The sequence below is a fragment of the Podarcis erhardii genome (genome assembly GCF_964252035.2).
Source record: "Podarcis erhardii genome assembly, chromosome: 2".
NCBI classification, from domain to species: domain Eukaryota; kingdom Metazoa; phylum Chordata; class Lepidosauria; order Squamata; family Lacertidae; genus Podarcis; species Podarcis erhardii.
Genome location: NC_138498.1, coordinates 118,660,490 through 118,789,041, shown reverse-complemented (window position 1 = coordinate 118,789,041; position 128,552 = coordinate 118,660,490). Strand labels below are relative to the sequence as shown.

Here is a 128,552-nt window from a genome sequence, read left to right as displayed (position 1 = left end):
CCAGAATTGCATTTGGGTAGAAACTGTTTCTCAGACGGCTAGTCCTGGCCTTTATAACCCTATACCTTCTTCCAGAAGGCAGAAGCTGAAAGAGATCATTTCCGGGGTGCACACTATCCTGCACTATCTCTGCCGCTTTCTTATGGCACCTGGCAGCATAGATTTGATCTAAGGATCATTGACACAGATGGTGGGAGGACAAACATTTGGCCCTCCAGCAGTTGCTGAACTACATCTCCCATCAGCCCTTGGCCATGCTGGCTGCGGCCAATGGGAACTGTAGTTCAGCATCTGGAGGACCAAAGGTTCCTTACACCTGCTTTATGCTGCTCCTCTATTGATGGTCCAAGGTTTTACACATCTGAGGGGAGCTAGGTGGTGGACATCCTTTTAGGGTGGGGGAGGCGTGTTCTTGAGGTGGGTGGGTCCAGAATCGAAAGTGGGTGCGTTGATGTCAAAGGGGTGGGTAGGGTGCTGGTGGATAAGCCCCCTTTCTCCTTTGTCTTTACCCCATCTCTCTCTTTTTTTAATGATATTTTATTAAATTTTTAACAAGAAAAAAGTTACAAGACGATAAACAAAAAACACAAAATACAAAAACCAAAATTTAACATAGAAAGAAAAATAAAAAATCCCTCTTTTTAATTTCTTACCGTTCATTTACTTATTTTCCTGACTTCCTCACACCTCCCTTTTTTGTATTCCATTTAAAAATTGGTTCAGCAAATTCATACCCTCTTAATTTACCCTTAATTATTTATCCTCACATATTATAGCTTCAAATTTTTGTCTAATATCAATCCATTCTTGCATATTCTTATTTTACCTTATTACTAGAACCGCTTCATTTCATTTCAACGTCATTAACATTCAAAAATTTTACAGTGTTTCTGTAGATAGATTTTAAATTTCTTCCAATCTTCTTCCACCAACGTCTTTACCCCACCTCCCCCTCCTTCTCACCAACATGAAACGAAGCTGAGGGCCGCATGAAATTGGACTGAGGGCCAGTTGATTATTTTTTTTTTAATGGATCTCTTCCCACAAGGCGATTCTGATTAAATGTGCCACAAAAACATATACAAAATGATTGTGTATATAAAAACAGCTTTAAAATTGCATATATGGATGCAATTAAAAGCCAATTACATATATTTGGAAACAACATGACATAGGTAGAGTCAATTCAAATCCAGTCCAGATACAAACTGGAATTTTAAAGAAATGCAGTCACCTGTTATAATAATAATAATAATAATTTATTATTTATACCCCGCCCATCTGGCTGAGTTTCCCCAGCCACTCTGGGCGGCTCCCAATCAGTATTAAAAACAATACAGCATTACATATTAAAAACATCCCTGAACAGGGCTGCCTTAAGATGTCTTCTGAACGTCAGGTAATTCTTTATCTCTTTGACATCTGATGGGAGGGCGTTCCACAGGGCGGGCACCACTACCGAGAAGGCCCTCTGTCTGGTTCCCTGTAGCCTCACTTCTCGCAATGAGGGAACCGCCAGAAGGCCCTCGGCGCTGGATCTCAGTGTCCGGGCAGAACGATGGGGGTGGAGACGCTCCTTCAGGGATACAGGGCCGAGGCCGTTTAGGGCTTTAAAGGTCAGCACCAACACTTTGAATCGTGCTCGGAAACGTACTGGGAGCCAATGCAGATCTCTCAGAACCGGTGTTATGTGGTCCCGGCGGCCACTCCCAGTCACCAGTCTAGCTGCCGCATTCTGGATTAATTGCAGTTTCCGGGTCACCTTCAAAGGTAGCCCCACGTAGAGCGCATTGCAGTAGTCCAAGCGTGAGATAACTAGAGCATGCACCACTCTGGCGAGACAGTCTGCGGGGAGGTAGGGTCTTAGCCTGCGTACCAGGTGGAGCTGGTAGACAGCTGCCCTGGACACAGAGTTAATCTGCGCCTCCATGGACAGCTGTGAGTCCAAAATGACTCCCAGGCTGCGCACCTGTTCCTTCAGGGGCACAGTTACCCCATTCAGGACCAGGGAATCCTCCACACCTGCCCGCCTCCTGTCCCCCCAAAACAGTACTTCTGTCTTGTCAGGATTCAACCTCAATCTGTTAGCCGCCATCCAACCTCCAACCGCCTCCAGGCACTCACACAGGACCTTCACCGCCTTCACTGGTTCTGATTTAAAGGAGAGGTAGAGCTGGGTGTCATCTGCATACTGATGAACACCCAGTCCAAACCCCCTGATGATCTCTCCCAGCGGCTTCATATAGATATTAAAAAGCATGGGGGAGAGGACAGAACCCTGAGGCACCCCACAAGTGAGAGCCCAGGGGTCTGAACACTCATCCCCCACCACCACTTTCTGAACACGGCCCAGGAGGAAGGAGCGGAACCACTGTATAACAGTGCCCCCAGCTCCCAGCCCCTCTAGACGGTCCAGAAGGATGTTATGGTCGATGGTATCAAACGCCGCTGAGAGATCCAGCAGAACTAGGAAACAGCTCTCACCTTTGTCCCTAGCCCGCCGGAGATCATCAACCAGCGCGACCAAGGCAGTTTCAGTCCCATGATGAGGCCTGAATCCCGATTGGAAGGGATCCAAATGGTCCGTTTCCTCCAGGCGTGCTTGGAGTTGTTCAGCAACCACCCGCTCAATCACCTTGCCCAAGAATGGCAGATTTGAGACTCGGCGATAGTTGGCCAAATTGGCCGGGTCTAAAGATGTTTTTTTAAGAAGCGGTTTAATAACCGCCTCTTTCAGCGGGTCTGGGAAGGCTCCCTCACAGAGGGAAGCATTCACCACCCCGCAGATCCCATCGCCCAGCCCTTCCCGGCTCGCTTTTATCAGCCAGGATGGGCAAGGATCAAAGAGACAGGTGGTCGGTTTCACTCGTCCAAGCAGCCTGTCCACATCCTCGGAGGTAACAGATTGGAATTGATCCCATGTAACAGGACCAGACAGAACTCTAGCACTCTCCCGCCCTGGCCCTGCTCCCACGGTGGAGTCTACCTCCTTCTGAATCTGAGCGATTTTATCTGCAAAAAAACTTTGCAAAAGCATTGCAGGAGATCTTGGGGTCCCTACCAGGCCCCGGTGGTACAGGTGGTTCTGATAGATTGCGAACCACCTGAAAAAGTCTCCTGCTGCTGTTTTCTGCAGATGCAATGGAGGCGGTGAAGAAGGCCCTCTTCGCCATTGCCACTTGGTAGGCTCGACGTTGAGCTCTAACCCGTGTCCGGTCTGATTCAGAATGAGTTTTCCGCCACCGGCGCTCTAGCCGTCTCAACGATTGTTTCATCACCCTCAGCTCTGGGGAAAACCACGGGGCTGTCCGGGCTCCATGCAATCGGAGAGGGCGCTTCGGAGCCAGACAGTCAATAGCCCTGGTTAACTCCGCATTCCAGCGGGCCACCAGGGAATCAGCTGAAAGGCCATCAACTTGGGATAAAGCATCCCCTACCACTCTCTGGAAGTCAATTGGATCCATTAAGTGGCGGGGGCGGACCATCCGAATCGGTCCCACCTCCCTGCGGAGGGGAAGGGTTGCGGAGAAGTCCAGTTGCACCAGGAAGTGATCTGACCATGGCACTTCTTTTGTTTCGCTTTTAGTTAATGTCAGATCACCAGCATCCGTAGAGGTAAACACCAAGTCTAAGGCATGTCCGTGGCTATGAGTTGGGCCAGACTTATTCAGGGACAGCCCCATGGAGGCCATGCTTTCCACGAAGTCCCGAGCGGCCCCTTGTAAGGTCGTGTCGGCATGGATGTTAAAATCCCCCAGGACAACCAAGCTAGGTGTCTCCAGGAGCATATCCGCCACGACCTGAAGCAGCTCGGGCAGGGAATCCTTGGTGCAGCGGGGAGGTCGGTACACCAATAGGAATCCTGTACTACCCCTATTGCCCAACTTTCAGAACATGCACTCAGAAAACTGGGTCTTCCCAATAGGACGCCTGGTGCAGACTAATGACTTCCTAAAAATCACTGCAACCCCCCCTCCCCGCCCACATGACCTGGGTTGCTGTGCGTAAGAGAAACCTGGTGGACAAGCAGCGGCAAGGACAGGCCCATTTGCTTCATCCAACCAAGTCTCTGTTACACATGCCAGATCAAATCCTCCATCCATGATCAAGTCATGGATGGCAGTGGTCTTATGAATCATTGACCTGGCATTGCACAGCAACACTTTCAGGTCATGTGGGTATCCCTTGCTGATTCTAGTATCCATCCGGTCAGGACCAGACCCGGAGGCAGGAATAGTCCTCAGACAACGACTAAACCTGCCTCCTCTGTAATGACATGGTCTGGTCTTAGCGTAACTCCTCCTCCTACCCGTGATCACTGAGATCGGTTGTCCCAGTGCATTCCCCCCTGTGGAACATGCCCCAGCCATTTTGTGGGCTGGGGCCCACTCCCCGGCAGCCCTGACCCCTCCCCCTAAGAACAAAATAACAACTTATACAAACAAACAAAACCAATAAAACAATACAAACAAAAAAATGTAAAAATTACAAGAACATCAAAACAAAAAAACAATTCCCCAAACCCAACCAAACTTCCATCCCACCCCCACCCCCCACATACAAAAAATCCAAAAGAAATTTTTTAAAAACATTTAAAAAACACTCTGTGCCCCTCCTGCAGTAACACTGTCCTAGTGAGGCCTGTCAGGCCCCGCCCTGGGCCAGATGGTAAGTGGCAGGAAGGAGCAGGGCCCTCAGGCACTCACTCAGGGGAGTCCTCCTGGGCAGCAGGCAGCAAGCAGCACGCAGTCCTAGTGAGGCTTCAGGCCCCGCCCCAGGCCAGATGGTAAGTGGCAAGAGCAGGGCCCTCAAGCACTCACTCAGGGGAGTCCTCCTAGGCAGCAGGCAGCAAGCAGCACACAGTCCTTGTGAGGCTTCAGGCCCCGCCCCAGGCCAGATGGTAAGTGGCAAGAGCAGGGCCCTCAAGCACTCACTCAGGGGAGTCCTCCTAGGCAGCAGGCAGCAAGCAGCACACAGTCCTTGTGAGGCTTCAGGCCCCGCCCCAGGCCAGATGGTAAGTGGCAAGAGCAGGGCCCTCAAGCACTCACTCAGGGGAGTCCTCCTAGGCAGCAGGCAGCAAGCAGCATGCAGTCCTAGTGAGGCTTCAGGCCCCGCCCCAGGCCAGATGGTAAGTGGCAAGAGCAGGGCCCTCAAGCACTCACTCAGGGGAGTCCTCCTAGGCAGCAGGCAGCAAGCAGCACGCAGTCCTAGTGAGGCTTCAGGCCCCGCCCCAGGCCAGATGGTAAGTGGCAAGAGCAGGGCCCTCAAGCACTCACTCAGGGGAGTCCTCCTAGGCAGCAGGCAGCAAGCAGCACGCAGTCCTAGTGAGGCTTCAGGCCCCGCCCCAGGCCAGATGGTAAGTGGCAAGAGCAGGGCCCTCAAGCACTCACTCAGGGGAGTCCTCCTAGGCAGCAGGCAGCAAGCAGCATGCAGTCCTAGTGAGGCTTCAGGCCCCGCCCCAGGCCAGATGGTAAGTGGCAAGAGCAGGGCCCTCAAGCACTCACTCAGGGGAGTCCTCCTAGGCAGCAGGCAGCAAGCAGCACGCAGTCCTAGTGAGGCTTCAGGCCCCGCCCCAGGCCAGATGGTAAGTGGCAAGAGCAGGGCCCTCAAGCACTCACTCAGGGGAGTCCTCCTAGGCAGCAGGCAGCAAGCAGCACACAGTCCTTGTGAGGCTTCAGGCCCCGCCCCAGGCCAGATGGTAAGTGGCAAGAGCAGGGCCCTCAAGCACTCACTCAGGGGAGTCCTCCTAGGCAGCAGGCAGCAAGCAGCATGCAGTCCTAGTGAGGCTTCAGGCCCCGCCCCAGGCCAGATGGTAAGTGGCAAGAGCAGGGCCCTCAAGCACTCACTCAGGGGAGTCCTCCTAGGCAGCAGGCAGCAAGCAGCACGCAGTCCTAGTGAGGCTTCAGGCCCCGCCCCAGGCCAGATGGTAAGTGGCAAGAGCAGGGCCCTCAAGCACTCACTCAGGGGAGTCCTCCTAGGCAGCAGGCAGCAAGCAGCACGCAGTCCTAGTGAGGCTTCAGGCCCCGCCCCAGGCCAGATGGTAAGTGGCAAGAGCAGGGCCCTCAAGCACTCACTCAGGGGAGTCCTCCTAGGCAGCAGGCAGCAAGCAGCACACAGTCCTAGTGAGGCTTCAGGCCCCGCCCCAGGCCAGATGGTAAGTGGCAAGAGCAGGGCCCTCAAGCACTCACTCAGGGGAGTCCTCCTAGGCAGCAGGCAGCAAGCAGCACACAGTCCTTGTGAGGCTTCAGGCCCCGCCCCAGGCCAGATGGTAAGTGGCAAGAGCAGGGCCCTCAAGCACTCACTCAGGGGAGTCCTCCTAGGCAGCAGGCAGCAAGCAGCATGCAGTCCTAGTGAGGCTTCAGGCCCCGCCCCAGGCCAGATGGTAAGTGGCAAGAGCAGGGCCCTCAAGCACTCACTCAGGGGAGTCCTCCTGGGCAGCAGGCAGCAAGCAGCATGCAGTCCTTGTGAGGCTTCAGGCCCCGCCCCAGGCCAGATGTTGTGCCATCTTACCTTGTGACAAATGTCTGATGTTTTGAGGAGGCACCCTGACAAAGGGACTGCCCAAAGCAGAAGGGGTGTAACCCCCAACGCACCAGGGTGAGCTCTCTCTTGGGCAGCATCGAGGGGATCCTGTTGCAACGGTATTGTTCAATAAAGATCAGGCCCACTGGGCTGCTCAAGGATTCCTGGAGGTCCATGCGAGTCTTTGGATTGCAGGGAGAATTTGCATCGGCTAAAGTTTCCCCTGGTATTTTTCCGTTATCAGTGCTGAGGGTTGTTATGCGGCACCCCTGTTCCCTTCCGAGAGCTATGATTCCCTGGGAAGAGGCCAAGACTCCTGGTGATCAATCAACCCTGCATCTGGTTTACCTCAGCACGGCGCGGGAACGTACCTGCCAATCAAACGCCGCTGAGGTAAACCAGGTGTTTGAGTGGAAGAGCTGCCGCCGCTCAACCTCTTCATTCTGTCGCCGTCACGGCAACCCGTCATGGCGGGTTCTGGCTTTGCGATATGGGTTGGATTTATGAGCCGGGGTGGGCGCTCATATTGGCCTTAGTTTGCCAACAAAGGACAATAGTCCCACATCATGGAACACAGTAGTACAAAACATCCTGTCTCCGTCACGTCCCACTGTGGAATGAAAACATACACCGTCATGTGATAGACAACAATCCCATGATTGCAAACATGGAGCAAGAATCCTAACAGGTTACCCATCTCTAGGAAGGTTAGAAAATGTTCCATAGGGAGCCCATCTGGTGAGACATACCTTATAATAACAGTGAGCTGATCAACATGGGACAAGACAGATAAACTGAAGTACTCCGCAGTTTTTAAATCCTCTAAAATTGATCCTCTTACTTTAAATGCCATCATTTGGATAAATTCATCACATATTGTTTTAGAAAGGTAGGATGTGACACCTGATCCTCCATTTCCAAATTCTTTTATATGGTTTGCTAGAAAAGGATCAAATTTTGCAATAAGTTCAAGTTGTTGTTTAGTCGTTTAGTCGTGTCTGACTCTTCATGACCCCATAAACCAGAGCACGCCAGGCACTTCTGTCTTCCACTGCCTCACGCAGTTTGGTCACACTCATGTTGGTAGCTTCAAAAACACTGTCCAACCATCTCGTCCTCTGTTGTCCCCTTCTCCTTGTGCCCTCCATCTTTCCCAGCATCAGGGTCTTTTCCAGGGAGTCTTCTCTTCTCATGAGGTGTATTGGAGACTTAGCTTCAGGATCTGTCCTTCCAGTGAGTTCAAGTAATCCAATGTAATTCCCGTTGTGGGGAGAACCAAATCTTTCCTCATCTCCTCTTAAGGTAAACCATGCTCTGCCAGAGTTATTATGCCTGCAACAACTCATTCAAGAACATGTTTCCAGTGCTGCCGTTCATTATGTATCTGTTCTGCTAGTTGACAGTCAATTGTTGAGCCACCTGTTCTTCTTGTAAGATATGCTACTGAAGCTGTTCTATGGTCTTCAGAGTTTTCATGACTTGGAACTAAATAGGTGTTGCGCCAATCAGAAAATCCATCTGATGATAATGGTGTGGAAGAATTTGAAAAGAGCTTGCACACAAAACCAGTTTCTGGTGAATATACTAACCATTCTCTAACCAGTATTTTTTTGTCATTAGTTGTTTGGGATAGAACAAGCTCTTTGAAAAATATCTGTCTTGGTTTGCAAAAGACCTCTGACTTTTCAAATAAACCATCTGAGTGCTGGCACTCTGACGGACCTTTTTCCAACCAGTATACAATGTCGTCTTTGCTTAAATCACCCCATAGGCAGTGTTTCCCAACCTTGGGCCTCCAGCTGTTTTTGAACTACAACTCCCATCATCCCTGACTAGCAAGACCAGTGGCAAGGGATGATGGGAATTGTAGTCCAAAAACAGCTGGAGGCCCAAGGTTGGGAAACACTATAGCCCAACACCATTCTGTTTGCATTTTGATGTTGAATCTTCTGCGCTTGTACTACTCTCTGGTTGGTCAATCTGAATATTTCTTGGTTCAGTCATAGAATCATAGAATCCTAGAGTTGGAAGAGACCACAAGGGCCATCGAATCCAACCCCCTGCCAAGCAGGAAACACCATCAGAGCACTCCTGACATATGGTTGTCAAGCCTCTGCTTCAAGACCTCCAAAGAAGGAGACTCCACCACACTCCTTGGCAGCAAATTCCACTGTTGAACAGCTCTTACTGTCAGGAAGTTCTTCCTAATGTTTAGGTGGAATCTTCTTTCTTGTAGTTTGGATCCATTGCTCCGTGTCCGCTTCTCTGGAGCAGCAGAAAACAACCTTTCTCCCTCCTCTATGTGACATCCTTTTATATATTTGAACATGGCTATCATATCACCCCTTAACCTCCTCTTCTCTAGGCTAAACATGCCCAGCTCCCTTAGCCGTTCCTCATTAGGCATCGTTTCCAGGCCTTTGACCATTTTGGTTGCCCCCCTCTGGACATGTTCCAGTTTGTCAGTCATTGAAGCAGATTCTATAGAACCAGATGTACCAGGGTCTGTATCAGGAATGGGACGAATATCACATGACTGACTCGCTGTGGTATAGTATTTGGGTTCATCAGGACCCTTATCTGTCTTTGTAAAGAAGCTATCTAATTTTGGTCATTTGCTCAGGTCTTCTTCAGCTTTCTGCTTCTCCTTCCTCTTTTGGTCTCCACTTTTGTAACTTCTGGTTGACATTTTTTAAAAACTGTAAGTAAAATTATAATATTTATATATAGCATTATAGTAGCAAGTGGGGGGTAATAGGGAATTGCACTAGTAAATCATAATATAGGTCTACTAAATAAGAAAGATGAATGATTTGAGGAGAAGGGCTTTCTGCTGCAAAGTGCACTGGGCTTTCACTATAGGGACCTGGACCGGGGTGGTGGCTGTGTTCATTTGCTTCCTGGTGTCCTTTGGACTCATGCTTTTCATCTGGAATCTCAGCTAACAAAGAAAAGTTTATTAGGGATATTTCTCCAAGGAAACAACTTCCCCTCCGTGGGATTTCTCCGTTTTGATCTCTCTCCTTTTATCTGCAGGTGATGGTGAATTTTTTTTTTAAGCATTATGCATGTGGGAAACCCATAAGCAGGACCTGGGAACAAGATCGCCTCCCCTTCTAGAGTCTCCAGCAACCGCTATTCAGGAGCATAACTGCTTCCAACCTCTGAGGCAGAGCATATAACCACCCAAAGTCCTATCCTCCAGGAATTTTATCTCTTCCTCCAGGCTTTTCAGCCATTGCAAGGGACCACACTTTATCAGGAATATAGGAAGACTTCACAATGTGGAGTAATATTGATTAATAACAATAGCCAAGATCACACCAGGCATTCCTATCTAGGGAAGGAGCCCCATAACTTGTCTGCCGCACCACAGATGGTGCCTTCTGCCAGGCCAGCCCATTGGTCCATCGAGGTCAATATTGCCTCCACTGACTGGCAGCTGCTCTGCAGGGTCTCCAGGCAGAAGGCCTTCCTAGCCATGCCTGCAGATGTCCTGGCCAGGAATGATGGGAGTTGTAGTCTGAAGCAAACAGAGGGCCCCAGGCTGGCAATGCTGAAAGGGTCTGTTTCAATCTGTTTTTTTTAAAATAATTTTTATTAACCGACCAATCAAATCAAATCAAATCACATCACATAAATTCTGAATTACAAAGCCAAATTTTAAATTTTGTTGAGGGGATTCATATGTCAACATCCGAAGGGGGATTCTGATCATCTTCTTGCTACTGCATTAATGTCCAAATCAGTCCAAACAAAGTTCATAATTCTATCCAGTCTTATCTTGCTGTTTCCACATCTCCTCTTGTTCGTATATTTTCTCTTTTTTCTTTATGATATCTTCTGATAATCTCCTTAAGCCAATAAACACCAATAATAATCCAGTGTGAATTTTTCCGTTCATCCAATCCTCAAATCGAGATGGTTTCCATATATCATCACATTCATAGATAACATCGCTCTTTCCATCATTAATCACAGAACTGTCATTCTTAAGTCCCTCTGAGGAGTTTCACCCACAATATAAAAACAGCTCTATTTCTCTGTTCCTCCTCCCAGTCTTAAGTCCTCCGACAGAACTTCCCAATATGGCGACGGTATTTTTAACTGCGTCATTCCAAAGCCCTTATACATTCCACGCTCTTCTTAAAGCATGCTTTGGTTAGAAAGTTTATCTCCACACAGACATAAATCTACAGCTTAAGTCCTTCAAACGACATTTCTGACTTGTGTGTGGGGGGGGATTCTTGTTTAATCACATAGAGGAAAGAAAGGAAAGTTTTTTCCCCTCCCCCATCCAGTCCTTTTGCCATACCAAGTTTTGGTGTATCTTCATCTGGTTAATTCTTGTTCTTCCGACTCGTCTTGTTTATCAGAGATCTCTTCTGTTAGCAGTCTTTACTCCCCCTCCTTCCTTGAAATATGTGCATTTGCTTCATCCTAATCATTTCTTTTGAAGTTCTTACAGCTAGAGGCGCGGATCAGAGGCAGGGTCCAGGAGCGCCGATATCCACAGAAGGGCATTCTGCCTAGTGCCCCCATCCCCACAAACTTGGGGGTGGTATAGGGCACAGCAGGCAAGGGTAGCCCCCCCCCATCCTGGGGGGGGGTAGGGAGGCTATTTACTCCCATCACAGCCTCCAAATTACCTCGTGTGGGTCGGATAGATGTTATTGTCAGCCATCTTCTGATGTGCCCCTAGTGGCCCCTCGGGTCTGTTTCAATCTGAAGTTCTTTGCCAGCATGCTAAAAACAAATTAAGTCAAAATTAGCAACGAGACTTTTAGGAGTTCTCTTCACGGAATCAAGTCCCGTTTGCTAAATCAGAACTCCCATCCATTTAGGGCAGAGGCAGATTTTCTCCAATTCAAAAATGACAGGAAGCCTACGAATGAAAATGTTACGGTATGAATACCACAACTTACTAGGTACCTGTGTGTTTGTGTGTGTAATCAAAAGCATGGGAAGCAATCAAAATTGGGAATTGACATTCACTGCTACTTGAGAAAATATTCAGCAACTGCAAAGCCCTGGAGACATTAAAAAAAATAAAAATAAAATAAGGAGCACGTGATCACTGAGTCATTTCCAGGAAGGGAAACTCCCAGTAGCTGAAAACTGAGAAAGTGAAACTTAACTCGGATCTTCGGTGCGAGGGAGCCATGGCTGCTGCAGGGGGTCACATCCAGCGTCTCCGTGATGAAGCCACTTGCTCCATCTGCCTGGATCACTTCAAGGATCCAGTGACCATCCCAGAGTGTGGGCACAACTTCTGCCGATCCTGCTTGATCCAGTGCTGGGGGGAATCCGAGGGAGAGGCTTCCTGCCCTCAGTGCAGAAAAACAGTCCAGAGAAGGAGCCTCATCCCCAACCGGCAACTGGCAAACTTCGTAGAATTAATCGAGAATCTCAGCCTTCAAGAGGGAAAGGAGGAAGGAGGGAAAGAAGGAGTCTGTGAGAAACACCAGGAGCTCCTGAAGCTCTTCTGCAAGGAGGATGAAGCCCCCATCTGCATGGTGTGTGACAGATCCAAGGAGCACAAACATCACAATGTGATTCCTCTGGAGGAGGCTTCCGAGGAATACAAGGTAGGAGATCCCTGGATCTGGAGGGGGAGAAATAGCTGTGGATTCTTCTTGGGAGGTTTACTTTTTACTTCTCAGCTCCAAAGTAGGCATGGCATGAATTGGTGGTGGTTTATTACGGTATGTAAAAAGCAGCCCAGGGGAAAACTGAGGGCTCTTGGCATGGCTGGGTGGAGGGAGTCGAAGTCTTTTTCTCTGCCAGGGGGACAAAGGGATCTCCCTTGATCATTGGCAAATAAACTTGATGAATAGAAGCTTCGTGTAGGAGTGGAGGAAGACATCCGGAATTCTTGTGTGCTGATACTCACAGAGACATGGTTAAATTCAGCTATTCCAGACACAGCTGTTGAATTACAAGGTTTTACAATGTACCGGTGGGACAGGACACAGGATTTTAGCAAGAAACAAGGGTGTGTGTGTGTGTGTGTGTGTGTTTTTTTATAAATCAAAACTGGTGTAGGGACTCAAGTTGGATACCTGCTGTTCCCCAGATGTGGAATTTCTGACAATTAAATGCAGACCTTTCTATCTTCCCCGGGAATTTACAACAGTGGTGTTAACATAGCACCAACTGCAAATGCATGCAGGGCCATGAGCAGTATGCATGAAAACATCAATGCTAAGTTGAGCAGATACCCGGAGGCTGTGCACATTATTGCGGGGGACTTCAATCACACAGATGTGAGGGCAGTACTCCCAAAATTCCACCAGCACATTGAGTGTGCAACAAGGGGAGAAAATACTCTTGACAAGGTGTATACGAACATTAGACGGGCATATGAGGTCAAGACCTTGGCGCACCTCGGTGGTTCAGATCATGTGTCCCTGCTTCTGACACCACTATACACACCCCTCAGGAAACAAGGCCAGATACAAACACGGATGGTTACGGTGTGGCCTGAAGGAGCCTCTCAGCAACTGCAGGACTGTTTCCAGGAGACCGACTGGAATATGTTCGACCATCAAGATCTAGAAACTTATACATCAACGGTCCTGGATTATATTAGATTCTGCACAGCAAATGTCACCAGGGAAAAGTATGTTAAGTTGTATCCGAATAGGAAGCCCTGGATGACGGGAGAGGTTAGGAGATTACTGAAGGCCAGAAATTCTGCTTTTAGAACTGGGGACCGGGTATTGTATGGTATAGAAAGAGCGAACTTGAAGAGGGGTATCAGGAAAGCAAAAGCGGAGTACAGAGGAAAAATTGAGGACCATCTGAGAAATCATGATACTAGACAAATGTGGCAGGGAGTCCAACATCTGACTGGTTATAAATCAAGGAATTCATCAGTGGTAGAGAGTACTGCTTCCTTGGTGGGAGAGTTGAATACCTTCTTTGCCCGATTTGAGGTGACACCAACAGTGACACCAACAGGGATGCCAGAGCTATTGGCGTCACTACCTACAGGAAATGCTGCCAGGGTGGAAGAGGGAGAAGTGAGGCAGATATTAAAGGAGGTAAACACGAGGAAGACTATGGGCCCGGATGGGGTGGCTGGCAGGGTGCTAAGAGATTGTTCGGACCAACTGGCAGGAATCTTTACGAAGATTTTTAACCAGTCTCTGGCCCAAGCCACTGTTCCACCCTGTCTGGAATCCGCTAGCATTATACCCCTGCCAAAAACATCAAAGATAAGACAGTCTGAATGATTTTCGCCCTGTGGCATTGATACCCATTATAATGAAATGTTTCGAAAAACTGGTGAGGAACTGCATCTTATCTTGTCTGCCAGTGGGACTTGACCCTTAGCAGTTTGCGTACAAGGCAAAGAGATCCATGGAGGATGCTGTGGCAATGGCTTTACATGCTGTCCTGACTCATTTGGAGAAGCAAGGGAACTACACGAGACTGTTATTTGTAGACTTTAGTTCTGCATTTAATACTATTCTTCTGCATAGATTGGTGCCCAAATTATTAGACCTGGGACTTCCACCATGTTTGTGCAGGCGGATATTAGATTTTCTAACAAACCGTTCCCAAAGGGTCAGGTTGGGTTCCCAAGTCACTGCAGATCTCATCACGAACATGGGGACGCCACAGGGGTGCGTGTTGAGCCCGCTTTTATATATGCTCTATACAGCTGACTGTGCCCCCAAATACCCCAATAATAAGATCATTAAGTTCGCAGACGATACAACGGTGGTTGGTTTAATCACGGCTGGAGAGGGGGAGGCGGCCTATAGGATATGATAGGATATGGGTGATATTGTAGCACCCTGCTTGTGGTTAACGCTTAGCTGGAATGAAATATTCAACGCAGCAATAGAGAAATTAAAATAGTAATTTATTTGTCAGACAAATAAATAAGAGGCTCAGTGGTACGTGGTTACCAAGCTCTGGCCTGGCCTCCTGCCATTCTGGCCAGCACTTATATTCCCTTAATCCAGCCCCCTTTGCTCCTCCTGTGGCTGCCTCTGTCCAATCAGCCTGGTTGAAATTCCTATTGGCTGTTTGGTAGAACCAATCACAAAAGATACACCCACAAAAGATACACCCATTTCCTTGCCCTTATAAGGGAGACAAAGAGCTATATATATGACATATAAGTAATAATATATCTTACATGGAATCTTAATTACCAGCTCACCTCTTGCCCTCCTTGCCCTATTGCCTTCTAAAACAAATGTTTAATCTTACATTTTTATGTTCAACAGATGTCAAGGATCTTGAGTTTCACATCAACATTGAAAGATTTCCTTCATTTAATGTTTCTAAACAAATGCCTGACAACTATATATCAAGACTGCTTGGATGGCGTCTTCTGTCTGGCAGGGGGGCTAGGCTGGTGGCTGACTTAATTTCAGGATAAATACAACTCTTACAACCATATGAAATAAGAATCTAGCATTCCTTAAATCCTTTGCATAATTACATTTAAGCCAATATATTTAAGCTAATATATTTCATACATTTATCATAGATAGCCTCTTAAAAGAATAAAGCTTCTCAAAGTAAAAAGGAAGGAACTCAGTAAAAAAACAGCTTTTAAAAGAAGCCTCTTCAGTTTGCACCTCCCCCTTTCCCCCTCCTTTCCTAGCCAGCTAGATGCTTCTCCCATTAGCTCTTCTCAACATTTATTGCCTTTTTAACTCTCTCAGTTTAAGAAAGAATGGCTTTAGAAAAAGACTTCCCCAAAAATGTTCTCTTTTCTTCTAGCTAAATGTTTTTCCCCATTTGCCTCTGGCCTTTGAAAATACAACTCAAGGTTTAAGAGAGGCCCCATGGTATCATTTTACTATTTGCCCATTCCTAATGGTGTTTTCTCAGCCTGCAAGGGCAGTGTATGTAATTTCCCCTTTTTATGACTTTGAGAATTGTTTTTCTACTATAAATCAATGGGGCCCTCTTGTCTTAGGAGAATGGCCAAGGTTTTCTCTGCCTGGCATGAAACATTTGAAAATCCTTTTTAAGCTCATTTTTAAATACAAGCCTTGATTGAAATATATAGAAGCTTTGATAAAAATGCAGGCTTATGGTTAGGTGCCTCAATATGATAGCCATGTTCAAATATATAAAAGGATGTCACATAGAGGAAGGAGAAAGGTTGTTTTCTGCTGCTCCAGAGAAGCAGACACGGAGCAATGGATCCAAACTACAAGAAAGAAGATTCCACCTAAACATTAGGAATAACTTCCTGACAGTGAGAGCTGTTCGACAGTGGAATTTGCTGCCAAGGAGTGTGGTGGAGTCTCCTTCTTTGGAGGTCTTTAAGCAGAGGCTTGACGACCATATGTCAGGAGTACTCTGATGGCATTTCCTGCTTGGCAGGGGGTTGGACTCGATGGCCCTTGTGGTCTCTTCCAACTCTATGATTCTATGATTCTATGATTAGGAAGGAAGTTGAGCAGTTGTGGGAGTGGTGCAGGAAAAACAACTTACTGCTTAACTTAAAGAAAACAAAAGAGATCATTGTGGACTTTAGGAAATGTAAACTGAATATTCAGCCACTTATTATTGAGGGGAAGTGCGTGGAGCAGGTCTCAGTGTTTCGATTTCTGGGAATGGAGTTGAGAGACGACCTAACCTGGGGAGAGAACAGCAAAGACCTGAGAAGAGAGCACAGCAGAAGTTATATTTTCTGAGAATCCTCCGGAAAAAACAATCTCTCAAAGGACCTGTTGATGGCATTTTACCATTGCACTGTGGAGAACGTACTAACTTATGGTCTGTGTGTGTGGTTTGGGAGCTGCACAGCCAGGGAAAAAACAATGCTATCCAGGGTTGTAAGGACTGCAGAGAGAATAATTGGGTGCACTCTTCCCACCTTGGATCAAATCTATGCTGCCAGGTGCCATAAGAAAGCGGCAGAGATAGCACAGGATAGTACGCACCCCGGAAATGATCTCTTTCAGCTTCTGCCTTCTGGAAGAAGATATAGGGTTATAAAGGCCAGGACTAGCCGCCTGAGAAACAGTTTCTATCCAAATGCAATTCTGGTTCTAAACACAGCATAAGGGGTCTCTATAGTATAGTGTATTTTAAAATGGGGTTTTAGAGTTTTTAGGGGTTTTTGAATGTTTTATGTAGTTTTGTGGTAGTTTTATGTAGTTTTGTGGTAGTTTTATGTAGTTTTTATGTAGTTTTATGTAGTTTTTCAATTTTATTGTTCTGCATGGGACAATGACAATAAAGATATCGTAATCGTAATCCCTTGATATCCCTGAGTAGCATCTGCAAAGACTAGGTAGAAGTCTGTAAGCAAGGGGTGACCTAACTGGGTCCCTGAGCCCCACAGGGATGCCACAGAAAAAAGGTAGCTGGTCCAGGGAGTCCTGGAAACAAAAAGGTTGAAAACCTCTGGACTTTTATTTCCTCGAATAAATTACTTTGCTATTATAGCAAGGCCAGTGGGCGCAAGAAACCAGCATACTATTCACCTCCTCTCTGTGTGTCTCAATCAAACCTGAGTTTTTCCTTTTCTCTTTAGGGAGAGATCTGTCGCCACCTGCAGATTCTGAGGAAAGAGAGAGAGGAAATTCTGGCCCATCAAGCAGCCCTGGACAAGGAAAGCAAAGACCTCCTTGTAAGTGCCACTCTTATTACTAGGGAGGGAACAAGCACTGGAAGAGTCGAGTCAGGACTGAGAAGTGATGGGGAAATCTGCCCATTTCAACTTCTCCCCATTCCTCCTTTTTCCATATCAGTCTGTTTATTAATTTATTATTCTGAAAATGAATCAGATGCTATTGTAGCTACCTCCTTGTATAAATATTCTGATCTGTGCTTTACTCCCATAAATATATTTTTTGTGTGAATATTCCTGGATTGGTCAACATTCAAAATATCAGAGGTGTGAATTTCAAAGGATTGCTCTGTTTTGGTCTCTATATTTTTTCAGCAATAGCAAATTAGGTAAGTTCACCTTTGAATGCTACTAAATAGAGTTTATTTCCCCTTGCCATTTATTATGTGAATAGCAGTCAAGGAGAAGCCTGAGGACTTGTGAGCTGAGAGGGTGGAAGTGGTTCAATTCAAATCCTGATTTACCATAAATATTACTAAAGAGGTGTCTTTCTAAATGTGTGCTCTAGTTCATTTTTAGGAAACTCAGGCTATTTTGAACTTTTAAAGAAAACAGGGGAGCAATGGGAATGAACTCTGCACTTTGTCCTTCTCTGTTTCTGCTTCATTCCTACACCTAAATGGCCCCAGTCTAAACTGAGGGGTGTTTTATGTCCATGAATGAACTCGGTTATGCCATGCCCGAAAACATGCAGGGAACATCTGTGGCTAGAAAAAAAGCTCCTTGCTTTAGGCTGTACCTCTCTGTGAAATAGATATCAACAGAAACAGCAATGGAGAGGGCTTCCCCTCAAAATAAAGGTTTACTTCTTTAGCCACTGGAGGTTTCATGTCTCTGAAAAATCAGAAATGTCTTCCTGTGGAAATCTCACAATTCTCTTCCTGGTGTTTTGAAGGCTGATCACCTTCCACACTCAGACCTCCTCTTTTCTTGCAGAAATTAACAGAAACGGAGGGGCTGAAGGCCGTGGAGAAGTTCAGGGAACTGCGCCAGTTCCTGAAAGAACAAGAGAAACGTCTGCTGACTGATGTGGAAGAGGTGGAGAAGGAGATTGCAGGGAGAAGGGATGAGCAGCTGGCCAGACTCTCCAGGAAACTCTCCTCTCATGAGAGGATCATCCAGAAGATGGAGGAGAAGAGTCAGCAGCCAGCGAGTGAACTCCTGCAGGTAAGATGGTGGCAGGAAGAACCAGAGGATCCAGGAAAAGGCTGTCTCCAGTCCTTTATGTGCCCCTTTCATGTATGCAAGGAGTGCAGGGGCTGAGATGATGGAGCCTCTAGTCAGGTTTGGAATGGACAGGAAGACCTAAGAGACCTGAGATGCTTAACTCACCTGAATGCAGAGTAGAGATTCGTCTGTGTTCTTGATGGAACAGGAGCTGATCTTCTGCTCTTTGCTGATGCTTTGTCTCCAAATGCCTTTCGGGGGGGGGGGGGCTTCGTCTAGGATGCGTCCAGGCCTCCTTCTGACATGAGCCAGTCTCTTGACCAAGCTTCTCTTCCCGTTCCCTCCACAACTTCTGGGTTGATCCCATTCCCCATGGATACAGATCGGCTCAAGAGCAAGACAGAGGGACTCATCCAGACTGCTGCTTGTCCCACCCCTTTCCTCCAGAAAAACCCACTGTTTACTGCTAAATTAGAGCAAACATCAGCCTCGTTTTCTCTGCATTGATGTTTGCTTTGATGTTGCACCAAGGAGCAGGTTTTTCCCGAGGGAAAGCGGCAGGGCAAAGGCAAAACCACTTGGACCTGTGTTTTCTGGCCACAGGAAAAGCAGAAGTGTGGGTGAGCTCAAAGAAACACTGAGCAATTTTATTACCCCTTTGGAGACATTTTATGCTGCAGGTGCTTTTTTATTTCCCTTTGAATTGGAAAATTGGGGATTTCTATGGAAGACAATCTGGGACAGTTCCCTGGTAGGATTATCCTGTAGGCTTACTTACGTCTGAATTGTGCAATGCAAACTGGATTAGAGTTAATAAATTAGACATGAGATGGGTTGGAATCTTCTGTTAAATCCATAAATGTGAGATTCCCTTAAATGCTGGTGGATTTTCATAAAGATTTTAAACAATAATTGCAAACTGATGTGGAATTGGAAAAAATCATAATTTCAGACTGGAAAAATAAAAGCTGCGAGAAACCAAAACTGGCTGATTCCGCCATCCCTCCCCAAAACCTTGGCATGTGCCAGGCAGACTGACATCCGAGGGGCAGGGTCTGAGGGGGTCTTCCTAGTGTGCCCTGTGGTGTGCAGTGAATTCCCTTCTCCTTTTCCCCTCTAGGATGTGAGAAGGACCTTGCAGAGGTAAGTGGATCTGGCTCATTTCCATTAGCATCACTCTTTGAAGCTGAGATGCCGGAACCTCAGACATGGCCCTCCAGGGGCTGCAGGGGGGAGACTGGAGGACTCACTCCCTGCAGCACCGCACAGGTAAAAGTAGAGCCCCCTCTTCGGAACTTGTAGCACCCCAATTCTCCCCAATGAATTAGCACCATTTCCTTTGTGAGGTTTGGTTTTACTTTTGTTGTGACGTGGGGTTTGTGATTTCAGCTCTCTTGACATCATATGCTGGAGACAGTTCTCTAGTAACACTTCTTTATTAAAGCAACAAGACTCAGACTTGAGGAGGGGAGAGCTACATTTATAGGGACAGGGAACTAGCTAGAAAGGATACATTTTGGAGGGAACAATATCAGGCAATCACAGTCCTGCCTTTTGGAGGAAACCAATAAGACAGAGGATCCAAATACAGCAGCTTAAATGAACCAATAGTAGCTGTACCCTCTGGGACCTCTTTACCCTAATGAAAATACAGACAATAATAATAGAGATATAAAATCCTTTGACTCAATACACAGCACCTTTTACAATGTGTATAATTTGTTTTGTTTTGGTCCGAATGTCCTTTAGATGAATCAGTTGATTTGGTTGTGCACCTGTGGAAGTTCTGTCTCAACTTCTGCAATCATCTGATTCTAGAGCAGAGGTTATCTAATATATCAAAGCAAGAGACCCCCAAACTCCAGAAACAAATATTCTGAGTATACTCAAGTGTCATTAAGAGAAGGCTGTGTTACTGGCACACACAACAAGGCCAATTATATTCCTGGGAGCAACTATTGCCTTAGTTCAGGGATGTCCAACAGGTCGATCACGATCCTTTTAGTATTCCTTTTAGATCCCCCCCAAAAGGTCAACAACTTTGGCCAACCCTCCCCCCTAAAAACTCAACAACTCCTGGCAATGACAATGGGTAGATCACATCACAGTCAGTCTTTTTTTTAAAAAAATAATAATTTTATTAAATACAAAATAGAAAAAAATATACAAAGAAATAAATAAAATACATGTAACCAAAGGAAAGTTAGAAAATATAAAGAATACAAATATTTTACCTCTTCACATGCATATAGTTATTTACACATCTGTAAAGCAATGTTCTCAAAAAAATGAAAGATGAAATATAGGAGAAAAAGAAAAGAAAAAGAAAGTCCAAATGAAGATTTTAAAAATAGATAAGTATTCACTATACACAAATCTGTATTTACGTTCAATTATGTAATTCCATCTTATCCATATCTATCTTAATTATAATATTTTTAAAAGACTTCTACCACTTGCCCTGCGCGTTTTTTATAATCCATTCACCATAGCCTCTGTTCTTCATGTTTTTCTTTTAGGCCTCCTTAATATCTCGCTTTATTTTTTTTTATGTTACTCACAAGATTATTCTAAACACAGCCAGATTTTGTTAGCCGAGCCTTGGTTTTGTAAGTAATCATTTAGATACTCCCACTGTTTCATGACCATAATTTTGGGTTTTCTCCTTATTAGATCTGTCAATTTTGCTAGCTCCAAGTACTTGCCGAGTTTCCCCAACCATTCTCTTTTTGTTGGAATGTTATTCTCTTTCCAAGAGTTGGCAATCAAAATTCTTGCCACTGTTGTCGCGTATAAGAATATATTAATTTTATCCTTTGGGATATCTTTATCCAAAATTCCTAGTAGATATGCCTCTGCCTTTTTATTATGTGACGTCTTTATTAATTTTTTTATCTCGTCATGGATCATGTCCCAAAAGATTTTAATCTTTGGGCAAGTCCACCACATGTGGTATAAGGTGCCTTTTGTCCTGTTACATCTCCAGCATTTGTTGTTGTTCGTTTTATTCATTTTTGACAGTCTATCTGGGGTTAGGTACCATCTGTGATGTATTTTCCTATAATTCTTCCTTAATAGAACACATGCTGTAAAGTTTATATTTTTCTCCCAAAAGGTTTTCCAACTTTCCAAATCAATCTCATAGTCCAAATCGTGCTCCCATTTTAACATATTTTCCCCTTTAGTCTCTTGTTCTAAGGAAACTTTCCCTAATAATCTATACATATTTGCAAGTATTTTTTGGTCACTTTGCAATACTTCTTTTTCAAATTTTGAAGTTTTCTTTTCAAACCCCCTCATTTTTATATCCCTTTGGTATGTTACTTTCAATTGGTAATATTGTAGCCAATTTATTCTAAATGTTTGTGATTCTTCATAGGTTTTTAATTTGATGTTTCCGTCTATATCTTCTAGTAGGTCTCTATATGTTGGCCAAATCTCTTTAATGTTGTGTTTGCCTCTATAGGGGAAACCCACTATGGAGTTTTCTCAATAATTTTTTCTTTTGTTCTTTCCCAAACATCAAAAAGAGCCTTTCTTACTAGATGATTTGTAAATCTTTTGTGATGTTCTTTTTTACCATAGAATAAGTAACCATGCCAGCCATATATTTTGTCCCAACCTTCTAACATCAGGACCTCATTATCTTTTAGTAATATCCATTTTTTTTATCCAACACCAACATGCTGCTTCAAAGTACTTTTTTAAAATTGGCACTGCGAATCCTCCGCTTTCTTTTGGGCCCGTCATTACTTCTGATTTTATTATTGCTTTTCCCCCCTGCCATATAAAATCTGCAAGATCTCGTTGCCAGCTTATAAAGTATTTGGTTCCTATTATAACTGGAACCCTCTGGAATAAAAATAAATTTTTTGGAAGTATCACCATTTTAATCATAGATATTCTTCCTCCTAGTGATAGTTTTAATTTTTTCAATTTTTCCATATTTCCTTTAATTTCTTTCCATTTTTTAACATAATTATCTTTGAATAAATTTGTATTTTTATTTGTAATCCATATCCCTAGATAGTTCACTTTATTTTCTACTTTTAATCCTGTTGTTTCCTCCAATTCCTTTTTTTCTTTCTCACCCACATTTTTTGTTATTAATTTTGATTTGTCTTTGTTCAATTTAAATCCTGATACATCGCCAAATTCTTTCATTCTTTCTAGCGCTTTTTTAATACTTTCTTTTGGTGTTTCGGTTGTTATAATCAAGTCATATGCGAATGTTATTACTTTATAACACTTATACCTTTTATTTCTTCATCCTTCCTTAAAGCTATTAGTAGAGTTCCCAATATTGTTATAAATAGAAGTGGAGATAAAGGGCATCCCTGTCGTGTCCCTCTCTCAATGTCAAATTCTTCTGTGATTTTGTTGTTTATGATTAATTTAGCTCTTTGTTTTTTATAAATTGCTTGAATTCCATTCATAATTCTTTTTCGTAGTTTTAAACTTTCACAGGTTTTAATCATAAATTTCCATGAGACACTGTCAAATGCCTTTTCGGCATCTACCAGTAACATTGAGATTTGTTTACATGGATTCATGTCAGCGTATTCTAATAGATCTATAATTATTCTGTTGTTGTTGTTGTTGTTTAGTTGTTTAGTCGTGTCCAACTCTTCATGACCCCATGGACCAGAGCACGCCAGGCACTCCTGTCTTCCACTGCCTCCTGCAGTTTGGTCAAACTCATGCTGGTAGCTTCGAGAACACTGTCCAACCATCTCCTCCTCTGTCGTCCCCTTCTCCTTGTGCCCTCAATCTTTCACAACATCAGGGTCTTTTCCAGGGAGTCTTCTCTTCTCATGAGGTGGCCAAAGTATTGGAGCCTCAGCTTCAGGATCTGTCCTTCCAGTGAGCACTCAGGGCTGACTTCCTTAAGAATGGAGAGGTTTGATCTTCTTGTAGTCCATGGGACTCTCAAGAGTCTCCTCCAGCACCATAATTCAAAAGCATCAATTCTTCGGCGATCAGCCTTCTTTATGGTCCAGCTCTCACTTCTATACATCACTACCAGGAAAACCATGGCTTTAACTATACGGACCTTTGTTGGCAAGGTGATGTCTCTGCTTTTTAAGATGCTGTCTAGGTTTGCCATCACCTTTCTCCCAAGGAGCAGGCGTTTTTTCATTTCGTGACTGCTGTCACCATCTGCAGTGATCATGGAGCCCAAGAAAGTAAAATCTCTCACTGCCTCCATTTCTTCCCCTTCTATTTGCCAGGAAGTGATGGGACCAGTGGCCATGATCTTCGTTTTTTTGATGTTGAGCTTCAGACCATATTTTGCGCTCTCCTCTTTCACCCTCAATAAAAGGTTCTTTAATTCCTCCTCACTTTCTGCCATCAAGGTTGTGTCATCTGCATATCTGAGGTTGTTGATATTTCTTCCGGTGATCTTAATTCCGGCTTGGGATTCATCCAGTCCAGCCTTTTGCATGATGAATTCTGCATATAAGTTAAATAAGCAGGGAGACATATACAGCCTTGCCGTACTCCTTTCCCAATTTTGAACCAGTCAGTTGTTCCATATCCAGTTCTAACTGTAGTGTCTTGTCCCACATAGAGATTTCTCAGGAGACAGATGAGGTGATCAGGCACTCCCATTTCTTTAAGAACTTGCCATAGTTTGCTGTGGTCGACACAGTCAAAGGCCTTTGCATAGTAAATGAAGCAGAAGTAGATGTCTTTCTGGAACTCTCTAGCTTTCTCAATAATCCAGCTCATGTTTGCAATTTGGTCTCTGGTTCCTCTGCCCCTTCGAAATCCAGCTTGCACTTCTGCGAGTTATTATTCTAGTATTGTCCTTTATTTTTCTGGCTGGCAAAAATCCTGCCTGATCTTTTAAAATTATAAATATTGCATCAATTCTTCCCCCAGATTTTTTCGCCTCCGAGTAATGGGTTATGTCTTTTACACTTGAGTTTTTTGTTCTCCAGGCATCATATAGGTTAAAGTTCTCAGTTAAATGGAAAAAAGAAAGTGGTAATCTACCTGAACTTGACATTATTTCTCTTTGCGTTCTATCCATTTTGATCGATGTCACCCAATTTAAATCTCCCATAATCACTATATTTTCATCCACATAGTCCCATAATCTCTCTTCCAAGTTTCTAAAAAAAATCATCTTTTTTACTGTTTGGAGCATATATTCCCACCACTATGACAGTGGTGGGACCACTGTGATAGTGGTCACAATCGGTCTTTTTATACTGTGAGTAGATCGCAGTCTCTTGGGAGTTAGAAGTGCCTGCCTTAGTTATTTCCTTCTAGACAAACCAGTTCAGTCACTCTGCCAGCCACCCCACCCTGTCCCAAGCAAACTCCTGCCCCATAGACCCCCTTGGGAGGGGGCGATTTCTCACCCAGGAGCAGGAATTGGCTATTTTCTTGACCATATTCCAGCTGCAGTATTTCAATTCAAGGTGTCTCTCAGGTTCAGAGCAGAGGTTTTAAGGAACATTTCTTGTTTCCCAACAGAAGTGCATCTCTTTTTCTTCCTCACCCCTTCTCTGGGGACATCTAGAGAAAGGAAATGTGTGCTGTGCTGTCATCAACCTCAGACAATTCCTGCCCCTTGATACCATATGATTCTGCTGCTTCCACAGCCAGCTTCCTCCTCTCAATTCCTTTCTTTTCCTTTAACAGAAATTGTGGATTTGAATGGGCTGACATTGTTTTTCTTTTCACCAGGTATGAGAAAAGAGAGAGTCCAGAGAAGCCACTGGCTTTCCCTCCAGATCTGAGGAACAGGATCTTGGAATCCTGTGATCTAAATCACCTTGTGGAGGATACAGTGAAACAATGGAAAGGTAATGAAAAATGGCTGCCAGGATTTCACACTGGGAATTCTGTTACTTCTTCAGAACTGAACATGCCAGGCTCTTATTGCATGGAATTGAGTAACCCCAGGATCCCTTCCTTCTTGGTGCTCCAACCTTCATTTCCTGTCCCCCAGAATGGCCCATGTATATTGTGACGCTGGATCCTGTAAAGAAAGCCTGAACCAGAGTGTATCTTTTTTCAGTTATATGGAGCCTCCTTTTCTTTTGGTTACCAGTCTTCACAATCTGACGCTGTCCTTTTGGAGGTTCTCCTGCTCTGAATGGAGTCAATTTAAGGATGCTACATTATGAAGTGTTACTTGTGTATGGAGATTTATTTCAGGTGGAAGAGTGTTGCCCTTACACTTTATATCTTTTTGCTTCCTCAGATGCTGTGTTATTCAGAAAACCGATTCAGAAAGGTAAATTTCTAGGTGAGGAACAATTTCACAGGAGGGATGGGAACTGATATTTCATGGGTGTTGAACTGTCTGTTCTGCAGACTTTGGGACCCCCATCAATGGTGTAACTCTGGGTAACAGTCCTCTAGAGGTGTTTGGGTTCTTTCCTTGTCCCATGAATGAACTGGGAGGGGTTTGAAGGCTTGGACTGGGGGCAGAGCTTGTCCCTGCAAACAACCTACACACCAGTCTGAGTTCCATTCCTGCCTATAGACTAGTATCCTGGTTTCACCCTCAATTTTATAGATTTTGCTTTCTTTCATAAAATGTATATACTGCTTGTTTGTAGGGGAAAGCTTCAGAGCCTTACAATATATTACAAAAGCCCTTAAGGAGGATCCTGCAGGGTCAGTCCAATGTCCATCTTGTTGAGTTCTCAGAATATCCCAATATTCTTTCTTTTCTTTTCTTTTTTCTTTTTGGTTTACAGTAACCCATGAAATGTTTTCTAGTGTGTTAGACTCAGATCTTAGGCACCTGGCTAAACTAACCTGCAACAGAGAATCGTGACAGAGCAGCATCTTAAGCTAGCCACATCCTGTATAAAACCCTTCTCTTGTGGCTGGACTAAAAGGACGCTGGCTTAGCTACAAGATCTTGGAGAAGGAGTTCGGGAGGGCAAGAGTTAACATCCCTGTGCCCTTCAGGGGAGTCCATATGCAGATGTTAAACAGTTTAATAAATTGTTCTGTGCACACTTATGTTCACCAAGATGTGAACATGAGCCCAAATACTTTCATGTGGCAAGCAAGGGAGCAATAGGTATTATTATTATTCTTTTTTTGTTGAAACTTAAGGGACACGGGTGGCGCTGTGGGTAAAACCTCAGCACCTAGGACTTGCCGATCGCATGGTCGGCGGTTCGAATCCCCGCGGCGAGGTGAGCTCCCGTCTTTCGGTCCCAGCTCCTGCCCACATAGCAGTTCGAAAGCACTCTTAAGTGCAAGTAGATAAATAGGTACCGCTTTATAGCACGAAGGTAAACGGCATTTCCGTGTGCTGCGCTGGTGCAGGCTTGCCAGAGCAGCTTCATCACGCTGGCCACGTGACCCGGAAGTGTCTTTGGACGGCGCTGGCTCCCGGCCTCTAGAGTGAGATGAGCGCACTAAGAGAGTCTGTGTACTGGTCCAGTAAACGCTTCCGCTGCGCAACCAGCAACAGTTCTCTTTGCAGAGCATTAATTAAGTCCAGTGCAGAGATTCTTGTTGCAGTACAAGCTTCAGAGTCTCAGCAGCAAAGAAATAACGACACAGGGAAGCCTGTCTTTCCAAAGACAGGTTTATTGCAGAAAGATAACAGAAACACCTCCAAAGCTTTCAGACATTTTTGCTTCACGCCCCACAGGCAGAGAAAACAAACACTCTTTATATACTGAGCAACTTAACGACTTAACGAGCTTGACTACTTAAAGTCACATGACATTGCTAACTTGCCAGCGTCTTAGGTTTCACACCCTAACACCCCCTCTCACTGGCAATACAAAACAAAATTACTTCAGACCCATTTCTTCACAAAAGTTTTCATGCCGCTGAAACCCAAGCGGTTTTGTAAAACCATCAGCTTGATTTTCATGACTGGGACAGTAATTTAATTTAACAATTCCTGCTTTTACCGTTTGACAAACATTTTGAAAGCGGATATCCAAATGTTTTGTACGACCTTTAAACTGCCCATTTTATGCTAACTTAAGACACGGTTGATTATCACCCCATACAGTGATTGGAGTGATGGCCTTTTCATACATCTCTTGTGCCAAGCATTTGTAAAATTTTAGATCTCTACATATCTCAGATAAGGCACAGAACTCAGCTTCTGTTGACGACAATGCAATCAGGTTCTGTTTCTTGGATCTCCACCCAATCAGAGAGTTACCAAATTTTATTACACAGCCAGACACTGATTTTCTATCCTTTAAATTTGCCCAATCACTATCTGCCCAACAAGTAATCTGTGCTTGTCCTTCAGAAGATAATTCAAGGCAAAAATCTTTGGTGTATTGTAAATATCTTAACACTCTTTGAATTCCTTTCCATGCATTTACACTAGGTTTTGAAGCTTCTCTGCTGAGTAAGTTAACAGCATAAGAAATGTCTGGTCTACTCCATTGTGAAAGATGAAGTAAGCTTCCCAGTGCTGACTGAAAGACTTCAGCACGCTTGAATTCAGCACTATCCTTGAACTCATTGTCTTTTACAAAACCCATTTCCATTGGTGTTCTAACACCTGCACACTCCGTCATGCCAAACTTTTTCAACATTTGCAATATCTTGCCTTTTTGATTCAGTAGAAAACTGCCATTTTTGGTCCTATCTATCTGAACACCAAGATAGACCTTCACATCACCAAGATTCTTAACTTTGAAGTGTTTATTTAACTCTTTGGCTAGTTTTTTTACTTGTTCTTGTGTCTTTGAAGTATAAATCAGGTCATCTACATAAACAAGCAAAGATTCTTGAGCATCTCCTGAACCTCTGAAATATAAACAATTGTCAGCCTTGCTCCTGCTAAAACCAATGCCTACCAAAACCTCATTCAAACACTCATTCCAATTATGAGCAGATTGCTTGAGTCCATAAATAGATTTATGTAGTTTCCATACCTGATTTGATTTACCAACTTTCAATCCTGGCGGTAGCTCCATATAGAGCTCTTCAGCCAAGTCTGAATGAAGATAAGCTGTAGAGACATCAAATTGATTCACTTTGAACCCTTTCCGAGCAGCAACTGCTAATAGTGCCCGAAGGGTTTCACTCCTTGAAGTGGGTGCATAGACTTCGGAATAATGTAACCCCTTTCTTTGTGTAAAACCTCGAGCTACAAGCCTTGCTTTGTACTCTGGTTTCCCCATCGCTGTTGTCTTTATCCTGTACACCCACCTACAACTTACTGCCTTGGTACCTTCTGGCAGTTTGGTGATGGAAAACACACCCAGTTCTTTCATAGAATTCAACTCTTTTTGCATGGTCTCATGCCACCTACTGGCCTCCTCCTGGGGTAATTGCTCAACCTCCTCAAAACTTTCAGGTTCGCAATTTGCCAAAGCAGCCCAAACACTAATAGCTTGGTACCTTTCAGGAGGTATACCTTTGTTGGCACGCTTGGAACGCCTTAACAGTTCCTGTGATGTTCCTTCAGTTTCCCCCTCTGACCCAGAATCACTAGTCGTCACCTGTTTGTCACTAGTAGTTGAAGAACTTTCTGATTCTGACTTTACATGTCTCTCTTGCTGTACGGGTGAACTTGTTGATGAACTTTCTGATTCTGACTTTACACGTCTCTCTTGCTGTACGGGTGAACTTTTAGAGCTAGAAGATTCTGACTTTACAGACTTGGGTGAACTAGGCGATTTCTCACCTTCGTCCTCAGACTCAAATTCCTCAACCTGTTCTGGAACTAATACCTGCCCTGGGGCCTGAGTTTCATTGTTACTGTTCACCACATCAAATAGTATGTCAGGATTTCCATGAATTTTATTCCAACCATCCTGTTCACAAAATTCCGCACTTCTGCTGATTGTGATTTTTGTTTGATTGCCTTCTACATTCACAAATCTCCAACCTTTTGTGTTTGCTTGATAACCACAGAAAAACATTTCTTTAGATCTAGGATCGCCTTTCCTACGTTGTGCCCTAGGCACCAGCACATAAGCACGACATCCAAAAACTCTTAGATGATCAATTTTTGGTTTTTTTCCCAAATAGCATGAAGTAAGGAGTGTTGTCTACTGTGCTATTGTACACTCTGTTAAAAGTATAATTCGCATACAGTGCAGCCTCAGCCCAAAAACCGCTGTGGAAGTCCAGAATCAAACAGCAAAGCAGCAATGGCTTCCTGTAATGTTCGAAATTTTCTTTCGGCAACTGCATTCTCCTGTGGTGAATAGGGATTGGTAAATCTATGAACTATACCTTTCCTTTTTAACCACGTCTCCAGCGTGTGGTTCACATATTCCCCACCACGATCTGATTGTATTTTACGCACCCTGGTGTCAAATTTACATTCGACTTCTTCAATCCAATCTATCAGGATGGAAGCTGCTTGTGATTTTTCTTTCAGAAAGAAAACCCAACTAGCCCTTGAAAAATCATCCACCAAAATTTGCATAAATCTCGCACCTCCAAGCGATTTGACTGGCATAGGGCCACACACGTCTGTGTGCACAAGTTCAAAGGGTTTCTTACTTACTCTATCAGATCTAGGATAGTTACATGTCTTAACCTTAGCATGTTTACAAGCACAACAATCCAGAAAATTTGGACAGGGTTTAATGTTACACTCCTCAGCTAAATCTGGCATCTTGCTTACATACTTAAAGCATATACGAGCTAACCTTCTGTGTAGTAGATGTGCACAACCTGTATGAGGAGCCTTATTTACACACTTAGCTTGCGCTTCACCTGTTGAACATCTACCTGCTGCTAACTGCTCTTCATCCAAAACAAAAAGCCCATCCTCACAGGGAATTTTAACTAGCTCCTTCCCCTGTTTCGAAATGGTGCACACATTATTTTCAAACTCAACCTTAAAACCACTTTTTACCAGGCATGACACACTCAAAAGTCCATTCTTCATTCCTGGAAGAATGAAAACAGGAAGGTTAGTTTGCAAACAATTAACATAAATTGTGCCTTTAAGGTTCATTTCTCGTTTACTATTGTCTGCTATAGTCACAGTTTTTGCAACTGGCAATGTCTTGCAGTTCATCAAGCTGCCACTAGATGTCGCTGGAACTAAACTGTGACTTGCTCCACTGTCAATAATCCACTTCAAGGTTTGTTGGCTCCTTTTAGGACTCTGTTGTGCTGCCATTGCAGATAGTCCCTTATCAGCACCTGTTCCCCCTCTGGATCGTTGATTCTTGTAGTTCTCACTTCGTCTTCCCCTGTAGCTCCGGAAACTGACCTTGGACTGTTGAAATTCCTGTTGCTTTTCTGGACACTTTGCTATCAAATGAAACCTGCTGCCACATCGAAAACATGACTTGCTGGCCATAGCAGACACTTGTGAGGCTTCCTTACAGCTCTGCCTGCTAGTTCCCCCACGCTGGGAATTATCTGAACATCCAACCCTTGGGGTATTTGAATCATCAATACGTTTTCGATGATGTTGATATTCTTGCTCACACAATCTACCAGTCACATAATTCATATTCAGCTGGTCCTCTGGCAAAACTTGTAAAGTTAGTACTAAGTTTTCAAACCCTGCATGCAGGCTGCTAAGCAGAGTATAAACTTTAATATTTTCAGGAAAATTCACACCTAGAGATAACAGTCGGTTGAAATACTCAGTCATCTTTGACGTGTGTTCAACCACACTATCCCCTGGCTTCAGTTTCAACTCATACAAAGCACGTATAATGTTCACCTTCTCTCCGGGCGTGGCTCTATGGTGAATTCGCCTAAGAGCTTCCCAAATTTCAAATGCAGACCTTAAATTTTCCACATGAGGTAATTGGGAATCGTCTATCGATACCATCAACATGCATCTAGCTTTAGTGTCCATTTTATCATGTTCCCTGTTCTGAGCATGTGCAGCAGCCTGTTGCTCTGCTGTGGCATCTGCTGCAACAGCCACAAACGGCTTTCGCCTCTGGACATAGTCAGCCCACACTTCTTTGGCTTCCAACCAGACTTGAGCCCTCTTAGACCACTGCACGTAATTAGCAGAGTTCAACTTTGTAAAGGGAACCTGGAAATTTTCCACTGCCATTCTTGGGGTCTGCTGCTACTCCCTCTGTGTGCCCTTGCTTCTCTTTCCCCTTGGGATTTGTTTTACTCACTTTTCAGATGCCTCCAGCCTCCTCTGAAGCCTTTTAAAACTTTTTTTTCCCTCCGTCTCTTCACTAGCAACCTACCACCGTCCTCTGTTTTTATTAACAAAACAAAAACACAACGGGAGGTCAAGCTAGCCTTTTGCAGCTAATGAAGCTGTAAATCTTCACTTACGCAGCTCTCTCAACTTTCTGCAGCCTCTCAGTTCCTTTAAGAGCTGGCTTTACGACCAAGCCGGTCTTCTCTCATCCGAAAGCTGCTTTCACTTTCTCTGCACACAATACAGCTGTAGAAACGTAGAAGGATCCATAACCTAAGAGAGTCTGTGTACTGGTCCAGTAAACGCTTCCGCTGCGCAACCAGCAACAGTTCTCTTTGCAGAGCATTAATTAAGTCCAGTGCAGAGATTCTTGTTGCAGTACAAGCTTCAGAGTCTCAGCAACAAAGAAATAACGACACAGGGAAGCCTGTCTTTCCAAAGACAGGTTTATTGCAGAAAGATAACAGAAACACCTCCGGAGCTTTCAGACATTTTTGCTTCACGTCCCACAGGCAGAGAAAACAAACACTCTTTATATACTGAGCAACTTAACGACTTAACGAGCTTGACTACTTAAAGTCACATGACATTGCTAACTTGCCAGCGTCTTAGGTTTCACACCCTAACACGCACAACCCTAGAGTCTGTCAAGACTGGCTCGTACGGGCAGGGGTACCTTTACCTTTTACCTTAAGAACATTGCTACTAGCAATATGGGACGCGGGTGGCGCTGTGGTCTAAACAACAGCGCCTAGGGCTTTGCTGATCAGAAGGTTGGCAGTTCGAATCCCCATGAAGGGGTGAGCTCCCGTTGCTCGGTCCCAGCTCCTGCCAACTTAGCAGTTCGAAAGCACGTCAAAGTGCAAGAAGATAAATAGGTACCGCTCCAGCGGGAAGGTAAACGGCATTTCCGTGCACTGCTCTGGTTCGCCAGAAGCGGCTCAGTCATGCTGGCCACATGTACGCTGGCTCCCTCGGCCAGTAAAGCGAGATGAGCACTGCAACCCCAGAGCCGTCCGCAACTGGACCTAACGGTCAGGGGTCCCTTTACCCTTTACCTTTACTAGCAATATATCACAGCTTCTATAGCCTACATAGAGTAGGGGTATTTAAAATGAGAGTTGTCATAGCAATCTCTAGTTGAAAGTAGAAGTTGGCCAATGTGTCTTCTTTTTTGCTCTTCAAAATATGGCAACCCCACACTTGCCTATCATGACTGTCTGGTAACCTTTTGAGTTATCCCCCTCTTCCCCCAGGGAACTAGTCTTACGGTATATATTATACCCAAAAGAGAAGCGTGGAATAAGGAGTCCTTTGTAAAATTGCCCTGCCATCTGCCCCCTCTTCCTTGGTGGCAAGCCCTAGTCTTCCAAGATGGTTGGGAGGAAGGCAAGGAGAGACCAAGTGGGTGAGAGAGATGGAGAGCAGGAATAAACAGGCTCCCCACTTAATGCGATTTTGACTTGTGGGCACAAGGGCCCAGAACGTGACCCCCGTGAAAGTGAGGGGAGGCCTATATGTGGTTTTGTGTTGTAATTTTATGCTGTGAACCACCCTGAGACCTGTAGATGAAGGGCAGTAGGCAAATATAATTCATTTTTGCTGTTGTTGTTAGAAGAGGGGGGTCCTCATCTCCCAGCCCAACCCAGAGTTCCCCAAAGGCCAATTCCCACAGAGATTTTCAGAGGAAAGCAGCTTCTCTCCTCTCCTGCCTCCTCCAATTCTCCTCTCTTCCCCCTTACATAGCACAGAAGAGCTGAGTAAAAGGTTTCCTGGGTGGTTTTTCCCCTTAGAAAATGTCTGGGTTTAGAGAAGGGCAGGAACAATATACATTGAATATAAGAAAGTGAAGGAAATTGATTTAAAAACCATAAAGGAAGATATTTATTCTGATGAGAGTCAGGGGGTCTCAGTCTAGCATGCGATGCAAAGAAATCCCCTTGATCTGAAAGGGATTCTGGGTTTTTTGGGTGTTTTTTATTTATTTATCAGGATGTCCGTTTCTGTCTCTCATCTGACTCTTGCCTATTCTTCTTTTCCCCTCATCTTCTCCCCAACAGCAAATGTCACTCTGGATCCAGACACAGCCCATCCCAGGCTCATCCTGTCCGAGGATCGGAAAAGCGTGATACATGGAGACGAACCTCAAGCCCTGCCTGATAATCCCGAGAGATTCAGCCACGAGTTTTGTGTGTTGGGACGTGAGGGGTTCACAGCAGGCAGACATTTCTGGGAAGTCAATGTGGAAAGTGGGGAAGAGTGGTTTGTGGGGGTTGCCAGGAAGTCTGTGAGGAGAAAGGGCTATTTTAACTTCAATCCTACGTGGGGGATTTGGGCTGTGTCGAAGTCTGTGGGGGATCTGGGAGGGAAGTACTTTGCCTGCACCTTCCCTGTTTCCTCTCCTCTGTCCCTGAGTGAGGAGCCCAGGAGGATCTGGGTGACTCTGGACTATGAAGGGGGACGTGTGTCTTTTTCTGACGCCGACTCAGGAGCCGAACTCTACACGTTCTCAGGAGCCTCGTTCTTGGGAGAGACCCTCCTCCCTTTCTTTTCTTTGTGGGAAAATGAAGCCCACCTCAGTATCTCCTGAGGAGACTAAGTCTGCCTCTCAGGCCCAGCAGGAGTTTCTCTCCAGACCAGAGTGACTGACATAAAAACCATTTACCCGCCAAGAGCAGGTTGGGCAGTTTTCCAAGGGCCCTTTGAGAGGATTCCTTCCAGTCAAAATCAGCAGAAATAACCAAACAAAAATGGGTTGCTCTTGCTTTGCATTTTCCTTCCTTTTCCCAGAATTCCCTCTGCAGCTCACTTCTTAGAGAGACAGTCACACTTTTAACAGTCCCAACAAATAATCTTATCCTCAAACAGGCTCCCTAACCTTCAATCTTCTTTTCCTTTTGAGATGTCTGATTTGGCAGAGCATGAGACTCTTAACCCCAGGGATGTGGGTTTGAGCCCCACGACGGGCAAAAGTTTCCTGCACTGCAGCGGGTGGGACTAGATGACCCTCAACTCTGCAATTCTAGGAAACCTTCCTCTCCCCACAAGACCTCATGCAGCTGTGAAAATTCATGCATCATTGGATTAATAGATGACTGAAAAATGAACCCCTTCATCCACGTCAGGCAGGATAGCTCCTTGCTCTGGAGACCTTAGATGGGAAGAAAATGAAAAAGAAATAGAACAAGGTGTCAGCTTCACATGCCCTCTGGAAATACAGTCTCTCCATCTCCATATTTTGACAGAAATAAACCTCCTTGCATTGAGTGGGGCTTCGGCCCATTTCTATGTGTTTCGTGTGGATGCATTAACGTTCCTTATTTACTTGGACATAGGAAGGGCTTCGCCCCTGTTCATTAGTTTGATTTTGCTGCAATATATGAATATGTAATGTTTAATGCTGTTTGGAACAAGGTATATAAACCCAAAGCCCCCAGGGCTCTGAGCCCAGGCTCTGGAAAACATTCCACTGGCTCGCTATTGCTCAGCAATAAATTTTTACTTTCTTTTTCTCCACTGCCGTGTCTGTCGATTCTTGAGCATATTTTGAATGGGCAACAGGTATTCCTTAGATCCTTGCTACAGTACCTGAGCTTGTTCCTTTCCTCCACCCTTCCCATTCCCCTTTCCTTTTATGTCACCTATTTTGGCTTGTTTTTCATTGATCTGTGAAACTGCATTCTCATTTCCTCCAGTTAAATGTGTTGCATTAACAACACATGTGGATGCATTAACGTTCCTTATTTACAGGCTGGATTCTGTATATCAGGGGCATCTAATGGGTTGTCCTCTTGATAGTGCTGGACTCCAACTCCCCTCTGACCCATCCAGCATGGCCAGGGGTCAGAGAGGGTGGGAGCTGCAGTCTGGCAGCTTCCAGAGGGGGCCCCATGGGCTGTGCTGCCCCATACATTTCGCAGGGCACCTTCCCTGTGTTCCTCAGCCCCACCCCAAATGCACAGTGCTCCCCCAAGGAGCATCTTTTCGCCACCAGGTGCATCTGATTTCTCTCCTGGGATACCAACAGCTAGAACAACAAATGCCTGTGGAATAGACTCCTCAAAGATCAGGCAGGACTGGTGCAGCCTGCTCTGCTTTTCCTGCGTTTTCCACGGCGTGGTGGCATATCAGAATAAATCCACCTCCTCCCCCATCTGCCTGAACGCTGCCTCCCCTTCCTCCATCCCCTACATGATGTTGGTCTCCTTTGTGTGTCGTCATAGGTTCCCTGTGAGCCTCCACTCACCCCGTGGAAGGACACAAAAAAGTGTCCCATTTGGTCCAGCACCCAAGAGGGGCCACCCAGACGCCTGTGGAAAACCTGCAAGCAGGACCAGAGAGCAAAAGCAGCCTTGCCCCCTCCCCCCCCCCCCCGGCAGCTTCCAGCCACTGAGATTTAGAAGCCTGCTGCCTCTGAACTGTGGAGGCAGAGCAGAGCCATTGTGCTTAAGAGCCATTAACAGCCTAGTGCTCCATGAATTTGTCCTCTTGTCTTCTCCCCAGCTCGGCGGGTGGAGCACAATCGTCTTAATCTAAGGGTCACCGGCATGAGCACCATGTTGGGCAAAAGATTCCTGCATTGCAAAGATCTGGACTAGGTGACCCTTGTGGTCCCTTCCAACTCTGCAATTCCATGATTTTAAGTTGGTTTACATCTCTGCCTCCAGTGGCAGTGAGTTCCATAGCTCAATTATGTGCTCCACAACGAAATGCTTCTATCTGTCCTAGATATTCCAACATTCAGCTTTCTTGGAGGGCCACAACTTCTGCTGCTATGAGGATCTGCAATGCGGAGATAATGTGTCTCTGCCTCCCTGCCTTTATCATGGGGACCAGAGCAGTGGGTGGGCAGTTTGTCTGTCCCCTCCTGGAAGCCTCGATAGGGAACTTTCTTGAATTAACAACACAACAGCTGGTTTCTTGAGGCAGCCAGAATACAAATCAGGAAGGAGCAGGCCTCTCTAACACAACACAACACAACACAACATCTCACAACACAACACAACATCTCTCAACTCCGGCCTCCCTGAACTGTGGGAACAGAAAGTCAGTCTTGGAGCTGCCATGCACTAGTGTGTGTGTGTGTGTGTGTGTGTGTGTGTGTGTGTGTGTGTGTAATCGTGCTGCCTTGGTGCTTTAGATGCAGGGACATCTTGCTCTGCAGTGTCCACACTGAGGGTCTGTGCCTCTCCTGGATTTCACACTGACACCTTTCCCAGTCCAAAATGGGAGATGCAAGTGACTGAACCTGGAAGCTTTTCCATGCCAAGCAAACGCTGTTGCCCTGAGTCGCAGCTCTTCCCCATTTTTGAAGCAATGCTCATGACCTTCTTTATACTATTTGTTTAACTTTCTGAAATCCCAATTAATTCCTATGTTAGGTGAAAAGGAATTAATAAGGAGTCCGACAAGTTCATATACAGTGGTACCTTGGGTTACATATGCTTCAGGTTACATACGCTTCAGGTTGCAGACTCTGCTAACCCAGAAATAATACCTTGGGTTAAGAACTTTGCTTCAGGATGAGAACAGAAATCGCGCAGCGGCAGTGGGAGGCCCCATTAGCTAAAGTGGTGCTTCAGGTTAAGAACAGTTTCAGGTTAAGTACGGACTTCCAGAACGAATTAAGTACTTAACCCGAGGTACCACTTTATTCACATCCAAAAAGTCACACTCAGAACAAGACCCCATTTAGAGCCCCAGAGAGGAACATGCAGCTAAATGATACAGACCAGTCACGATGCTACAATCACTAAACCAAGATGGCGTCCTAAGAGTTGAACAGAAAATGGTCTCCTGTTTTTGGATGATGTTTGTTTTATATGTATTGTTCTTTCTTTTTCTTTTTTGATTGTTACTTATATTTTTTCTTTTTTTTCTATAACCTTTTAAAAAAAATCCTAATAAAAATCTATTTAAAAAAAAATAAAAATGGTCTCCTCTTATCTTAAAAGGTCTTCACGACAAGGCAATGCCAATCCAGAGGCCCATCTAGTCCAGATTCCTCTTCTCCCTGTGGCTGATCAGATGCCCTGTGGGAAGCCCCCAAGACGACCTGAGAGCAACACCCCTACTCTCCCCAATCCCGGGGATTCCCCACAACTGAAGCTCAAAGGCACCTGCTGCCTCCGACAGTGGAGGCCTCACGTAGCTGAATATGTCTAGTCTTCCAAGTCTTCTAAAACCAACCAAATTGGTGGCCTTCCCTGCCTCTTATGTGAGGGAGTTCCAGAGTTTTACTGTCTTTTGTCAGTCTAGAATCTTCCACCATCTGGAATGTGATTGGAATTTTGAGGTCTTAGATATATGTTAAATGTTCATAAGTGTACCAACGAAGCACTTACATAGATCAGGACAGGAAGACCAACCTGAAACCATTCTGATTCCCAAACTGAGCAAATGTTTTCTCTGCAAGGTCAAAGGAAAACGGAAAAGCTTCCCCATTGTCTTTTCCTTCACAAATCCTGTCTTAGGGGCACATTTAAGATGTTAATAGGGTGTGAGGCTGTGACCTGGCTCAGGAACTAGGTATTTATCATTACAAAAGACTGGCCATGCTCCCCAGGCAATCCAATCAAGTGACCATTAAACAGGTAACCTGGCAGACAGGAGGTAAACAAACCACTCAGATTTCTGCTGTAAACCGCCTTTTCTGTAATGTATGATGTATGGAGGGGTGGTCTTGAGCTCCAGGGCAGGGAATATAAATGTCTATATAAGGCCTTGCGCACCATTGTTCGGGGTTCCTCTACCCTCCTGTGTGTGGTGAGTGAGGACCCTGTTGCAACAGATCAATAAAGATCAGGCTTACTAGGTGCTTTGCTTCTCAATATTCTCTGGTTGGCCTCTGTTATTTTCTCCTACCAATAGGGAACCTACGTAATGACTCTATATGGGCTCTTGGATACCCCATAAGGGGAAAAGGGCAGATTTTGTTTACAACAGAGACTAAATGGACATTTGGCCTGATCCAACAAGGATCCCCTTCTTTTCTTTGCCAAGTATGCAAAAAGAGAGTAGAGTCCTATTCCTCCCATTTGTGGAGTTCACACTTCCACATCTTTATAATACAGTGTGAGTCATTGGGAGCTGTTGTTGTCAGTGTGGGTCTGTGGCTGCCCTTGTGATGTGTCCCTGGCCTTCATTCTGCACCATCAAGCCAAGATGTTTCGTAATGGAGTCTAGAACATTTGGGGACTTAACTAATTAACTTGGGGTGGAGTCTTGCTTCTTTAAAAGAAATAATAGCTATTCATCAACAAAACACAATCCATTTTTTTATCAACCACCAGGGTGCACATTATTTTTCTAACTGGATCATCTATATCTTCTAGATTAATACCTATGATGCCAACTGTTTCTCCTTTTTAAAAATCTTTTTGTGATAACTGAAAATATGGGTCCAATTTCTATTTTTAATCAAATATTACTTTAAACTTCCTGCTGAATCAATTTATTTATTTCAGCTTATTTTTGCTAGGTTTCTCTGTTGTCATCTGCCTATGTCTTGTGATGTAGATAAGGTGTGGCTTCTCCACTGCAAATCAGGATGTAACCAACACTTCTCCCTTTTTTTTCCTGTGTAATGTGGCACTTTTCAAGAATATTAGCTGGACAGGGAGCCACCAGGGGGCGCATTGGAAGATGGCCGACAATAACATCTCTCCGACCCACAGGAGGTAATGAAGAGGCTGATATGGGAGTATGCAGCCTCCCTTGCCCCCCAAGGGAATGGGGGGTACTGCCTTGCCTGCTGTGTCCATAATTCACCCCCGGATTCAAAAGAAGGGGGTGAGGGCACTAGGCACGAAGCCCTCGGGTGAGGTCGGCTCTCCCGGACGCTGTCTCTAATCGCGCACTGGTTTGCATCAGCTTGAAATATATAATTGGAAAAAGAAGCAAATGCACATACTTCAAGTGAAGACTGGGAGTAAAGACTGCTGATTAATGGGATCTCTGATATGCGGAGCGACGGGCTGGACAATAAATCAAGTGAAGACTCATCATTAAAAGATTGGTATGTTGGAGTGAGACGGAAAGGGGGGGAGGAAAAAACTTTTTGTTTTTGTTTTATGTGAGTACCCAATAACCCTCCCCCCCCAGAGAGAAAGAATCGTTGCAAATTACTAATCACAAGCAGGAGATTAAGAACTGTGTGGAAATGAATTACTGATCAAAGAGAGGACTGGTGGGAACATCGGGAATGGAAAGAAAGCTTTGTGACGCAGCTACAAATGGAGATTCGTCAAGACAGGCCTGCCCACAGGAGGACGAAGGGGAGGAGGACCATGGTCATCAGAATGTGAATGTATGGTTATTGGAATGTGAATTTGACCTGGCAGGGCCCCCTGAGATACAGATTGGCAGGCCTGTGGAAAACAACGGACAGTCTGTGAGAATGTTCTCTACGGAGGTGTGGAAATGGCGTCTGTCCTCTATGTGATATGGCTCTTGGAGAGTGTGAAATCCACACAGGATATGTTTGTTTTCAACCCACTTGTGAAGATTATCAGAGATCACAAAGAAAGGAATATATGATAACAACAAGAAGATGAGGAAAATAATAAAGAAACTATCTGGACAGAACTGGACAGAGCTGTGAAATTAAAGCAGCAGCAAGAGTGATGTTTGGATCCCTTTCGGAGCTCGAAGTATGGATACCCGCAACAAAATTTTAAAAAATTTGGCTGTATAATTTGGAATTAATGTGATTTGGAATTAATGTGATTTGATTGGCCTGTTAATAAAAAATATTTATTTTTTTTTTTAAAAAGAATATTAGCTGGACGTATTCCCTAAATAAATTACCTGGTGTCTGATGAATGCCTTCTTCTGAATGAAGCTTTTCCCACAATCAGGACATTCATAAGGCTTCTCCTCCACGTGGGTTCTTTGGTGTTTGATCAGCATATCTCACAGAGAAAAGTTCTTCCCGCACTCAGGGCATTCGTGAGGCTTCTCTCTGTTAATGGAGAAATCTGAGGGCTCCCTTGGACAAAAAACAAGTACACCAGCCAGGAATACCATAACAAAACAGCAACCAGTAGGCTTGGTCTTTATTGAAGACTGTTGCGACAGGACTCCCACCTGCCACAAGGTGGAACAAGATGGAAGCCCCGAACAAAAGAACCCCCAAACTTTTATTAGTTGCTAATCCCCATGTTTCATCCCGCCCAAATTACATCACTCATACATCATGGTTACATCATGAAAGGGGAGGTCTGATGGCCGTAATCTGAGCATCCTGGTCCCTGGCCCGTGGTTCTCCTTGCCCTCCACCAAACACCCATCAAGTGTAGCAAAAGAGATATTTGCATTTCCCTGTTTCCCAGCCAAGTTAATCACACCCTTTTGTCTTCATCTGGGTTTGTTATTTCTGGAATGGCTACCTGTCCGGCACTCAGGTATCAGGATGCCAGGAATTACCACTCAGGCAGAGGGGCTGCTGAGTAGCTGAGCTCACCTGTCTATATGAATTTCTGAAGTTTGCCCAGTACATAGATACATTTATCAGCAAATTCTTACATTTGGTATCGTGCAGCAGAGGCCCTTTGAATAGATAGGAAGAAACTGTGATGAAGTGTTTTGTGGGGACAAATCACAAAAGTCACAAAAGCGATTGTGCTGATTTTGGTAGTGGGCTGCATGTGCATGATATCTGCTGGAGGGGCAAACCCCCCCCAAACCTATACATAAATTCCTGCAACATCTCCCATGTAGATCAATCAACCTACAAGGATGGAAACTTTTCCCGCACTCGGGGCACTCATAAGGCTTCTCCCCTGTGTGGGTTCTCTGGTGCTTGATCAGTGTATCCCGCCGGGAAAAGTTTCCCCCACACTCGGGACATTCATGTGGTTTCTCCCCTGTGTGCGTCTTCTGGTGTTCAATTAAGTTGCATGGATGGTTGAAGTTTCTCCCACAATTGGGGCATTCGTACGGCTTCTCCCCTGTGTGAGTCCTCCAGTGATTGAGTAATCTATCTCTCCGGGAAAAGCTTTTCCCGCAATCCGGGCATTCGTGAGGTTTCTCTCCCGTGTGGATCTTCTGGTGCCTCTTCAAATGGAGTTGCCACCGGAAGCCTGTCCCGCACTGGGAGCATTGATACAGTCTCTCTCCGGTGTGGATTCGCAGGTGACTCACCAAATTGGTTCTCTGGCTGAAGCTTTTCCCACAGTGGGAGGACTTGTGCGGTTTCTCTTCAGTGCCGGTCAGTGTAGACTATGCTAGGTGGACCCAAGGGGTCTGTCTGGTTGACTCTGCTTTGAATAAGACGGCTACTTTTAAAATGAGGGATGCGGGTGGCACTGTGGGTTAAACCACAGAGCCTAGGACTTGCCGATCAGAAGGTCGGCGGTTCAAATCCCCGCGATGGGGTGAGCTCCGGTTTCTCGGTCCCTGCTCCTGCCAACCTAGCAGTTCGAAAGCATGTCAAAGTGCAAGTAGATAAATAGGTACTGCTCCGGCGGGAAGGTAAACGGCGTTTCCGTGCGCTGCTCTGGTTCACCAGAAGCGGCTTAGTCATGCTGGCCACATGACCCGGAAGCTGTACGCCGGCTCCCTTGGCCAGTAAAGCGAGATGAGCAACCCCAGAGTCGGTAATGACTGGATCTAATGGTCAGGGGCCCCTTTACCTTTACCTTACTTTTAAAATGAGGCTGCAATTTATATTGCATTTTAACCTGTATTTAAAATTGTTTTTTTCCCCCTATTATGTTTTTACTGTAATTTTACTGGTGTTAACCGCCATGAGCCCGGCTCTGGCCGGGGAGGGCGGCGTATAAATAAAATTATTATTATTATTATTATTATTATTATTATTATTATTATTATTCCAGCCTGTTTGCTCGCATGCCACCTCTCTGTTGGGAAGCTGCCCCACAGCCCCCAATGGGTTAAACGGATAGAGCCGTGTTTTGCAGAGAGGCCCAGGGAGCAGCCAGCCAATGCTGTCCCTTCCTTTTCCTGCCAGGGAACTCAGCTGCCAAACCCTGGCTTCTTTCTGCAGAAGGTCAGAGAGGTGAGTGCAAAGCTGTGTTTTGGGGCAACGAGGGAGGCGAGCCAGGAGGCGAGAGGAATTGGCAAGGAAAACGCATTCAGGGGGTTTGGAAGCGGCGAGGGGGTTTTGACATGTACGGAGTCAGACTGATGGTCCATCCAGCCCCGTATTGTCTGCACAGGCAGGCAGCAGCCCCCTGGGGCTTCAGGACAGCCCTGGTTAGGGATTGACGCTGCATGCAGAGCAGGTTCTCTGCCCACTGCAGCCCATGTCTCTCTATACTGACCCATACAGGAACATCATCATCATTCTATATTTGGAAATCATTTTTATTTGATTTTAGAGATACAAAATTATAACAATCCAAATGCATGTCCGTATATAGAGGTTACTCTGAATCCCCCCCCCCCCGCCATGGTTCCTATTGTCAACATTTACAACTGCATATTATTTCATAATCTATATTTTATATCAATCCATACTATCCGTGGTATTTGTTACACTGCAAGTGAGATTAAAATCCTGCTCATGTTTTCATCTGCTTGTCGTGGTCTCTTAAATAAATTACAATTTCCCCCCCGTTCTTTTTAAAAGTTTTTGTCCTCTTGGTTCCTGAGTTTTCCAGTCAGCTTTGCTTGCCACTCCTCTCTGGTAGGAACTTTGTCTTCTTTCCATCTCTGGGCTAGTAGGATCCGAGCGCATTATTATTATTATTATTATTATTATTATTATTATTATTATTATTATTTTATTTATACCCCACCCATCTGACTGGATTGCCCCAGCCACTCTAGACAGCTTCCAACATATATAAAACATAATTTAAAAAAAAAAAAACTTCCCTGTACAGTTTCCCTGTACCATTGGTTTCCCTAGCTCAGTATTGTCCACACTGACTGGCAGCACCTCTCCAGAGTTTCAGACAAGAGTCCTTTCTAGTCCTACAGGGAAGTTTTTAATGCATGACATCTTAGTGTATTTTTGGTCTTGTGGAAGCCGCCCAGAGTGGCTGGGGAAACCCAACCGGATGGGCGGGGTGCAAATAATAAATTGTTATTATTATTATTATTATTATTATTATTATTATTATTATTACCTGGAAATGCTGAGGGTTGAACCTGGAGACCTTCTGCATGCAAATTATGTGTTCTGCTGAGCTGTTAACCTTTCCCTTTTTCCCAGCAGGGACAAAATTTTGCTATTTCTTGATTCCCAAGAAAGGCAGATAATACACAAAGCGCCATCTCTCTTCTCGCATCCCCTTCCACTCGTCTTGCAATATACAAGATAAAACCCACATAGCCAGAAAGGTGGTGTTGTTGTTTAGTCGTTTAGTCGTGTCCGACTCTTGGTGACCCCCTGGACCAGAGCACGCCAGGCACTCCTGTCTTCCACTGCCTCCCGCAGCTTGGTCAAACTCATGCTGGTAGCTTCGAGAACACTGTCCCACCATCTCGCCCTCTGTCCTCCCCTTCTCCTTGTGGCCTCCATCTTTCCCAACATCAGGGTCTTTTCCAGGGAGTCTTCTCTTCTCATGAGGTGGCCAAAGTCTTGGAGCCTCAGCTTCACGATCTGTCCTTCCAGTGAGCACTCAGGGCTGATATCCTTAAGAATGGAGACGTTTGATCTTCTTGCAGTCCATGGGACTCTCAAGAGTCTCCTCCAGCACCAGAATTCAAAAGGAGCAATTCTTCGGCGATCAGCCTTCTTTATGGTCCAGCTCTCACTTCCATACATCACTACTGGGAAAACCATGGCTTTAATTATTCGGACCTTTGTTGGCAAGGTGATTCTCTGCTTTTTAAGATGCTGTCAGGTGGCGCTGTGGGTTAAAGCCTCAGCTCCTAGGACTTGCCGATCGAAAGGTCGGCGGTTCGAATCTCCGCGGCGGGGTGCGCTCCCGTCGTTCGGTCCCAGCGCCTGCCAACCTAGCAGTTTGAAAGCACCCCTGGGTGCAAGTAGATAAATAGGGACCGCTTACCAGCGGGAAGGTAAACGGCGTTTCCGTGTGCGGCTCTGGCTCGCCAGATGCAGCTTTGTCACGCTGGCCACGTGACCCGGAAGTGTCTCCGGACAGCGCTGGCCCCTGGCCTCTTGTGTGAGATGGGCGCACAACCCCAGAGTCTGGCAAGACTGGCCCGTACGGGCAGGGGTACCTTTACCTTTACCTTTACCTAGCTTTGCCATCGCCTTTCTCCCAAGGAGCAGGCGTCTTTTAAATTCACTAATTGAGCCACCAGAAACCAACTCTGCAGCTCAAATCAAAACCATAAGCAGACTGAGCAACACAAATATGAATTGCTTCAGAATTGTGGCGGAATAGAACCGCTTTTATCTGCCGTTGAGGAGGTGTCTGGGATATGTGCTTATAATGCAATTGCGTGAACCTGCTAAACCTTTTCAGCTCAGTGCTGGAACATCTGCTTGGCATACAGAAGGTCACAGGTTCAGTTCCCAACACCTCCAGGCAGGGTTAAGAGAAACCCTACTGCTAGCCCAGAGATGAAATAGCAGATCAAGTTGATGGATTGTGCCAAAATGGCTACAATGACTGGGAAGATCAGAAATAAGGAAGATGAAAAATGTAATGAGGAATGGAGGAAATTTATAATTTGCCTTGGAGACCACTGTAAATGGTTAAAATCATAAGCGGGATTGCAATAACACTTGTAATGTAACCAGAAAAATGGAGATATAAAAATTTGGATTATTATAAATGATGCAGGAGAAAAGGTTTAACAATGAGACCCACAGAGGGGGAGGAGGGAGGTCCAGAGATTCGTAAGAATCTTGTAGTTTTTGAATGTGTTGTGGTATGATTGTAATTCTTAATACAGTGGTACCTCTGCTTAAGTACTTAATTTGTTCCAGAGGTCCGTTCTTAACCTGAAACTGTTCTTGACCTGAAGCACCACTTTAGCGCTGCCAGAGTCTGATTTCTGTTCTCATCCAGAAGCAAAGTTCTTAACCTGAAGCACTATTTATGGGTTAGCGGAGTCTGTAACCTGAAGTGTATGTAACCTGAAGCGTATTTAACCCAAGGTACCACTGTATGTAAAATAAAAAATTAAAAAATTGGGGAGAAAAGGGGAAAAAATCCTAGAGAACTACTGCCAGTCTGTGCAAACAGTACTGAGGTAGTTAGACTGATGGCCTGACTTTCTATGTTCCTAATGTAACAGAGCTCTTAAAAAAAAAAATTCCGCAGGAATAATCTTCCGTCTTTTGGATTCAGGACAGGGTCGTTGCCAATGGAGCTTCTTACCTCGCACCAGACTGAGTGTCTGAACCGAACGAAGCGGGCGACTGAAGACACGGTTTAGGAGCTGAGGCGGAGTGAGGCGCAGCTGTTGCATTTCTGCGCGAGAGACGGAACGAGAGATGAACCGGAGTGAAATCCAAGCTTTGCCGAATCGGGGCGCAGGTCGGGGAACACGAGCAAAGAGGCAGGGCGGGGCAGGACCCAAATTGCATAAGGGGCCTGGGAGGGTCCAGCGGGAGGTTGTGGAGCCGTTCCCAAAAGCCAGGCAGTCGCCAAACATGGGATGGAGCGGCCCACACTTGCCAGAACTTGCCCCTCCGGAAGACCCCATGCCTTGTCCTCTGTCCGCAGAAAGAACACACTGCAACAGGGTCAGCCCTGAAGGAGACAGCGCAAACAGCCTCCTGACAGGTCTTAGCAGAGCATCCGAAGAGTCCTACATGGGCTTGGATTCTGGGCAAGGCAAGGAGGAGCCCTGGGAAAGGGACACCATCGCCCTGGAGGTACAGCGGCTGAACTTCCGGCGGTTCCGCTACCAGGAGGTCGAGGGACCACGGGAAATGTGCAGCCAGCTGTGGTTCCTGTGCCACCGGTGGCTGAAGCCAGAGAGGCACACCAAGGAGCAGATCCTGGAGCTGGTGGTTCTGGAGCAGTTCCTGGCCGTCCTGTCCCCGGAGATGCGGAGCTGGGTCCGGGAAGGAGGCCCAGAGACCTGCGCCCAGGCGGTGGCCCTGGCAGAAGGTTTCCTGAGGAGGCAGCAAGCGGGTGAGAAACCCAAAGAGGTGAGGGCATTTTTCTCTTCTCTTTTTTGGAAATAATTTTTATTTGACTTTACAAGTATAAAGATATAACAATCCAACTACATTTGTTGTTGTTTAGTCGTGTCCGACTCTTCGTGACCCCCTGGACCAGAGCATGCCAGGCACTCCTGTCTTCCACTGCCTCCCGCAGTTTGGTCAAACTCATGCTGGTAGCTTCGAGAACACTGTACATATACAACTATACAACTATACAACCAACTGTACATATCCATAGTTAAAGATTCATTCGAATCTCTGGACTTCCACCTTCCCCTCCCTGGGTCCTATTGTTAACTTTTTCTACTGCATATTTTTCAGTAGTCCATATTTTATCTTACCCCATGGTTTCCATAATACTTGCTCCTTTACAAGTTTTATTGCTAGTGTTTTTATCTGCTGATAGTGGTCTCCAAGGTAAATTATAAATTTCCCCCATTCTTTATTAAAGTTTTGGTCTTCTTGGCTGCTGAACTTTCCAGTCAGTTTTGCCATTTTGGCATAGTCCAGCAGTTTAATTTGCCATTCTTCTGTGGTAGGGACTTTGTCTTCTTTCCATCTCTGGGCTAGTAGCATCCGTGCGGCTGTCATCACATACATAAAAAGTCTTTTCTGCTCCTTTGGAATGTCTGCACCTATAAATCCTAATAAAAAAGCCTGTGGTTATTTTTTTTAAGAAAAGTTAATTTGAGCATTTTTTTCATCTCATGATATATCATTTCCCAGAATGCTTTTATTACCTTACAAGACCACCACATATGACAGAAGGTGCCTTATTTTTCTTTACATTTCCAGCAAATATTTGTACCTGCCTTATACATCTTTGCTAACTTACTGGGAGTCAGATACGAGAACATTTCTTTCTAAGCCGCCCCTGGCGGCATTCAAACTCTGTGATAATACCACATTGTCGCCTGCTGGATTCCCAAACAATGTGTTGTTCTTTGTGGGATTTTCAGAACAACGCATTGATGTTTGCTGGCTTCCCAAGACACACCTGATGGGTCACTGTGGGAAGAGAACGATGGACTAGATGCACCCTCCTTTTGAGTAGCCCACCGGAGGACCAAAGGTCCGCCCTTCTTTCCGGCACCCCTGCCCCTTTGCCCAGTACTTTTCCATCCTACCCTGTTGCCTTTCTCCAGCTGCCTTGACAGGGTTGTATTCTCCTGGCTGTTTCAGGTAGTGCCTACGAATCCCGTGGCTCCTTCAGAGGCCAGAGAGAAGCTGCTGTGTGTGGAAGTCAAAGAAGAGGGTGGCAGAGGTGGGTCCTCTTCAGGTAAGATGGAAGTCCTTGGTTGCCTGGAGTACAGGCTTCTTCCTGTCCTGGGTTCTTAAACCTCAGCTCTGATCTTCCCTGTCCCTAGAACAGGAGGTGCCCAGCTGATGTCTGTGGGCGCACAAACCTACAAACGCTTTCTTCGGAGGCTGCAGGGTCAGCCCCGACAACTGAACTGGGGCTTGAAAGAAATGTCCTATTCTCCTTTGGGGGTCCCTCGTAGCCGAGTAAGATTGTCTTCCATGAACACAGTCTTAACAGTGAGTCCGTAAGTGACTGTGGAGGCCAATTCTGGATCCACACATCCTTCCACAGTGGGGACAGAGGTTTCCAGGCGGGAGTTGATCACGGTGAGGGTTTGCCAAGCGTGCCTCCCTCTTACCACGTTTCTCCCTTGTGTCCTGAGTTTGAGCATCTTCAAAGCCCATGACACCTTTGGTAAAGGCTGTTCTAATTTTTTAAGATTGGCCTTCGGTTTATCCTATTGCAGTCAATGCTTAAAAGGAGCTAGGCCATACATTTTAAGCACTGTGATACCTCTTTAAACTGTCATCCCTCCCCCCCCCTGCAAAGAATTCTGGGAGCTGTGGTTTGTTAAGGGTACCGACAGTTGCTAGGAAGCACCTATTTCCCTCCCAGACCTACAGTTCCCAGAGTGGTATAACTATCAATCCCTCCTCACAGGGAACTCTGGGAACTGTAGCTCTGGGAGGGGAATAGGGCTCCCCTAGGACACTCAGCACAACCACAACAAACTCCAATTCCCAGAATTCTTTGGAGTAAGCCATGGCTGCTTAAAGTGCTATGGGGGGGGGGGGCACTGTGGTCTAAACCACTGAGGCTCTTGGGCTTGCCGATCAGAAAGTCGGTGGTTCGAATCCCCAAGACAGAGTGAGCTCCCATTTCTCTGTCCCAGCTGCTGCCAACCTAGCAGTTCAAAAGTATGCCAGTACAAGTAGATAAATAGGTACCGCTGTGGCAGGAAGGTAAACGTCATTTCCATGCGCTCTGGTGTTCTGTTGCGCCAGAAGCAGTTTAGTCATGCTGGCCACATGACCCGGAAAGCCATTGTTGGCAAACGCCGGCTCCCTCAGCCTGAAAGTAAGATGAGCGCTGCAACCCCATACAGTGGTACCTCTAGTTACATACTTAATTTGTTCCGGAGGTCCGTTCTTAACCTGAAACTGTTCTTAACCTGAGGTACCACTTTAGCTAATGGGGCCTCCCGCTGCTGCTGCGCCGCCGAAGCACGATTTATGTTCTTATCCTGAAGCAAAGTTTTTAACCCGAGGTGCTATTTCTGGGTTAGCGGAGTCTGTAACCTGAAGCATCTGTAACCTGAAGCATCTGTAACCCGAGGTACCACTGTAGTCGCCTTTGACTAGACTTAACCGTCCAGGGGTCCTTTACCTTTTTTACCTTTTTACTTTGAAACTATGGTGTGAATGTGGTCTCAGTTTTGCCCCTTATGGAACTCAGTGGAGAGGGAGATAGGGAGAAATCTTGTGTAATTCCCAGAGTAGTTCACCGATCAACCCCTCGTCACAGGGAACTGGGAATTGTAGGCCCCAGAAGGAAGCCCTTAAAGAAATATGGCCCCTGGACTGCAAAACTTACCCAACCCTTGTGATAAAAGTATTTCCTCAACCCCTGCTATAAATTTTGGTTTTGCCCCCTCTCTCATGGACCAATACAGTGGTACCTCAGATTATATACGCTTCAGGTTACATACGCTTCAGGTTACAGACTCCGCTAACCCAGAAATAGTACCTCGGGTTAAGAACTTTGCTTCAGGATGAGAACAGAAATCGTGCGGCGGCAGTACGAGGCCCCATTAGCTAAAGTGGTGCTTCAGGTTAAGAACAGTTTCAGGTTAAGAACGGACCTCCAGAACAAATTAAGTACGTAACCAGAGGTACCACTGTACAGCTTACTTTTGCCACTTACTAAGAACCAAGTTTATCTGCAACAACTATAATGTCAGCTACAACGTCAAACAGCAATTCAAAGGAAGCTTGTAGTATCAAGCTATATTAAACCCACATTAAATCACTCCCTACTAATTCACTGCAAACCATTCCTCTAGATTATTGTTGCTTTCCTCTCCTTTAGGTGACAGCTGGCTGAATCAGCAGGAGGGTAATCCACAGCGGGAAAGGCCAACCCAAGTAGACCCTCATTTGCAATGTCAGGATAACAGAACAGCTTGCCTGCCTTATTCAGAGGCAAAGATGGGAAGCCACCCGGAAGACAGTGTGAATGCTCCTGGGAGAAACCCTGGGGATTTTGCTGAGTCCACAAACCAGCAGATCCCTCCCAAAGGCAAGAAGCAAAGGACTTGTGGCGTCTGTGGGAAGAGCTTCAGCCGCAGCACCGGCCTGATCGCACATCAGAGAATCCACACCGGAGAGAAGCCGTACGAGTGTCCGGACTGCGGGAAATCCTTCACATTGAAGTCGAACCTGATAGCCCACGAAAGGACTCACAACGGGCAGAAGCCGTATGAGTGCCAGCAGTGTGGGAAAAGCTTCAGCGTGAGCTCGCAGCTCATTAAGCACAAGAGGACTCACTCGGGGGAGAAACCGTACAAATGCGCCGAGTGCGGGCAGGCGTTCCGCCAAAGCTCGCACCTTAGAAACCACCAGAGAATCCACACGGGAGACCGGCCGTTCAAGTGCTCAGACTGCGGGAAAAGCTTCAGCGTCAGCTCAGACCTGATCCGGCACGAAATATCGCACACGGGGGAGAAACCGTACCAGTGTCCCGACTGCGGCAAGCGCTTCTGCAACAGTTCCCAGATTATTACTCACCGGAGAGTCCACACGGGGGAAAAGCCGTACAAATGCCTGGAGTGCGGGAAAAGCTTCACCGTGAGCCAGCAGCTCAGCAGACACCAGCGAGTCCACACAGGAGAGAAGCCGTACAAATGTCCCGAATGTGGGAAAACCTTTGGTGTCAGCACACTCCTTACAGGACACATGAGAATCCACACTGGAGAAAAACCGTACGAATGTTCGGAATGTGGGAAAAGCTTCAGGCTGCGCTCAAACCTTATTGCACATCAGAAAATACACACCGCAAGGAAATCCTAGGCATTTTTACTGGGGGTGGGGGTGGGGGTGTGTGCTTGCTGGAGGAGGGATTAAATTTGAATTCAGTTGTCTTCTTTTTCAGAGTATTCACATATGGGACCTAGAGCTGTCATATTTTGAAGAGCAAAAGAGAGGACACATTTGCCAACTTTTCACTCTGGATCCCTATGATAATTCTCATCATGAAATAGAGGGCATGTCCTAGAAAAAGAGGACATGTGGCAACTGTACCGGCGGCCTGATCAGCTCTATAGAATGGGGTAGCCCAGGGGTCAGCAAACTTTTTCAGCAGGAGGACTATATTGGGGGGGGGGGGTTGAATGAATTCCTATGCCCCACAAATAACCCAGAGATGCATTTTAAATAAAAGCACACATTCTACTCCTGTAAAAACACCAGGCAGGCCCCACAAATAACCCAGAGATGCATTTTAAATAAAAGGTCACATTCTACTCATGTAAAAACACCCTGATTCCCGGACCGTTCGTGAGCCGGATTTAGAAGGCGATTGGGCCGGATCCAGCCCCTGGGCCTTAGTTTGCCTACCCATGGGGTAGCCACTGTGGGCCCCTCCAGAAGCTGGGTTTCATCTTCCATCAGCCTTGGCTAGCACGGCTCAAAGTTAAAAAAGGATTGGAATTCTAACTTAACAACCTCTGGAGGGGACCACATTGCTACTCCCTGCACTAGAGCAGTGTTCTTCAATCCTAGGTCCTCAAACGTTGTTGGACTACAATTCCCATCATGTCCTTCAGCAAAACTGGCTGGGGATGATGGGAATTGTAGTCCAACAACATCATTCTCACCGTTTTTAAAAGAAATTACTGGACAGGAATTTACTCTCAAGGTGACCTCCTGCATTAGGAGAACCCCTTCAATTTATTTGTCTTCACCGAAAAGTGTTTCGTTATAGGAGTGAAGGGAGAAGACGTAAGGTGACGTAAGGTAAAATACAAACATAGGAGGTTTGTCAAAGCCATGCGACTGTCTTCTGAACAAACTCTTAAGAGAATTAGTGGCCGTTGAAGTGATTGCACCAACCTGCTTTGTGAATATTTGTGTGCATCGATCCACCAAGCCTTGAAAACCTACCGGCCACCTCCAATAATTTACCCAGTGGCCGTATCTCCACAGGAGAAGTGGGATGGGCTGTGGGACACCTGCCTAGCGTGCAGAAGGTTCTCAGTTCAATCCAGGGAGGGCTGGGAGAGTTTCCCTGCCTGAAATCCTGGAGAGCCATTGCCAGTTTCCTGAAAAGGGGCTAAACTAGATGGAGCAAGGGTCTGACTAAAAGACTGCTGCCTATGTTCTTGCCTGGATAGCCCAGTTGGTTAGAGCGTAGAATCATAGAATCATAGAATCATAGAGTTGGAAGAGACCACAAGGGCCATCGAGTCCAACCCCCTGCTAAGCAGGAAACACCATCAGAGCACTCCTGACATATGGTTGTCAAGCCTCTGCTTAAAGACCTCCAAAGAAGGAGACTCCACCACACTCCTTGGCAGCAAATTCCACTGTCAAACAGCTCTTACTGTCAGGAAGTTCTTCCTAATGTTTAGGTGGAATCTTCTTCCTTGTAGTTTGGAACCATTGCTCCGTGTCCGCTTCTCTGGAGCAGCAGAAAACAACCTTTCTCCCTCCTCTATGTGACATCCTTTTATATATTTGAACATGGCTATCATATCACCCCTTAACCTCCTCTTCTCCAGGCTAAACATGCTCAGCTCCCTTAGCCGTTCCTCATAAGGCATCGTTTCCAGGCCTTTGACCATTTTGGTTGCCCTCCTCTGGACACGTTCCAGTTTGTCAGTGTCCTTCTTGAACTGTGGTGCCCAGAACTGGACACAGTACTCCAGGTGAGGTCTGACCAGAGCAGAATACAGTGGCACTATTACTTCCCTTGATCTAGATCAGTGTTTCCCAACCTTTTTTGGGCAAAGGCACACTTGTTTCATGAAAAAAATCTCAAGGCACACCACCATTAGAAAATGTTTAAAAAATTAACTCTGTGCCTATATTGACTATATATAAAGTAACTCTCTTTAATAGGAATCAAATAAACACAAAGAAAGTATTTTATAATTACTTTATTATGAAATAGTAAGTAAACAGAAATATGAAAAATTATAAAATACTTTATTGGCATACAAGGCACAAAACTGCCCACGTATTAAGACAATCCTCAGAAGCTCTGACCTGGGTCCCCCACAGTTGAAGAGATGCGCAGGTTTTGGCTGGCACCAAATTTGATATCTGTTTGGGGCCAGGTTAAAAGGCCTTTAGAGCTGCCAGTTTTGTGTGGCACCGGCATCTTCCTCTGCTGTTTTTTTTTTTTTTTAATGCATTGTTGTTATTTTTCATAGTTCTTTCTGTTTTCGTTGTTATATGACTTTTATTCTTTCTGTAAGCTGCTCTGCGCAGAAGGCTATGAAGCACTCAAACGCATAATGCATACATGCTGTGCTAAGTTACAGGTCTTCTTTCTCCCCATTCCTGAAAACTTTCTTCCTACTGCTTCCTGGACTCTATCTAGCATCCCAACTCTAGACACTCTCATCCAGCCTTTCCAACCTGGTGTTCTCCAGATATTTTGGAGAACAACTTTTGGGCTGGCGGCAGCTGGCGAGTGTTGTAGTAGTCTCAAAACGTCTGGAGGGCACGAGGTCAGGGAAGATAGCCAGCAGGCATCCCATTGATTTAAAACAGAACTTTATTCCCAGGAATGAACTCAGGTCTCTGGGTTGAAGCGACCTGCTGTTCACAACTAGGTGTGTGTATGGCGCGCGGGGGGGGGGGGGCATATAGCCCCTGAGAAAAGGGATTAGGAGCAAATTTCAAGCAGAAATAACGCCATATGGGATGCATTGCCCAAGGCAGCAGGCTAGCCCTCTCTGCCACTACTTCCTGGGGGTTCCGCTCGCCAGATCCACACACCGCCTCCCTAAAGCATGATTCAAGAACAGGGTCCCCTTCCCCCTGGCAGTCCTTGGCTTCCTCTGCCGAGTTGTGAAACTGACCTGCTCCCTCCACGCAACTTGCACCGAGTGTCTCTGCAAAGCCAGAGGCTCCTGCTCCAGACTGTGACCCGGACTCGGCTCAGGAGTGTCGACCGAAGCCTTTGCTTGCCTCTTCCCCCATCTTTACTGCGCCCAAGCCGGAGAAGCTGAACCGGCTGCCAGGCTTCTAACACAGGAGGCCAATCCTGGGTGTGTTTCCTCCTTCTCCTTCCTGGTTCTCGGATGCGAATTGAGATTGGGGCGAGAAGGCGGCCGGGAGGGGGGGCGGTGAGGCTGAAGGTCTGCTAAGGAGAGTGGTTCCTTGGCAACATGCTAATTGCGCCGGGCTCCGGCCGTTGTCCACGCCAAGGAAGCCGAGGCGCCAGGCTCGCCCTTTCCTGAAGGCAGCATGCAAGCGGAGCCTGCCTTGCCTCAACGCACCTCCCCCCCCACCCCGCACATGCACACACCCCTCTCTACCCCCTCCGGGGGGGGGGGACAGGCTCATGCTCCCTGCTGCCCTTCTTCCAGAAAACAAACACGCTATAACGACTCGCCCGCCTCCCTCCCACGGCACACCAGGCAACGTCTCGCGGCACACTAGTGTGCCGCGGAACACCGGTTGGGAAACACTGATCTAGATGCAATACTCCTATTGATGCAGCCCAGAATTGCATTGGCTTTTTTAGCTGCCGCCTCACACTGTTGGCTCATGTCAAGTTTGTGGTCAACCAAGACTCCTAGATCCTTTTCACATGTACTGCTCTCAAGCCAGGTGTCACCCATCTTGTATTTGTGCCTCTCATTTTTTTTGCCCAAGTGCAATACTTTACATTTCTCCCTGTTAAAATTCATCTTGTTTGTTTTGGCCCAGTTCTCTAATCTGTCAAGGTCGTTTTGAAGTGTGATCCTGTCCTCTGGGGTGTTAGCCACCCCTCCCAGTTTGGTGTCATCTGTTTGGTGGTGCTGATAACGCTGAGGTTGCAGGTTCAATCCCCGGATGGGACCCTGAGGCCTTGTTTGCCTCATACAGTTAAAGCACCATCCTATTATAATAATAATAATAATAATAAATTTTTATTTATACTACGCCCTCCCCAGCCAAGACCGAGCTCAGGACGGCTAACAACCAATAATAAAAACAAGTTGATTAAAATACAATTTAAAAGATGAAGATACAACATTAATACATTAGGGTGCAATCTCTTCATAGGAGGAGAAAGGAAAAAAGAAAGAGGGGGAGGGAATCAATCTGGTTTCAAGCCAAAGTCCAGGCGGAATAACTCTGTCTTACAGGCCCTGCGGAAAGAAATCAGATCTCGCAGGGCCCTGGTCTCATGAGACAGAGCGTTCCACCAGGTTGGAGCCATCACTGAGAAGGCCCTGGCTCTGGTTGAGGCTAATCTGACTTCCTTAGGGCCCAGGACCACTAGGGTGTTGCTATATATGGACCTTAAAGTCCTCCGTGGGGCATACCATGATCTTATGAAAATATCATGGCTTCCCCCAAAGCATCCTGGGAGTTGTAGTTTGTTCAGGGTGCTGAGCTACAACTCCCAGGGTTCCCAGAGAAGAGGGGTGGATTCTTAAACCACTCTGGGTATTGCAGCTCTGTGAGGGGAATTGGGGCACCCTAAAAGGGCTCTTTAAAGTGGCGTTATGGGCCCCATCTGCACTATACACTTAAACAACTATCATACCTCTTTAAGCAGCCCTTTTCATAGAATTGTAGAGTTCAGAGGGATTCCGACGGTCATCTAGTCCAACCCCCAAATGTGGGGCTCGAACCCAGGACCCTGAGATTAAGGAGTCTCATCCTCTACCGACTTGGAAAAAGCCAGTGTGGTGTAGTGGTTAAGAGCAGTCGATTCGTAATCTGGTGAACCAGGTTCGCGTCTCCGCTCCTCCACATGCAGCTGCTGGGTGACCTTGGGCCAGTCACACTTCTCTGAAGTCTCTCAGCCCCACTCACCCCACAGAGTGTTTGTTGGGGGGGAGGAAGGGAAAGGAGAATGTTAGCCGCTTTGAGACTCCTTCGGGTAGTGATAAAGCCGGATATGAAATCCAAACTCTTCTTCTCTTGTCTATAACCTCAGAGAGCTGCTACCAGTCAGTGTTGACAGTACTGAACTAGGTGGACTAGTGGTCTGGCTCGGTAGAGGTTTCAGTTAATTGGCAAGAATGACTAATATATGTAAATCTGTTAGGTCAGGTGTGGGGGACCCTTTGCCGTTCCAGATGTTGTGTGTCTTTCTAAATTATTATTATTCGCTTGGTTCATTCTTCTGAATGCCCTGTTGAGGCTGTGAACTTCACGGAATCCTGCGAAACTTTATAAAAACATGGCAGATAAGTGAAATAAAAAGTTTCTTTTTTAAAAAAAAAGAAGAAAGAAGCCTATCTCTCCGTTTTTTGTTCAGCTGCCGAGATTAAGTGGATCAGGAAGATCGTGCATTTTTGTTTTGTTAATAATAATAATAATAATAATAATAATAATAATAATATCTTTATTGTCATTGCCCCCTCTCGGGGACAACGAAATTACTTGGCTGCTCCATCCACCCAGGTAGGGCACTCCACTCAAAATCAGAACAACTATAAAAACACTAATTAAAACAATACAGTATAATACAGTAAGGAAGATTAGATGACTTTCAAAGTCTAGGTTTCCCATTCAGGGCCGAGATCTCTCTGGAGAAGAAGCTGTTCTTGAGACGGCTCGTTCTTGTCTTCATCGTCCTGTATCTCCGTCCCGACGGCAGGAGCTCGAAGAGACAGTGACCAGGATGCAATGGATCTTTTACTATGTCCAGTGCCTTCCTATGGCACCTTGTGGCATAAATCTGCTCTAAGGTGGAAAGTGTATTATTATTATTATTATTATTATTATTATTATTATTATTATTTTCCTCTCTCTATCTCTTGACCTCAGTCAAGAACCCACTGCCCTAACTGTCTCTCTATTTCCAACTGCCTGCCAACTGCATCTCCAACTGCCTTTCCCAACTCAGCCAACCCACTAAAACCAACCAACTACCCACCAACAGCTCCCAACAACAACTAACTCAAACCTCGGCTAAGCCCTTTTATACACAGGTAGGCTCCGCCTCCCTCCGGCTTTCCTATTGGTCTATATTTTTAACCCTATCTCTCCCTGTACAGACAGGCTTTAAACGAATGGGCAAAAGCCACAGTGGGTTGTTGAGTGATTTCCCCTTCTGAGAAAGGGGCTGTAACTGGTTGCTTCCAAGCACATGGCTAGTAGGAGACTCAGAAAAGCACTTTGCTACTAGCAGATTCACGGGCCTGGAGATTGGCAACAAGGACAATGAGTAATTTCTTCTGAAGCAGCACTTTGTGTTAACGCCTTGCCCCCCAGGATTGCCTGTTTAGTTTGTGCTATGAAGAGTTGGGTAGCTCAGTCGGCTAGAGCGTGGTGCTGATAATCCCAAGGTTGCAGGTTTGATCCCCATAAGGGACTGCTGCAAATTCCTGCATTGCAGGGGGTTGGACTAGATGATCCACAGGGTCCCTTCCAACCATAGCTGTCAACTTTTCCCTTTTTAAAAGGGAAATTCCCTTATTCCCTTATTCCAAATAGGATTCCTCGCAAGAAAAAGGAAAAGTTGACATCTATGCTTCCAACCAGAAGGAACGCGGGTGGCGCTGTGGGTTAAACCACAGAGCCTAGTACTTGCCGATCAGAAGGTCGGCGGTACGAATCCCCGCGATGGGGTGAGTTCCCGTTGCTCTGTCCCTGCTCCTGCGCACCCAGCAGTTCGAAAGCACGTCAAAGTGCAAGTAGATAAATAGGCACTGCTCTGGTGGGAAGGTAAACGGCGTTTCCGTGCGCTGCTCTGATTCGCCAAAAGCGGCTTAGTCATGCTGGCCACATGACCCGGAAGCTGTACGCTGGCTCCCTTGGCCAATAAAGCGAGATGAGCGCCGCAACCCCAGAGTTGGTCACGACTGGACCTTTTTTTTTTTAAAATTCTTTTTATTAATTTTCACTTGAATCACCAAAAAGAAAAACAAATAAACAGTTACAACAGTTGCAAAAAACACCAAAACACAAAAAGAAAACTAAATAAATATCTAAACATAACATGTAAATAATATCAATTTCCATTACGTTTCTTTGTCTTCTCATTTATATCGTTATATCTTTAAATATTTAAATCATTCTTCTACACACCTATTGACTTCCATCCCTCCCGGTATCAGGCTTCTTAATATGAGTAGTTTATTTCTCCTGCAGTTGATAATTATAATGATTTGCACATCGTAAGATCTATATCAGTCCTGCTTTTGACATGACTGGACCTAATGGTCAGGGGTCCCTTTACCTTTACCTTATGCTTCCAACTCTGTAATTCTATATGAGTTTACTCGATGGAGTGCATTAGGTGTGCATTCTGCTGAATCACTGGATGAAAGAGCTTATATTGGCATTTGCTCTGGCCAGCTCCATTCAAGGTTTGAGCTTCACAAAGGAAAAGTTATGGGTAACTGAACCCTGACTTTAAAGGGCTGCATAAACCATTGTGTCAGAAATGAACCCAGGTGAGGCTCAGGTTTGCTCACCCTTCCCCTCCCGTGTCCATAACAGGAGAACCAGGATCAGGCCAGTGGTCCATTTCGTCCAGCAGCCACAGAGTTTCCCTGGGAAGAGGGACTGAGTGTTAAACCACCCTTTTTCCCCCCTTTTCTTTTTTTAACATTTTATTTGTATCCCGCCCTCCCCGGTCAAAGCCAGACTCACAGCGGCTAATGTCATATAAATAAGATAATATGCATAATACAATATGCAAATAAAATAACATTCAACATTCATTAAAATGATACAGCATAATATTAAATATCAGCATTTCAAGATTAAACAGAAACCCACTCTTAACAGTTACACTAAGTAATTTCTAAACTCCAATCAATAAAACAACAGCAAGCCACAGTGCACAACATAATACAATACAAAATGAGAAGCAGAGACTGGAGGGGGGGGGGGGCAAGGCAGGTGGAAGGAGGCCTTGCCTGGTGGAGTCTCACCCTGGGAATTGTAGCTCTGTAGGGGGAATAGGGGGACTCCTAACAACTCTCAGTACCCTCAGCAAACCACAGTTCCCAGGATTCCTTACGGAGAAACCGTGAATAAACAGTGTGATGCTGCTTTAATGGTACAGTGTAGTTGGAGCTTTGAATCTGTTTTTAGATGTCTCGTTTTTAGATTTTTTTAATAAAAAAAAAGTTTAAAGTATGTTTTTTTATTTTCTATTTTATCACAGAGGTCTTTGCCTCCCTGGGCTCCTCTGAGAGGAAAGACGGGATATGTACTAATAAATAAAATAAATCGAAAAGAGGGCACTGTGTTGGCTATTATTTATTTTAAAAAATCCTTATACCGCTGTGTCATTCATATATGTAAGAATATAATATAATATAATAATATAATATAATATAATATAATATAATATAATATAATATAATATAAGAATATATATGAATATATATGAATATATATGAATATATATGAATATTCATATACATACACACAGTGGAACCTGGGTTTTTGAACGTAATCTGTTCTGGAAGACTGTTCGACTTCTGAAACATTTGAAAACCAAGGAGCAATGGGTGGTTGGCAAAATCTATTGAAAAAATGGAAAAACATGCAGCAGAAGCCGTTTGACTTCCGAGGTGCGTTTGAAAACGGAAGCAATTACTTCCAGGTTTTTGGCGTTTGGCTTCTGAAACGTTCGGCTTCCGAGACGCTTGAAAACCGAGGAAGCCATTCCTCTTACTTCCTTCCTCCCGAGTAAGGGCTGTCGCTGTGGTGTTTTGGTGACAACAGCCTGACAAAAACATCTGGAAGTCACCAGCTTGAGGAAGGCTGGCCTAAGCCATTTCGGGCTTACAAGGTCAGTAACAACACTGTTTTGAATTATGCTTGGAAACTAATTGGTAACTAGGTTGAGTGTAGGGTGAAGTGGTGAACAATTTTAGACCTCTGTGTTTGCATAGTTTTTTTTTTTTTAAAGACAGCCATGTAAAGTGGTACCTCGGGTTACAGACGCTTCAGGTTACAGACGCTTCAGGTTACAGACTTCGCTAACCCAGAAATAGTGCTTCAGGTTAAGAACTTTGCTTCAGGTGAGAACAGAAATCGTGCTGCGGTGGCGCAGCGGCAGCAGGAGGCCCCATTAGCTAAAGTGGTGCTTCAGGTTAAGAACTGTTTCATGTTAAGAACAGACCTACAGAACAAATTAAGTATTTAACCCGAGGTACCACTGTATATAGAGACGCGGGTGGCGCTGTGGGTTAAATCACAGAGCGTAGGACTTGCTGATCAAAAGGTCGGCGGTTTGAATCCCCGCAACGGGGTGAGCTCCCGTTGCTCGGTCCCTGCTCCTGCCAACCTAGCAGTTTGAAAGCACATCAACGTGCAAGTAGATAAATAGGTACCACTCCAGCAGGAAGGTAAACGGCGTTTTCGTGCGCTGCTCTGGTTCGCCAGAAGCGGCTTAGTCATGCTGGCCACATGACCCGGAAGCTGTACGCCGGTCAAGATGAGCGCCGCAACCCCAGAGTCGTCCGTGACTGGACCTAATGGTCAGGGGTCCCTTTACCTTTACCTTTGTATATTATTTTGAGTTTTGGACAGTGCTTTCAATGAACTAATTCGGTTTAAGGGGAGAAGGGTGGGCTAGTAATAATAATAATAATAATAATAATAATAATAATAATAGTCAGACTACTAGTTGATCTAGTTGAATTGCTGTTAGCATTCGTCTGTCTAGGGCAGTGTTTTTCAACCACTGTTCTGCGGCACACTAGTGTGCCGCAAGATGTTGCCTGGTGTGCCGTGGGAAAAATGGAAAAATTCGAAAGATTTAAAAATAAAGTACTTTATAATTTTTCATATTTCTGTTTACTTACTATTTCATTACAAAGTAATTATAAAATACTATATTTGTGTTTATTTGATTCCTATTCAAGAGAATTACTTTATATATAGTCAATATAGGCACAGAGTTAAATTTTTTAACATTTTCTAATGGTGGTGTGCCTCGTGATTTTTTTCATGAAACAAGTGTGCCTTTGCCCAAAAAAGATTGAAAAACACTGGTCTAGGGGACAAGGGAGGAGCGAGCCCGAAAATGAGAGTACATTGGTACCTTAGGTTAAGAACTTAATTTGTTCTGGAGGTCCGTTCTTAACCTGAAACTGTTCCTAACCCGAGGTACCACTTTATCAAGTCATTGATATTTTAAGATTGTTCAAATGAATTTTCTAAAATGTAAAACCGAAAATTTAATAAAAATTGAGAGAGAGAGAAATCTGAAGGCAGCCCTGAATAGGAAAGCTTTTTTTAATGTTTATGTTTTATTATGTTTCTATATAGGTTGTAAGCTGCTTGGAGTGGCTGGGGCAATAAATAACAACACCACCATCATTACTGTTACAGATAGGTAGCCGTGTTGGTCTGCCATAGTCAAAACAAAACAAATTCCTTCCAGTAGCACCTTAAAGACCAACTAAGTCAGTTCTTGGTATGAGCTTTCGTGTGCATGCACACTTTCGTATGAGCTTTCGTGTGCATGCACAATTTCGTGTGCATGCACACGTATCTGAAGAAGTGTGCATGCACACGAAAGCTCATACCAAGAACTGACTTAGTTGGTCTTTAAGGTGCTACTGGAGGGAATTTGTTTTGTTTTGATCATTACTGTTATTATTATCATTGTTCCAGTTACAGATAGGTAGCCGTGTTGGTCTGCCATAGTCAAAACAAAATAAAAAAATTCCTTCCAGTAGCACCTTAAAGACCAACTAAGTTAGTTCTAGGTATGAGCTTTCGTGTGCATGCACACGAAGAAGTGTGTATCTGAAGAAGTGTGCATGCACACGAAAGCTCATACCTAGAAGGGTCTGGAAACTTCTGTTTCAGTGTATCTGAAGAAGTGTGCATGCACACGAAAGCTCATACCAAGAACTGACTTAGTTGGTCTTTAAGGTGCTACTGGAAGGAATTTGTTTTGTTTTGACTATGGCAGACCAACACGGCTACCTATCTGTAACTAGAACTAACTTAGTTGGTCTTTAAGGTGCTACTGGAAGGAATTTTGTTATTTTGTTATTATTATCATTATTATTGAATAGGACGTCCCTATTTTCGTTGGAGAGCATGTATCAAGTCGCTGGGAATCCCAAGCATGGAGAGCTCGGCTGTGCTTGGCTCTGGCTTTTAGCTTCTGCACTTCAGTGGGCCTGATCCAGTTACCCTTTGGCCCGATCCGGCTGCCAGGCTCCTCTGAGCTTCTCCATTCACAGCCACCCCAACTTCTGCAGGCTCTGAGACGCTTCCTTGTGCAACCCGCCTCCCCGCGCGCAAAGGACCAAGTTGTCCTGCCAGGCAGCAGTTCGAAAGGTGCAGCTCCTCCCGCAGGATGGCGGCGTGCCAGCCAGCCAGCCAGCCTTCCTACCCGGAATGGAGCTTTTCTCCTTCTCCTTCTCCTCCTCCTCTCCCCCTCTCCTCCTCCCCCTTTGCAATCCTGACCCCTAAAGAAGTGCAGTTCCTTTTCCTCCTATGGCCGGGCTCCTGAACAGCCACATCATTCTTTTGTTCTCAGGTGGGAAAGCAAAAAAACACACCACCCAAAAACCGCTGGAAGCAGGTAACTGGGGCCAGGCTGCAAAATGCGTGTGCGATTTCTTAAATTTTATTCTCCAGCGTTTTCCTTTCTCCTCCCCTCCGATGAACTCTCCTGGAGGGGGAGCGCGGCGCCTTTATTTCTTTCTTGGAAAGCTCTTGCTGAATCGACTTTGTTTTCCAATGAGAGGCATTGTCTGGCTTTTAAATCCCTCCCTTAAAACCCTCTCCTTCCGCCTGCTAGATCTTTTCTTCTGCTTTTTCTTTTTTTAAACATTTCTGCCCTACCCACTGCCGTTTAACCCTCTCTTAGCTTCCCATCCTTTTCTTCTTCTTTTCCCCCTCTTTTTCTTTTTGCAAACCGCTTTTTAAAGAAACGAATCGCAGCAATTGCGCACCCAGGAGATTCCGCGCGCATCTGGAGATTTAATCCTTGCGTGGGCGGGGAAAAATAAATACAAATCAATGGCTTGCAAACAGTCGTTTTCCACCCATCCGGTTCCTTGGCTATTGCAATTTATTTTCTTCCCCCCCCCTTTTTTTTTTGGCCTTTTCTTACGAGGAGGTGCCGGACGGGTTAAACCGATAGAGGGCTGAGCGTCCCAGAGAGGACGAGAAACTTGAGCTTAGAAGAGCCGCTTAATACCCGCGGCCCTTTTCTGATGGGAGGAGAGAAAGGCGCACACATCCAGAAAGAGAGGCTGGATTTTTTTTGATTTTTTTTATTTAAAGAAGAGTTTGCATGAAAAATAACAATAATGATTGCTCCCTTGCAATAGAAAACTGCAGATCCTCCGGGGAAAGAAATGCATTCGGGAAACATGCACGGTGGGTAAAAAGCAGCGTCAGCCCAGCGAGCTTTGCAAAAAAAAAAGAAGGAAAAAGGGAAAGTTGAACCCCTCCCCGAAAAGCTCCTGATCAAATAAAAGTAGGAGAGAGGGAAGGAGGGGGGAGGGATCCTGAGCCTCCCTCTCGCCCACCCCCCACCCCCCCAGGCTGGGTTTTGTGCGGGTTGATCCCTCTCTCTCCCTCCAAGCATGGCCTCTCTGCTAGGACAATGGCAGAAGCTGCAGCTGATCCCAGATCCAAGGACAAGGCGGAAAGAAAGAGAGAGGATCCCTCGACCCTATAATCCCGCGCCCTTCCTCCCCCACAAAATATAGATGGGGAGAGAGACGCCGATCGCTGCTTCTTCCTCTTTTAAGGCTCTGCAGCCTCTGAAAGAAACGATTGCACCTTTTTAGTGTGTGCAAGGTTGGAAAATAGCTTTTTTTTTTTTAGAGTGTGTCTATGTACAAGTTAAGAGACATCTAAATTCTGATCCAGACCTTCCCTCGGCACTCAGTGCAGCCCCCATAAAGGGCTTGTTGTTATTTTATTTTTGTAAACATCCTGTGCAAGGGATTTTTTAAAAAGGCTCTGCCTGAAGAAGAAAAAAGCAGGCAAAACTAGCATGTTTCAGGGGGTTAAGATTTTGGGCTAGCCCATCTCTCCCTGATAAATGGGCTGCCGTCCTGTCAGAAGCTACAGAGCAGCAAGTCCCACTGAACTCAATAGGCTTACTCCCAGGAAAATGGGTACAAGGATGAACGCAAGCGCCTTTTCAATGAGACTTCTGCGATAGTCCATTTTAGTCTGCTAGATAACTTTCTAAAAAGTTTTCTCAATTCATTAACTTTTCATTGTGCTGTTCTTTATTTTGTACCTTGTCAGTTTTCTCAGTTTGTTAACTCTTTTCATGTGCTGCTATTTATTAAAACATTTCACATCCCCACTCATCGCATCATTTGATTTTGATATGGGACACAGTAGGAAAATTCTTGCACTAAAATGTTAGAAATAGCCATAGATGCGTGAGATCTCAGAGAAAATGCTCCCCCCCCCCCCCCGGTAAAAGCTATTTTAAGTCAAATGCAAATGAATGTTGGTTTAAGGGGGAAATGGATGGATTAATCCGTGATAATATAATGAATTTATTGGTAACCATCCTAATTTTAGTGTGTTGCAGTGTTGGGCTCTCTCCCAACTTGCAAATAAATGAGTAGGAAGATCCTAATGGCCAAAGGCCCATCTAATCCAATTTCCTGTTCTCACTGGAAACTGGCAAAAAAATGCCCTCTCTGGCAGTTAGAACCTCTGTTGCATTCAGAGCCCTTCTGTTTGTGGTCAGATTTAAACTATAATCCAGGGGGCAGGGAGCCTTTTTCAAGCTGAGGGCCACATTCCATTCTGGGTGAGCTCCTGGGGGCCACAAGCCAGTCATGGATAGGGCCAGCAGGAAATGTGGGCAGAGCAATGAATGCAAATTGTACCTTTGTGCAGAAAACTTAAGTTTCCGCAAACCAAGAAGTATTGGAGTTCATGAATGCATTCTAGCCAGGCGAAAACACGCGCAGAGGGTTTGAGGCATGCCTGCAGAGGGTGTGTGGCCTTGGGAGCGACTCAAGGGCCAGGTAGAGAGGTCTAGAGGGCCACATTGGGCCTCTGGCTCTGAGAGCGACCCCCCTTCCTGCAAATACTGTCTTGTATTGTGGTTTTAGGAGGGGGCCATCAGAATTCCTTGTGAAGATGAGAAACAGCTCTGGGAACTGTAGTTCTGTGAAAGGAATAAAGATCTCCTAGCAACTGTCAGCACCCCTAACAAACTACAGTTCCCAGGATTCTTTGGGGGAAGCTATGACTGTTTGTGGTTTTGATCCATGGGCTACTTTTAAAATGAGGCTGCATTATAAATTGCGTTTTAGCCTGTATTTTAAATTGGTGGTTTTTTTCCTATTATGTTTTTACTGTAATTTTACTGGTGTTAGCCGCCCTGAGCCCGGCTCTGGCCGGGGAGGGCGGGGTATAAATAAAATTTATGAATTATTATTATTATTATTAAGTGGAATGATAGTGCTTTAAATGAAGAGTGTGGATGGAGCCTGGGAAATATCTCCATTTGGGCTTGTTGGAAGAGGGAAGTTTTTAGTAGGCTCCAAAAAGACTGCAACATTTAAAGGGAGGGCATTCCAAAGGGCAGGTACCACCATACTAAAAGGTGCAGAATGGACCTCTTGATAAGGTGCTATCTGCCGGAGGCTCTCATCAGCCGAGCATAGTGATCGCTTGGGTATATAATATTTTTTAAAAATTGTTTTAAGTGTGCACAGACATAACAGTGAAAACAGTATATTGTTAAAATATTAAACTTAGTATGCAACCTAAACCCAGTAAAACAGTGATATAAAAATGCAGAATGTGAAATAAAGCAGAAATTCGGAAGATTCAAACACGTTAAACAGGGTCTGATCCTATTGGCCAGGGAAAGCCGGGGTAAAAATAGAAGTCTTTGCAAGACAACTGAAGCCATTAGTGGTTTCTGCTTTTGGTGTGGCGATGAAAACAGCATTCCTCTACTTTATACTCTTCATGCTTTGAGGTGTTTTCCCCCCCTCCTAAAACCAAGCTGCTCACAAGTTTTATGAAATAAGTAAATAAAATTCCACAGTACAAGACAGTTAGCAAAAAAATAATCTTGATTTCTGGGCACTGCCCTGCAATATTTTGAAAGGTACAGGGCCACAAGTGGGATTTCCCAAGGTGATCTAAGTCAGTCACAATGATGTCATGCGCGAGGAGCTTTGTAGTCCCAAAATTGGGACTCCAAGCACCATTTAAGTAGGGTTGCCATATTTCAAAAAGTGAAAATACGAACACAAAAGTTGTTGAGATGTTTTCAAGGAAATTCGCCAAAATCTACACTTTCAACATGGGTTGACATACATCCGGATTTCCCCGGACATTCCAGCGATTTTATGCCCAGACAGTGTTTCCGAAGGCCAAATCCCGGCTATGTCCGAGAAATTCCAGACGTATGGCTACCCTAACTTAAGGCGCTGCCAAATGGGAGGTTCCCCCCTCATTGTTTTAGCAGGAGATCCCAGGCAAATGTGCATAGATAGGTAAAGGGACCCCTGACCATTAGGTCCAGTCATGACCGACTCTGGGGTTGCAGCGCTCATCTCGCTCTATAGGCCGAGGGAGCAGGCGTACAGCTTCCGGGTCATGTGGCCAGCAGGACTAAGCCGCTTCTGGCGAACCAGAGCAGCACACGGAAACGCTGTTTACCTTCCCGCTGGAGCGGTACCTATTTATCTACTTGACTTTGAGGTGCTTTCGAACTGCTAGGTGGGCAGGAGCAGGGACCGAGCAACGGGAGCTCACCCCTACACGGGGATTCGAACTGCCGACCTTCTGATCAGCAAGTCCTAGGCCCACAGCGCCACCCGCGTCCCTTGTGCATGGATACCCCCCTCCTAAAATGAAAGAGAAATTCCTCCTGCCCTGGCTGCCATTTTAGCAGACATCCGTCCAGCCTCTGCTTAAATACATTGTCCGTTCCACGCAGTCCTTTTCTTCTAGAAAAGTAGGTGCCGGTACTTCGGCGGTTGAACAGCCCTTACTGTCAGAAAGTTCTTCCTGATGTTTAGTCAGAATCTCCTTTCCTGTAACTTGAATCCATTGATTCGAGTCCCACCCTGTGGAGCAGGATAAAACAAGCTTGTTCCCTCTTCCATGTGACAGGCCTTTAGGTATTTGAAGATGGCTGTCATATCTCCTCTCAGTCTCCACTTTTCCAGGCTAAATTCCCTCATCCGTTCCTCATAGGGCTTGGTTCCAGGACCCTTGATCATCTTGCTTGCCTTCCTCTGCACATCTTCCAGCTTGTCAATATCTTTCTTAAATTCTGCTGTGCAGAACTGGACATAGGACTCTAGGTGTGGTCTGACCAAGAACAAATACAGCAAGAATATGATTTCCCTTGGGTCATTCCACGCCAAATCACTTGGTGCCACGTGGTCTCACAACTCAGATTTTCTTTAAAAAAAAAAAAAATTATGTGTAGATAACCTCAAATTAATTTTTAAAGATTTTTTTTTTGGTCCAAAATTGGGCCCAGGAGAATTTCTTTTTTAATTTCTGCATTAGTTTAGAAAAAAACCAGCTGTTTCGCTTATTTTTCAACCAATTGGGCATATTTTGGTATCAAAATAAACGTGATTTGGTCTCTGTAAATGAAGGTGTAAAATACAATAGGTTGGGGGATCCCTTGGCTGTTTTTAACTGAGAATTTTTCTCTGTTAATTTCTGTTTTTCTTCCTTGCTCTTCAGGTAGAAGGCCCTGCCATCAAACATTGATCTCCATGTGCTTCTGAAGCAAAGACGACCGTATCGCAGCAGCCAGTTTTTCCACAGGTGTAAGCCAGAAGGCGGAGGCCGGACACATTCCTCTCCCAGAAACCCTTCGCGTTTTCAGAGAAGGCCGGCGGTTAGGCTGTCTCAAAATGGCCGCCAAGCGGGGCGCGACTTCGAGCCTCCATTTGCAGGGCGAGCTGGAGCAGGTGGCCCGGCGGCGGAAGAAGATGGAGGTTGAGGAGGACGAACACGAGAACCCCGAGCCAGAGGAAGGTTGGCGGGGGAAAGGAGAGGCCTCCCACGGCCCCCGAGACAAAGAGGAGAGGCTGCCCAGGGGCCGGACGGCTCATCAGAAGGCCCTCCTCAACGCCACTCGCTCCCCTCGCTCGGGGTGGAGAAACCCGCCAACGTCCCGGCCAGTGGAGTGGGAAGACAGGCGAGCCTTTTCATCCTCCCTCGAGGGGCCAGCAGCGGCCCGCCCGTGGCCCAGGAGCGGACGGGCGTCCCGCCACCAGCAGGGCCTTGTCGGGGAAGGCCCCGAGGCCCACAACAGCCTGGACTCCGGGGAGATTGGCGAGTCTGGGGTGGTGAAAGTGAAGGAGGAGGTGTTGGGCGATGACTCGGCCAGCATGGAGATGAAGCGCCAGCGCTTCCGCCAGTTCCGCTACCAGGAGGCCGAGGGCCCCCGCGAGGTGTGCAGCCAGCTCTGGTACCTGTGCCACCGGTGGCTGAAGCCGGAGAGGCACACCAAGGAGCAGATCCTGGAGCTGCTGATCCTGGAGCAGTTCCTGGCCATCCTGCCGCCAGACCTCCAGAGCTGGGTGAGGGAACACGAACCGGAGACGTGCTCCCAGGCGGCCGCTTTGGCCGAGGATTTCCTACAGATGCAGAGGGAGGCGGAGAGAAGGGAGCAGCAGGTGAGACAGAGATTCATCCTGATCGGCATCTGTGCACATGCGTGAATGTGCGTTTGGGGAGCAGCAAACATTTGGGGGAGAATACTGATCCTGGCTGGAAGAGCGGGTGGCGCTGTGGTCTAAATCACTGAGCCTCTTGGGCTTGCCGATCAGAAGGTCGGTGGTTCAAATCCCCACGATGGGGTGAGCTCCCGTTGCTCAGTCCCAGCTCCTGCCAACCTAGCAGTTCGAAAGCACACATGTGCAAGTAGATACAGTGGTGCCCCGCAAGACGAATGCCTCGCAAGACGGAAAACCCGCTAGACGAAAGGGTTTTCCGTTTTGGAGGCGCTTCGCAAAACGAATTTCCCTATGGGCTTGCTTCGCAAGAAGAAAGCCCATAGGGAAATCTCCGGGGACCTCTTTTAAATGCTAGCGGTGGGGAGCAAAGCCTTTTCCCCCCCCCTCCGGCCTTCAGAAGAGGTCCAGGAAGGCCGGCAGGGGCCGAAAGGCTTTGCTCCCCACCGCCAGCATTTTAAAAGCAGTCCGGGATAGCAGGGAAGCGCTTCCCGCTATCCCGGATGGCTTTTGAAGGCAGGCAGAGGGGAGCAAAGACTTTTGCCCCCCGCCCGCCTTCAGAAGAGGTCCTGAACCTCTTCTGAAGGCGGGCGGGGGGCAAAAGTCTTTGCTCCCCCCCCCCTGCCGCCTGCCTTCCCGGGAGAGCGGAGAAACGCAGCGCTGCGTTTCTCCGCTCTCCCGGGAAGGCAGGCAGGGGGGACAAAGACTTTCGCCCCCCACCGGCCTTCAGAAGAGGTCCAGGACCTCTTCTGAAGGCCGGTGGGGGGCGAAAGTCTTTGTCCCCCCTGCCTGCCTTCCGGGGGCTTTTAAATCGCCCCGGGACAGCGGAAAATTCCTCCGCTGCCCCGGGGCGATTTTAAAATGTTGGCGGGCAGCAGCGCTGCCGCCCGCCAGCATTTTAAGATCACCCCAGACAGCGGAGGAATTTTCCGCTGTCCCAGGGTTTTTAAAATGCTGGTGGGCGGCAGCGAACGCTTCGCTGCCGCCGGACAGCATTTTAAAATCGCCCCAGGAGCGGAGAAGTCTCCGCTGTCTGGGGTGATCTTAAAATGCTGGCGGGCGGCAGCGCTGCTGCCCGCCAGCATTTTAAAATCGCCCCGGGGCAGCGGAGGAATTTTCCGCTGTCCCGGGGCGATTTAAAAGCCCCCGGGAAGGCAGGCAGGGGGGACAAAGACTTTCGCCCCCCACCGGCCTTCAGAAGAGGTCCTGGACCTCTTCTGAAGGCCGGTGGGGGGCGAAAGTCTTTGTCCCCCCTGCCTGCCTTCCCGGGAGAGTGGAGAAACGCAGCGCTGCGTTTCTCCGCTCTCCCGGGAAGGCAGGCGGGGGGGGGGAGCAAAGACTTTCGCCCCCCACCGGCCTTCAGAAGAGGTCGGGGGACAGACTGTCCCCGGACCTGGTCTGAAGGCGGTTTCCATAGGAACGCATTAATTGATTTTTAATGCATTCCTATGGGAAACCGTGCTTCGCAAGACGAAAAACTCGCAAGACGAAAAGACTTGCGGAACGAATTAATTTCGTCTTGCGAGGCACCACTGTAAATAGGTACCGCTCCGGCAGGAAGGTAAACGGTGTTTCTGTGTGCTCTGGCTTCCATCACAGTGATCTGTTGTGCCCGAAGCGGTTTAGTCATGCTGGCCACATGACTCAGAAAGTTGTCTTTGGACAAACGCTGCCTCCCTCGGCCTGAAAGCGAGATGAACGCCGCAACCCCACAGTCGCCTTTGACTGGACTTAACCATCCAGGGGTCCTTTACCTTTACCTTATCTCTACTGGCTGCCAATTAGCTTCCGGTCCCAATTGAAAGTGCTGCTTTTGACCCATAAAGCCTTAAACAGCCCAGGGACGCAATACCTGAAAGACCGCTTCTCCCCATATAAACCGTCCCGGTTTCTGCAGTCATCCTCTGAGGCCCTTCTTCACCTGCTTCCTCCACACTCCTCCTGCCCAGGCCACAACCTCATTGCTCATGCTGTGTTGCATCCTTGAGCGTTTCTGCCTGGATGGAGGATAGAGAGAGGGTGTGTGTGTGTGTAAACCAGTCTATTGCAGGGTTTTTTTAAAAAAAGAAACACCAAATTTATTTATTTCATAAAATTTATACACCGCTTGACAGTGAACCACAAACTAACCTAAAAGCAGTTTACAAAAAAAATAAAAATAGAAATTTCAGTAAGCACAATTAACAACAGTAATTTAAGTCTAACAATAGTCTTATCTTTTAAAATGTTAGGGGGACCCGGGTGGCGCTGTGGGTTAAACCACAGAGCCTAGGACTTGCCGATCAGAAGGTCGGAAGTTCGAATCCCCGTGAAGGGGTGAGCTCCCGTTGCTCGGTCCCTGCTCCTGCCAACCTAGCAGTTCAAAAGCACGTCAAAGTGCAAGTAGATAAATAGGTACTGCTCCGGTGGGAAGGTAAACGGCATTTCCGTGCGCTGCTCTGGTTCGCCAAAAGCGGCTTAGTCATGCTGGCCGCATGACCCGGAAGCTGTACGCCGGCTCCCTCGGCCAGTAAAGTGAGATGAGCGCCGCAACCCCAGAGTCAGCCACAAATGGACCTAATTGTCAGGGGTCCCTTTACCCTTTACCTTAGAGGGTGTTATGATTGTGTACTTTGTGGTTTTATATTCTGAATTTGTCCTGTGAACTACCTTAGGGCAATATAATATAATATAATATTATAATATAGGGCAATATATTAACAACAACAACAACAACAACAACAACAACAACAGATAAGTAAAGGTAAAGGTACCCCTGCCCGTACGGGCCAGTCTTGACAGACTCTGGGGTTGGTGCGCCCATCTCACTCAAGAGGCTGGGGGCCAGCGCTGTCCGGAGACACTTCCGGGTCACGTGGCCAGCGTGACAAAGCTGCATCTGGCGAGCCAGCGCAGCACACGGAAACGCCGTTTACCTTCCCGCTGGTAAGCGGTCCCTATTTATCTACTTGCACCCGGGGGTGCTTTCAAACTGCTAGGTTGGCAGGCGCTGGGACCGAGCAACGGGAGCGCACCCCGCGGCGGGGATTCGAACCGCCGACCTTTCGATCGGCAAGCCCTAGGCGCTGAGGCTTTTACCCACAGCGCCACCCGCGTCTCAACAACAGATTAAAACAGGTTAAAACTCACATCAGCTTTCTGGGTAGGCTTGTTTAAACAAAAACATTTCTAGCTCGTCTTCTTTCTTCTTCTTTGGCGATCACTCATAGTCGAGTAATATTGTCTTCCATGAACACGGTCGTAACAGTGAGTCCTTAAGTGACTGGGGAGGCCAATTCTGGATCCACACGTCCTTCCACAGTGGGGACAGAGGTTTCCAGGCGGGAGTTGATCATGGCGAGAGTTTGCCAAGCCTCTTAGCATGTTTCTGCCTTTCTTCCTGAGTTTGAGTGTCTTCAAAGCCCATGACACCTTTGATAAAGGCTGTTGTCCAACTGGAGCGCTCGCAGGCCAGTGTTTCCCAGTTGTCAGTATTCATACTGCATTTCTTTAGATTTGCCTTGAGAGTGTCTTCTAACCTCTTTTGCTGACCACCAGTATTATGCTTTGCAGCAAAGGCACCTTAACAGGTTGATTTCTTACAAATGCAGGACTGGTATCTCAAAGCACCCATGAGAGCCAATGCGTCAAATTTCCATTGGTTGCCCCACCCACTTCCCCCCTGTGTGAAAAACCCTTCCATGTGGCAGGAGGGCATTGCATCCCTCTGGCTGAAAAGGGTTTCCCTGCACCTACTGTAATTGCAAAAGCCCTGCCCTGAAGAGGGGCTGGGTTAGGCTATCTCCAAGGCTGCTTTCCACTCGAAAATTCCTTGCATTTTTAGAATTTCCCTATATACTGCTAAGAATGTGTCTGTTTACGAAAGCCTAAACCCAGGCGTATGCAAAGTCTGCTGGGACTGCATCCTGCCCAGCAGATCCTGCACTGAGCAGTGGGGCTTTGGCGGAGGGAATTAGATGACCTTTGTTGTTGTGGTTTAGTCGTTTAGTAGTGTCCAACTCTATGTGACCCCCTGGACCAGAGCACGCCAGGCCGTCCTGTCTTCCACTGCCTCCCGCAGTTTGGTCAAACTCATGTTGGTAGCTTCGAGAACATTGTCCAACCATCTCGTCCTCTGTCGTCCCCTTCTCCTTGTGCCCTCCATCTTTCCCAGCATCAGGGTCTTTTCCAGGGAGTCTTCTCTTCTCATGAGGTGGCCAAAGTATTGGAGCCTCAGCCTCACGATCTGTCCTTCCAGTGAGCACTCAGGGCTGATTTCCTTCAGAATGGAGAGGTTTGATCTTCTTGCAGTCCATGACCTAGTCGAGATTTATTAAATTTGTATACCTGTTGCTCAAAAAGAAGTATACCTAAGCGGTGAATAATGGAAATGCATAAAACAATATACAACAATATACAGAGTTTAGTGCGTTAGAAACAAACCATTCAAATAAACTAGTAATACAAAACGCTTCAGTGAAACCTCAGTTGAAACAAGAACATTTTTAGCATCTTTCTGCTAGGAAGACTTAATCAGAGACCTGCTGTGATAAGCTTCCAAGGCACTTTGAGGGTAAACCTATGTATATTCACTCTAGACATGACACCATTATTGATTTGAGTCTTTTGGAGGTGTCCAGACCTGGTCTGGCTGTATTAAGATCAATGTTCGTTGATGGTGCAGGGTTTCCTGTTGTACAGCACTGAGACACCTCAACCCTCTCTCTGTCTGTCGCCGACGGGTTGGACGCAGAGGAATGGTGGGAAGAATCAGCTGGGGAAGATGTCTCAGAGCCCGGGGTGTGATCATTGAGCAACAATGAGTGGTCAAAGGGAGAAGACTGGGAAGAGGGAAGTGTCGGAACAGGGCTTAGTGAGCGGGAAGAGTCTGTGGCAGAATCATGCAGAAGCTGAAGCAGGAGAGGAGGAAGGCCAAGAGGCAGAGATGGGTCAGGTGTCTCCTCCCCCTCCTGCTGCAAGAAGCTCCCCTCCGATTCCCAGAACCAGGAGAGGCATGAAAAGGGCGGAGGGAGAAGTAAGCTTCACGCAGGCGTAGTCTCAGATTGGAGAGGAGAAGAGGCAGGGACCTGCAATCTCAGCAACTGCTTCATGGGGCAACACCTGCCGGAGATGAGTTGCTGTGCTCATTAGGCCTGACACTCCTGTGCTGATCCTGTTTTTGCTAATAAAGCGTTAACTCCAACTTGCATGGTGTGATTTACTGCTGGCTGGCTCCTGACGCTGTCCTGTCTCTCTCACACACCCCGTCCCCCCGTAACGCCTCATCTCATTTCTGTGTTTCTTTGGACATCCCATTTTCCTCTCACTTTCTCTGTGACCACCCATCCTATCTCTCTCTAGTTTGGTTTTGGTTTTTTGTATAGTTTTTATTAAGTTTTTCTATTTTACATTTTAGAATATTCATTTAAACAACCTTAAAATATCAGTGACTTCCCTTCTTCTCTTTCCATGGTTCGGTTTGCATGCCATAAGGTAAAGGGACCCCTGACCATTAGGTCCAGTAATGACCGACTCCGGGGTTGCATCGCTCATCTCGCTTTATTGGCTGAGGGAGCCGGCGTACAGCTTCCGGGTCATGTGACCAGCATGGCTAAGCCGCTTCCGGCGAACCAGAGCAGCGCACTAATATTCCCCCCACCCTTTCCCTGGGAACAGTCGTAACCGAGCAAATGTGGAACAGCGCTAGGGTGCTGGACCATCTCCAGGGAAACCCAGGTATTAAATCCCCATTCACCCAGTCACCAGCTCCCCGCTTATTCTACATCACAGGGTTGTTGTGACAACCCAAAGGACTTGCATGCTTTGTGCAAGAAGGGTGGGGTTTTGTTTTGTTTTGTTTTGTTTTAAAGGAACCAGTTACATGAATTCTGACACTGTTCGCTGCAAGCTGCCTTTTACAAGCGCTAACTAATACAGACCATTAACTTTAAGTGGCGTTTGGCCCTTACGTATTACCCTGCCTTTCTGAGCCCTACAATTTTGGACCTGATCAAGATTTTTGCTGCTCTTTTCAGGTGCTGGGTCTCTTCGAAATGGACAACGCAGATTCCCCAGAGCCGGAGCCGGAGCAAACCCCCTCTGACTCTGCGCCCAAGCCTCTGTTCAGGGAAGCAAAGCAAGAGGCCGATGAGGAAGAGGGCAGCAATTTGGGTAAGAAGTTCATTTTGCGTGGTTACCTTATTTGCTTACTGAGTCATCGCACCTGTTTTGGGTTCGTAGGCTCATTCCACCACCACCCCAACGAAATTCAGAGTGCCTGGCATCCAGGGCTGTCCTCTCTGCCCCAAACATTTGCCCCACTGGGGAGTTTTGGAGCTTATTGCAAAAGTTCTCCTGATAGGCAACATTCCTCCAGCTTTTCTCGAGATGTTACCCTCCAAAGGATCTGCAGCCCCTTCCACATTTTTGTGTCATCCCAGTCCTTCACTTGAGACTCGAATAAAGGGATTGGGCAGGCCTGCAAAATTCCTTTGTTCTCCATCCTTGACACCTGAGAGATCACCTGTTGGAACAGGTGGGATGCTTCTGCTGTCCGAGGGGAAACCCTTGCTCTAGAAACATGCCTCCGGGGCGGCTGACATATTTTATTCCGTGTGGGGGCCTCTGTTTCATCTTTAAGGGGGTGGGGAAACCCTAGAGACCTTTTTGCTTGTTTGCAGGAGTCGTATCCACCCTATCAGCTTCTAAGGAGCTTAAGATCAATGGCTACTTCTCAGCAGAGACCCTAGAGCAGAATGTGGTGGCTGAGCGAGTTTATTGCTTGTATCAAGCGGGATCTTTCTGCTAAATGGATCTTGAGCAATGCGTCTGGGAACAATCTGTTCCTGCCTGAGAGGTTGCCAGGCAGGCTTGATGGGCAAAGCAACATTGGGCTGGCATCCTCTGTAATGCTTTTATCAGATTGCCACTGTTCCGTCAAAATGGACTGGCTGCTCAATTGAGAATCGTGGAAGGGACCCTATGGGTCATCTAATCTTTTGTCCAACATGGGGCTCGAACACACAACCCTGAGATTAAGAGTTGTCTCCTGCTCTACAGACTGAGCTATCCCTTGGGATTTGCCTAAAAGAGAGGGTGGGAGGGCATTTGACCCTCCAGATGTTGCCGAACTGCCATCCCCATCGCCTTCAGCAAGCGCCAGGGAGGGTGAGTGCCGTCGTTCAACAACATCTGGAGGAGCAAAGTTTCCCCTACGCCGCCTAAAATGCTGCGCAAAATCTCGCCATCACTCCTGGCCATTTCATATTTTAAAAAAAAGAATCTCAGGGTAGCAGGTGATGGGGAAATGCCTTTGCCCCAAACCCCAGAGAACCACTGCCAGGATTAGCTAGGAGTGCCCTGCATAGATTATTGTACTATACTTCCTATCATACCTGTCCATGCTGGCTGGGGCTGATGGGTATTGGAGTCCAGCAACGTCTGGAGGGATATCCTGGGGACTGATCCATTTAGGGAAGCCGAGATGGTGTCTGTTGTTTTGAGATCAAGTAGGCTGGGAGCGGGACGCAGGTGGCGCTGTGGGTTAAACCACAGAGCGTAGGGCTTGCCAATCAGAAGGTCGGCAGTTTGAATCCCTGCGACGGGGTGAGCTCCCATTGTTTGGTCCCTGCTCCTGCCAACCAAGCAGTTCAAAAGCACATCAAAGTGCAAGTAGATAAATAGGTACCGCTCCGGCCAGTAAAGCGAGATGAACGCCGCAACCCCAGAGTTGGTCACGACTGGACCTAATGGTCAGGGGTCCCTTTACCTTTACCTTAGGCTGGGACCAAGAGAGTGATGATGGCCAACTCAGCTGTACAGTTCAGGTTTTTCAAATGCCGTATCCCTTGAAGACAGAGGGTGGTGTTCAGCTAAGTATTACGGAGGGGAGTAGACCTTTGAAATGCTTGGACTTGGTCACGTTCGTTCATTTCGCTGGACAAGATGATCCTCAACGCTTCCAACTCTGATTTTACCACCCAAAGTTTTCTTATGTTTCTTAAAACAATGCCAAATTATAATGCAATTACAATCATTCAGATGCCAAATTACATAATTTAGATGGCCCCCTGCATGCTAAAATTGACTGTTTGATTGTTTTATTTATTCCTGCGTTCCAAAATCTTAATAATTTCAATTACATCCCAGTCAAAATAATATTCCCTTACACAACAACTGCAATATTAATAACTTCTATTCCTGTTGACACATTAAATGGTTTATAGAAGTACAAGTGAGGAACTCAATCTATATAAGGGATCGGCAAACTTTTTCAGCAGGGGGCCGGTCCACTGTCCCTCAGACCTTGTGGGGGGGCCGGACTATATTTTGGAAGGGGGGAAAAATGAACGGATTCCTATGCCCCACAAATAACCCAGAGATGCTTTTTAAATAAAAGCACACATTCTACTCATGTAAAAACACGCTGATTCCCGGACCATCTGCGGGCCGGATTTAGAAGGCGATTGGGCTGGATCCGGCCTCGGGCCTTAGTTTGCCTACCCATTATCTATATCCTTCTTCTTCCTGTGTGTGGCAATTATTCTGTCCGTGATGTTTCTTCCTGTCCTTGTAAAATGTTGCCTATCTTTTCCCAGTTGTTGCTGTTCTCCTTCATGCCTTGGGTAGAACTAATCGCAGTGTTGTTTCAGAAATCCTCCATTGCTCCGTCCCTGGGCTTCATTGTTTTGCAACTTCCACAGCAGCTGCAAAAGCCACACTGTCCCAATAAATGCCCTGTTTTCGCCATGTTTCTCTCGGCCATTTTTCTCTTGTGTTTCTTTTTCGAGAGACAGAGTGATATAATATACATACAGTGGTACCTCGGGTTACATACGCTTCAGGTTACATACGCTTCAGGTTACACACACCACTAACCCAGAAATAGTGCTTCAGGTTAAGAACTTTGCTTCAGGATGAGAACAGAAATTGTGCTCCGGCGGCGCGGCGGCAGCAGGAGGCTCCATTAGCTAAAGTGGTGCTTCAGGTTAAGAACATTTTCAGGTTAAGAACGGACCTCCGGAACGAATTAAGTACAGTGGTGCCCTGCAAAATGAACGCCTCGCAAGACGGAAAACCCGCTAGACGAAAGGGTTTTCCGTTTTGGAGGCGCTTCGCAAAACGAATTTCCCTATGGTCTTGCTTCGCAAGACGAAATGTCTTGCGAGTTCCTGTGGGTTTTTTCCCCTCCCCCCCTTTTCCTAAGCCGCTAAGCCGCTTAACAGCTGATCCGCTAAAAGCCGCTAAACCACTAATAGCGCTAATCCGCTAAGCTGTCAATGGGCTTGCTTCGCAAGACGAAAAAACCGCTATACGAAGAGCCTCATGGAACGGATTAATTTCGTCTTGCGAGGCACCACTGTACTTAACCCGAGGTACCAGTGTATAGAAAAGGTCCTAATCTGGTCCCTGGTGTGATCAGGATCTCTCTCTCTCTCTCCCCCTCCCCCTCTTTGCCCGCAGGCAACCTTGGGCAAGTGGCACCCCGGGCAGGCGGCCCCCTCCCCCTGTACCCAGAGGAGGGCAGCTCCGACGACGAGGGCCTATTGGACCTTGTCTATGCCGCCAACCTTGAGATCCACAGCCGGCGGCCGCCCCGGAGGACCCGCCTTATCCGGATGCGCACCCACGAGCTGCAGGTGTCCGACGAGGAGTGCTTGACCCGCTTCCGCCTGGACCGGCAGGCCATCCAGGACCTCTGCACCCTTCTGGCTCCCTACCTGGACGGCGCCTCGGCCAGCCGCAGGCACATCCCCACCTTGCAGAAGGTCCTGATCGCGCTGCAGGTGCTGGGCACCGGGTCCTTCCAGCGGATGACGGGCGACAACCTGCGCGTGTCGCAGTCGTCGGTCAGCCGCTGCCTCGACGCCTTCCTGGAGGCCATGCTGCGCCACGTCCACGAGCACATCACCTTCCCCACCACCGACTCGGAACTGCGCCGCACGCGGGAAGCCTTCTTCGACATCGCCGGCTTCCCCAACGTCATCGGGATCGTGGACTGCACCCACGTCCCCATCATCGCGCCGGCCGACATGCCGGCGCTCTACCGCAACTGCCACAACTTCCACAGCCTCAACGTCCAGGCCACCTGCGACGCCTCGGGGTGCTTCACCCACGTGCTGGCAAAATTCCCCGGCAGCGTCCACGACGCTCGGATATTCCAGCTCTCCCAGCTGCAGAGGCTCCTGGAGTCGTGGCCCGAAGGGAAGGGTTGGCTCCTGGGTGAGTATTTGAGTGTTCGGGGAGGCCCGTTCTGAGGTGAACGAACCATGTCTGTCTGCTCTGTCCCCACACCGGATGTCTGTGCTGCTGTCGTCTTCTTTGGCGATTCCTTTTTTTTTTATTTATAATTTTTATTAATTTTCCAATTTTAACGCAAAACAACAACAACATACAAACATCAACAAAAACAAACAAACACACAAAATATCATTTCTTAACCTCATTTTCATAACCCTCCTTTCTCGGACTTCCCCATACCTCACCCTTTTTGCATCCTTGTTTTACAATTTTTCAACAACCCTTTTTACCAATTAAATTAAAACTTGTTATCTTTCTCAATATCCCCTTAAATCATCAAACAATTTCAGCTGTAATTCTGCATCTTCCTTCCCCTTGACATTTTAGCTTCTTTGGCGATTCCTCGTAGCCGAGTAAGATTGTCTTACATCGGGGATGTCCAACACATCGATCACGATCTACTGGTCGATCCCTGCGAGGTTTTGGTAGATCGCAGTCGATCGGTGGCCTCCTTCCAGCCCCTCTCCCTGCATTGTTACAGAAGGGAAGGTGGCAGTTTAGAAACGGAGGCTGTTATCTGGTCAGCAATGGTAAGGTTAGTGGCTGCTTCTGTTCCTCCCTCCCTCAGAAGAGCTGCAAAAAAGTCCCTAACCCCCCCTCCAAAAAAACTTGACAACTTTGACCTGAACCCCTAAAAAACGGGGGTAGATCACTGCCAGATTTTAATTTTGACAGTAAATCGCAGTCTCTCGGGAGTTGGCTACTCCTGCTCTTCCATGAACACGGTCTTAACAGTGAGTCCATAAGTGGCTGTATAGGCCAATTCTGGATCCACACGTCCTTCCACAATGGGAATATTGGATTCCAGGTAGCAGTTGATCACAGTGAAGGTTTGCCAAGCCTGCCTTCCTCTTAGCACACTTCTCCCTTTCATCCTGAGTTTCAAAACCCATGACACCTTTGGTAAAGCCTCTTCTCCAATTGGAGCGCTCACAGGCCAGTGTTTCCCAGTTGTGGGTGTTTATACTACATTTTTAAAGTTTTGCCTAAAACACCCACACAACGTGCATAGGCAGCAAATATATGGGGTCCCGAGCCTTTCGGTACCCCACAGTAAAGTATTTAGTGGGGCAAGTTCCCCCAATATTTTCTGCAAGTTGATGTCTTCTTCCCTCCCTTCCTCTATTGGCCAGCCGCCTCCCCACACAGCCAGGCCAAGCACCCCCGATATATATGGTTTATTTAAAATTTCATTTCTGAATTTCAGAAGTTTACAAAAGAATACATACTTTCCAAATACACACCCATTTCACATTCAACTTCCCCTCCACCCCTCCATGGTTCCCCCCATTGTTTCTAAGTTTGCTGCGTAATATAATTATTGTTTACCTTATCTTTTCCACGCTGGGCTCCCAGCAAATATTCAACTGCTGTTCTCCATTTAAATCCTACCTGTTTTTTTTAAAAAAAACATGTTTCCAATAATTCTTTAAATACTCAAGAAAGGTTCCCACTCTTCCTTATAATCTGCCTCTTCTCGATCTCTAATTTTCATTGTTAAATTTGCCAATTCGGCATATTCTGCCAGTTTTTACAGCCACTTCTCTTGAGTAGGTATCTCCTGATTTCGCCATATATATTTTTTGTGAATAAAGTACTCTGGTTGCTGTCATGGGCTACAAAAATAGGTTCATCTGTCTTCTGAGCTCCCCTGATATTTTCTGAAAGTTGTCCCTGTGCTTCCTCATCTGCTCCGCTCCCTGGCTGTGATAGCTTCTTCCCCTCCAGCCAGGTGCCACCCACTTTTTCCGACTTTCTTCCTAGCTTTTGGCACCATTTCTGCACTGGTATGTCCCACAGAGGAACTTACGGTCTGCAAATAAAAACATATTGAAGATTCCAGGCCACAGAGAGGTTAGGCTGGCCTCAACTAGAGCCAGGGCCTTTTCGGCCGTGGCTCCAATCTGGTGGAACGCTCTGTCACAAGAGACTAGGGCCCTGCGGGACTTGACATCTTTCCGCAGGGTCTGCAAGACAGAGCTGTTCCACCAGGCCTTTGGTCAGGGCGCAGCCTGACCCCCCTCCTCTGGCAATCTGCACAGAATTTTGCTTATTGGTTGCCATCAATTTGATTTTAATTAATTTTTATAATGAAATGTTTTTAGAATCGTTGGATTATTTTGATTGTTGTTAGCCGCCCTGAGCCCAGCTTCAGCTGGGGAGGGCGGGATATAAATAAAATTTATTATTATTATTATTATGTCTGAGCTGGGCAGCCGGGAGAGGCAGGCAGGAAGGGCAGTTGGTGAATTGAGGAGGAAGTGGGGGAGCGGTCGGTACGTTTCTGAGCACAATTCCAAGTGTTGGTGCTGACCTTTAAAGCCCTAAACGGCCTCAGCCCAGTATACCTGAAGGAGCATCTCCACCCCCATCATTCAGCCCAGACACTGAGGTCCAGCTCCGAGGGCCTTCTGGCAGTTCCCTCACTGCGAGAAGCTAAGTTACAGGGAACCAGGCAGAGGGCCTTCTCGGTAGTGGCACCCGCCCTGTGGAACGCCCTCCCACCAAAGAGAACAACAACTACAGTGGTGCCATGCGCTTCAGGTTACATATGCTTCAGGTTACAGACTCTGCTAACCCAGAAATAGTTCCTCGGGTTAAGAACTTTACCTCAGGATGAGAACAGAAATTGCATGGGGGAGGCAGCAGGAAGCCCCATTAGCTAAAGTGGTGCTTCAAGTTAAGAACAGTTTCAGGTTAAGAACGGACCTCTGGAACAAATTAAGTTCTTAACGCAAGGTACCACTGTACCAGACTTTTATAAGACATCTGAAGGCAGCCCTGTTTAGAGAAGCTTTTAATGTTAAACAGACTGTTGTATTTTAATATTTTGTTGGAAACCGCCCAGAGTGGCTGGGGAAACCCAGCCAGATAGGTAGGGTATAAGTAAATAATAATAATAATAATAATAATAATAATTATTATTATTATTATTATTATTATTATTATTATTAAACATGGGCGAGGGTGTGTAAGAGGGGGAGGCCTGTGCCCAGTTGTGTGTGGCAGAGGAACGTGCCCTCAGGGGAGCAGGGGGGAAGTGTGGGGATGGGAAATATTTTGTTCAAATTGAGAGCCAGTGTGGTGTTGTGGTTAAGAGCGGTGGACTCGTAATCTGGTGAACCAGGTTCGCTTCCCCGCTCCTCCACATGCAGCTGCTGGGTGACCTTGGGCCAGTCACACTTCTCTGAAGTCTCTCAGCCCCACTCACCCCACAGAGTGTTTGTTGTGGGGGAGGAAGGGAAAGGAGAATGTTAGCCGCTTTGAGACTCCTTCGGGTAGTGAGAAAGCGGGATATCAAATCCAAACTCTTCTTCTTCTTCCTGTGCCGTTCACGCTCATGTTGCTCCCTCCTCTCCCCCACAGGTGACAGTGGCTACCCCTTGCGCCCTTTCCTCATGACGCCGCACCCCGACGACAGCCCGGAGCCCGTGGCCCGCTACAACGCCACGCACGAGACGACGCGGATGGTGGTGGAGCAGGCTTTTGGGCAGCTCAAGATGCGCTTCCGCTGCCTGCACTCCACCGGCGGGCGGCTCATGCTTCGCCCAGAGAAGGTGGCCAAGGTGTTTGTGGTGTGCGCCATGCTGCACAACATGGCCCTCCGGCGCCAGTTGCCCATTATCAATGGCGGACAAGGGGTGGACACCGAGGTCCCCGTGCCTCCCTACCTGGAAACCGACAGCCTGGTGGAGCAAGACCCCCGCGGGGTGGATGTCCGGGAGCAGATCATTAGCACTTATTTCTCACAATAAATTTCGACTTTCGGTAGACGGCTCGCGGCTGGTTGCGTGTCCTTCAGGGTGTGGAAGAGGAAGGGCAGTCTTAGGTCGTCGTAAGCACTCCTCTCTCCCGTACTTAGATTCCCAGGGCGGTTGCATCCCGCCCAACGACCGAAAACACCGAGAGTTTCCTTAGGGGGTGATAAAGGGCCTCACACTGTGTGGTTTAATCTCTCAGCGCACGATTAAACTGTGAAACTCCTTGCCACTGGAGGCAGTGATGGCCACGAATTCGGATGGCTTTCAAAGAGGATTAGGCAAATTCGTGGAGGAGGAGAGGGCTCTCGATGGCTACTAGCCAGGTTGGCTACCTCCACAGCTGAATGCTTCTGAATGCCAGTTCTTGGAAGGCTCAGATGGGGACAGTTCGTTTGGGCTTGGGTCCTGTTTTGGGGCTTCCCGCAGGCATCTGGTCAGCCACTGTGACGACAGGATGCTGGACTCGGCCCTTCCGTTCTCTGTGTCCCTTACGTATAAAACGGGAGTAGAGATTGACTTCTGAACTTGTCATGTAAGCTGCTACAACATCCCTGGTAAGCGGCCCTTGTTTATTGAAGTAAGGGGTAAAGCAATCTTGATCTCCCCTTATGAGGTGGAAATTTCCCCTTTACCTTTTCTGCAGATTAACTTCCCCACGTATAAAAACAAGTTCAAGCCCCATCAGTGTGGTAAAAGACCCCAAAGACTTCTCATTTCAACTTGGCCTACTCTGCTGCCACTGCCCACGAGTCTTAATTGCTGGAAAGGAAGCCAGAATGAGTTTAGCAGGGAGGTGGATGGGCTGCTTCAAACTACAGCAGGCATGGGAAACCTTTTGGCTCCTTTTGGTTCCTGCTGAACCACAACTCCCATGAGCCCCAGCAAGCATTGCCAGTGGGTATGGCTGATGGGAGTCGTAGTCCAGCAACATCTGGAGGACCAGCGGTTCCTCACATATGACCTACAGTTAATGCAGAACTTTGCATTTCATCAAATTTGGCACAAGATAACTATGATATCTATGATGCCTCCAAGCACTTGGGGTCTAACAGTGAGAAGAGGCAGCGTTGTGTAGCGGTTAGAGTGTCGGACTAGGAACCGGGAGACCAGGGTTCAAATCCCTACCCAGCCACAAAGCTCAAGGGGTGACCTTGGGCCAGTCACTTCCTCTTAGCCTAACCTACCTCACAGGGTTGTTGTGGGGAGTAAAATAGCAAGGGGAGAACCATGTGGGTTGCCTTGAGCTCTTTGGAGGAAAATGTTGGACTCAAATGCAATAAAGAAATAATAAAGATCCGCAATCCCACCGTGTTTTTGTTGTTGTTTTAGCTTAGTTTTAAGAGGGGGGTGAACAGCAGCTAGAGGGAGGGATTTTTATTTGTTTGTTTATTATTGCCATCAATCCCCCGTTATTTATCTATCCCATTATTATTTTTTTGTTCCATTTATTTATTCCGTTTGCATCCCTTAAGATGCTCAAGGTGGCATACATGTCTCTCTCCCCAATATCATCCCCACAACAACCCTGTGAAGTCAGGTTAGGCTGGAAGTCAGTCATCGGTGAGCTTCGCTGCGGCCAAGCGGGGATTCGAACCCAGAATCTTTCATGCAACAGTGTCACCCGCTCTACTGGGGGAAAGGGGGAAACAAGACAAGTTTGCCACCAGTACTCCCATCTCAAGTCATGTTCCTGAAGTCCCTTTGTGGTCAACCATGAGGACTTTTAGCAGCGGAAGGTGAGCTCACCGTTCTCCCCCTGGGAAAGCTCAAATGGCGCCCATTAAATGGCGCTTCCTTGGGGTGGAGCATATGTTTGGCCCTCTGAAGCTTCCATGTTCAGCCCAGCATCTCCAAGCAGAGCTATGAGAGAACACAAGGTTGCAAGTTCAATCCCCGCATGGGACAGCTGCAGTGCAGGGGGTTGGACTAGATCAGGGGTCAGCAAACTTTTTCAGCAGGGGGCCGGTCCACTGTCCCTCAGACCTTGTGGAGGGCCGACTATATTTTGGAAAAAAATAATGAACAAACTCCTATGCCCCACAAATAACCCAGAGATGCATTTAAAATAAAAGCACACATTCTACTCATGTAAAAGCACGCTGATTCCCAGACTGTCTGTGGGACAGATTTAGAAGGCGATTGGGCCGGATCCAGCCCCCGGGCCTTAGTTTGCCTACCCGTGGACTAGATCCCTTCCAAGACCACAATTCTACGCTTCCATGCTGCTGGCTGGCGTGATTTCTGACGTGCATCAGGGCACGCACAGGAGCTTTACAGCAACAAAGGAACCTGCAGTGGGTCTCTGGCTGCTGTGGGACTCTGACTCCCATCAGCTCCCAGCCAGAATGGCGAACGGTCAGGGATGATGGTGGTCAGAGTCCCACAACAATTGGAATTTCCAGTTCTCCATCAATGAGGGAAGAGGATCAGCCCAAAGGAGCATGCAATGAGCAGCAGTGGCGCTGTGGTCTAAACCACAGAGCTTCTTGGCCTTGCCGATCAGAAGATCGGCAGTTCGAATCCCTGCGACGGGATGAGCTCCCGTTGCTCTGTCTCAGCTCCTGCCTACCTAGCAGTTCGAAAGCACACCAGTGCAAGCAGATAAATAGGTACTGCTTTGGCAGGAAGGGAAACTGCGTTCCGGTGCGCTCTGGTTTCTGCCACGGAGTCCCCTTGTGCCAGAAGTGGTTTTCTCATGCTGGCCACATGACCCAGAAAGCTGTCTGTGGACAAATGCTGGCTCCCTCGGCCTGAAAGCTAGATGAGCGCCGCAACCCCAGAGTCACCTTTGACTGGACTTAACCGTCCAGGAGTCCTTTACCTTTTTTAAAAACCTGTTATTACAAGCGTAGCAGGGTGAGCTGGGGTGTTAGGGAAGCGGTGGTACTGGGCTGGGCTTAAGTTCAGTAGCAGAAAAACATCAAAGCATAAGCAGAGCTCTGCTGGGGCAAAGGCCCATCTAGGCCAGCCTACAGGATACAGTTAAAGCAGTCTCATGCCACATTAAACAGTGATGGCTTCCTTCAATGTATCATGGGAACTGTAGTTTCTTAAGGATGCTGGGAGTTGTTAGCACACTCCCCCTCATGGCGCTACAGTTCCCAGGGTGGCTTAACAATTGATCCCTCTTCCCAGGGAATGCTGGGAATCGTTGCTCCAGGAAGGGCTTCCTAACATCTTTCTGCAGCTTTTAGTTTTTATGTTAGAAACGTGCTTTATTTCTGAGGTTGCTTTCTGTACATTTTTTCTTTGTTTTTCAAGCTTTAATAAAAACAAAAAAATCCTTCCAGTAGCACCTTAAAGACCAACTAAGTTAGTTCTCGGTATGAGCTTTCGTGTGCATGCACACTTCTTCAGATACACAGTGTGCATGCACACGAAAGCTCATACCTAGAACTAACTTAGTTGGTCTTTAAGGTGCTACTGGAAGGAATTTTTTGTTTTGACTATGGCAGACCAACACGGCTACCTATCTGTAACTGAAGCTTTAATAAAAATAGCTTTCAAAACATACACACAGCCCATCAGACAACAGGCAAAACCTCTCTTGTTGGATCACGCAGGAGCCTTTCTTTTTCTTTTCTTAAAAAAATAATTTGCATTTCTGATAGATTTCAATAAAATTAAAAAAAAACAAAGCAGGAGCCTTTCCTAAGATCAGGCACTCCGGAAAGCACGGGGTTAAAATGAGAAAGACTTCCCCCTTATTCCTAGAGGGCACAGAGAATGGAAGTGGGGGTGTGTGATATCAATGTAAGGGGCGTGTCCAAAAATTTAAAAAAAAAAAAAGCACCGAAAATCTCCCACCTCCTCGCCTGAAATCGCTTTGAGTTTCCCTCATCGGAGGCAGAGAACAGGGTCCGGGTGCAAGAAGAGCAAGGCGTGCAGAGGTGAGCGTGCAAAAAAGGGTGAAGGGGCGCTGATGCCTCTGAGAGGGAGAAGTGCAGTGGGAAATCGCAGGCTGCAATCGCACTGGTCAAGCCGCGGCCGGCTTCCGTGGGGTTTGACAGGCCTAGACAGCATCTTGAGAAGCAGAGACATCACCTTGCCAACCAAGGTCCGTATAGTTAAAGCTCTGGTTTTCCCAGTAGTGATGTATGGAAGTGAGAGCTGGACCATCAAGAAGGCTGATCGCCGAAGAATTGATGCTTTTGAATTCTGGTGCTGGAGGAGACTCTTGAGAGTCCCATGGGCTGCAAGAAGATCAAACCTCTCCATTCTTAAGGAAATCAGCCCTGAGTGTTCACTGGAAGGACAGATCCTGAAGCTGAGGCTCCAATACTTTGGCCACCTCATGAGAAGAGAAGACTCCCTGGAAAAGACCCTGATGCTGGGAAAGATGGAGGGCACAAGGAGAAGGGGACAACAGAGGACGAGATGGCGGGACAGTGTTCTCGAAGCTACAAACATGAGTCTGACCAAACTGCGGGAGGCAGTGGAAGACAGAGGTGCCTGGCGTTTTCTGGTCCATGGGGTCACGAAGAGTCGGACACGACTAAACGACTAAACAACAACAAACAACAACAAACCTGCGCAGGGATTGCAGGAGGGCGCAGAGGGGAGATGCTCTTCCTCTGCAAGGCCAGGTCAGCTCTTGAGGGAAACCTGTCCAGAGTCTTTATCTTGACTGGTCCATCTAGCTAAAGATTGTCTGCACGGGCTGGCAGCAAGCAGCTCTCCTGGGTTTTATTTTTTATTTTATTTTTTCAAAAAAGTGTATTGGTTTTCACAAAATTATAAACAAACACATAAAACAAACAAACATAATTAATGAGTGTATCTGAAGAAGTGTGCATGCACACGAAAGCTCATACCAAGAACTGACTTAGTTGGTCTTTAAGGTGCTACTGGAAGGAATTTGTTTTGTTTAAACATAATTAATAACCTTATTTAAAAAATTACACGTATTAACATTGTTAAGTGACTTCCTCGCTTCCCCTTGGTTGCATTTCATTGCATGTCCTTTTAACGGTTTTCCAGATCACAATACTTACAAAGTTTAACTTGAACATTAACATCTTCAGATCTTTTCCTTTCGAAATTAAACATATTAATTCATTCCAGAAATGGTGAAGGGCATGGCTGGTTCGGCACCCTAAAACAGGAGTATGGCGTGGTCTTAACATTTTGTTGCAGACCCCATGTGACTTTTTTATGGCAAAGCAGTAAGCAGATTCACTGTAATAAATAATAATAAATTTTATTTATATCCCGCCCTCCTCAGCTGAAGCTGGGCTCAGGGCGGCTAACAACAATCAAAATAATCCAACGATTCTAAAAACATTTCATTATAAAAATTAATTAAAATCAAATTGATGGCAACCATTAAGCAAAATTCTGTGCAGATTGCCAGAGGAGGGGGGTCAGGCTGCGCCCTGGCCGAAGGCCTGGTGGAACAGCTCTGTCTTGCAGGCCCTGCGGAAAGATGTCAAGTCCCGCAGTGCCCTAGTCTCTTTTGGCAGAGCGTTCCACCAGATTGGAGCCGCGGCCGAGAAGGCCCTGGCTCTAGTTGAGGCCAGCCTAACCTCTCTGTGGCTTGGGATCTTCAATATGTTTTTATTTGCAGACCGTAAGTTCCTCTGTGGGACATACCAGGAGAGGCGGTCCCGTAGGTACGAGGGTCCTAGGCCGTATAGGGCTTTAAAGGTTAAAACCAGCACCTTAAACCTGATCCTGTACTCCACCGGGAGCCAGTGCAGCTGGTATAGTACCGGATGAATGTGATCTCGCAGCGAGGACCCCGTAAGGAGTCTCGCCGCGGCATTCTGCACCCGCTGGACTTTCTGGGTCAGTCTCAAGGGCAGCCCCACGTAGAGCGAGTTACAATAATCCAGTCTGGAGGTGACCGTCGCGTGGATCACAGTGGCTAGGTCAGGGCGAGAGAGATAAGGAGCCAACTGCTTAGCTTGGCGGAGATGAAAAATGCCGCCTTTGTTATAGCTGTAATCTGCGCCTCCATAGAGAGGGAGGTATCGAAGATTACACCCAAACTCTTAACGGACGGTGCTGGCACTAATTGCACCCCCGCAAGAGATGGGAGTTGCCCCCCCAATCCCATATCGTCCCGTCCCAGCCACAGGACCTCTGTCTTTGAAGGATTTAACTTCAACCGGCTCCCACGTAACGATCCAGCCACAGCTTCCAGACATCTGGTCAGTGTGTCTGGGGCCGAGTCAGGATGGCCATCCATCAACAGATAGAGTTGGGTGTCATCGGCATACTGGTGGCAACCCAGCCCAAAACTCCGGACATGACATCCGGAGCACATGACATTCTGGGAACTGCAGTTTCCTCGTCTCAGAGCTTCCATTCCCAAAACCCTTAGCAAACTACAGTTGCCATGATTTGTCGTGCTGTAAAAACGCACTGCTTATGCTTTAAACGCATGGTGTGGCCCTTTAAAGGGATGTAAAATTCCCGAGAAATCCCAATTTTAATGGAGTGGCAGACAAAAATGTTTGAATACATAGAATTGGCGAAATTGACTTATAAGATTCAAAACCAAAAAGAAGCAAAGTTTGAAAAGGATTGGAGTAAATTTGTTGAAAATATATGGAGTAATTGTAAGAATTTAAAAACTGCAGCAGGATTAATGTAAATCTTGTGATGTGGATGGAGTGTAAATAAGAAACTGTAAGGAAAGATGTGAGACATGAAAGCTGTTGAAGGGATGGAAGGAAGTCCGGGTGCAATAAGGCGCAGGGTAAATAAGAAGACATACAAATTTTTGAATGTAAGAGTATTTGTTTTATTTGTTGTTACAAAAAAGCAATAAAAAGTATTGGGGGGAAAATAAATAAAGGGATGTAAAATCCATTTCTTTCCCTCTCTTTACATCTTTCTTCCCTAAGGAGGAGACCACGGTGCCTGTTTCGAAGACTGCGTCTCCCCCTGTGGATTCTAGCATTTTCTACGCCAACTGAGACGGCCACTTGGAAAACAAAATGGAGGTGCAAGACCCAGCAGGCCTCACACGAGGGCTGGGATCACAATGTGAAGGAAAAGTCCTCCATGCAAACAAGGCTGGGAGAGAATTTTTGCAAAGGATACCTCTTGACCAAGTTAAACAAGAGCAGCATGAGGGCCTGTTACAACATTGGGAAGCCCAATGGCAGGAGTTCCTGAGGAAAATGGAGTCTCCCCACTCGGACTGGGGGGCCCCACTGTTGCCAGATGAGCCCTCGCCCTGGGTGGACACGAAGGGCTTCCTGGCCTCCTTTGAGCAAGTGGCCAAAGCCTGCCGGTGGCCCAGGGAAGAGTGGGCGGCCCAACTCCGGCCGGCCCTCAGTGGGGAAGCCGAGCGGGCCTTCAACAGCTTGGAGGCTGGAGACAGAGAGGATTATGGGAAAGTGAAGGCGGCCATCTTGAGAGGGGACGCCATGAGCAGGGAAGAGCGGCGCCAACGCTTCAGGCGGTTCTGCTACCAGGAAGCCGAGGGACCCCGAGGGGCCTACGGCCATCTCCAGGATCTGTGCCGGGGGTGGCTGAAGGTGGAGAGGCTCTCGAAGGAGCAGATCCTGGAGCTGCTGATCCTGGAGCAGTTCCTGGCCATCCTGCCGCCCGAGATGCAGAGCTGGGTGAGGGAGCACGGCCCCGAGACCTGCACCCAGGCGGTGGCCCTGGCCGAGGATATCCTGCAGATGCAACGAGAGGCTGAGAGATGTGAGAAGCAGGTAAAGGTGTTACACTCTACGTGGGGCTGCCCTTGAGACTGACCCAGAAACTCCAGCGGGTGCAGAATGCCGCGGCGAGACTCCTTACGGGGTCTTCGCTTAGAGATCACATTCACCCGGTGCTATACCAGCTGCACTGGCTCCCGGTGGAGTACAGGATCAGGTTTAAGGTGCTGGTTTTGACCTTTAAAGCCCTATACGGCCTAGGACCCTCGTACCTACGGGACCGCCTCTCCTGGTATGTCCCACAGAGGAACTTACGGTCTTCAAATAAAAACATCCTGAAGGTCCCAGGCCACAGAGAGGTTAGGCTGGCCTCAACTAGAGCCAGGGCCTTCTCGGCCGCGGCTCCAATCTGGTGGAACGCTCTGCCACAAGAGACTAGGGCCCTGCGGGACCTGACATCTTTCCGCAGGGCCTGAAAGACAGAGCTGTTCCACCAGGCCTTTGGCCAGGGCGCAGCCTGACTCCCTCCTCTGGCAACCTGCTTAGAATCTTGCTTAATTAGTTGCCATTAATTTGATCTTAATTAATTTTATAATGAAATGTTTTTAGAATTGGTGGATTATTTTGATTGTTGTTAGCCGCCCTGAGCCCAGCTTCGGCTGGGGAGGGCGGGATATAAATAAAATTTATTATTATTATTATTATTCCTGGTACTTGGTTGTAGGTTAAGTGATGGGACATAGGTTGAATTCTCTACCCATCCCAATGTAGGGGGTGGGGAGGAAAAAATGAATGGTAAGCTGCATTGAACTATGTATTTCTTGGACTGACATAACAATGCCAGAATTCTCCATGGCCCTTGACATCGTTCCCTCCAGTTAGACTACTTTAGTGCACTCTTTGTGGGGCTGCCCTTGAAGACTCCCCATAACCTGCAGTTACTGCACATAGCTGTCAACTTCTCCCTTTTCTTGCGAGGAATCCTATTCAGAATAAGGAAATTTCCCTTTAAAAAAGGAAAAGTTGGCGGCTGTGCAGAATACCACCACAAGGGGCTTGAGCAGTTCTATGATTCTAACTAATTAGTCATTTTCTTTGTCTCTTCTTCCAGTGACTGGGGTTGTTCAACTTGGCAGATAGTGTTTACACACACACACACACACACACACACACACACACACCCTTCCTTCCAAAAGGATTTCAAAAACCCAGAATAAATAAATATATTTGAAAGACACAAAGGACATCAAAAAAGGCATTTTCAAAAGAGTGGCAAATACTCATGGCTAATAAAATCATGGATGGCAGGAGGGCAGGCAGCATAAAATTTCCTCCTGGATTTTAGCAGTGATGCACTCTGCTAGGGAGGGCATTCCACAAGTGGAATGGAGCCACCACTGAGAAGGCCCTGGCTGCCAGTGCTAAATGGTTAGCCCATCTGCTGGTGGCTGCACCACCAACCCCACTCTCCCCCTGAAAGAATTCCCTTTTGCCGGTGCAGGTAGCATTTGAGGATGCAGCTGGGAGTTCCTTTGAGGCAAGCCAGGCTCTGTGTGACGCCGAGCAGGTGCCACCATTCATGGAGACCAAGCAGGAAGACGACAATGGAGAAGAAGCCAGCCTGTTGGGTAAGGAGTTACACAGCCTGTGGGGGGCCAGGTTCTGGTGTGCTCCCCGACTTCTTCTCTGACTGTGGCTCCTTCCCTTCTGTAAAGGGAACATGTACATGTTTTCGCAAGACAAATATTGCCTAACATAAAGCATTTGTGTGCATTATCTTCACTAAAGTGTGCAGCGTTGTGTGTACACTTTATCCTAGTATATGTATTTTTTGTATGCATCCAGGGGCTGCAGAACAGCATTGCAAGGCTCTCAGAAGTGCAAACTTCGAAGGGTGGCTGTGTTCATGTATTGTTTTGGAACAGGCAAATTAGATGGATTCTAATTTGAACATGATTATATTTCTTCCCCAGCCTCTTTAGCTAAAACCAACCATAATTAGAGTTCCTGGCGCATCTAAACTCGTGTAGCTTTCTCCCAGAAGTCCTCATTGCTTTCAGCAAAAGTTTCATTGATATCACACAACAGAGCTGTTTCTTCACTACAAAAGTGGGGAGATTTTGGCCTTCCAGATGTCGTTGAACTACAACTCCCATCAGCATCACCAGTGATCTCTTTGGGGCTGGAATTGTAAACCCAGTTGTGGAAAGCCACAGATTCCACATGCCCATGGAGAAAATCCTTCTATCATGTATGCACACAAGACAATCCCATTCAAGCCTGTGTTCTCTTCATTGTTAATTAAAAGCTTCCTCTCTCTAGACTAAGTCCATGGCCTGGGATGATGGGCTTTGTGGTTCAGCAACATCTGGAAGGCCAGAGAGTCCCACAACCTGCTACATCGGAGACTCGTTTTCATATGTGGGGATGGGAAGTTCCTGTTGTCCTGTCTTCCTCCTAACCACCTTCGTTCCTTGCTTTTACTTTTCCTTTCCCACCACCTCCTGAAATCCTGGGAGTAAGTGATATTGGGGTTTTCTCGTTTCTCCAGGTGGTCAAGGATGGTTGACTGTAGATGTGGGGGGAAATCATGTGCCAGAAGATTCAGGAAAAGCACAGCCATGCGGGGCGACGACAGCCTGCCCGGAAGACCAGGGCCATGGGCAGGCCAATGTTTCTAAGAGTCAGCACAGAGCGGAATCCCAGCAGGAATCCCAGCTGGAAGAGAGGGCAGGTGGGCCTCTTCCTTCCAGCGAAGGCCACATGGACCTCGGAGGACTTGCCATCCAGCAGAGACCCTCTGTTGGCAAGCGGCAAAACCTATACGGCGCTCACGGAAAAAGCTTTGCACGCAGCTCCTCCTCCGCGAAGTACAGTCGGAAGTGCAAGAGAGGGAAGCGACACCAGTGCTTGGACTGCGGGAAGTGTTTCCTCTACAGGTCGGGGCTGGCCGCGCACCGGCGCGTCCACACCGGCGAGAAGCCATACGTGTGCTCCGAGTGCGGAAAGACCTTCGCCTGCAGCTCGGACTGCAAGCGCCACCAGAGGACGCACACGGAGGAGAAGCCGTACGAGTGTCCCCAGTGCGGCAAGAGGTTCCGGCAGCGGTTCAGCCTCAGCAGACACAGGCGGGTCCACGTGGCGGAGGACCCGTGCGCACGCTCGGATCGCGGGGAAAGCGCCGCCGCATTGGCCTGAAATGCCTCCTTGCCGCGATGGAGGAGACCATTGCAGTATGCAAGCAAAATAGGTGGGAGGAATTGGCTAGGGTTACCGGGAAAAAGAACATGAGACCCTTGGGACATATGAACCTGTCTGAGTCAGGCCACTGGTCTGTATAGCTTGGCTATGCCCACACGGACTGGCAGCCTCTCTCCAGGATTTCAGGCAAGGAGCATATCTCAGTCTTAACCTGGAGACAGAGGTCTGAACCTGGGACCTTCCGTATGCAATCAGATGCTCAAACCACTAAGCTACGGCCTTTGCTTAGGTTTAAAATAACTTAATCCATAGCACTGATAGGAAACTTGGGAAGTTCCCTTATAGCAGAGGTTGGTTTCACCTTTTTTGTTGTTGGCTACACTGGTCAGCAAGGCTCTCCAGCGTTTCCGGCGGCAGACATTCCCAGCTTTGTAGGGAAATTATACCTTTTCATTGCAAAGAAGATGCTCCAAATTTCAGACTTGGGACCTGTTCTGGGTGAAACTTTTAAGAGATCAATAGGAGAAGGAATCCCTCCCACCCCCCAATCCACGATTCAGGACACCACCCAGGAAAAGCCATCTTAACTATTTCCAGACTCTGCCCCTTTGACCCGTCCACACTGAGTTGCCGCACTAGCTAGAGACGATACGGAAGAGAATACGTTGCATTTCCTTTAGTTCTTCCCAACACTGTGTGTTGATCCTGCTGGCTAAGAGAGAATTCACCCTCCAAGGGTTTTCGGTGGCCAAAACGACCGCCAAAATGGGGTATCATATTTGCCAGGATAATTGCTTTGTTCGCATTGCTGTTGCGGTTCTAGAAATAAATATAAATATTTTTGTAAAAAAAAAGAAATGCAACAAATGTTTGGCAGAGGGAAATTGGTGGGAGGGGTAGACTCAGTGAGGACCAAGGTGAATGCTCAGTTGGCACAAGAGTGATCCAGGGGGTGATGTGGAAATGTTTTGAGGGAAAGTTGCAGCATTTGGAACTTTGCTAGTTTAGAGAAAAGGCCAGCTGCAGGTGAAATGGTCTCCTTTCGGTCTCCTCTTCTAAGAACGTCAGAGGAGCCTTGCAAGATCAGGCCAAAAGCCAGTCGAGTCCAACTTCCTGGTTCCAGCCAGATGTCAACAGGAAGCTCAAAGGCGGGACATGCGCAGGGGCTCACTTTCCCTTCTGTTCCTCAGTGACTGGCACACACGGAGGCAGGTGACTTCCAATCCCAGACCTTGTATACAGGAGACATCTGATTCAATTCATACTTAAAGGTGAAGTTACCCCACAGGCATACGAAACACAGAAAACATCTTTCAAAATCTGCACTTCTCTAAATTTTGCAGCACAGTTCTCCAACAAAGCAGTGTGTCCGAAAATGTGTATTATTATATAATAATACACATTGCCCTTGAGACTGACCCAGAAACTCAAGCAGGTGCAGAATGCCGCGGCGAGACTCCTTACGGGTTCTCGCCGCGGGATCACATTCACCCGGTGGAGTACAGGATCAGGTTTAAGGTGCTGGTTTTAACCTTTAAAGCCCTATACGGCCTAGGACCCTCGTACCTATGGGACCGCCTCTCCTGGTATGTCCCACAGAGGACCTTACGGTCTTCAAACAAAAACATCTTGGAGGTCCTGGGCCACAGAGAGGTTAGGCTGGCCTCAACCAGAGCCAGGGCTTTTTCGGCTGTGGCTCCGATCTGGTGGAACGCTCTGTCACAAGAGACTAGCCTCCTGCGGGACTTGACATCTTTCCGCAGGGCCTGCAAGACAGAGCTGTTCCACCAAGCCTTTGGCCAGGGCACAGCCTGACCCCCTCCTTTGGTAATCCTCATAGAACTCTAGCCCAATGGTTGCCATTAATTTGATTTTGAATTGATTTTATAATGAAATGATTTTAGATTTAGATTTATTGTTGTTAGCTGCTCTGAGCCCGGCTTCGGCTGGGGAGGGCGGGACATAAAATATTATTATACTTATTATTATACTTATTATTATTATTATTATTATCACCTTCTAAACCACCGCCTCAAGGCGATTTGCAAATAAGATAACTTGAAAACAGTTAAAAACACAAAAGCAACTTTACAGTTCTATGATTCTGTGAAAATACCCATTTATCTAGCTGTAGGAACAAAGACTGTAAGAGCAAAAATGTCTTCAACTCTTTTGGGAAAGTGCAGATACAATTTTAGTGTATTTTTGGTCTTTGTTGGAAGCCGCCCAGAGTGGCTGGGGAAACACTGCCAGATGGGCGGGGTACAAATAAAAAAATATTATTATTATTATTATTATTCCACAGTACAGGGGTAGCCAAAATAAAAGCCCTGTTCTGAGTTACTTCAGAGTGGGCTTTTGAAATCTTTGGAAGTTTCAAGAGAGCCCCTCCTGTAGATCACACTGCTCCCTGTAAAGAGGAAAATTTTGTGGAACCACTCTGGGAAATCTAGCTCTGTGAGGGAAGTAGTGGGGTCTCCTAACATCTCTCAGCACCCTTAATAAACTGCAAATCCCCAAGCTCTTTAGGAGGAGCTGTGACTGTTTAAAGTGGTTTCAAGGCACAATAAATGTATGGTGTGAATGTGGCCTAGGTCACGCATGGGCTGCAGAACACAACTACACAAAACCCACCAGTCCGAAAGGCCCCAAAGCCATTGGGAAAACACAGCTCTTCATAACCTCTGGGCATGAACAGAGTGCCTTTCCATCACCACTATGTCATCACAGCCAGCTCTTTAGAGGTTTGGGAATGTGGAAAAGTCTTGCGAAGCAAGCCCATTGACAGCTTAGCGGATTAGCACTATTAGCGGTTTAGCGGCTTTTAGCGATCAGCTGTTAAGTGGCTTATCAGCGGATCAGCTGATAAGCGGCTTAGGGAAAAGGGGGAAAAGGGGGGAAACCCGCAGGAACTCGCAAGACATTTCGTCTTGCGAAGCAAGCCCATAGGGAAATTCGTTTTGCGAAGCACCTACAAAACGGAAAACCCTTTCGTCTAGCGGGTTTTCCGTCTTGCGAGGCGTTCGTCTTGCGGGGCACCACTGTATATAAAAACATAATAGAACATTAAACATTTTTTAAAAAAACCTTCCCTATACAGGGCTGCCTTCAGATGTCTTCTAAAGGTTGTATAGTTACTTATGTCTTTGGCTCAGGAGTTGCGTAACAACTTACCTTCCAACATTTCTCTGATGAAAATAAGGATGTCCTAAGGAAAAGCGGGACATTCCGGGATTAAATCAGAAACCGAGATGGCTTCTCTAAATTTGGGACTCTCCCTGGAACACAGGGACACTTTGAGGGTCTGTAATGTGTACAGAAATGCACATAACTAATGTAAACTATGCATTAAAATGTATATATTGAGGAAAGTAACATGCACAAGCTGTTGATACAGCCTAGAATAGCATTCGTTTTTTGCTGCTGCATCACACTGTTCACTCATGTTAAGCTTGTGGTCCACCAAGACCTCTGGGTCTTTTTAACATGTACTACTAGTAAGCCGAGTGCCTCCCATGTTATATTTGTGCAGCTGGTTATTCCTGCCTAAGTGCAGAACCTTACATTTCAACCCTATTTAAATTCTTTTTTTTAAATTTTCATACACTTTCTTTTCTTACTCAGGCACCAATTCATAGCATTTAATCCTGGCTTACCTGTTTATTCCAGAAGGCAGCTTGCGAGAGATTGAGGACGAGACTGAAATATGTGGGACGTCATTAGGATGTAAAGAGAAATTCCAGGATCAAAGTGATTCAGAGATGCAGGAGGGGGAGGCTCAGGCGGAGGATAAGGCTAAACCTGCTGCTTGTCAGGGCATGGACCTGAAAGAAATCCCGACCCGGCAGGAAAAACACAGAGGAACGAGAAGCGCCAAGTTCCTCTGTGCTCCCACCCAGGAGAAACCAAATAAAAACTTGAGGGTTGGAAAAACCTTGGCTCAGCATCGAAGACACCATGATGGGGAAGTGCCATATAAATGCCTGGACTGTGGAAAGAGCTTCAACCACAAAACGAACCTGATTTCACATCAGAGAATCCACAGGCGGGGAAAACTCTACAGCTGCTCAAACTGCAGCAAGACTTTCCTCCGCAAATCGATCCTTAGCCGGCCTTTGAAGATGCACACAGGGCAGAAGCCGTTCAGCTGTGCCGACGGTGGCATCAGCTTGAGCGCTCAGTCCGGCCTCACTCGGCACCAGAGGATCCACACGAGGGAGAAGCCCTACAAGTGCTTGGAGTGTGAGAAGAGCTTCAGCCAGAACTCGGACCTTCTGAGGCACCAGAGACTCCACACAGGGGACAAACCATACCAGTGCTCCGAGTGCGGGAAGAGCTTCAGCCGGGGGGGACTGTCTGGCTTCGCACCAGAAAATCCACACGGGGAAAGATCAGGCCAGCTTCCCGACGGCAGCAAGAACTTTGGTGATCAACCAGGTCTTATTCAGTGTGTGAGAATTCACGCAGGGAGCGAACAGTGCGAATGTTTCGAGTTTGGGAAGAAAAGCTTTATAGTGAGATCACAACCCTGTTTCACAGTGTAGAGCAGGGGTCAGCAAACTTTTCTCTCAGACCTTGTTGGGGGCTGGACTATATTTTGAAGGGGGAAAAGGGAATGAATTCCTATGCCCCACAAATAACCCAGAGATGCATTTTAAATACAGTGGTGCCCCACAAGACGAATGCCTCGCAAGACGAAAAACTCGCTAGATGAATGAGTTTTCCGTTTTTTTAGTTGTTCCGCAAGACGAATTTCCCTATGGGCTTGCTTTGCAAGACGAAACATCTTGCGAGTTCTTGCGAGTTTGTTTCCTTTTTCTTAAAGCCGCTAAGCCGCTAATAGCTGCTAAGCCGCTAAGCCGTTAATAGCCGCTAAGCCGCTAATAGCCGCTAAGCCGCTAATAGCCGTGCTTCGCAAGATGAAAAAACCGCAAGACGAAGAGACTTGCGGAACGGATTAATTTCGTCTTGTGAGGCACCACTGTAAAAGCACACATTCTACTCATGCAAAAACATGCTGATTCCCGGACCGTCTGTGGGCTGGATTGAGAAGACGATTGGGCCGGATCTGGCCCGCGGGCCTTCGTTTGCCTCCCCATGTCTCAGAGTCCTGTGGAGCAAACATAGACATGGGGCAATCATAGTTGCTATCTTATTAGACACTTTTACAGAAGGAAAGGCATACAGGCTTCTGCTCTGTATACTAGAAGGAGCATCTCCACCCCCATCGTTCAGCCTGGACACTAAGGTCCAGTTTGAGGACCTTCTGGTGGTTCCCTCACTGCAAGAAGTTAAGCTACAGGGAACCAGGCAGAGGGCCTTCTCAGTAGTGGCACCTGCCCTGTGGAAAGCCCTCCCATCAGATGTCAAGGAAATAAACAACTACCTGACTTTTAGAAGACATCGGAAGGCAGCCCTGTTTAGGGAAGTTTTTAAAGTTTGATGTTTTATTGTGTTTTTAGCATTCTGTTGGGAGCCACCCAGAGTCGCTGGGGCAAAGAAATAAATTATTATTTTTCTACCTCAGAGGTGAGGCACCCAAGGCCTGGAAACAAAATACAGCTCTCCAGTTCTCTCTACCTGGTCCTTGACGTTTTCCCCATGCCATACTCCTGCTACTCCTCCCTGGCCCAGTTTCACAAACTGATTTCCTCCCCCCCCCCCCCCCGCCCTTGGGCAGGAAGTGTCCTTAAAATCTGTCAGCATCTCTTGCTGGTCTGGAGGAAAGACGGAGAGGCTGTTTGTGCCAAAACTACCCTCCCATCCGTAGGTAGAATGGGCATTTCCTGCTCTGCTCTCTTTTGCCTCCGTCCCCACCAACACCAGAATGTGGCCTTTGGAAGGTTGCCAAGGAACTTGGCCCTGGGCTTGAAAAAGTTTGCCAACCCTGGTATACATGCTCAGATTGTAACAAAAGCTTTTGGGACAAATTGGTGTTTCTATGGGCAGACTGGAATGAAAGCCAAACAGATGGTCCAGAGGGGAAATAATACAGTCGTACCTTGGACCTACTGCCTTGGTTCCCGAACAAATCGGTTCCGGTGTTTCGAACAATTTTTGGAAGCTGAATGTCCGGTGCAGCTTCCACGGCTTCCAATTGGCTGTGGGAGTTTCCAGCACCCAATCAAAAGCTGCGTTTTGGTCTCCAAATGTTTTGGAAGTCAAACGGACTTCCAGAACGGATTCCATGCAATTTCCAATCTTGCTACATACATCAAACATTATTATTATTATTATTATTATTATTATTATTATTATTATTATTATTATTATTATTTACCCGCAGGTCTCAGGGCGGTTTACAGAATAAAATCAAAATATAAAACCACAAAATCAGTAATCAAAATAAAAACAACAACACCCAATAAACCCCCCTCCAAAAAACCCCACATTTTTAAACGGCATAGGATGTCAATTAAATCAACCAAAGGCCTGGTTAGAAAGGTGAACATTCCTGGGGAGAGCATTCCACAGACGGGGAGCCACTGCAGAGAAGGCCCCGTTCTTTGTTGCCACTCTCCAGACCTCTCGAGGAGGAGGCACACGAAAGAGGGCCTCGGAAGATGATCTCAGGGTCCAGGTAGGTTCATATGGAAAGAGGTATTGTGGTTCTGAGCCATTTAAGTCTTTACAGCCCAGCACTTTGAATTGGGCCCGGAAACCAATTGGTAGCCAGTTGGACCAGGATCAGTGTAATATGCTCAAACCGTCTTGCTCCCGTGAGCAACCTGGCCGCTGAATTCTGCACTAGCTAAAGTTTCCAAATCATCTACAGACGCAGCTCTACACGTAACACATTGCAGTAATCTAAGCTTGAGGTTACGAGAGCATCAACAACAGTCGTTAGGCTATCCCTGTACAGATAGGGATGTAGCTGAGCCACCAGCCTAAGCTGAGGCCACCTGAGCCTTGAGGGACGGCAAAGGATCCAGGAGAATCCCCAAGCGACGAACCTGCTCCTCCAGAGGAAGTCTAACCCCATCAAGAGCAGGCCACCTCCCAGCCATCTATCTGGTCTAGGGAACCACCCACTAACAGAGCCTCAACTTTATCTGGATTGAGCTTCAGTTTGTTGGCTCTCATCCGGTCCATTACGAAGGCAAGACACTGGTCCAGCACTTCCACTGCCTCACCTGCAGACAGAAAGAAGAAATGGAGCTGAGCGTCATCAGCACGCTGCTGACAACTACTCCAAACCACCCAGTGGTTTCATGTAGATGTTAGATCTCCTTTGTTGCAGCAGGGAATTGTTTCAGAATGTAAAAACCAAAGCGCATCAAAAACATTCTGAAACGCCTAAAAACAATTCCAGTTAAAAACGTGCTTCAATCCAGTGATCACGGGATTGCCAAGAGGAATATTCTTCCGCCACCAAATGCCTGGGGTGAACAGGCTATATATACTAAGTAACCGCAGCCAGGCCTTAACTTCCTGGCCAGACCGTGGTGCATTGAAAGGGAGGCTTGGTCTCTGCCCTCCCTTTTCCTTGAGCTTTTAAAACGGAAGGAAGCAGTGAATATCATGTTGGTTTACAGAAAGTGGTTTTGTTAGGCATGGATGAGTTTACAAATAGCTGATAGACACGGAATTGCAAGCTCTTTATTTTCATTTCTTTCTTCTTTTTCTCCCATTACTTCTTTCTCTTTTCCCTTGTTTTCTCTATTTTCCATTCCTTTTTTTATGTCGCCGTTTGTGCTTTTATCTAGATTAGAACTTTAAAAAATGATAATAATGAAATAAGCACTTTTATGTCATGCTGGGATGGGGTGTGTGTGTGTGTGTGTGTGTGTGTGTGTGTGTGTCTGTCTGTCTGTCTGTCTGTCTGTCTGTCTTCAGGCCCTGGAGGCAAATTTGGCCCTCCAGTCCTCTCTGACCCTCAGGACTCTTCCCAGACTGCACCCCTCTGTGGAGATGCTGGTCCATGAGGGCAAATGGGGCACTGCCCCACCAGTGCCAGGTGGCCCCCACCTGCCTGCCTGCCTTTTTTCTTTCAACCAAGCCAAAGAGAACTGCTGTCTGTCGGTTTCCTCCTCTCAGTGTTGCCCCTTGCGGAATTCTGCAGGTAGGAGGATGGGGGCAACCCTAGAATTGGTTGGCTCTGCCTGCCACTGCCTCTCTGGCGCCACCTACTGTTGGGCTCCTCGGCTTCCGCCCTACCAGCCCCAGTGGGCACCAGCCACGTGGAAGCTAGCCTACCAGTCGAGAGGGGAAGCTTTCATTCATTCCCCAGGCCGCTCTTGCCCCAGGCCCCGCCCACCATTGACATGTGGCCCCCGGAAGGCTGCCCAGAAGGGAATACGGCCCCCTGTAAAAAGGGAAACACGCTTATCCGACCATCTGCAAATGCATCAAAGGGTTAAAGTGACCGAGTGCTTGGTTTGCTAGAGGGGCCAAATAAAGTGCTGGGTTTTTTTTTTGGCTGGATGGAAAACACTGGAGGTTTTTTTCCCCTTGGGGGTGGGGTTTGGTTTTGAATTCGCCTGCAGGGAAAAAAACCCCAAAACCAACAAAAAACAGGAGGAGGAAGGAAGGGAAAAAAGATCTCAGTGCGTGGAGAGGTGAGTTGCAGGAGGGCAGAGGTGGATCTCCAAAGGTGGGGGGACAGAAGAAGAGGAAGCGACTTTTTGGGGGGGTTGGGGGAAGGCAACGCATCTGCAGCCCCTGTGCTTTGATCCCGGGAGGTCTAACTCTGACCCCAGCAAAACCCCTCGCGCTCATTTCCTTCCACATCTGAGAATGGATCCTCCACGCAGTAACGCTTTTCTTTTCGGGAAGGTGGAGGTGTTTTTTGTTTTTGCAATGCAGGGAAATGGAGTAGCGGGGGCGGGGGGAATAGATCTGGCCAGTGATTTTCCCTTCAAAAATGTTTAGGTGCAGGGGTACTCATAGTGAAATACTGCCCCCTCAATGAGGCCAAACTTAGATTCACCAAATGTTTAGGGGGTATGCGTACCCCTGCGTACCCCCAGGAAAAAAGCACTGGATCTGGTTCCATGAGGAGACACATCCCCAAACACACACACACACACACACACACACACACCTGAAGAAGTGTGCATGCACACGAAAGCTCATACCAAGAACTGACTTAGTTGGTCTTTAAGGTGCTACTGGAAGGAATTTGTTTTGTTTTGACACACACACAAAACACACACACAGGAAGCTGTTTTATCATTGAGTCACACCATTGGTCTGTCAAGCTCAAGGCCGCCTGCACTGACCAGCAGCAGCATTCCAGGGTTTTGGGTAGGAGGGAAGGTGTCTCTCCTGGGATTAGAACCCGGGACCTTCTCTGCTTCTAAACTGCGACCCCCCCACCCCACCCTCCGCAACACTCTGCCAGCATTCCATGGCTACTGAGCATGCTCAGTTCTCCTGGGCTGTCTTTTTGGGGGGGTTCCCCCCTTAAAGTCCCCCCCTACTTCTGCAAATCTTGGGGTTTCCCTGAGGATACTCCGCTCTTGTGAGCGGGTGGCGCCAGCATTTTAAGCACGCTGTATTGCATGTCTGGGTTCCTACCCTCTTTTTTTAGCTTTTAAATGATTTTCTCTTTATATTTATATTTTTTTATTTCATGATTGTAAAAAGCAACAGCCTCAAAGCGTTTTGCATAAAAGTTGAAAGGATAAAATTTCCGCCGAGGAAAATGTATAGCGATAACGTAAGATGTTCAAAAAAGTTAAAACGACAGTGGATGAAAAAGAGATTTAAGACTGGTGTCAACTTTCTAACTTCCTTAAGTTGCTTCGATACTTTCCAGGGGTAGAAAGTTAGGATAAATTTCTTTGGTGGACAGGAACTGCACTTTAAATGTGCTTTAAGAGTATGGTGCTCACACACCCTCAGCTCACCCATTCCAGGATACTCTATTCCGTTCCGCCTTCCGCTTGTGGTTTCACTCTTCCCCGCCCCCTCAGTGTTTCATGGCCACTCTGAATGCTCAGTCTCTATTGAGATGGTTTGGGGAAGATCTTCCCCGCCCCCTACTTTTGGGAACCTCTGCGTTTCCCCCAAGCCTGCTGATGGCTCACGTCTTTGGGTAGATGGGCCAACTTTTGCCTCTCTAGGTCAGGCACATTCTGTGTAAACAACTAGTCCTGAGTCTTTCATATGCCTGGACACTTACGCCCTGATAATAAAGGGTTTGTTGATCCAGCCTTTGTGGGGAAAGGATCCATCTATACCAGCTGCACTGGCTCCCGGTGGAGTACAGGATCAGGTTTAAGGTGCTGGTTTTAACCTTCAAAGCCCTATACGGCCTAGGACCCTCGTACCTACGGGACCGCCTCTCCTGATATGTCCCACAGAGAAACTTACGGTCTGCAAATAAAAACATCTTGAAGGTCCCAGGCCACAGAGAGGTTAGGCTGGCCTCAACCAGAGCCAGGGCTTTTTCGGCTGTGGCCCCGACTTGGTGGAATGCTCTGTCACAAGAGACTAGGGCCCTGCGGGACTTGACATCTTTCCGCAGGGCCTGCAAGACAGAGCTGTTCCACCAGACCTTTGGCCAGGGCACAGCCTAACTCCCTCCTTCGGCAATCTTCGCGGAGCTCTGGCCCAATGGTGGCCAGTGGCTTGAATTTAATTAATTTTATAATGAATGATTTTAGAGTGTTGTTTGTGTTGTACTTTTGTACTGTTTTATTGTTGTTAGCCGCCCTGAGCCCGGCTTCGGCTGGGGAGGGCGGGATATAAATAAAAATTATTATTATTATTATTATTATTATTATTATTATTATTATCTTGCAAAGGCTGCACCTGCTATGGGGCTCCTTGCCTTCTGCCAAAGCAGCCACCACAGCCAATACTGTATATATTTTGGTTTTAATCTAGAGAAGCTTCTATACAAGAGTTTAACTCTGGGATGAGATGGAGGAGCAAGCGAGTCGTAGGCAAAAGGCCGCCTTGCAAAGTGTCAGAGAAGCTCCTGACGTCCTCCAGGCTGTGATTATCGGAGAAGATCGGCAGAGAATCCCGCAAGTTCAGATCAAGGAGGAACCGAGCGAGGGGCAGCTGCAGCGCTGGGAAACCCAGTGGCAGGACTTCCTGAAGAAAGTGGAGGTTTCTCAGTTAGGCTGGGCACCACAGCTGGAGGAGCCCACCCCCTGGGACGACGCCAAGGCCTTCTTCACCTCCTTCGAGCAAGTGGCCCAAGCCTGCCGGTGGCCCAAGGTGGAGTGGGTGGCCCGACTCTTGCCGGCCCTCAGGGGAGAAGCCGAGCAGGCCTTTAGTGGGCTGGAGGCCGGAGACAGAGAGGATTATGGGAAAGTGAAGGCAGCCATCTTGCAACGGGACGCCATCGGTAGAGAGAAGCTGCGCCAACACTTCCGGGGCTTCTGCTACCAGGAGGCTGACGGGCCCAGAGGGGCCTATACCCGACTCCAGGAGCTTTGCTCCCGGTGGCTGAAAGTCGAGAGGCACACCAAGGAGCAGATCCTGGAGCTGCTGATCCTGGAGCAGTTCCTGGCCGTCCTTCCGCCCGAGATCCAGAGCAGGGTGAGGAATTGCGGCCCGGAGACCTGCTCCCAGGCGGTGGCCCTGGCCGAGGACTTCCTCCTGAGGCAGCAGCAGACCAAGAGATGGGAAGTGCAGGTGAGAGTGTTTCATCCCTATACAAACAGCAAGCGGTGGGGATCATTGATGGCCTAAGGGCCACATTCCATTCTGGGGGGCCACATGCTTGTTTGTATAAGAAGCTGCAAGTCAGGTTTGCCAGAATTGAAAGTTCCTACACATACAACCAGACAAGCAAGAGAGAGCGTTGCAGTTCAAGGGCGCATTTCATCCAGGAGCGGGGAAACGGAGGAGGGAGTATGGTCCGAGAAGAGTCCCGAGGGCCAAGTTGAGAGACCTGGGGGGCCACAGGCTTGTGGGAACATTTATATAATTTAGCAGAGTTTAAATGATCCCCTGTTTCAGTTTATGCAGCGACAAGCGGGTTGCTAACTCGTTTGAGTCCTGTCAATAATTATACGTTCCTGGTTGATAATCCCTTTCTGTCCCTCTTAAAGAAAACACATATGAATCCGAATCATATTAACATAAACTATTGTACTATCCAGGGATGCGGGTGGCGCTGTGGGTTAAACTACAGAGCCTAGGGCTTGCCAATCAGAAGGTCAGCGGTTCGAATCCCCGCGACGGGGTGAGCTCCCGTTGCTCAGTCCCTGCTCCTGCCAACCTAGCAGTTTGAAAGCACGTCAAATAGGTACCGCTCCGGCGGGAAGGTAAATGGCGTTTCCGTGCGCTGCTCTGGTTCGCCAGAGCAGTGGTTTAGCAGTCTAGCCCTCTTCCCAGTGAACTATGGGAATTGTAGTTCTGTGAGGCAAATATGGGTCTCGCCCAACAACTTTCGGCACCCCTAATAAACTACAGCCCCCAGAATTCTTTGGGGAAACCAGGACTGTTTAAAGTGGTACTAAAGCACTTTAAACATATGGTTTAAAGGGTGATAAAGAAGGACAAGACATTTTTAATGTATGCATCTACAGCAGCAAGAATACTTATAGCAAAATATTGGAAGACACAAGATCTTCCCACGCTGGAAGAGTGGCAGACGCAGTTGATGGATTATATGGAATTGGCCGAAATGACTGGTAGAATCCGGGATTTGGATGAAGAGACAACGGAAGAAGATTGGAAAAAATTTAAGGACTATTTGCAAAAACAATACAAGCTATATGAATGTTAAGAATCTGCATGTTTTGGAACTTAGCTCCTGCAACTAGATCGAGAAAATGGGAAGATAAGTTACACTTAAGAAAAAGTTGAAATTTAAGGTTATTATATTTTTTATTTTAAGGCATAAATATTAGATAGAAGGCACCTTAAAATTAGAAGTGAAATATTTTGAAAGATATAAATAAGATACGAAACAAGGTAATAATTTGCTGATATGTTTTATTGTAAAGAATGCAGGGTGAGGGAGGTGTGGGGAAGTCCAGCTAACAATTTAAAAATGTATTTTGAAAGTTGGAGTATTATTTATCTTTCTTCTTTTTTCTTCTGTAAACTGAAAATGCAATAAAAACGTTTTTTAAAAAAACAAAAAAAAACAACATATGGTTTGAATTGTGTCAGAGCTACCTTTGCCCTAGCCGGTGCCAACTGAAATTTAGGAGAGGCGGCCAAGAGGCGCAGAGCTCACTTGGTTTCCTGTTTCCCTCTGGCTTCCTGTCTCGCCCCACAGATGTTGATGGACCGGAGGGTTAGCAAATAGTCAGGCAAGAGGGAGCTGCAGTCCAATGACAGATGGAGACCCAACAGTTGAAGGACATTTATTCCATATACAACACGGGTAGGGGACCTCAGCCTTGTGGGATATATAGCTGTCAATCAAGTCCAACATTCCAAGAGAGGACTAACTGCCTTTATGTGGCAAGCAGTTTTGTCAGTTGGTCTGTTGGTTGGTTTCTGCAAGGAGTGTTAACTGGTAACTGTTCGGATGCAGAACCTGAAACTGTTCTTAACCTGAAGCACCACTTTAGCTAATGGGGCCTCCCGCTGCTGCCGCACCACCGGAGCACGATTTCTCTTCTCATCCTGGAGCAAAGTTCTTAACCTGAGGTACTATTTCTGGGTTAGCGGAGCCTGTAACCTGAAGCATATGTAACCCGAGGTACCACTATATATAGTTTATCTGTTATGTAACCTAAGCCTGCCTTCAGGAACAACTTTGTAAACCTGAATAAATCTGATAGTAAAGTAAAGGTAAAGGGACCCCTGACCATTAGGTCCCATCGTGGCCGACTCTGGGGTTGCGGCGCTCATCTCGCTTTATTGGCCAAGGGAGCCGGAGTACAACTTCCGGGTCATGTGGCCAGCATGACTAAGCCACTTCTGGAGAACCAGAGCAGCGCACAGAAACGCCATTTACATTCCCGCCAGAGCGGTACCTATTTATCTACTTGCACTTTGACGTGCTTTCGAACTGCTAGGTTGGCAGGAGCAGGGACCGAGCAACAGGAGCTCACCCTGTCATGGGATTCGAACCACAGGCCTTCTGATCAGCAAGCCCTAGGCTCTGTGGTTTAGACCACAGCACTACCCGCATCCCTTTCTGGTACTTGTACCTCAGCATATAGTCCTGTCTCCCTGCTCTTAAAAAAAAGGATCCTTGTTTCTTTTTCAGGAGCTGGCAAAGTTTGAGGAGGTGGTGGTGTGCTCTGTGAAGACTGAACCATCTCCCTCCAGCCCTGTGGAGATGAAGAAAACCAAGCAGGATCAGGGTGCTGGGCTGCTGGGTAAGCCGAATTTTTCTTGCTCCTGGATTCCAGGAACCATTGTGCGAAATTTAGCTTCAATATTTTAAGAAGTGTCCAGACAAAACTTACTGAAGTATATCGTGGAAGATTTTCTTTTTTTAATTGTGTTGTTTGATCACTGATGTGTTTGTGGCCATGGGCTCCTTTGGCAGCGAGGTTAGAGGTGGAATAAATAATTTGATGAATGATAAGTTGAGAGTATTTCGGGAGTTCTACCAAGAGTTATATTCAGCAAGTAACAATTCTATGGGGAAGATGAAAGAATATATCGAGACACACTGAGAGATAAAGCTAGAAAGTAGAGATAGAGAGATTATGGAACAACCAATTTCAGAAAAAGAAATAGAGAAAATTATAGGGAAGCTAAAAGGGGGGAACAGAATAAAGTATTAAAAAATATATTGATTCCTAAAATAAAAGTATTATATAATTCAGTAATAGAGGGTGAAAGGATCCCTCCATCATGGGAACAATCAATAATTATCTTAATTCCAAAACCAGGAAAAGATTTGAAGGACCCAGGATCATAAGCCGATATTCCTAATAAATCAAGATGCTAAAAAAAAGTGGAATAAAAATATATATATTCTGCTGTCAGTTCTGTTAATTTGGTTCCCCCCTCTTTTTTTCATTCTGAAAGGCTATGTGCAGCTGAGCAAAGGTGGAGAGAAAATTCTGGAGTATTCTGAGCCTGAGGCATTCCACAGGAGAGCAACTGTGACCGTTTCCCTGGCTGAGGAGGTGGGCAAAACGGGCAGGAGCCAACATACCCCAAAGAGGCAGCAAAGAAACCGCCAGAGGAATCGGGCAGGAGGATCCGTTCCTGGCGTGGCAGACGAGGCCCTTGGCAAACGCCTCTTGAGGCCTAAAGAACAGCCCTGCGCCATTCCAGAGGGAGGTTTCGGCAAAGACTCCAGGCTTGGCCAACTTGAAAGAACCCAAAATGGCGGGGGACAGGTTCAGGACGCCGGGGAGAGCCCTCTTCTGAGACCTGACAAGTCGCGCATGTGCTCTTACTGCGGGAAAGCCTTCTGCGAGATCGCCCACATGAGGGCCACACACTTCGAGAAGAAGCCCTTCCAGTGCTCAGCGTGCGCGAAGTGCTTCAGCCGCAACTCGCTGCTCCTCAAGCACGAGAGGACGCACGACGGGGAGAAGCCGTACACCTGCTCCACGTGTGGGAAGAGCTTCGTGTACAGCTGGAACCTCATTAAGCACAAGAAGAAGCACACGGGCGAGAAGCCCCACAAGTGCTCGGCGTGTGGGAAAACCTTCTTCGAGCGCTCGGACCTCGTGCGGCACGAGAGGACTCACACGGGAGAAAAGCCCTACAGATGCTCCTACTGCTGGAGGCGATTCAGCCAGCAGTGGCTCCTGATGAAACATGAGAAAACCCACATGGCATAGAAACCTCCACAGGGCGAGGAAATGATACCTGAAGGGGCTGCCTCCTTCCCTGTGCACCTTTGGGTGCTGACCTTGACGGGGGGGGGGCCCTTGGTAGCTCCACACCCTCAGAGGTTTTTGAGTGGAGGGTGGTGGCTCAGAAGAGAGTTTTCTCTCTGACATCCCTAAGCTGCAGAGTTCCCCCACTGTGGGGTTGTGTCTGAGGACATGATTACATAGCTTTTGCTGCTCGATGGAGACACCCCTTTTTTTCTATGGCTTTCAGCATCCGATATTTTTATATATACAGTAGTGCCTCGCAAGACGAAAAGAATCTGTTCCGCAAGTCTCTTCGTCTAGCGTTTTTTTGTCTTGCGAAGCAAGCCCATTGACGGCTTAGCGGATTAGCGACTTTTAGCGGCTTTTCGGCTTAGCGGATAAGCGGCTTAGCGGCTTAGAAAAAGGGGGGGAGGGGAAAAAACCCGCAGGAACTCGCAAGACATTTTCGTCTTGCGAAGCAAGCCCATAGGGAAATTCGTTTTGCGAAGCACCTCCAAAACGGAAAACCCTTTCGTCTAGTGGGTTTTCCGTCTTGCGAGGCATTCGTCTTGCGGGGCACCACTGTAGATACAGGATCCAGCTTTTTCTCTTCACGGGAATTTACTTCAACTGGTTTTGAAATGTGTGTTTCTCAGGCGAGAGCCAGCAAAGCAGCAATGGGGAACCTGCGGCCCTGATAGGAGGCGTTGTAGATAGGCCAGCAGGAGGTTTGCAGGCCCCTGCCAATTGCCTGATTGTTGGCACCTGCTGTTCAGCCCTTTGCGAGCACCAACGGCAAACTGCTGGTGATTGGGGCTCAGCAAGCACAGGCAACGCATCTGTGGCGATGCTGCTTTCTCCTGCAACAGAGCAAGGGGAATCTCTCGCCTTTCAGATGTTGCTGGACCCCCAACTCCCATCATCCCTGACCACATGACCTGCTGGCTGCCAGAGCTGATGGGAGTTGGAGTCCATCTGGAGGTCACAAATTCCCTCTGCCCTAGGAAAGTTTGGGAACTTGGTGAGGGTTGAAGTGTCCAGCTCTGAGCCCATAATGCATATGATGAAACCGGTCCCCATCTCTGATCAATATTGAATGTATTGTCCAAGGACCAACTTCCCTTTTGAGAGCCAGTGTGGTGTTGTGGTTAAGAGCGGTAGTCTCCTAATCTGGGGAACCGGGTTCGCGTCTCCGCTCCTCCACATGCAGCTGCTGGGTGACCTTGGGCCAGTCGCGCTTCTCTGAAGCCTCTCAGCCCCACTCACCCCACAGAGTGTTTGTTGTGGGGGAGGAAGGGAAAGGAGAACGTTAGCCGCTTTGAGACTCCTGAAGGGGAGTGAAAGGCGGGATATCAAATCCAAACTCTTCTCTTCTTCTTCTTCTTCTGCTGCTGCTGCCCGTTTTCACGTCCTGGTATTGCCTTAGAAAGCTGACGCTGGACCAGGCAACGCGTCTTTCCTGTAAATGTCGTTTGCTCTTAAGCGTGTGCAGAGTGCCTTCTCTTTCCATTGAGTATGTACCATCATATTTATCGCTGTTACTGTGAAGGTGTTTGCTCCGCTGACTTAGTACCACTTCCTTATCTCCATGGTGTTTATGTCACATATTTTTACCATTGAATTTTGTAAGCTACTCTGGTGTCACTTTAAGCTAAACAGCAACATACAAATTATTTAATGTAAAAAAATGGCATTCCAGTGCAGGTATCACATCTCCTGATGGTGATTTTTTTCAAGCACAGATGGAACCATTAGTTGTGCAGTAACAGTGCAAAATGGAATGATGGAGTTTCTAATCTACAACATTAAAATATCATAAAATATTTTCAAAAGGATAAGAAGTAAAATAAAGAAATGGTCCAATTCTGTGTAACTGAGGACTGAATAAATTATCACTGTAGATTTAAACAGGGCAGCAAATAGATCCGTTTCCCCTCTCTCTGGTCTTAAACACCTGATTTTATGAGATTGAAACAAGTGCTTGTATGATATGTTAGCATACAAACAAAAAATATTGAGATGTCTTTCTTGTGACTCCTGAATCTCAGGTTGATTTTATCATGGGGAAAAACCTAAAACAAACTAGATGGGCTGGAGGGGATTTTTGGTAGGGAGAGGCAGGCATTCAAATTGCTTTGATGAGTCACTTCGCTTTGGGTGAGTCTGTTCATTATTATGCCACTATTTTTAATGAGTTCTTTATGTATATAAGGGACGCGGGTGGCGCTGTGGTCTAAACCACTGAGCCTCTTGAGCTTGCCGATCAGAAGGTTGGTGGTTTGAATCCCTGCGATGGGGTGAGCTCCCGTTGTTCGGTCCCAGCTCCTGCCAACATAGCAGTTTGAAAGCACACCAAAAAGTGCGAGTAGTTAAATAGGTACCGCTCCGGCGTTTCCATGCGCTGCTCTGGTTTCGGTGTTCCATTGCGCCAGAAGCGGCTTAGTCATGCTGGCCATATGACCCGGAAAAGCTGCGGACAAACGCCGGCTCCCTCGGCCTGTAAAGCGAGATGAGCGCCGCAACCCCAGAGTCGTCTGTGCCTGGACTTAACCATCCAGGAGTCCTTTACCTTTACCTTTTTTATGTATATGATCACTGAGATTATTTCCATTGTGTTTTACTGCTCGTGGTGTACTGTAGACCAATGATTCTCCATCCACCCATTACTAATCTTCCGTTGAGCACTGTATATCAATAAAATATTTAATTTGCTTCATCTAGTTTGGAGTCTGTTGTCTTTGTCACTGGTTCAGCTGGGGTGCAAAGTGAACCCAAGAATGTGGTGGGGTCTGCAAAAAAGATGAACCGGGTATCTTTCACAGCCAATAGCCAAACACATTTCAGCTGGAAAGAGTCCTAAAAATCCTGAACACCAGCTTGAGAATGGATCAGGAGCTATAGTCATATTTCAGTTGTGTTGCAGTGACAAACCCCCAGCCCGCCAAAGTGGAAGACTCAGTGTCTGCAAGTTTTAGCATGATGTGAGATAAAAATGTCTCCATTTGTTTTCTCCATGCTACGCTTACACCTCTTTCATGTCCCCTCTTACTTGCCTTTTCCCTGAATTAAAAAGTCCCAAATTTTCATACCCAGGAAAATTTGGGACTTTTTAATTCAGGGAAAAGGCAAGTAAGAGGGGTATGGTTAGCCATGTGGTGTTAAAGAAGGACAGAACTTTTTTTTATGTATGCCACAACAGCAGCAAGGATACTTATTGCAAAGTATTGGAAGACACCAGATCTACCCACCCTGGAAGAATGGCAGATGAAGATGATAGACTACATGGGACTGGCAGAGATGACTGGCAGAATCCGAGACCAGGAGACAGAGACAGTGGAAGAAGATTGGAAGAAATTTAAAGACTATCTTAATAAACACTATAAAATTAATGAAGGTTAGAATGACATGGGTTTAAAAATTATGTGGTTTTCAGGGGTGTTGATTAAGGAAAAAGAATAGAATTATCAAAAACTATGGGAAATAAGGGAATGGATTTGCTGATTCGATAATGAAATTAGAATACAGAAGGGAGAGGTACGAGGAGGTTGGGGAAATTAGGTTTAAGAAAATAAGGTTTGAAATTATACTTGTTTTCTGTCTTTTGTTTGTGTATGTTTTTATTGTTGTTTGTGTTTATATGTTTTTATTGGAAACTTTAATAAATATCATTAAAAAAAAAAAAAGTCCCAAATTTTCTAAGGTTTCTTCATAGCAGAGCTGCTCCATCCTCTTGATCAATTTTAAAATGCATTTTTTAAAAATACAAAAACTGCAGCAGCAAGCTTAATCCCCAAAGAGGCACTTCCCTCTCGCACATGATGGGAAACCTGCCTGCATCATCAAAATGTCTTCTGCCTCAGACTTCTTGGGGGGTGGGGCGTATTCATAAGCAAACTTAGGCAAATGTTATCAGGCAGCTTACCGGTTAAGGATGGGCTCCTCTACATGCAAAAGGAAGTTTGGGGCACATTTGGAAGTCTTAAGACACTTGTGGGCACCACAAAATAGCCAGAAGAAAAATTGACGACCTCAGTGCCCCCCGCCTGAAAAAAAACAGGCAAAACCTACACACCTAAAAACAAAATCTGGGCAAAAAAAGTTGTAAAGTGCCCCAAGTAATAGTAGTAGTGGTAATAGTAGTAATATTCCTATGCTGCCCATCTGACTGGGTTGCCCCAGCGATTCTGGGTGGCTTCCAGCAATTTATAAAACCACAGTAAAGTATTACACATTAAAAAATACCCCTATACTGTACAGCATTAATTCTTGGCTTTGGTGGTCATTAAGCCCAATCCTTGCTCAGTGCAGGATCCTAGACTGTTGTTTAGTCGTGTCCGACTCTTCGTGACCCCCTGGACCAGAGCACGCCAGGCCGTCCTGTCTTCCCCTGCCTCCCGCAGTTGGGTCAAACTCATGCTGGTAGCTTCGAGAACACTGTCCAACCATCTCCTCCTCTGTGGTCCCCTTCTCCTTGGGCCCTCCATCTTTCCCAGCATCAGGGTCTTTTCCAGGGAGTCTTCTCTTCTCATGAGGTGGCCAAAGTATTGGAGCCTCAGCTTCAGGATCTGTCCTTCCAGTGAGCAATCAGGGCTGATTTCCTTCGGATCGGTTTGATCTTCTTGCAGTCCATGGGACTCTCAAGAGTCTCCTCCAGCACCAGAATTCAAAAGCATCAGCGATCTTTATGGTCCAGCTCTCACTTCCATAAGGATCCTAGACAGACAGATGTAAAACCTAGGACGGAAACGCCCAACAACTTAGTGGAAGAGCATAATCTTTTAATGCAGACGTTTCTATACTCATAAATCTCCCTAGGGCTGAAAGTGCCGCCCCGCCTGAAACCCAGGACAGCACTGCCAGTCAGTGCAGACGTCCTGATCTGACTCGGAAGAAAGCAGGTTCCTCTGCTGCTCGGGCTCCCAGTGATACACTTCCAAGGGAGGACAGCTCCCCCCAGATTTTTTTTTTTTACACGACAATCTGCCCTTTCCCCGCGATTCCCACCCATTTGGCTCCAGCCTTGCTGCAGCTGAGCCTGCCTGCTCTCAGAATTATAGAACTGTAGAAAGGGACCCCGAGGGTCATCTAGTCCGACCCCATTGCTCCCACCTCTGTACTGCGGTGTGTGTGGGGGGGCTGGACTAGATGACCCCTGGGGATCCCTCCCAAAAGTCTTACGATTCTCTGATTCTGCGCAAGAGGCCCCTTCCCTCCCAGCCATAGGGGGAAAATGACGTTTCCCGGAGCAAGAGCTCCAAAGGGGTTAAACCAACCGAGCTTCGCTTCCTAGAAAAGACAGCAGAGAGGGAGGGACGGGGGGGGGTGAGATGAGGATTTATGGGGCGGGGGGGGGAGCAGGCAAAGGGTCTTTTCCTGTCGTGGGAGGAGGGGGCGCCTGGGAAGACCCTTTTTCCCCCTGCAAGAAGAAGAAAGAGTGTGCACCCTGGAGGGGTGAGCATGCAGGGAGAGGGGGCGGAGGAGGAAAGGGGCACCCCATAGATCCCCCCCTCCCCACCCTTCGGATCCTGGCACAGCAGGATCCTTCCCACTCAGCTCCTTCCAGATCAGGGAAAGGAGGCAGGACCCCTCTATGGAAGGAAGGACATACGGATGCAGATCTATACCTAGGTAAAGTGGGTCATCTAGCATTGTATTGTCAACACTGGCTGGCAGCAGCTCTCCAGGGTTTCCGGCAGGGTGGGATTCCCATTCATTATCAACATTCACGAGAGAGATGATAGATAGATAGATAGATAGATAGATAGATAGATAGATAGATAGATAGATCCTCTTGAATATGGTATACGGTGCTTTTTTTCTTTAAAAATGTTAAGGGATAATCTCATTTTGACTCCAGAAAATCACCATTTTATAGTTCAAATCAGGAAAAATACAGTAAATGGACAAGAGTACATAGATTCACAAAATGTTTAGGGGTATGCCTGTGTCCCCCCAGAAAAAAGCACTGTGTGTGTGTACACCAAACGTTCCTGTTCGCCCAGGCATTTGATGGCTGAAAAGATGCTGCTCCTCACAGCCTTGAAATGATTATCTGTTTAAAATATATATAATATATATATAATCTGTGAGGATGGCTCACATGTGACTCTTTAAAAAGTATTATAGGTGTGCTTAGGTTGTTGTTTTTTTTAGATGCTCAAAACGTTTTGATTGTTATCTTGGATTGTTCGCTGTTGTTTGTGGCCCCGGGCTCCTTTGAAAGGAAAGGCGGAAATTTAATACATACAGAGAAGGAAAAGGACCAGGGACCAGGACATTTTCACTGGGGTACGGTTGCAAAGGCTTCGTGCACACCACACATTCAAAGGACACTGTTCCCCGCCCCCCCAAAAAATAATAATCCTGGGAAATGTAGTTGCATAGGTACAGTTCCCAGCACTCCTAAGAAACTACAGTTCCCAGGAGGGGAAGACATGTGCTTTAAATGTATGGTGTGAGCTTAGTCTCTCCTTTATTAGTAGGTGATAGTATTAAAACTACAAAAGAGTAAAAACAAATGCAGATTTTTTCAGTATAACTTAAATGCAGTTACCATTTTTTAGCTGCAATATTAGAGCTCTCTGTTTTCTTGTGAATGCATTTTCTCTTTTGTTTCTACCCTTTTCATTCTCTAGGCAGAAGCTCAGGATGCCTATCGATTTGTTCTAGCGTTGTCCGTAATGTGCCCTTACGTTTGTAAAGCCACTTGAGAATGAAAATGGGGAATCAGGACACCACAGGCGACACATTGCAGGAGGCGCCAGGGAGAAAAGGGAAAAGCACAGGTTTCCTCCAGGATGGGAACATCAAGGAATTCTTGCATAGGTTTCCAGGAGGGCAAGTGAAGGAGGAGCCAGGCGAGGAGCCGACAGAAGCCCCATGGCAGGAGCTCCTGAAGAAAATGGAGTTGCCTCGGTCCGAGTGGGAGAAGCCACAGTTGCCCGAGGAGCTGCTGGACGACGCGAAGTCTTTCCTGGCCTCTTTCGAACGAGTGGCCAAAACCTGCCGGTGGCCCAGGGAGGAGTGGGCGGCCCGAATCCTGCCAGCCCTCACGGGAGATGCTGAGCAGGTGGACTTCAGTGGGCTGGAAGGCAAAGACAAAGAGGATTATGGGAAAGTGAAGGCGGCCATCTTGAGAGTGGAGGCCAAGAAGAGGGAAGAGCAACGTCAACGTTTCAGATGCTTCTGCTACCAGGAGGCCGAGGGGCCCAGAGGGACGTACCTACGGCTCCGGGGACTTTGCTACGGGTGGCTGAAGGTGGAGAGGCTCTCGAAGGAGCAGATCCTGGAGCTGGTGATCCTGGAGCAGTTCCTGGCCATCCTGCCGCCCGAGATGCAGAGCTGGGTCAAAGAACAAGGTCCAGAGGCTTGTCCCCAGGTGGTGTCGCTCGCAGAGGATTTCCTGCTGAGGCCACGAGAGGCCAAGGGGCAGGAGAAACAGGTGACACCCATGGGTTGCAATGTTTGTGTGCGGCATAAAGCTATTTTTAAAATATTTCTTACTACTACATTACTACTGCCATGGTCGAAGGCAGTATGATTATGAATGCCAGTTGCTTGAAGCCACAAGTCATGCTTGGGGGCTTTCCTTGGGGACGTCTGGCTAGCCATTGTGATAACAGGATAGAATCAAAGAATCACAGAATTTTATTTTTACAGTGGTGCCTCGCAAGACGAAATTAATCCGTTCCGCGAGTCTCTTCGTCTAGCGGTTTTTTCGTCTTGCGAAGCAAGCCCATTGATGGCTTAGCGGATTAGCGGCTTTTAGCGGCTTTTAGCGGCTTATCGGATCAGCTGATAAGCGGCTTAGCGGCTTAGAAAAAGGGGGGGAAGGGGGGAAAACCCGCAGGAACTCGCAAAACATTTTCGTCTTGCAAAGCAAGCCCATAGGGAAATTCGTTTTGCGAAGCGCCTCCAAAACGGAAAACCCTTTTGTCTAGCGGGTTTTCCGTCTTGCGAGGCGTTCGTCTTGCGGGGCACCACTGTATTTTTATTTTTTTTATTCAAAATTATAACAAGACATATTATCCCAAAACATATCCTTATTCTCCCCCCCCCCATTTTTCTCCCTCCCCCCTCCCACACAGAACTCCCACCCCACCCCACCCCACGACTTTCCTCAGTTCCAAGTCTTTGGTTTCTCTAATAATGCTGTTTTCTGCATGTTACAAAGTTGTATAGATCCTCAAACTGTTTAGCTGATTATTATCAGTAAAAAAATTGTGAATGTTTATTCAAAACCTGCCAAGGAGTCCAGTTCGCTTTGTTGCGTCTTCAAATTCTTTGTAAAGGGTTCCCATTCATCCTTAAAGTCACAGTTATCCTTGTCCCGTAGCTTATATGTCAATTTTGCCAGTTCTGCATAATCCATCAATTTTTCTTGCCATGATTCTTTAGTTGGGTTTTCTTCAGTCTTCCATCCTTGTGCTACCAGAACTCTCGCAGCCATTGTCGCATACATCACAGAATTTTAGAGCTGGAAGTGACTGCGTGGATCATCTAGTCCAGCCCCCTGAAATATAGGAATCGTATGCCTGACATGAGGACTCGAACCCACAACCCTGAGATTAAGAGTCTCATGCTCTACTGACTGAGCTATTTAAGGATGGGTTTCTTAGTTATGTTTAATTGCATTGCCCCAACGTCAGCCAGTGAGCTTCATCACTGAGTGACGATTTGAACTCTGGTCCTAGTCCAACACTCTAACCCAGTGTTTTCCAAACTTGAGTCTCCAGCTGTTTTTGGACTACAATTCCCATCGTTCCTTGCCACTGGTCTTGCTAGCTAGGGACGATGGGAGTTGTAGTCCAAAAACAGATGGCGCCCCAAGTTTGGAAAACACTGACAAGCAACGATGGCTTTGACCCTTAGGTGAATTTCCTTTTTCATCAATATCGAGCCCTATGGCTTGAAATATCTGTTTTGATTGACAGGTGTCCCTGAAGATGGTTGAGTCTCCTCACTCAGGCTGGGAAATGCCACAGTGGTCGGAGGAGCCCACACCATGGGATGACATGAAGGCCTTCCTGGCCTCCTTTGAGCAAGTGGCCCAAGCCTGCCGGTGGCCCCCGGAAGAATGGGCAGCCCGGCTCCTGCCTGTCTTCAGAGGAGAAGCCGAGAGGACCTTTAGCAGCCTGGAGGCCGGAGACAAAGGGGATTATGGAAAGGTGAAGGCAGCCATTTTGCGACAGGACGCCATCAGGAGGGAGAAGAACCGCCAACACTTCAGGCACTTCTGCTACCAGGAGGCCGAGGGGCCGAGAGGGGCTTACAGTAGACTACAGAAACTTTGTAGAGGGTGGCTGGCCGTCGAAGGACACACCAAGGAGCAGATTCTGGATCTGTTGGTCCTGGAGCAGTTCCTGGCTGTCCTGCCGCCGGAGGTACAGAGCTGGGTCAAGGGACAGGACCCAGAAAGCTGCTCCCAGGCGGTGGCCCTGGCCGAGGATTACCTGCAGAGGCGGCAAGAGGCCGAGAGAGAGGAGAAACAGGTGAAACTATTTCCCTATGTGCGGCACAAGGCCAGGGATGTGAAGGAGAGAGAAGTATAGCTTGGGGTGGTTGATGGACTGCGCCTTGTGCCTCGTTTTCCTTGGTTGTTGTTAATAATAATAATAATAATAATAATAATAATAATAATAATAATAATAATTTATTTATACCCCGCCCATCTGGCTGGGCTTCCCCAGCCACTCTGAGCGGCTTCCAACAAAATATTAAAATACCGTAATACATCAAACATTAAAAGCTTCCCTAAACAGGGCTGCCTTCAGATGTCTTCTAAGAGTCTGGAAGTTGTTGTTCTCTTTGCCATCTGGGAGGAAGGCGTTCCACAGGGTGGGTGCCACCACCGAGAAGGCCCTCTGGCTGATTCCCTGTAGCTTTGCTTCTCGCAATGAGGGAACCGCCAGAAGGCCCTCGGCGCTGGACCTCAGTGTCTGGGCAGAACGATGGAGGTGGAGACGCTCCTTCAGGTATACTGGGCCTTTGAGGCTATTTAGGGCTTTAAAGGTCAGCACCAACACTTTGAATTGTGCTCAGAAACGTACAGGGAGCCAATGTAGGTCTTTCAAGACCAGTGTTATGTGGTCTTGGCCGCTCCCAGTCACCAGTCTAGCTGCCACATTCTGGATTAGTTGTAGTTTCCAGGTCACCTTCAAAGGTAGCCCTACATAGAGCGCACTGCAGTAGTCCAAGCAGGAGATAACCAGAGCATGCACCACTCTGGCAAGACAGTCCTTGGGCAGGTAGGGTCTCAGCCTACATACCAGATGGAGCTGGTAAACAGCTGCCCTAGACACAGAATTGACCTGCGCTTCCATGGACAGCTGTGAGTCCAAAATGACTCCCAGGCTGCGCACCTGGTCCTTCAGGGGCACAGTTACCCCATTCAGGACCAGGGAATCCTCCACACCCGCCTGCCTCCTCTCCCCCCAAAACAGTACTTCTGTCTTGTCAGGATTCAATCTCAATCTGTTAGCCGCCATCCTTGAAGGCCAAGTTAGGTGCAATGTTTCTTATGGAAGCACCCGACGTTTTTTGCGGAAGCACCCAAGTCTGAAAGGGTTGCTCTTATTCTTACTCTTAAGCATAAATAAGAATAAAAGAAAATTATTATAAATTATTTTGGAGATGGTATTTAATGCCAGTCAGATTAAATCAAATAAACAAGGAATATTCGGTTTTATGTTGGAGGGGATGCCAGGAAACCGGGAATTACGTTCACATGCAGTGGGGGTGTAAATATGTACAATTTTTTTTGCCAAAGAGTGTTTAACAGAAATCACTGGCTTAAAGCTGACCGAAAGTCCAGAGGTAGCATTATCATCAATTTACGATGGAGTGGAAGGTTTGCAGGCTATGAAGGGCTTGCTCACAAATTTATTGACAGCTGCACAAGTTATGATAGGCAGGAAGTGGATGGGGCAAGCGGAATATACAATGGAAGAATGGTATAAAGAGGTGTGGGATATAGCTATTAATGATAATGATAATATAGCTATTAAGGTAAGACGGGGAATATGCAGGAGAAATGATTTTGAGGAGATATGGAAGGTGTTTGTAGAATTTGTTTTTTGTTTTTTGTTTTTAAATAATTTTTATTGGGTTTTTACATTTTATAACAACAAAACACACACAAAAACAAAAACACACAAACACACAAATACAATTACATACCCTAATTTTCTTTACCCACTTTCATTGACTTCCCCCCACCCCCTCCTCTTACATCCCAGTTCCAAAATTAATTCAGCAAGTTCTTACCTAACCTCTTAAACATATTCATATTATTTTTAAAAATTAAATTCTTTTTGTTTATCTATATTCAACTTATCCAATTCTCTTATAATCATTAATTTCTTTTTTTTTAAGGTCGATCTAACTTCCCTTCCACAAATTTTCCCTTTATTATATTAATTATAGGTCACATTGACCAAGTAAAACAAATCATAACATTTTATAATTCTATTCTCTCTCCCCCCCCTGCCCCGGTTCCTGTCCCTTCCCAGACAAATGTCCAAAAAACAAACAAAAAATAGTTCTTAGCCCGGATTCCTCACGTCCGAGGCGTCTGATTCTCTGTCAGTCCCTCTCTGCCAACTATATTGGTAATCCTCTTTGTTGGTCCTAAGACCCCAAAGGAGTTCAGTCAGAGTCACATCATATTTTCTTTCATCCAGAATGTTAAAGAGTGTTTGCTGCGAAGGACCATCTAGTTTTCCATACTCAAGAGGAAAGTCCCAATCATGTTGCTTTATTCTTTTTAGTTTTAATATTCCAAGTACTCTAGGGACTTCCCTCTTCTTCTTTCTCATCTTTCGCAGGTTTGTAATCCAAAGGTCTTCTTGCTCATACTCTAACAATGCAGATTCCTGGTTGATATTTTCCACTTGTAGTGTCTGAGCTCCTTCTTTCTTCTCTGTCAATTCCAAAGGCATCTCTTCCTGCTCAGCTGCAGAGTTTTTATCATACGTCTCCTTTGTGCATTCAGCAGAGTTGTTTGTTTCAGAATTCAAGGTCATAAAAACTTTACTCAAAGCCATACTCTGCTCCTGCAGGATTCCCACGAGAAAGAACATTTTTTCTATCTCCGCCAGTAATTTTCCCTCTGCAGCCATTGTAATGTCACTAATTCCCCCTAGGGGGCTTTCAGTTATTTAGTAGTCCTTTTCCGATAATCTGTTACTTTGTTATTATCAATACTTTGTTTCCAATCGCCTCAGTTCAAATGTATCACCTTTAATTCCAAGAGTTGTTAAATAACAAAATTCTTTACTTTGTCCGCCCGTTTGACAGCTTCTTTGACAGCTGTCAAACTCCTTTCATTTCTTCCTCCGGCACCCAAATAGGACACTCCCGGGTTTTTTGGGGGGGATTACACACAAAGTTCCAAAGTTCCCTTTCTCTCCAGCACAAAATCTTCTTCTATCAAATTTGTGAAAAACTTTTAAATCATCAAAACAGTATTCATTCCGCCTTAATTCTCCGTTCCTTGCTTTAAATCGTCTATAAGTAGAGGGGGTGCGGACTTCCCTTTAACACATCCCCCGATCGTGCCGAATTCACAGGATAAAATTTTTAAAGTCCAAATTCCACTACTCGCGGGTCCTTTGTTATCCAGTCCAAATTTTGGGAAGAAAGTCAGCGCTCTCCGGCCATGGCTTGCGGCTTCGCTCCACTGAAGTAGCGGTCTACTCTCAGCACCACGCCACTCTCCGTACCCTCTCCGTAGCCTTTAAAAAGGCTCTTCGTGGGTCGGGGAGGGCGCTTAAGGTGCCCACCGAGTCACCAAGTCCGCAGGCTTCCGCGCCTGCGGTTTCTGAGGGTCCCCGTGTCGCCGGCACGGCAAGACCCGTCTTCAGTAGAGCCGATTCCCTCCGGAGCTCGGAGGGAATCCGCCATTAGCCGTTCGCGCTAACCCGGAAGTTTTCGGTGTTTGTAGAATTTGTACTGTTAAAACAGAAAGGGGTCAAACCAAAGCAAGAGGTGTTGAAATTTTGGGAGGTTGGATGGTTCCAATGGAATGGTCTCGGTGGTGGGGTGCACATTTTTATTCTTATTTATTTAAGATTATTTCTTTATTAAAACAAAAATAATAATTAAAAATTAAAAGCAGGCTCCATAATGTAAAAAAAAAAAAGAGGGATTGCTCTCTGCTGTTGCAGGTGGCGTTGGAGGAGGAGGAGGAAGATGCAAATTTCTCGGATGCAGGGCAGTCTCCGTGGGACTCCGAAGAGGGGCACCTCTGTGTGGTAATCAAGCAGGAAGTTGAGGATGGAGAGGCCAGTCCGTGTGGTGAGGAGACATTTGCCTTTCTTTGAGCTCGAGTCCTTGCCTGGGTTAAGCTCAGCTGAGGCTCCTCCATATTCCCAGGTCTAGAGGATGGGCCTCTAGTCTGATCCAGCAGCCCTTTTCTAACATCTTTTTCCCGTTGCCAGTTCTGAATGGCTAAGATTCAACTGCCCATATAGAATATCCTATTATTATTATTATTATTATTATTATCTGAGGGTGTTAGCACTACCAACAGGGCTCCATTTTCTGCTCGCAGCACACAAGAGGGTCTGTAGGGAAAGTGGCAGTCTAGTCAATGTTATTCTTTCAAGAATAGTGGGAAAGTAAACAACAACAACAACAACAACAACAATTTATTATTTATACTCCACCCATCTGGCTGAGTTTCCCCATCCACTCCGAACAGAATATTAAAAACACGATGAAACTTCAGACATTAAGAACTTCCCTAAACAGGGTTGCCTTCAGACGTCTTCTAAAAGTCAAGATAGTTGTTTATTTCCTTGACATCTGACGGGAGGGCGTTCCACAGGGCGGGCGCCACCACCGAGGAGGCCCTCTGCCTGGTTCCTTGTGGCTTCACTTCTCACAGTGAGGGAACTGCCAGAAGGCCCTCGGTGCTGGATCTCAGTGACCTGAATTATTTTATTTCTACTATATATGTTATTTCTACTATATATTTTGGAAAGTTGTTTATCCTCTACCGATCTGGACACATTTGGATATCACAGCCAAATTTTGCCCAAAATTCCTGCAAGGACAGAGCAGGGTGTTGTGCATGGACGCCATCTTGAATCCAGATGGCGGACTGAACCTTTCAAAATGGCACCTTTTGCATTTCTGAGCAATGCCAGGCACACAGGCTTCTAGTAAATAAAAATAAAATAAGATTCAACTGCCAATCCAGTCAGCCTGTGTTACATGAAATTGGGGGAGCGGCATCTTTTCCTCGTCTCCACTTATCTGGGAGTAAGTCCTACTGAACGCAACAGGTCTTACCGCTGAGTAGACATGTACAAGATTGCACCCTTAATTTGGTTTTAGGCACTACTTGAATACTCTCAGCTTTTTATTCCATTGTTGTTTGTTGTTGTTTCTCAGGCTGTGCGCACACCATACATTTAAAACTCATTTCCCCCTCTCCAAATCATCCTGGGAACTGTAGTTTGTATCTCTCGCAGAGCTACAATTCCCAGCACCCTTCGCAAACTACACTTCCTGTGTGCTTCATTGTATTTCATGTTTTACCACTGCTTTTTGCCTTGAGCTCTCTTGGCAGAAGTAAAGATGAGATACAAAAGTTTTAAATTCATAAAATGAAGGCATTTCTCTTCCTCCCAAGAAGACTGGGCTGTGAGAGGAATCGTGGTGGAGGAAGGCCTCGAGGTGGAAGGCAGTCTGAGGTGCTCTCCAGGAGGATTTCAAGAGCTGGCTGAGAGTTGTTTATTTGTTTATATCTTTCTAAAAGCAATGATACCGCTTAGCATAATAAAAATCTCTAAGCAGGTTATGTAGGGATCACCAGTGTTGTGTTTATTGGGCACACGGCACCTTTGAGCCTCCGCTCACCCCGCCACCCTCTTTCCCACTTCCTACCAGGCTGGGAAAAGAGATTTAAACTTCTTCACCCATCCCAGTGCCAAGTCCCATTTGATATTTTCACCACTGCAAGCCAAACTGGTGAGTTCGGGGGCAGGTTAGGCCCCTGTGCTGAGCAATACCCACCTCTGGTTCCAGCCAATAAAAGTTGGTAAGGGTGGGAAATTTGTGGCCTTCGAGAAATGGTTGGGCTTTGCCTCCCATCAACCCAATATAGCCAAAAGGGAAATAATGGGTCTAATAACTGTTCAAGGTAACCAGTACTTCCATTGGGTAAGATTTCTCTCTTTCTCCCACCAGTAGATATGTGCAAGACTGAAAATGAGGAGGAACCAAGCGAAGCGTCTGTGGAAAGATTTGAGGATGCTGGGAATACGTGCCCCGTGTGTGGGAAAAACTTCAGCTGCAAATCGGACCTTAACAGACACCAGAGAACCCACACAGGAGAGAAACCATTTCGATGCTTTGAGTGCGGGAAGAGCTTCAGTCGGGGCGACTACCTTATTTTGCACCAAAGGCTTCACAGAGGGGAGAAACCCTATAAGTGCTCAGAGTGCGGGAAGGGCTTCTATCGAAGCACGCGCCTTATTTCACATAAGAGAATCCACCTGGCGGAGAAGCTGTATAAATGTTCTGGCTGCAGCAAGAGCTTCTGTGACCAGTCCAGACTTATGCAACATAAGAGGACGCAGCACTCAAGCGAGAGGCCGTATAAATGTTCAGAGTGCGGAAAGAGCTTCATTCGGAAAGCACACCTTACTAGACATCAAAGAATCCACACAGGCAAGATACTATACAAATGCTTAGAGTGTGACAGGAGCTTCAGTTGTAGCAAGCATCTTATTTCACACCAAAGAATCCACACTGGAGAGAAGCCGCATAAATGCCCAGCGTGTGGGAAGAGCTTTAATTTCAGCGGGAACCTTACTTCACACCTGAGAATGCATACAGGAGAGAAACCATTTGAATGCTCGGAGTGCGGGAAGACTTTCAGTCGGAGTGCCCACCTCACCTTACATCAGAGAACCCACACGGGGGAGAAGCCATACAGCTGCTTGGAGTGCGGAAAGAGCTTCAGTCAGAGCAGCAACCTTACTTCGCACCAGAGAATCCACACAGGGGAGAAGCCTTATAAATGCTCGGTGTGTGACAAGAGCTTTGGCCGGGGTGACTCTCTTATTTCCCATCAAAAAACCCACGTGGCAGAAACCATATAAATGCCCAGAGTGTGGAAAGAGCTTTTTGCCAAAAGCACGCACCTTATTTCACACGAGAAAATTTGCAGATGAGGGAGGAACCGCAGGAAAAATGCTGTGCCGTCAATGCTTAGAACTGGGAAACGGCTTTGGCAAAAAGACAACTCTTGCTACACCACAAAGAATGTACAACTCTGAAAACCATCTGCTTGTTCTCATCTGCTCCACTGAAACATACATAGCGAATAAAATTAGAAAAGGTTTATCAACGGATGTTGAGCAGAGCTTTCCAGACTTTTAACGTTGGTGACACACTTTTTAGACATGCATCCTTTTGTGACACAGTAATTCAGTTTTGCTAGCAAACTGGAGGTTAAACTAACCCCTTTCCAGCCCTGGGAGGCGTGTGGGGAACGTCCGTGCGACACAACTACACACCGCAGCCGACTCACTGAAATATCGCAACACACAGTTTGGAAAGCTCTGGTACAGAGAGAGACAGGACTAGATTTTGTCTTTCCCAAGGTCTCTTGAAAGCCAAAGAGACACTATATTGCGGCCTAAAGTGATTTGAATTGGGTCATCTGAAATCCTTAGTTGGGGGGCAAGCCTTAAGTTGGCTACTAGATTTGGGCCTTCTGTCCTGGAAACTGAGAACACTGTCATGGAACAAGGAGGCATATCTACAGTTACTGAGGGTAGGGACCAATATTACAAAGTTCAGGTACCTTTGTGAAAGAGCTTCACAAGTACGGCACATTAAACAGGTTTTAACAAAGTACGATTAGCCTTGTTCTTGTTGATGGCTGTCTGTGTGGTGATCTGTAGAGCCTACAAGTCTGGGAGGCTCATAAAGGTGCGCTCCCGTTGCTCTGTCCCAGCTCCTGCCAACCTAGCAGTTCGAAAGCACACCAGTGCAAGCAGATAAATAGGTACCACTGCGGTGGGAAGGTAAACGGCGTTTCCATGCACTCTGGTTTCTGTCTCGGTGTTCCATTAAGCCAGAAGCTGTTTAGTCATGCTGGCCACATGACCCGGAAAGCTGTCTGTGGACAAACGCCAGCTCCCTCGGCCTGAAAGCGAGATGAGCACCGCAACCCCATAGTTGCCTTTGACTGGACTTAATCATCCAGGGGTCCTTTACCTTTACCAATCCTTGGAATATCGAGGTAGGAAAAAACTCCTGGAGAGAATTCCTCGAGAGCCACAATCTTTCAAACATTTTCCTTGATGAGTCTGGAGAGCTCGAAAGCTTCCGTATGTTTTGTGACATTTTTGGTTGGTCCTAATAAAAAAGTATGGCTCAGCTGTGGATTTGGGAGTTTTCTCCCAAACGGAAATTATTTCTCTTCATTCCTACATATTCATTCCTACATATTCATTCCCCACCACCACCCGGGATCCTGTTTCTGTTATCTGGTGGGCAACAATTCCCTGTCCCTGACTTAAAAGAATGGCATAGGATGTATTGTGGAATACCTCTGAGGAGACCCTGGAGAGCAGCTGCCAGTCAGAGTTGGTATCAGTAGGCTAGATGGAGCTATGGCCTGGCTCTGCATAAGGCAAGCGGCAGGTGTAACATGCCATATGCACCATCTGTTTAAATTCTATTTGTCAGTGGGCCTGTTTAACTTGGGACAAGTTAAAAACGATTAGCAACCCTATAAGCAGAAATAAAGGAGGCAGAAAGGGCAGGAAAATCAGTTCAGAAGGTTGTAGGACTAACTTAGGCACACTAATTCCAATGGGTCTACTCTTTAAGTAGAGGTTAGGAGGCTGCCACCCAGTACAGTTGCCAACTTTTTTTGGCTAGAGACTGCCCCAGTGCCATTGACATTTTAGGCATTGGCTGCATAGCTTTAAAACACCATGATATGGATTTTTTTTAAAGAAATATTTTATTTCCATTTAAAAAACAATATTATACATTCAAATCGGACTCCCCCCCCCAATTTTTCTAATCCTTTTTATCTCATTTTTTACCTTAACTCACATTATCAGTGTTGCAACAATCCCGCTAACATTTTTAAGTATACACAGTGGTCTTTAAGATATTCTATAAACTTTTCCCACTCTTGACTGAATTTCTTGTCATCTTGGTGCCTGATCCTGGCAGTCATCTTTGTCATTTTGGCATATTCCATCATCTTGGTTACATGATACTGTTTTAAACTGCCCTGCATTGCAGGGGTTTGGAATACATGAGCCTTGGGGTTCCCTTCCAGCTCCATAATACTTTATGATTCCATATCGTAGCTTCTTTCCCAAAAAGTATGGGAGCTGTGGTTTGCTAAGGGAGCTGTTAGCAGACCTCTGTTCCCCTCCTAGAGCTACAATTCTCAGAGTGGTTTAAACAATAAATCCCCCTTTATAGGGAACTCTCGGAAGGGGAAGGCAGCACCTTCAGAAACTGTGGTCCCCATGATTCTTTGGCGGGGGCTATTAGCATGGCTGCTTAAAGCGGTATGATGCTGCTTTAAATATGTAGTGCAGGTTATATTTTTTGCAAAACATGCATACTTTACTTATCCATTGTTTCTAAGAAGTCATGTTGGTTGAATCTGTATTTTGCTATACTGAAAACTAATAGAAATATTTGCAGTTACAGATAGGTAGCCATGTTGGTCTGCCTTAGTCAAAACAAAAAATTCCTTCCAGTAGCACCTTAAAGACCAACTAAGTTAGTTCTAGGTATGAGCTTTCGTGTGCATGCACACTTCTTCAGATACACTGAAACAGAAGTCACCAGACCCTTCTATATAGTGGGAAGGTGGGGAGGGGTATTACTCAGAAGGGTGGTGGGAATGGGTGATTGGCAGATGGCTGTGATGAGCCTGTTGACGACTCTTAACGACTGCAATAGGTCTTGCAGGAAAAAGCAAGGGGTGAGAAGGTGAAAAATGGCTTTGTCATGTATAATGAGATAAGAATCCAATGTCTTTGTTCAGACCAGGTCTCTCCATGGTTTTAAGTTTGGTAATAAGTTGCAATTCAGCAGCTTCTCTTTCCAGTCTATTTCTGAAATTTCTTTGTAATAGAACAGCTACTTTGAGATCTTGTATAGAATGTCCTGGGAGATTGAAGTGTTCTCCTACTGGTTTCTCTGTCTTGTGATTCCTGATGTCAGATTTATGTCCGTTTATCCTTTGGCGTAAGGTTTGGCCTGTTTGTCCAATATAGAGAGCTGAAGGACACTGCAGGACACAGAAATATTTGGAGAATATACAGTGGTACCTCGGGATGCGAACGGGATCCATTCCGGAGCCCTGTTCACATCCTGAAGTGAACA

The 128,552-nt window shown here is 46.7% G+C and overlaps 6 protein-coding genes and 2 long non-coding RNA genes across 17 annotated transcripts; 6 read left to right on the top strand and 2 right to left on the bottom strand.

Moving 5' to 3' along the window:
* Positions 1-11,593: 11,593 nt before the first annotated feature.
* Positions 11,594-34,919, top strand: LOC309336923 (zinc finger protein RFP-like). Of its 2 annotated transcripts, XM_081853438.1 has the most exons (7): positions 11,594-12,110; positions 17,039-17,134; positions 18,071-18,301; positions 19,422-19,444; positions 25,001-25,119; positions 25,521-25,553; positions 33,464-34,919. In XM_081853438.1, exons 1-7 carry the CDS (start codon positions 11,685-11,687, stop codon positions 33,991-33,993), a joined length of 1,458 nt encoding a protein of 485 aa, XP_081709564.1. In that variant the 5' UTR covers positions 11,594-11,684; the 3' UTR covers positions 33,994-34,919. The 2 variants fall into 2 exon arrangements, with proteins under 2 accessions (XP_081709564.1, XP_081709565.1); XM_081853439.1 differs by lacking the exon at positions 25,521-25,553.
* LOC309337471 lies at positions 12,585-69,420 on the bottom strand. The gene is made up of 3 exons (XR_014154334.1): positions 69,393-69,420; positions 12,822-13,686; positions 12,585-12,678 (listed from the first exon to the last, which is right to left on the bottom strand). It is a non-coding gene; the product is annotated as an uncharacterized lncRNA (long non-coding RNA).
* On the bottom strand, positions 25,505-33,457 carry LOC309337380. The gene is made up of 3 exons (XR_014154235.1): positions 32,093-33,457; positions 25,718-26,383; positions 25,505-25,622 (listed from the first exon to the last, which is right to left on the bottom strand). It is a non-coding gene; the product is annotated as an uncharacterized lncRNA (long non-coding RNA).
* Positions 38,315-50,835, top strand: LOC309336789 (uncharacterized protein). Of its 2 annotated transcripts, none has more exons than XM_081853116.1 (4): positions 38,315-39,082; positions 45,638-46,446; positions 47,644-47,740; positions 49,853-50,835. In XM_081853116.1, exons 2-4 carry the CDS (start codon positions 45,784-45,786, stop codon positions 50,830-50,832), a joined length of 1,740 nt encoding a protein of 579 aa, XP_081709242.1. In that variant the 5' UTR covers positions 38,315-39,082; positions 45,638-45,783; the 3' UTR covers positions 50,833-50,835. The 2 variants fall into 2 exon arrangements, with proteins under 2 accessions (XP_081709242.1, XP_081709241.1); XM_081853115.1 differs by lacking the exon at positions 38,315-39,082 and adding an exon at positions 42,282-42,423.
* On the top strand, positions 62,329-83,974 carry LOC309336671 (uncharacterized protein). 3 transcript variants are annotated; one of them, XM_081852815.1, is made up of 5 exons: positions 62,329-62,500; positions 67,627-68,567; positions 74,639-74,774; positions 78,066-78,824; positions 82,269-83,974. In XM_081852815.1, the coding sequence occupies exons 2-5, from the start codon at positions 67,800-67,802 to the stop codon at positions 82,655-82,657; spliced, it is 2,052 nt and encodes a 683-aa protein (XP_081708941.1). In that variant the 5' UTR covers positions 62,329-62,500; positions 67,627-67,799; the 3' UTR covers positions 82,658-83,974. The 3 variants fall into 3 exon arrangements, with proteins under 3 accessions (XP_081708941.1, XP_081708942.1, XP_081708943.1); XM_081852816.1 differs by lacking the exon at positions 62,329-62,500 and adding an exon at positions 62,859-63,917; XM_081852817.1 differs by lacking the exon at positions 62,329-62,500 and adding an exon at positions 66,770-66,884 and having other exon boundaries at positions 67,631-68,567.
* Positions 83,975-86,487: 2,513 nt separating this feature from the next.
* On the top strand, positions 86,488-98,085 carry LOC309336328 (uncharacterized protein). The gene is given in 6 exon segments (XM_081851948.1): positions 86,488-86,553; positions 89,515-90,336; positions 91,784-91,910; positions 92,834-93,474; positions 97,122-97,826; positions 97,828-98,085. Coding segments are annotated over 5 exon segments (2,313 nt in total). The 5' UTR covers positions 86,488-86,553; positions 89,515-89,607; the 3' UTR covers positions 97,939-98,085.
* A 2,738-nt stretch (positions 98,086-100,823) lies between these two features.
* LOC309336847 (zinc finger protein 174-like) lies at positions 100,824-111,888 on the top strand. The gene is made up of 5 exons (XM_081853270.1): positions 100,824-102,041; positions 104,317-105,075; positions 107,615-107,726; positions 108,388-109,445; positions 109,761-111,888. Exons 2-4 carry the CDS (start codon positions 104,353-104,355, stop codon positions 109,152-109,154), a joined length of 1,602 nt encoding a protein of 533 aa, XP_081709396.1. The 5' UTR covers positions 100,824-102,041; positions 104,317-104,352; the 3' UTR covers positions 109,155-109,445; positions 109,761-111,888.
* A 2,630-nt stretch (positions 111,889-114,518) lies between these two features.
* On the top strand, positions 114,519-126,575 carry LOC309336577 (uncharacterized protein). Of its 6 annotated transcripts, none has more exons than XM_081852556.1 (6): positions 114,519-114,623; positions 115,808-116,613; positions 118,106-118,663; positions 122,339-122,468; positions 123,814-123,906; positions 124,368-126,575. In XM_081852556.1, exons 2-6 carry the CDS (start codon positions 115,885-115,887, stop codon positions 125,282-125,284), a joined length of 2,427 nt encoding a protein of 808 aa, XP_081708682.1. In that variant the 5' UTR covers positions 114,519-114,623; positions 115,808-115,884; the 3' UTR covers positions 125,285-126,575. The 6 variants fall into 6 exon arrangements, with proteins under 6 accessions (XP_081708682.1, XP_081708681.1, XP_081708686.1 ...); XM_081852555.1 differs by having other exon boundaries at positions 118,106-118,681; positions 122,354-122,468; XM_081852560.1 differs by lacking the exon at positions 123,814-123,906 and having other exon boundaries at positions 124,371-126,575.
* Positions 126,576-128,552: the final 1,977 nt, after the last annotated feature.

What these genes read in the sequence shown, in the direction of transcription:
- LOC309336923 (XM_081853438.1), top strand. Translation starts at nt 11,685, where the DNA reads ATGGCTGCTGCAGGGGGTCACATCCAGCGTCTCCGTGATGAAGCCACT. An exon ending in CAGCGAGTGAACTCCTGCAG is followed by an intron (nt 18,302 to 19,421) that starts GTAAGATGGTGG and finishes TTTCCCCTCTAG; the next exon opens with GATGTGAGAAGGACCTTGCA. An exon ending in GTGAGAAGGACCTTGCAGAG is followed by an intron (nt 19,445 to 25,000) that starts GTAAGTGGATCT and finishes TCTTTTCACCAG; the next exon opens with GTATGAGAAAAGAGAGAGTC.
- LOC309336577 (XM_081852555.1), top strand. Translation starts at nt 115,885, where the DNA reads ATGAAAATGGGGAATCAGGACACCACAGGCGACACATTGCAGGAGGCG. An exon ending in CCAAGGGGCAGGAGAAACAG is followed by an intron (nt 116,614 to 118,105) that starts GTGACACCCATG and finishes TTTGATTGACAG; the next exon opens with GTGTCCCTGAAGATGGTTGA. An exon ending in AGGTGAAACTATTTCCCTAT is followed by an intron (nt 118,682 to 122,353) that starts GTGCGGCACAAG and finishes GCGTTGGAGGAG; the next exon opens with GAGGAGGAAGATGCAAATTT.
- LOC309336847 (XM_081853270.1), top strand. Translation starts at nt 104,353, where the DNA reads ATGGAGGAGCAAGCGAGTCGTAGGCAAAAGGCCGCCTTGCAAAGTGTC. An exon ending in CCAAGAGATGGGAAGTGCAG is followed by an intron (nt 105,076 to 107,614) that starts GTGAGAGTGTTT and finishes TTTCTTTTTCAG; the next exon opens with GAGCTGGCAAAGTTTGAGGA. An exon ending in TCAGGGTGCTGGGCTGCTGG is followed by an intron (nt 107,727 to 108,387) that starts GTAAGCCGAATT and finishes TCATTCTGAAAG; the next exon opens with GCTATGTGCAGCTGAGCAAA.
- LOC309336789 (XM_081853116.1), top strand. Translation starts at nt 45,784, where the DNA reads ATGAACCGGAGTGAAATCCAAGCTTTGCCGAATCGGGGCGCAGGTCGG. An exon ending in CGGGTGAGAAACCCAAAGAG is followed by an intron (nt 46,447 to 47,643) that starts GTGAGGGCATTT and finishes TGGCTGTTTCAG; the next exon opens with GTAGTGCCTACGAATCCCGT. An exon ending in CAGAGGTGGGTCCTCTTCAG is followed by an intron (nt 47,741 to 49,852) that starts GTAAGATGGAAG and finishes CCTCTCCTTTAG; the next exon opens with GTGACAGCTGGCTGAATCAG.
- LOC309336671 (XM_081852815.1), top strand. Translation starts at nt 67,800, where the DNA reads ATGGCCGCCAAGCGGGGCGCGACTTCGAGCCTCCATTTGCAGGGCGAG. An exon ending in CGGAGAGAAGGGAGCAGCAG is followed by an intron (nt 68,568 to 74,638) that starts GTGAGACAGAGA and finishes TGCTCTTTTCAG; the next exon opens with GTGCTGGGTCTCTTCGAAAT. An exon ending in AGGGAAGGGTTGGCTCCTGG is followed by an intron (nt 78,825 to 82,268) that starts GTGAGTATTTGA and finishes TCTCCCCCACAG; the next exon opens with GTGACAGTGGCTACCCCTTG.